The 126,772-nt window shown below is 39.5% G+C and overlaps 2 protein-coding genes and 3 pseudogenes across 5 annotated transcripts; 1 reads left to right on the top strand and 4 right to left on the bottom strand.

The window, feature by feature from the left end:
• Positions 1–147: 147 nt before the first annotated feature.
• On the bottom strand, positions 148–720 carry LOC119544984 (annotated as a pseudogene).
• Positions 721–5,962: 5,242 nt separating this feature from the next.
• On the bottom strand, positions 5,963–51,147 carry CASP10 (caspase 10). Its single transcript, XM_037849974.1, has 11 exons — positions 50,975–51,147; positions 49,263–49,616; positions 48,002–48,095; positions 29,248–29,383; positions 24,816–24,907; positions 20,456–20,492; positions 19,056–19,115; positions 18,570–18,661; positions 17,322–17,430; positions 16,342–16,849; positions 5,963–9,438 (listed from the first exon to the last, which is right to left on the bottom strand). Exons 2-11 carry the CDS (start codon positions 49,607–49,609, stop codon positions 9,303–9,305), a joined length of 1,611 nt encoding a protein of 536 aa, XP_037705902.1. The 5' UTR covers positions 49,610–49,616; positions 50,975–51,147; the 3' UTR covers positions 5,963–9,302.
• Positions 10,979–12,039, bottom strand: LOC119544479 (annotated as a pseudogene).
• Positions 41,348–41,996, top strand: LOC119544504 (annotated as a pseudogene).
• A 13,741-nt stretch (positions 51,148–64,888) lies between the features above and the next one.
• CFLAR (CASP8 and FADD like apoptosis regulator) lies at positions 64,889–107,652 on the bottom strand. Of its 4 annotated transcripts, none has more exons than XM_037848927.1 (10): positions 107,557–107,652; positions 90,661–91,072; positions 88,229–88,334; positions 86,568–86,703; positions 85,772–85,857; positions 83,192–83,249; positions 81,390–81,439; positions 79,954–80,035; positions 69,554–70,064; positions 64,889–68,281 (listed from the first exon to the last, which is right to left on the bottom strand). In XM_037848927.1, exons 2-10 carry the CDS (start codon positions 91,020–91,022, stop codon positions 68,143–68,145), a joined length of 1,530 nt encoding a protein of 509 aa, XP_037704855.1. In that variant the 5' UTR covers positions 91,023–91,072; positions 107,557–107,652; the 3' UTR covers positions 64,889–68,142. The 4 variants fall into 4 exon arrangements, with proteins under 4 accessions (XP_037704855.1, XP_037704856.1, XP_037704857.1 ...); XM_037848928.1 differs by lacking the exon at positions 107,557–107,652 and adding an exon at positions 105,472–105,607; XM_037848929.1 differs by lacking the exon at positions 107,557–107,652 and adding an exon at positions 96,360–97,499.
• Between the last annotated feature and the right edge of the window lie 19,120 nt (positions 107,653–126,772).

Below are 126,772 nucleotides of genomic sequence, written 5' to 3'. Positions count from 1 at the left end.
CACACCATAAAATTTTGCATGCCTTCTACAGATGTAGGAATTTTATTAATTTATATCATTCTGCAAATATATATATATATATATGGTTTAATCACATTCTATAGGTTGGATTTGGGGGGTGTTTTTAAAGTGTTGAGAGTTTAGCATTTATTTTTGTAATCCAACAACTTTATCCAAAAATGCAGAAAATTTTTCTGGCTGGCCAGGAGGAAAACTTTTCCGGGTTGGTAAATCCATTGACTCTAACAGCCCAGGAAGTGCGCAGCAGGTGCAACAGAAAAGATGTCCCTCTTTGTGTAACTGCTTTGCCAATTCCAGCTGATGATTGTTCATCAACTTTTCATTTATAACCATGACAAGTGGCTTTCCTTTTTACAGAATCTCCAAACAACTTCCTGCACCTGCCTGACTAACAAGATCTGCTTTCTGAAGATCTTCTTTCAACGAATTCTTGTACCTGTAAACATCCAGAGTTTATAAATGATTCAGTACTGAATGGTTCAGGAACAACCGTTCCTCTACCAATTTGTAGGATAAATCGGTAGTGACCAAGGCTGTTGATGACTTGGAGACTATCGCATGCCAACACACACGTAATGAGGTCGTCAAAGCTGGCAGTCCCCACAGTAAAAAACAGGCACTTCATCGTGAGGGGTCTACAAGTCCGAGTAGCAAGGGTGAGATCTCTCCTCTGCTTCTGAAAGATATTTTCTCTAAGTATAGAATTCTAGGTTGATTTTTCTTTCAGTATTTTAGAGATGTTGCTCCACCCTCTTCTTGCTTACACTGTATCCTTGAGAAATCTGCTATTGTCCTTATCTTTGTTCCTCTATACTTAACCTGTCTTCTTACTCTTGTTTCTTTTGAGATTTTTCCCTTTATCACTGAGTTTGAGAAACTTGATTATGATGTGCTCTAGGGTCATTTACTTCATTTATTTGCTTGGAGTTTGTTGAGCTTCTCTGATGTCTAGTGTCTTGAAAATCAGTTTAATATATTTATCTATCTTTTGGTTGTTTCATGTGAAATGAATAATTCATTGCCTGTTACTCCATCATGGCCAGAAGCAGAAGTCTCAGCAAACTGATGAACAAACAAGCTGGCCGGGAAGAAAAAGGGTAAGTGGCACCAGAAAGCTCAAATGAGTCCCTCCTGTCCATCCACACTGTACATCACTGTATATGGTGATGTAAGGAAAGAAAGTCTGGAGATAGAGAAAAATATTTAAAGCTAATCTTCAGTCCACAGTTGGGATTTTTATCTTCACTCTTATCTGGAGGATAAGGGTCGGCTCATTCTCTTCCCACTTTGCTTTATAAAATTACAAACGTTCCTTTCCTCCTCCAGCCGCGGCCTGTCCAGCCTGCGCTACCGGCCGTGTCCTCCCCAATCCAAGCCGCGTCCAGACCTGAGTCAATCCACGGCCAGGGTCCGCCCCCACGTCCGGGTCACGTTCAGCCAGTGCCCCAAGGCCGGGCGGGACTCGAGCCCAGGGACTCGAGATTGTCGCTCGAGCTAGGTGAGTTGGGGGGCGCGAGAAGCTAGGTGAGTGGGGGGCGCGGGGTGGCGACTTGCATTTGGAGCGACCGCTGCGATCCCGAGGTCCGACTTCGCGCCGAGCGTGGCGCGGAGCGTAGGGTGAGGTCTGTGTGGTGTGTTTTTAACAGTATTAAACTGTATCATACTGTATATATTCTCCTTTTATTTGCTCAACACTGCATTTCTGGACTTCATCACGTTGATACACGTATTTGACAGAATCATATGAAATTGCCATTCTTTGTTTTTGACCTAGAAGAATTTCTAATCTAGAAGAATGTCAGTTTCACATGTTTCAACTTAATAGCTCTAGCTCATTTTGTTTTACTGCTTGGTAGTATGACTACGCCACAATTTATGTAACCTATTGTCTGCGATTGAGATTGTTTAGGGCGTTTCTGTCCCGTCTCCCCACCCCCCACCCCCCATAAACAATGCTGCCCTGAAAATTCTCCTGCATGTCTCCTGGTGCATGTGCAAGAGTTTTTCTTGGGGTGTATATCTAGAAGTGGAATTGGTGTGCACATCGTCAGCGTCCACAGGCATTGCCAAATTGTTCTCTAAGCTGGTTATGTCAATTTATGTTTCTCCAAGCAGTGGAATGAAGTTCCCTTTGCTCCATATCCTCACTTGGACTTGTATTGACAGATTTTTAGTTGTTAGCAATATGATGGGTGTAAAATGATAACTCATTGTGGTTTTATTTTGCAATTCCCCTATTACTAAGGAGATTATCTTTTCAGATGTTTATTGCTCATTTGTATTTCTTTTTCTATTAAGTACTCATTCATATTTTTTGCCCATCTAATTGGATTGTTTAATTTTTCACGGATTTGTAGACATTCTTTATATATTCTGGATACACATCCTTTTTCACTTATATGTGTAGCAGATACCATTTCCTAGTTTGTGGCTCATCCTTCAGTTTTTAATGCTGCTTTTTGATGTTTTAAAATAATCAAAGGTAAAAATAAATAAATAAATAATCAACAGTATCAATCCTTTCCTTGATTGCCTGTGCCTTTTTAAAGTATGTGTTCCCTATATAAAGATCATAAAGATTTTCTCCTATATTTTCTTTCGAAATAATTGAAGTTCCACTAGTCTCCTTTTTCACAGTTTGGTCTTTGAAATATCTGGAATTGACTTTTCACTGTGGTGTGAGATAATGATCCAATTATATTTCAGTTTCTGTTTTCTATATATGTATTTTTAATTTGAAAGATCTTATTTTATTAAAATTCATATGAAAGCATGAGGAAGAGTGTTTCTGCTTTGAGAAATTCTCAAGTGACAGATCCATAGTTGAATATTAAAGGAAAGGTGAAGCTTTTCAGGAAATACTTTAACCTTTTACATTGAGATCATGGAGAATTCTTCCACAAAATCACAAAATCCTGGGCTTAAAATAGACTGGCCTGACTCACTGTGGCCTTTTTCATGTTCTTCTGCACACTTTAGGGCTTCTGGTAATCTGGAAGGAGTTGTGGGTGGGAAAAGGAGGTGGGCTAAGGACCGGGGCAGGCCAAGGCATGGGGCAGGCACTCCCCACACCGCCAGTTTCTGGCACAGAACGCTGATCTTGTGGGAAGGGACATCCTTATATACACATATCTGGAAAACCATATATATGTGCTTGTAGACTCAAACCTTGAATACTTAAGCACTGTGGTGTGCCCTCTATGTGCCAGGCTGTTCGTTCCAGGCACGGGGGATACAGCTGTGAACAAGAGAGACAAACTCCCCACCTCCTGGGGACTGCATAGTGAGGATGAAAGATGATAAACAAATAAGCAAATAAATGTAAAATATGTCGGAAGTGATAAATGCTAGAAAATAAAAGCAGAGTAAAAAGACAATGTGCTGTTTTTGAAGGGTGGTGACATGATCAGAAACATGAATTAAGTAAGGAAGTTATCTATGTAAAAGTAAACATCAAGTGCAAATACAGGGAGATGGACTTAGACACGGCATGTTCAAAAAGAGAAAGCTGGAGCCCTGTGGATAAGAGGGAGGGAGGAAGAAACGATGTTGGAGAGGCAGCTAGCAGCCAGATGCTATTGGACCCTGAAGGTATTTTAGACTTTAAGGACTTTAGATTTTACTCTGTTTGATCGAAATTCCTTGGAAGATTGAAAGAATAATAACAACATAACCTGATTTACACTTTAGACTGATGCTTCTGTCTGCCACTTGAAGAACAGAATTCTGTGGTGAGTTAGCCAGAATGGAAGTAGAGGACAGTAGACGGGTATTGTAGAATCCAAGCAAGAGATGATAATGGCATATAGTGACTTGGACTAAGGTGGTCCCCACTTCACTTAGACCTGGGCAAGTGGGCCCCTGCCCTGCGTCCTGCATGTGGGAGGCCTTGTTCTGCTCCTTCTCCAGCCACGTCTCTTCCTACGAGGTCAGAAGTCCACAAGGCCGAGGTGACATGACAATTCAGAGTCCACACTCCTCCCCAATGCCCAGAACTTCAAACTCCCTGCCCAAACTGTCCAAACCAAACTCCCAGGGCCTGCTCAGGCATCTCCTCTGAGTCTGTCCTCCTGAGGGGGGAGCATGCCATGGGGGCCCACACCTCTCTGACCAAAGGCAGCTGCTGGTGGGGCTGAGGGGTGGGTGGGAGGAGCTCTGACAAGCCGACTGCAGTAAATGCTGGAGGCAGGCAAGAGGGAAGTCGCCTGTGGGCCAGGGGCACGCACTCTCCACATTATCCAACAGTCGGTTGGCTAATTTATATTTATCTATAAGGTATGCAGGCCTCCAGTTTTACTCTGCCCCAGGTCCTGCAAATGTTGGCACCAAGCTTGAGGATGAGCAGCAAGGGGGAAGACAGTGTGACGTGCGGTCAAGAGGGATGGAGCAGACACTGCCAGTGCCCCACACAGACGTCTGCAGGTCCATTTTTAACCGCCCCCTCTCCCAGCTTGTGTGCTTTTGCCTGATTGCCCTCAGACCACGGGAAGTCACTGGAAGTTGAAGTGCCCTCGCCTGGGCCAGCCCATAGCCAAGGACAGAGGAATGAGGGGCCCAGAAAGCACAGTTCCCTTGCCTCCAGTTGGGGCTAACTCGGAGGCGTGAGTTCAGAGCTCTCCCCTGGGCTAGGCTGAGAACAGGGGTGGACCTTTACCTCACCTGGCTTCTCCCCTTCCCTGTCATGTTTCCCCACTCCCTGCAGGCTTCTTCTGAGAGCAATTTGTGAGGAACCACTCACACAAAAATCCTCGTCTTGGGGTCTGCTTCTGGGCACCTGACAGAGGTGGGGGTTTGGTGCTTTCTGTTTTGCTTTGCGAAAAGAGATTCTGCAGCATGTTTTGTCTGCCAAGGGAATGAGCTGGTAGAGGAGAAAGGAGGGGGCAGTCGTGCACAGGAGGCCGCTTTGGCCTTAGCAAGCAGCACAGACAGCTGACCCATTGCTGACAGGAGAGAAAACCGCCAAGAAGGGTCAAGATGCAGGGGGAGTCAGTCGACTTGGTGGTGGAAGGAGGACATCTTTTCTGATTTCTTTCCTTTTCTTAGTGAAATGAGTGAGGTCATCAAGTAAAAGTGAGGAGTGGAGGGTGACAGAGGTCTGAAAAGACAAGAGAAGGTGTAAAATAGTCTGAGAGAGCTGGGGGGTGACATAGAAAGGGGAATTTCACAGGATTGCTGGGAACCACCGAAAGCCTGCTTGAGGCTCGTGGTCATCAGTTTTAAATGAGACCAGAATATAGCGTTGCTTGTTTTCACACCAGTTACATCCAGGAATCCCAGTACAAACTTGGAGTAAGTGGAGATACGAGATTAACCCGAGTTTGGATTCTGCCACATGAGTAAGGAGAGGTGAGGATGTTGAGAAAGGGTGTGAGCGAGTGAGTTTAATGATGACACATGGACTCTAAGCTGGGTAAGGAGGGAGGGAGGACATGGGGGTGTTAATAGTGTGAAGATGGCAGGTAGGGTGGTGATGCTGAAGACTGCTGGAGTGAGGGTCCTGGAAGAAGTGAGATGGAATGAGGTGGTTGTCAGAGAGGGGCGTGCTTGAAGTTGAGACTTGGGTGGAAGTACAGATGTTGGTAAGGACAGAGTTTATTACGGGTACATGATTGGGGTGGTAGGGCATAGAGGATAATATCATTCATGGGTACGGAATTTCTGTTTGGAGGATGGAAAGATTTGGTATTGGATGATATGATGGTAGCACAACATTGTAAACTGTAAACATTGAACTGTGAATTTGAAAGAAGTTAAAATGGGAAATGTGTTGTATGTATGTCACAAACAAAATTAAAATATACATAAATAAATAAATGGGGGTGGGGAGAGCAAGGGAAAATGTGAAGTGAAATAATGGGAAAATATATACCAAAATGAATTCATTCCTCTTTGTGTGTTCTTTTATTTTCCAAATATTCCATGAAGCACATATATAACTGTGTAATCAGAAAAACAGTTTATTAAACAAAATCAAGGATATTTACTCAAAGGTAAAAGAAAAAAAAACTCCTTTTAATGGTGGTCAATTCTTATGTACAAGTACCCAGGCCACAAAACTCACAAAGTTATTCCCACTCTAGAATTGTACCAGTATTTCCCAAGCATCTTACAGAATCATTTAAGATGAGACCAAATGAGAGATGAGTTTCACAGTGTATGTGCTGTTTCAATAAAGAAGCTGTTTTTAAAATATTTACCTATATTCATTGCATTTGCATGAAGAAACCTTGGGGTTATGTATGGAATAGCAGGACTAGGGGCACTGGGCATATGGTGGACAGAGATGGGGACAAGGATTTTCTTGCAAACCTATTCATATAGTTTTTATCTTTGAACAATATGGAGATGTTACCTACTCAAAATTAAATTTAAAAAGTAAAAATTAAAACAATTTTAAAAACTTTTTAGTAAACCCTCTTTTAAAAATGAAAATTTACACATCAGTTATTTTAGGAAATGGCTGCTTGCATTGCCAAATGAGTCTTTAAATAGGGAATTGTCCTGATTTTTAAATTTTTTAAAGGGTTCCATTTTCAGAAATTTAGATCCTGTTCAAAGCCAAGAATGTATCAGTGCATTCTCACACATTCTCAAGAGCAAATACAGACTTCCAACAAAACCCAGACTGTATCAGAAAAAAAGTTAAATAACCTGTCACAAATAATAGACAGCTCACCAAAGGATGCTTACACTTGTTTAGTATGGCTCCAGAGTTTAGAATGAGACAATGATTCTAAGCAGGTTCTAAGAAGGCAGCTTTTAAGTCCAATAGCAAAAAGAACAATTAAAGCTGTCCAAAAACGAAACAGTGGCTGACAGGCACAGGCTTGCAAATCAGGAGATGCAGGCTCCTGCACTAATGCTGTGAGATTTTGGCCAGTAGCTTAACGCTCCGAAGACTGGACCACGGGATCAGCAGGGTCTTTCCAAGCTCCCATATCTATGACTCCACCTGTGGTTGTGAGTTTCTTCCACTAGAAGAGTTAAGAAGAGGTGAGGGGTGGTGGAGTAGGAGTCTGTCCTGGGGTGAGAGGATGGACTGGAGAAGATTTCAAATAGATTAATCACTCATACCTGGCAATAAATCTGAGGCCTTCTAGCCATGGACCCCCAACCATGCAACAACAAAAAATTTAATGCAAAGTTCATTACTTTCTGTAGGCAACAAGATGTGGGTGCTGGCATTGTGTGGCAGTGCTCAAATACGAAGCGGTTATCCAGGAAAGCCAGGATGCACTTATATCAACTTTTCAAGATTATCACCAAAAACGGATTACAACATTCAGAAAATAAGGTGGAGAATTCATAGGCCCTGAGACTAAATGCACACACACATCTTAGGGTCCATGAATTCCAGATGAAAATGGCTTAGCTAGATCACTCAGAAAGTATTTCACCTGGAAGATTTTGTGATTCATGCCTGGTACAGTTATATATAAAATGAGGTAAACCTCTAATTTGCCTCGGTGGAGACTGCATCATTGAAAAAGGGCTGCTAATCAATAGCATTCACCCTTGTTAAACCACTGAGTGCCTGTTCTGATTGGTCAGTACCCACAGTGCACCAGCAGCTTATGTGTTTCACATCCCCTGAGCACCATCAGAATCTAATATATTGCTAAGGTTACACCCGTGATATCAAACCTGCCCACCACTATTCTGGGTCCCTGAAGTGGGGGCCAGTAGGGTGCTATGGTGACTAATATCTCTAATAATAAACACCAGTAGTATCAATATTAAATAACTGCAACATTTATGTAATATTTTATCAAGTGTCTTCATGTCTATCATTTTATTTGGCAATAGCCTAAGTTTTGTAAAAAAAAAAAAAAAAAAAACTACAGCAATTTTTAGGTTCAGCAAAACTAGGCAAAACATAAAGGAAACTCACTCAATCTGCCCAATTCCTTTAGAAATGTCTCAGCCGTCAATGGCTGCAGCTTCTAGAAACACAATAGTGCACTGCCAAATAACTGTGACCAAACCACTTTCTGTTCCTGGGCTCTGACTTCATAGACACACACACAAATACATAAATACGGACAAGTATACTGTTTTACACAGTCTGGCAGGGTGCACTCTGTCAAGTGTGCACACACCCTGTTGAGGAGAAACGAGTCAAGGATGCCTGAATGCCCCGTGCCCGTGTACACCTATGACTCACATGTGTCCAGTGACCTTTGCTTGCTGAGTCTCCTGAAAAGAAAGTTCACAGTAAGTTTCCTGATTCTAGAATTTAACCTCACACAAGCAGTAAGTTCCAGCAAAACAGAAATATGAAATAGACCACAGGTTCACAACTTTTATATCCAGCCCCAAATGTTTCTGATGAAGGGTATCTTCATCAATAGTGTTTTGCCCTCCTGGATTCAGAGCTAAGTGCGGGCCTCCTTGCTGCTGGAGACATTCTAAACCGGTGAGGAAAGAACTAGCTCTTCACCCAGAGGGGTCACTAAGTATTGCTTGTGCCAATTTGCTGCTGATTAAGTCAGCTGGAATTAGGTACAAAGGAAATCAGACCCTGACATTTCCAGTTAAGTTATAACAGAAGACTCTACCACCTAAATGCCTTCTCTGCACTTCAGGACACACATAAACGCATTCTTCTTAATCCTCTCAACAGATAATACTTTCTCTCAAATAAGGCTCAAAAAGCCAGGGTTGATTTAGTTAGTGTCTCGGGGCAAGGGATTCACAGGACAAAATAGAAACTGCCTCCAGAGCTTTTGCTCTTTCCTTTGCAGCACTCCATCCTTCACTGACCGAGAAAAGTTGTTAAACATATTGCTCATAGCAAATTCATAGTAAATGAATTTGACTTTCCCGTAAATAATTATAAAGTCAGGCACCACTGAGAGTTACTGTTCTTCATTCCCTGACATTTTTCATGAGCCCCTGCATATGCAAGGGAATATTTATAATGTCCAACTATGTCCCATGACATTCCAGTTCACTTAGGTAGAAAATAAATCCTGTAAACAATGAATGGCTGGTGGACCAAAATGCAAGCCACTTCACAACTAAAGCCAAGGCTACAACCCAAGTCTTCAATAATGGAAATTTTCTAACATTTAGAGTTTTCAAAACAAAACAAACCCAGAATTGGCTGTGCCAGAAAATGGGGTATTTCCTATTACTAGAATTTCCTATTACTAGAGACCAGCTCAGCATCTGTCACTGATTCCTACACTGGTTGGGAGTTAGAGGAGATGATCAAAATGACTGAAGAGTCTGTGACTCTAAGAGTCTTTGAAAACTCTCTACTATAAGGAACATGCTTCCTATGGAACAGGAAATACTAGTTTTTTCCGTAGTGTGAAAGCAGGCTGAGGCATCTGTTTCTTTCTTCCATGTTTGTCCGCGTGTCGGCTCACATCATTGTTGACAGCGGTGAGGATGGATAAGATGTCTTCCTGTCTGCAGACAGAGAAGAAAGAATATTTTCAATCAGGAGGCAGAAACTATATACCAAGGTCTTAGAAAGTTAACTCTGTAATAGATAGCTCCTTGCTATTCTTTCTTTTTAAGTGAAGAACAGAGTGATTTATTAAGGCAAAATTTTCATTCTCTGGCACTATTGTGGATTGAATTGTTTTAGAATTTGGAATTAATCCAATCAAGGTAAGAGAGAAGATTAGATTTAGCTGAGGATTCTTTCAGGCTCATACAGTTTTTATCACCATCTACCTAATAAACAGAATTGACCTAATAGACAACTGAAAGACTAGATCTCTTGAAGTGCAAGGGCTAAAACAACTTACTGTGGTTACTTAATTTAAAAAGCAAACATATTGAATTGTAAGACTAGGGTCATGCCAGTTTAAAAACAGGCCAAGTACTGACACTGCATTCACCTCATGCTAGCATTGTTCATTTAAAACACTGAATATTAAAATATGTGGGTTCTATATCTAACCTACAGAAAGCCCACCATGAATCAAAGTTCTGTGTATCAAATATCCACCTCATGTGTACTATGAAAGTTTTATTTATGCTCCATTATTCAATCAAAAGTAATGTAAATAGTCAAATTACAATAAGCTAATGATCTGCATCTTTTCATATGGTTGAATATCAATGTATAAATAGGAAATAAATGGCAAGCCTTTCTACCTATATCAGAAAAGAAAATAGAGTGTCTTTCCAGATGTGCATACTCTCTACTAGAGGAAAAGGTATGCAAGCTTTAAAGTTTCACAATCAGTTGTCAGAAAAACAGCAGTTATTCCTGCAGTATCTTGTTAGTATCTGACTCATTATTTTTAGACTACATGATATAGTAGACATTTTAAAACCACCTGTCAGCTATTTTATGGTAGCTAAATACTTATAAAAATATGTAATTATTTTGAGATGATTCCAACATTAGCCCTAGAATCATTATCAGAAAGAATAGCAATGTGATGTAGAAGAACAGCTAATCAACATGACTAAAAATAAGCTCACTTTTAAAAAACAACCTGGTCATCTGGAAAAATCATGGATACAGTTGGGGCACATTCCCACATGGGACACTGATCTGGCCACGGCACACAATATCTAAGCAGGAACATTCAGATCAGGGTGACATTAAACCACCTCTGAGGAGCAGCTTATAAATTTCCAGACCGATCTTCCAGACTTAGGCAGCATAACTGGTCCAATTAATTCTTCCCAAAGCAGTCTCATATTATCCTACCCACATCAACCCAAAGTTTGAAGTTAACTCAAAAACCAAAAAAGCATACTGGAGCAAGAGTGCACAAATGCGTAAACTCTAGCACATTATTTTTGCTGTATTGAGTGTGAAGATGAGCGGGTCCTACCCACAACAGTATTGTTACAGGAGGCAGGGTAGGAATAATGGTAAATTAGAAAATAGACTATGAATTGCACAGTTAATAGAAAAGTAGAAACATGTCTCCAGATCTATATTAAGCCCATATCTAGATGAGTCTTTTACTGAAATTCTGTGGCACAGCTGTGTATCAGACTTACTGGCATGGGTGCAGCTCACTTCCTGCTTGTTGAAGGGTGAATATGCTACACAGAGTTACAATGGTTTCAACTGAGTGGTAAAATTCACAGAAGTTCCAGGGCATTCATGTCAGGATCATTCCTTTTGCAAAGTTTGATGCAGATGAAGATAAAGTGTTTTCTTGTTCAGTAATGGCAATGTCTTTCTTTTAAAGTCAGCTAAAAGAACAATAGTATAGTTCTACAACTGGTTCAGGTTTAATTTCATCCATCTCCATGAAAGAAAAACACTTGGTGCTGGTAAAATCTTTTCTTAGGCTTGTAGTGTTTGAATTCAAAGAAGATAGCTGCAGCTTTGGTTAATTTTTCCCAGCATGCTTCTGGAGCTCAATGTCCACATTAAAATGAACATATGTACCTTCTTTTCTTGAAGCCATGGGAGTATCTTGCACAGGAGTTAAAGCTTATGCCATTCAGATCCTTTACACTACCTGTAATGTAGGGATCAATGCACTGCCCTGCATCTTTCAGACCGATCTTCTCAATCCTGATAGTGAGTAATGTCATTCCTGGTTCCAAGGGCAACCTTGGGAATAAGGTACCAGGAACTCTAGTGGGAAAGCAATCAGGAGACCCAGCTGCCTAACCACCCTCCTCTTCATCTTCTTCAAATTCCAAATTCTCTTCTTCATCAGGTGCTAAAATTCTTCTTAATGGGACAGGCTGAACATCACATGGGAATTCTTTATTATATGTAAGAATATTCTTTAAGATTGGTTCTAGCTTCTTCAAATCCTCCAGTTAAAAATCGTCTCGGGACTGTGTAGACTATAAAGCTGCACTTCATAATACCAAGCATGTTGCAATTTTGCCTATTGTTTTCTTTTGTTCTTCTGTGAATTCAGAATTATTATGTTGAGCTTGGGCCTCTTTTTATAGATGTCTTGCTAATACCTGATACTCATCTATCTTTTCCACCAGCTGGCCCCAAGGGTTGAAGTTGGTGCCTTTCCTAAAACTGGCACCCCAGCGCTGCAGCAGACTCCTGGTCACTTCTGACATGGCCAGTCCCCACCGTGTCCCCTCCCACCCCTATCCCAGGAAGGCCAGGCTCTAGGGCGCCATCCTCCCCAGGCCTGACCCCAACATTAACAGGGCCAGGAGGATCTGCTACGGTCACCACCGCCACCCACCAAGGAGCCACCCAAGCCCATTTTCCTCCTTCCTATTCTCACATGCCAAAATTCTAACTGGAATCTTGCTAAATAAAAAGAAACACTTCTTTTGAACTTAAAAGAGAAAGGATAAGTTATAAAAAATATTTCAGTGCTACACACAGTGACTAAAGACATTATAATAATCACATCTTGCATTATAAGGTACTTGGTCCACAAAGGGTTTGGCATATAATTGTTTTTCCATTTCTTCTTTCATGCCAATAGATAGATGATAATAAATAGTTTTGAGGATTGAACCATATCCACCACAAAAGGCATGTTCAGGTCCCAACTGCTGGTCCTGTGGGTGTGAACCCATTTGTAAATAGGAACTTGGAAGATGTTATTAAGGCGTGCCCAAACTGCATGAGGGTGGGCCTTCACCCGATACGGCTGAAGTTGTGATATGCAAAGGCAATGGACATGGACAGAGAAGCCACGGGAGCAGCCAGAAGCTGGCAGTCAACGGAACCCAAAAGAGAAAGGAGGAGCTACCGCCATGTGTACTGCCCTGTGACGGAAAAGCCGAAGGCTCCCAAAGATTGCTGTCCAGCCAGAAGATACTGACCCTGGGAGGAAGAAAGCCTTCTAGCTTCTGAGACTCTGAGCCAATAAATTCCTGTTGGTAAGTCAAACCATTGTGTGGTATTTGTTTTAGCAGCTGAGAAATTAAAACAGATAGATGACTAAAGAGAGAAAGAAAGAACATACTATTCATAATGCCCACCTACTCTTGGTGTTGGGAGGGGAACAAGATTAACATGACACAATTCCTGAACTTGAACACTTAGAATGCAGACATGAAACATTTAACAAGGATGGCATATGCACAGTATCATAATACAAGGCAGAATGTGATCAACAACATATGAAAGGTAGATCAAAGTTCCATTGTAAGTTCAGAGAAGAAAAAGAGAACGTCTGGCTGCGAGGAGAGAGGCTCCATAGAGGGATGGCATGTGAGCCCGGGCTTACAGGATGTGTAGCATTGACCAGAATGTAAATGGTTGCTGAGCAGAACTCAAGTTTGAATCGTGGCTCCCTTGCTTGCACATTGTGTGGTCTTGGTCAGGTTACTTATTTCTGTATGCCTCAGTTTTCTTAGCCCTAAAATGGGGGTCATAAGAGTCCCCATTTCAGGAATTGTAAGAATCAAATGCAGTAATGCATGTAAAGCACTTAGAACACTGGCTTCCATATATCATCGACTGTCCTTTTCAGTGGTAGTCTTTTTGCTACTATCCTCCTCCAGTATACTATCCTTCCTCACTATTATTTTTAAGGTGGGGGATGTAGGACCTGCCTGGTTCACAGTCCCCACATCCCTCTTCACACTAGCTATTTTCTCTGTCCCCAAATCTTCCTGTGGCTGACTCTTTCTCATCATTCAGTCTATGCCATTAACCTGTTTTGTTTTGTACATAGCAGGTATCACCACTTGAAGTTGGCTTATTAATTTAGATATTCACCTACCTACATGTTCACTATTTGTCTTCCCCGCACTGGACTGTGAGGGATCTTGTCTCTCTTGTTCACAACTTGACCACCAGCCCCTAGGTTGGTGCCTGTACCAGTTTGCATGTATTGTGTCCCCCAGAAAAAGCCATGTTCTTTGATGCAGTCATGTGGGGGCAGATGTATTAGTGTTGATTAAGTTAGAACATTTGGATTGGGTTATTTCCATGAAGATGCACCCCACCCACCTGCAGGTGATAACTCTGATTGGATAATTTCCATGGAGGTGCGGCCCCACCCATTTAGCATGGGCCTTGATTAGTTCACTGGAGCTCTATAAAAGCTCAGACAGAAGGCACTAGCTTGCTACAGCCAAGAGGGACAATTTGAAGAACACACATTGCTGAGAGAGAGTCTGCAGCTTACAGAGACATTTTGGAGATGGCCTTTGAAAGCAGACTTTTGCTCTGGAGAAGGTAAGATAGGATAAACGCCCCAAGAGCAACTGAGAGTGATATTTTTTGAGGAACTGCAGCCTAGAGAGGAACGTCCTGGGAGAAAGCCATTTTGAAACCAGAACTCTGGAGCACACACCACCCACATGCCTTCCCAGCTAACACAGGTTTTCTGGACACCATTGGCCATCCTCCAGTGAAGGTGCCCGATTGTTGATGACTTACCTTGGCCGTAAGACTGTAACTTTGTAACCAAATAAACCCCCTTTTATAAAAGCCAATCCATTTCTGGTGTTTTGCATTCTGGCAGCATTAGCAAACTAGAACAGTGCTCCATGTACAGCAGGCACACAGTAGGCCATCAATAAACATTGCCTTGTTCCTGAAGCCATGGGCATTGGTCATTGGTGACTATGGTAGGGAAAGGTAGAGAGGGTGGTAAAGAAGAGGGAAAAGCAAAGTTGACTCAAGGCTTCAATCCCTGAATTCCCGGAAGAGCACTGTGGCTACTCTTGGAAATGGACAGTTCAGGAGTAGGAGCTCCTGTGGGGACTGGAAAGATGAATTCAGGGCTGGTCATGTGTTGAGTGTGAGGTCCAAGGGCAACACAGTGGCGGGATGTCTGGCAGGCAGTGAGAAATGTGTAGGGTCAACTTAAGAATAAGGTTGATTCAGTCAGCCATTCATCTGTCCAACAAATAGTTATCGAACTCAACAGTATGTCAGTCACTGCATCTGAAGATACAAAGTCAAATGAAACAGCATCTCTGCTCTCCAGGAACTCAGAGATGAGTAGACCAGAGATGGCAATTTGGGAGACATTTTCATGGAGGTACCAGTGGCTGTCAGGTGGAGCTGAAGTTGCCAAGACAGGTGTTCCGGTTTGCTAAAGCTGCCATTATGCAAAATACCAGAAAAGGATTGCCTTTTATAAACGGGATTTATTAGGTTACAAATTTATAGTCCTAAGGCCATAGAAGTGGTCAAACTAAGGCATCAACAAGAGGATACCTTCACTGAAGAATGGCAGATGGCATCCGGAACACCTCTGTCATCTAGGAAGGCATGTGGCTGGCATCTGCTGGTCCTTTGCGTCCAGTTCTGGTTTCAAAATGGCTTTCTCCAAAATGTCTCTGGGCTTCTGTCTCTCTTAGCTTCTCTCAGCTCTCAATCATCTTTGCTTGTTCTCCCAGGGCGTTTAAGTGTCTGGGGGGTCCTCTCTTAGCTTCTCCAGGGCAAACTCTGGGCTTCATCTCTTAGCTTAGCAGCTCCAGAAGTCCTTCTGTCTGAATCTCCAAGCATATCCAAGCATCTGGGTCTGTGTCGGCTATTAGCTTCTCTCCAAAACGTTTCTTACAGCTTCTCTGAGCTTCTCCTCTCCGCAAGCATTCTTAAAGTACTCCAGAAAACTAATCACTGGATGGGTGGGGTCACACCTCCATGGAAATGATCTAATCAAAAGTCTCCCCTAGAGTTGGGTGGGTCACATCTCCATGGAAACAACCTAATCAAACACCCCATCCTAATCAGAAGATTAATAAGTCTGCCCCCATAAGATTGCATTAAAGAGCATGGCTTTTTGGAGAACGTAATAGATTCAAACTGGCACAAGGGGTTGTAGAAAGAGAGCAGGAAAAAGGGTCCAGGGCAGAACCTTGGTGAAGGTCCATTTCCAGGGAGCTGGGTGAGGAGCATGTGGCAGGAACATAAAGGAAGTTGCCAGATCAGTGGCAAGAAAACAAGGATAATTTAATGTCAGAGAATCCAAAGGTAGGATATAGAAGGCACTCAGTAAATATGAGCGACTGACGAATGAATGAATGAAGGGCTGACTAAAAGGCCTCTGTTCCTTTGTTCACGCTGCTCCCTCTGCCCACCATGTCCTTCACCCTGCTTCCTTGCCTAACTTCTCTCTGTCATCTGTAGCCTCCCTGATCCTCCAAGTCTGGGTGATGTACTCATCCTATATGTTCCCTGAACACTCTATGCTTTACAATGCATATGTACCATCGGGGGTTGCCCTTCCCCATCTACTTGTTTGTCTGCCCCTCTAGATTGTGAATAACTTGAGAGTAGGGATTGTGTCTTTTTTCTCTCTATCTTTCTCTTTTTGCCAGATACATAATTGCCAGGTATGTGTTCAATACAAGTCGGATGGATGGATGGATGGATGGATGGATGGATGGATGAATGGATGGGTGGACAGGTAGGTGTATGCAACAACTCAGGACTCTCACCTTGGGACCAAGTCCTTCAGATGATTACACAAAGATTGAATATACCAACTGCCTTTCTCCACATGCCGAAAGGACACGTAGCCAGGGACAGTGGCCAGGCCAAGCAAGAAATCTGCCTCGATGGGAATGCTGTTCTGAAGGCTCTCCTCCCCGATGGGAGGGGATGTATATTCAGGATTCAGAGCATCTGCTTCAATGGATACTGAAGGTTGTGTGTGTTCCCCTTGGCAGGCTTGGATGAAAAAGAGTTTGGGTTTGTGTGCCAAACCAGGGCACTGCTGGGCTGTGAAGTGAGACATGATTGTCCGAATGGGAATGAGGACCTCATCTGAGGAGTAGACACCTCCAAATTCCCCATGGGTCAGGACACAGAACACAAAGCAGTCCCCATCAGTGTGGCCTGGATGACTCTTATACTCCTCTAAAACCTCCTCAAGGTGTACTTTAGTGACGTCGTGGTACATCCGCACTGTGAACCCAAGCCACTGAAACACAGACCACAGGTGCTCTGTAAAAAGGGAGAGAATGGGGAAAGTGAAACAAAGAAAAATGCACAGCACATATTCTGAACTTTGAATATTTATGACTTTCATAATAACAATAACATTTTACAGTTAATGTGGCTTCTTACAGCACCCACAATGCTGTCTCATCATCTTGAGTCTTAAAGTATCAATCCTGTGAGGCAGGATTCTATTTCACAGGTGAGGTATCTGAGGCCCAGGGACTGTCCCATGGCCACAAACACAGTTAGTGGTGGAGCCAGAGCTCCCACCTGCCCCCAAACCAGAGTCATAAATGGTCAGGGACTCTTGTCATTCTGTAGAAGATTGGTGACACCCAGGGATATACAAGTGGCTCAGAAACATTTAGGATATCAGCTTTATATTTAAATAGAAGATATTACAAAAAGAACATATGAAAATAAAAAATGATCCTAAGATCCCCAACTTGCCTTTGATTATTTCAGACTTCCTTACCAGCATCTTTATGGGTTCCCTTTCTATCTGCCCGTGAGATAAAGTGTTGGTTGTTGACAATGACACAGTAACCTCTGTGTTTACGATCCATCCTGTACACAGCTGCCTCCTTTGAAAGAAGATAGAACCAATCATTAAGGAATCCTCACTTTAGGGGTCAAGTGTTTCTAGGTCCAATTTGAGTTACAGCAGCGTGTATACATCTCTTAATGCCAGTTTTTTAAACTGTTTTTACACTATAGTCTAAACCCCTTGGATCACTCCAACTTGTATTGAGCACATACCTGACGTGCCACATTATTTCTAAAATCACATATAGAATGACTAGTGATTTTGACCAGGCATACCCTCAATTTTACTGCCGAACTGTAATCCAAATATAATTTCAAAGATTCTTTTTAAGTCCTAAAGCCCAGGACAAGGGGTGAACCTCATTTACACTAAAGATCAGCCACTTTCTTTTAGGCCAGGTGAGCTCCTCTCAGGCATCTGAGCCCCTCCCATTTGAAAATCAGTTCCACCTCCAGGACCCAAGACAGAGTGTTCTCAAGATCCTGGTGCTGGTCTAGAATTAATTGATTAATTCCAAGGTGGACTGCCAAGTCCCAATTAAAATTCAGGCTTCACCTGGTTTGACTGGAGAATTTCAATTATTGCGGTCAAAAAACAGAATGTGTACTTTAAAGTTGACAAACCCAGGGTTTATGCAAAAGCATCTACTGTATTGAATTTGGCAGAATAGAGAAATCATAGGTAAGGATTTAATGAGACAACAAAATTATCAATTGGTAATTTTTTTTTCCTGGTGGTAGGATCCTGGAGTAATCTGATTCCTCTGAAAACAGACATTTCTTTTGTAACATTATTTCTGAATGTAAAAATAATATGATCATGGTAGGAATTTTTAATGGCTATTGTAAACAGCATGCGATCACAAATTAGCTGAGTTGGCTTCAGAAGAGTCTCTACGTGGCTAAAATGATCACCTGAAAACATGGTACACGTTTGATACAACCAAAGAAGAAGGGGCTTCAGTCAAAAAAGAAACTTCCTCTCTGCCGGAAATAGCCCAAAGGTTGTGTGTTATTGAAACAGCCACAGTGTCACTTCCAAGGCCAAAAGTCAGCACACTGATGGTTACAGAAAAAGACAGGAAGGACAATGATAATCACAGGGAGAGGAAGCACCAGGTCAGAAACAAACAGCCCCAAGCTCTCCAAGTCGTTGAGGGCTGGGCCCTCTTCAAACCTTTTTGATGATCTGGGAATTTGTAATGTTGACAGATGCTCCCAACATCTCCACGGAGACAGGGGTTAGTGCACAGTTTGTTGGTCCGTCACCTAGAAAGACAGGCGCTCAGACTCTTCAAATATCTTTTTCCAAACACTATAATTTCCTTTCTTATGGATTTCTGATATAGCATCTGACTCTGGAGAATTTTTTTTCTCCCTTAAGGCATTCCTGAGACCTAAATTCAGCCACCACACCTTTCCTGATAGGAGTGGCTGATGTCCTCTGTTACTTTTAACATATCAGGGTTGGAGTCAAGGCCCTTGACAGAGGGTGGGATGGAGAGTTAGGAGCATATAAGTCAGCTCCGGCTTTCCTGGGCCGAAGTAGCCTTTATCTGTCACTGGACATTTAGGGGCTGGGCAGACCCCAAGAAAAGTCAAGTGGACAGGGGAAAAATAAGGTCAAAATCAACCCAAGGCACTGGGATTAGCTTAGCCTTACCTTTAGCATTGCATGAGGTTTGCACTGATTCAAAGTGTTCCAGCAAACTCCCTGGTTCCTCTGGAGAAGAAGTTATCATAGAGAAGAAGTCATATGGGTTAGTTGTCACATGACAGTAACAGAAAAAAGTAACATGAAACCAATTTCTTCTTCCACTTTTGGAAGTTTTTAGTAGAATCCAGCAAGCTCTGCCCTCATCTCTGTGGCTTGAGTTAGTAATTAAGTAGGAGTAAGGGTCCCTCTTCAGTGCTCAGTCCAGGCAAAGCAAGTCCAGTCTTCCTGCAGTGGTTCTACAGGTCAGAGAACACACCAAAAGCAACCCACGCTGAAGTTGCATTGAGCACCTGTAAACAGCTGTGCATCTTGGGAAGAAGGTATTGCTCCAGGAAAAGCCATGTCTAAACCTTGGAACTACAGAATTGTAAAGCTGGAAGAAACTCCTTTACTATTCAGGGAATGGAGCCATGGCCCAACCTCATAAGTGGTACAGTCAGGACTTCAGAGTCAGACGGCTGGATTCAAATCTCAGCTCCACTCCTTTCTAGGGTCTTGACCTTCAGCCAAGTCTGAACTCCTGGGTCTTGACTTCCTCATCATTAAATGGGAATAAGAATATTGCTTATTTCCAGAGGTTAGGGCATTAAATGAGATAAACCCTAGACAGCTCTTAGAACAGTGCCTGGCACATGACAAGTGCTCAATAAATGGTCACTTTCTGCAAAATCCTCATAATCATATCATGCCCACCTCCAGGTTAGGCATAAAATAGAGATTCCTAGGAAAGTGGTGAGTCTTGGACTCTGAAGCTTAAAATTCCAGAAAAAAATTAAAAAGACATGGGCTTTCATAAACTTTACACCTCAGAGAGAGTCTATGCCAAATACTTGTTTGTTCAGAAGCAATTTAGGCCAATGGCATATTCTGGGATTCAGGGCACTAACCATACCATTGCCAAGTCCCTCCCTCTTCCTTCTCTCCCCCTGAAAACTGCAAGCAGCTCCTAGATCTACAACACTCTATAGAGGACGTCTCCTGGGACTGTACTTTGTGCTCTGTTACTGCTGGCCGGGAGGGTTCAGCCCTGCCCGGGGCTCCTTCCCTGCCCGCAGAGGGTGATCTCATCCTGCAGAGTGTAGGGAGAGCTGTTGCCAGCATTTAACAGATGCTGCTATTCCAGGTTTTCCCAGTAGAAATCACTCATCCCTCTCCAGCCCCCCCCCACAGAAAAGCCTGGAATAATCCATACATTCAGGAGCTTGCCCTGAATTGGGATAAGAAATGAATTCTCCACTAATTTGTAAGCCTTCTCCCAAGTCACCCCACATTGATTGGTACATATCAAATATATCTATTCCTGCCATACTGATCTAAGTTGAAAAAAGTGAATTCGAGATACCTACCATTACTCCTCACATGCTCATTTTTCCAGGGCTCCTTCTGTTGAGGAAACAGGAAATGCATGTTGGGCATTCACAACGTTAGGATGAAGGAGAAAATCTAGAGTTGACACAGAGAAAGATGGATACCCAAGCCCCAGTCACAGAAAAGGTCATTGGGAGGAACGGGAAGGGAATGAACTCCCTCCTTCCAGAGAGGAGGGTCCACAAAGACACCCTGGCTAACATACAAAGTGACATGTGCCCGAGGGCATTTATTCATTGCAGCATTTGGAATAACTAGAGACTGGAAATAACCCCAATGTCTTCCAATAGGGAGTGACCAACAAAACTATGGCACATCCACACAGTGGACTAGGATGCAGAGGTATTGTTAAATGCAAGAAGCAAAGTAAAGAATAGTGTTTTAGTATGCTACCTCTTTTATAACAAACGGGAGATAGATCCTCATCTTTTCTGCATTCTCCCCATCTCTCTCTACCCCCCTGCCTTAGCCGTTAGCTGGCTACACAAAAAACCCAGAGAGGATATGGCCAAGGCATTCTGGAGAGGGGCTGACCCTGCCACTGGCTGTGAGATGGGCAGCACCACTAGCCCACGTGAGGTGCCCACCAGGTCACCTCTAAGCACTAGGGGCACTTCTCGGCTGGAGCCCACCAGGAGAGGGAAGCCAGGACAAAGCCTCCTTGCCTTCACTCCCAGGGCTGCACAACACTGGAATTTCCTGGACAAGGGAACAAATGCAAAGGAAATAGAGTTTCGCTTTCCGAAAGACTTCCTGCCTTTCTTTTCAAAAACCAAGTTTCCTTTCCTTCAGAATCCTAGAATCTTCAGCAATATCCAAGGGTCAGGCAAGGCTGCTTTCTGGTTTTGTCAGTTTAGTCTGGAAAGCAGTTGAGCTAATCCTCTGGGATTAGGGCATCACCGAGGCCAGAGTGGGCTCTGTCCAGCATCTCTGGGCCCTGAGTTTCCTTGATTAATATCCTCCCTTGGGCTAATGAAATCATTAGGAACAAAAACTAAGCTTTAGGGTCTGTCTGCCTCTCTTTCCTTGAGAGTGTTGCATCCTCTGTTGACCCCTTCAAGTTTTTGTGTCAGAGAGGAATGAATGACCCACAACCTGGCCACACTCAGTTTTCTTTAGACTGTTTTCAACAGGGGTCCAGTGAGGCCTTAAAAAAATACCAAGCTGCTGTTATGTCTCCCTGATAGATTCACCCCCATTTCACGGTCAATGCTAGATTCTCTGTGATGGAAATGTACATTAAATCAAGCAACAAAAAATTAAACAAGCAACAAGGATTAAGCACCTGGGGGAGCCTATGGGTGGAGGACTTCCAGATCTTTCCCAATGTTAGAGTGCCCTATGCCAACACTGAGAGCTCTGGGAGACTCCCTTGGGAATGTCAGAAGTCAGGTGATGGCATGCAGGAATGTCTCTCTCTAAGAAAACCCTATGCCATACCCCAAACATTGATTTGCTTTTAAAACAGATTAGGGGGAGTTGCTTGAACATTTCTCCTCATTAAATCCAGTTATTGGTAGTGTTCTTTTAAATAAGGAAAAACACTCAAGTGTCTATGAAACATAAAAAGATTTACCAGTATTTACTTTTTCCATCTCTTCATGGAGAGGGGCAGGATTGCCCTAAATAACCTTCTGAACCTGAGAGTCTATGAGAACATATGTAATGTTAGGTTCCCCCACCACTCTTGGCACTTCCAGCACCTCCTCAGTATCCTCCATCTTCATCTGGCCATGCCCAGGATCCTCCAACTTCAGCAGAACAGCAGCACTACGAAGACCAAGGCTGAGCACACCCCCTAGACACCCCTGAATTTCTAAGAGGCACAGAGCAAAGTATCATGTGTGTATTTGTGTATCTGTGTTCTACATGCCTGTCTGTATCTGAGCACAAAAGTATTTGATAAAAGTGTGAGGACTCCCTTTATCCAGTGTATGGACAGATGAGTAGAAAAATGGGGACAAAAATTAAATGAAAAATAGAGTGGGATGGGGGAATGGAATGCTTGAGGTGTTCCTTTTTACTTTTATTTTTATTCTTATTTTTATTATTTTTGGGGTAAGGAAAATGTTCAAAAATTGATTGTAGTGATGAATGCACAACTATATGATGGTACTGCGAACAATTGATTGTACAGTGTGGATGATTGTATGGTATGTGAATATAGCTCAATAAAACTGAATTTTAAAAAAAGATTTTAAAAAACTGTAAGGGACAGTGTGACTGTGTGATTGCGAAAACCTGGTGGCTCACACTCCCTTTATCCAATGTATGGAATGATGAGTAGAAAAATGGGTACAAAAACTAAATGAAAAATAGAGTGGTTTGGGGGAATGGAATGCTTGAGGTGTTCCTTTTTACTTTTATTTTTATTCTTATTTTTATTATTTTTGGAGCAATGAAAATGTTTAGAAATTGATTGTGGTAATGAATGCACAACGACATGATGGTACTATGAACAACTGATTGTACACTGTGGATGATTGTATGGTATGTGAATATATCTCAATAAAACTGAATTTTTTTTTTAAATGGCAAGGGAATTAATTTTAGTGGGCAATTTAACTTAGAATCAGGGAATCCTGGAATATCAATGCTGGGAGACCACATTCTTTAAAAAAGAAAAATTTCTGTGGGGATAAATGAGGGTTTTTGCTTCCAGTGGGATGCTGAGTGCTGGCTTATAACTATGGAAAGAATACTGGAGCTGGAAAATCATTACTTTGCAGCCAGCATAGTGAAGATTGGATCACACAAGAATCACCAACAGATGCTAATTTAGGGGGAAATTTTGATAAGGAGTGGGATATTTGCATGGTCTTAAAATGTCTCCCCAGGACTTGCTTATTAGTTGCAAGGAAAAAATTGGTGACTCTATAAAAAGTTACTATATAGTGAAGAAATTAGACAACATCTTGATCAAATAATCAAAATTAGTGTCACCAGTGAGGGGGCGGGTGGACATCAGGAGCCTCCAAATGGGATGCCCTGAGAAAGCTATGCATCACTTATGCAATATTCTGGCCAGAATGTATAACTTGAATCTAATCAAGAGGAAACATCACACACATACCCAAAATGATGAAAATTCTATTTTTTTATATAAAAGTTGAGGGGTGACTATAATATTCTAAAGTGTCAATGCCATAAAAGATGAAGAAAAGTTGTGGAAATGTTCAAGATGAAAGGAGACTTCCTAGATTGAATCTCATACTGAAGGAAAAAAATTATCTTTTAAAATTTAGATGTATAATTGGTATAGAGTTTCTGTTTGGAGTGATGGAAAAGTTTTGGTAAACGATGGTAGTGGTGGCACAACATTATGAATATAATTAACACCAATGAATTGTATGATTCAACGTGGATAAAATGGGAAATTTGAGGCTGTATACATGTTACAGAATAAAATTTAAAAAAAAATAGAGCTTTACAACACAGAGAGTGAACCCTAATGTAAATTATGGACCATAGTTAATAGTAAAATTATAATAATATTGTTTCATCAATTTTAACAAAGGTATCACACTAATGCAAAATGTTAATAATAGGGAAAAATGTGGGGGGGTACATAATATGGGAAGTCTATACTATCTGCATGATTTTTTGTAAATCTACAACTGCTCTAATAAAAAAATTAAATGTAAAAATATGAATCATGATAGTTAAGAAACCATGAACGAACTTTTTTAAAGAAAAAAATATAAAGCTTTCAAGGCCAAACTGACATCATTGATGCTGATAGAGGTTGGCAAAGGAGAACAGCCCAAGACCGCTGGGAAGAAACATAAAATCCCAGGGAATGAGCCATGTGTCTCCCAAGGACCACGATCACATTGCAAGGGACAGACTGCACGTTCTCCTGGTGTCCCCTCCTCTACTACCCTTCCTTGGCAGGGCACTATGGGGAACCAAGCTCCCGCCGTCTGGAGCAGACCAGCTTTGTAATATGCATGACCCAGGGAAAGAAGAAAATGTGGGGTCCCTTGTTAATACATTCTTCATATTTTCAAAACGGTGAGAGGAGAGCATTAAAGGAAGCATGGGGCTCTGAGTGACTCACCAGGTTGTACGCCAACCTAATGACAGCCCACGGATGAGAGCAGAGCCATGTCAAAGCAGCCTAGTGATGTACCAGAGTCAGCTCAAACTGGCTAGTGAGAGCCACCTGTTAAAATTTTCAGGAATTTTGCAATCTAGTTGATATCATGTTGGTAGTTTGAAATAGGCCATGATAGGATTTATACCATGGAAGTCAGCAAATGCTACAAATCAGGGCTTTTTTTCCTTCCTTTCTTTCTGTGGGTGAGGAGGGTGTAGAGCTGGTTGTTAACCATTTACCAGCAAGCCATTGAACTGGGAAACTAGTTCTTCCTCTTCTTGAGGCGATGACTTGGTTTCTTGGTCTATAGGCGGTATCACTACCTGGGAGGCTGGAAATAAAGTTATAGATATGAAAACAGCAATCACCTTCCAATTCATAATTCAAGATAACCAGTCATCAAAAGAAATTAGTTTAAAGGGGCCTATAGATTTATAATAGCATTTGCTTATGGAGGCCAACATATATACCCAGGAAAAATGGATTTTTAAATTATTTTTATTACTATATTTTTATTCTTTGTATTCTGATATTTTATTTCTTATTTTTTGTTCTCGTTCTTTTTATATTTGTATTTTATTAGTCCCTTAAAATTACTATTTACTTTATTAAATATTATGTACTTACTATATGTTTCAGAACATATGGTGCTTAATGTGCCTGATATTGCCAAGCAGAAATTTCAAAAGCCTCAAGAAATAAAATCAAAACTCAGATTCTAATTGCAAAAAAGGAAGGAGGGACCTCTTAGGTTTTAATGTATTGGAATAGCTAGAAGTAAATACCTGAAACTACCAAACTCTACCCCAGCAGTCTGGATTCCTGAAGACAATTATATAATAATGTAGATTACAAGGGGTGACAGTGTGATTGTGAAGACCTTGTGGATCACACCCCCTTTATCTAGTGTATGGATGAGTAGAAAAATGGGGATAAAAACTAAAGGACAAATGGGATGGGATGGGGGATGATTTGGGTGTTCTTTTTTCACTTTTATTTTTTATTCTCGTTCTGGTTCTTTCTGATGTAAGGAAAATGTTCAGAGATAGATTGTGGTGATGAACACATAACTATGTTATCATACTGTGGACAGTGGATTGTATACCATGGATGATTGTATGGTGTGTGAATGTATTTCAATAAAACTGAATTTAATAAAAAAAAAAAAAAAGGAAGGAGGGAAGGAAGAGAAAAGAAAGGGAGAGGGAAAGAGAAAGGGAAAGGAAAAGGAAAGAAAGTAGAAAAGAAAGAAAAGGAGAAGTCATTCAAAAGTGGTGATTAAATATACTATGTTACAAATCCATAAAGTGGATTTCTATGGAACCATTAAAAAGAATTGACTATATCTGTGTTACATACATGGAAAATGTCAGATATATTAGGTTGGAACAAAATTTAGAGAATATGATTAGTGCTATCTTAGTTAAAGAAAATATATATCCATATACACATAATTGTCTCAATATAGAAGAAAATCTATGAGAATATACTCCAAACAGTAGTTATCTCCAGGGAATGGACTGGCAATGGGAAAGAAGAGAGAAATTTTTACCTTTTACACTCTGTATTGTTTTCCTTATTTGAATTTTTATTATAATCATCATACATTATTCTGAGTAATAAATTTAAATAAAATTTTTATTTAAAATATTAAACACCAAGACTCAAGAAAACTCAGAAAATTAGCTAGGTTGCCCTTATAGAAAGCTAATATCCTAATCAGATACAGTGTACTTGGACTTTGAATGATGCTAACTTGCAGAAGAGCCTAAAATCTTCATACCTACTGTCTTTTCAGTCTTTTATCCTAAAAGGTGGAATAGGCCCCCTTAGGACTGTAGGAAGTCAATATTAACATATTAATAATAATTGACACCCAACAAGAGATCGCACAGCAAATACATTGTACAAATGAGAAATCAAAATTAGAACTCTTCTTCTGATATAAAGCTCAGTCCTCAAGACTCACTGAGGCAAATGTAAACATTCACTATACAGAAACTAGGATGCCTTCTCCAGAGTTGAAATATCCAAAATAATATGCCCACCTGCCCTACATTTATTTCGTGCTGGATACCACATTACGGGAAACTACAGTGTGATCAGGAAAACAAAACAGCCCAGCGTTTAGAGTTCAAGTGAGGATTCCAAATAATCTTTCGACATCCACTTCCTGCTTTTTATTTCTCACTTGATAATTTGATGGTAAGAAGAAATGTTTCTATTCTTCACAACTTCTACATAAATTTATTCATTGCTTTAGTTATTGTTTGAGATTTTGTTAATTAACAACAGTGTATTTTCTTCCTCAACTTGTTTCATGATAATTGAATTCTTAGACAGACATTTCCTTTAGACTAGTTTTGTTTTTAACCAAAGAAATTTGCACACTAGATTGATTCACTAAACTTATTCATAAGTTGTGGGTTTTTTTTTTTACTGTTAGGATGTATCAGATATTTCCCTGTTATGTAGAAAATGGTGATGAACATTGTTGGTCTTGAATGTTTGGGAATGCTGTAATTATTTCTTTATGGCAAAGTCCTCAATGTGGACATACTGTGCCATGGAGAAATGCATCTTAAAGGCTTTTGCTGGGTGTTGCCAAATTGCCCCCAGAAAAGCCATCTCCATGTTCTTCTATGGTTTCTCGTACTGGAGCATTGGGTCTGTAACCTAGGTGTTACCGGTGCACAATGGTTTTAAGAATAAGCCTGGCTGAGCCCTCGATCTTAGGGCTTGCCCTTATGAAGCTTGTTACTGAGAAAGAGAAGCTAAGCCTACTTATAATTGTGCCTAAGAGTCTCCCAGCCTCTTTGTTGCTCAGATGTGCCTCCCCCCACCCCAAGCCACTCAGCAGGTAAACACACTGCCTTACCCCTTACTTGGGACAAGACTCCCAGGAGTGTAAATCTCCCTGGCAACGTGGGACATGACTCCCGAGGATGAGCCTGGACCCGGCATCATGGGACTGAGAAAATCTTCTCAACCAAAAGGGGGAAGAGAAATGAAACAAAATAAAGTTTCAGTGGCTGAGAAACTTCAAATGGAGTCAAGAGGTCACTCTGGAGGGCATTCTTATGCGCTATATAGGTATCCCTTTTTAGTCTTTAGTGTATTCGGATAGCTAGAAGGAAATACCTGAAACTGTCGAACTGCAACCCAGTAATCTTGATTCTTGAAGACAATTGTATAACTATGTAGTTTACATGGTGTGACTTTGTGATTGTGAAAACCTTGTGGCTCATACTCTCTTTATCCAATGTATGGACAGGAGAGTAGAAAAATGAGGACAAAAATTAAATGAAAAATAGGGTGGGATGGGGGGATGGAATGCTTGAGGTGTTCTTTTATACTTTTATTTTTATTCTTATTTTTATCTTTTTTTGGAGCATGAAAATGTTTAGAAATTGATTGTGGGGATGAATGCAAACTATATGATGGCACTGTGAACAATTGATTGTACACTGTGGATGCCTATATGGTATGTGAATATATCTTGATAAAATTGAATTTAAAAAAAGAAGTAATGGTTGCTTGTACTAAAGGGAATTAAGTAAGTGCAGATCCTTGATTCAGGAAATGTACATGGAAGTATTATGTGTTTACAGAGCATGATGTATACAACCTATTCTCAAATGTTTATAAAACAGATAGATAAATGATGAGAGAGAAAGAGAACAATATGGCAAATGTGGCAAAATGCTAAAAGTTGGTGAATCTGAGTACCTGGGTGGGAGGATGTTAGAATAGAGTCTATTATTTTTACAACTGTTTGAAATTATTTCAAAAGAAAAAGTTAAAAAAGAAAGAGCAAAAAGAATAAGCCTGGGTCAGTCCTGTGAAGCAACCAGTGCATTTGAGAGCAAAGCTATTTTTGCTTTTTTTAACAGTTGAAGAAATGGACTCCAAAAACCACAAATATTTAGCATCTTGTCACATGGTGAGGCAGCAAAGTTTGATTCTGCCCTGTATTACCACCTCTATATAGTACCACAGCGACAGAACCTTTACAAGACAGACTGAAAAAAATACAAGAAAATAAAGTTCTCTGATAGGAATTTCTGAGGCTACAAAGATTCTCCTGACTTTCCTCTCAGACAAACTGATTCATAAGAGCAACATATATTGAATGCTTACTCTGTGCCAAACATGCATGTTACAGGAATTATCTCATTCAATCCTCATGAAACCCCATGAGGGAAGTACTCTTGTTATCCCCACTTTACAGATTGGGGAAGTGAGACAGAAAGGTGAAGGAAAGGACAACTGCAATATCAGTATATGGATTCCTGGCAATTTGATTCCAGAAACTGCACTCTTCACCTCTATGCTATTCAGTCTCCTTTTTAATGTTATTTCATTCAAACCAATTTCATAACCTCTCACTCCCTTATAAAAATCAGAAGACATTTTTCTAAAACTATTTTCTCCCTCTAGAATATAAGCTCCAGGACTACGGCTTTGCTCTGTACCCTGCTGGATCCCCAATTCCTAAAACAGTGCCTGGTACAAAGTAAGCATCCAATAAATATATGATGAATGAACAAGTAGGGAGATATCTGGATTTTCCAAAAGAATATTATTAGAGTGATGAGTAAATGTCAAACATGATCAATTGGTTTAAGAATCCACATGTCTGGTGCAAGCAAGTAAGCATATGCTACTTACTTTTCTCCGTTTTATATTTCTTTATCTTTGTCATAAGGATAGGTACAACAGTTTTGCAGAGATCCTCCAACATGGTCAGCTTGTCCTCACATATTAGATCTTGTTTCTCCAGATATGCCAGGAAACTTAGAGAGGTCTGCAAGAGAATCAATGAAATTGCATATACTTGCCTACTGAATATTCATTTGAATCTATTAATTATTACCTGTGTAGCCACTATGTGCCAGGTTTTGTGTTGATGAATAAGGTTTAGTGTCTGCCCTCAAGGAGTTCAATGGGGCAGAGAAAGAGATATTGCTACATATATATATACACACACACACATATATATATGTATATGTAGAAATATATATATAGTATATAGATATATATACAATCTATATGCCAAATATATAGCAGTCACTATACACCAGGCACAGTACTTTCTGTATATTAGCCTTAAAACAACTGTATAAGGTAGATACTATTATAACCCCTATTTTAGAAATGACATAACTGAGGCACAGAGAGGTTAAATAATTTGCCGAAGATCACAAAGCCAATTAAGTAGCAGAGTCAGTATTTGAACCCAAGCAGTCTGATGGCAAAGTCTATCTTATTATCTGTTGGGTGATGCTTGTTCTAACTCATAGTTGTAAGTAATGTAATAGATTAAGGCACCAGCAAAACAGGGGCATCAGAAACATGAGGGCAAAATGTTTTGAAGGAATTTTATATTTGGTATTTTAAAAGAAGAAAACATCTGTGAAGTTCTCCTTGGGGGAAAAATACAAGTTAGTATTATTTTAATATTGAATTATACTTGGGTTGGGCATCATAAATTTTTTCAGTAATTAGAACTTTTCAATATATTAATCTGGCTCTGAAAAAAATACACAAGGGACTTGGAGGATCCAAGATGGCGGATTAGGAGAGACAGAGCAAAATTCTCCTCTGTGAAAAACACTAGATAAAAGACAGAAAGTGCTCCGGAATAGTGGTTCCAGGGCTCCGCTGGCTGGGCAAGAACTTCTAAATCCATAGTGACTGTGCGCTTGGGGAAACTGAGGGACTGTGTTCAGAATCCTGTGAGTGTTTGATCCGGAGGCCGCTGGGGTAAATGGCAGCTGGAGCCATGCCATGGTGGGGAGAAACTGAGAGACAGTGGTTGGAGGAGGATTAGTGTAAAACCCAGAAAAGGGAGGGAGGTGGGGCAAGATGGCAGCATAGAGAGGTGTGGAATTTAGTTAGTCCTCTAGAGCAACTAGTAAATAGCCAGGAACAACTAGTAAATAGTCTAGAACAACTGCTGGGGGAAAACTGTGACTATCCACACATCATATACCAGCCTGGAATGGGTGGAATGACTGAGATCACAGCACAAAAGCTGTAAATAAAAACTGCAGAACTGCACTGGGAGCCCCCCCCACCCCCCCGACCATGGCAGGCTGAGCTATAAAACTCGGCTGTAAGAGAAAGAAGCAGTCCCTACCAGGAGCAAATGGATATAGCTCAACCTAGCTCCAACTGGGGTCTTAATTAACAAATGTGGACTGCTAAATACAAAGCACAAACACAGACAAATAACTAACAAGCAGCAAAGTACCCTGAGGTTGCTGCCAGCAGAGAGGAGGTGGAGCTGATGGGGAAAAAAAAGTACAGAGGCTTTTGGAGATGGCTGAGCTTAGAACACTGGAACTAACTCTGGCTGTCAGGTGAAACTGGGGGACCAGGAACTGGTTCTGAATAGGGGCTTTCTTTCCCTTTTTTTTTCTCTCTCAATCAGAGTGGCTCAGTGGAGAAAGCCTCAGGCATTTTCAATTCTCAGCAAGCTGACCCAGGCAGGGGTGGAGTTAACAGAGTCAGAGAGACAAAAGAGTAATTGAAGTGCAGAAGATAACTCCCTAGGGGGTGTATCTTGCCTAAAAGGAGGGAGGTGGGGCCAACCTCAAGTACCTGCCCTCCCTTCAGAACTCAGACCCCAGGGCCTGGGGGAAAACAATCAAACAAGAAACAACTTAAGCTGAGAATTAAAGGGACCACACCTCTTTACCCCAGTGGGGAGTGAAAGACTGATAGGTGTCACCTGCTGGGAAGGTTAGGAAAAGCATAGCAGCTAGAGGCCTCACAGGAAAGTCTGTCAATCTTCTAAGACACATCCTCAGGGAAACCTGATGCTGAATATAGCCCCTTCCTGAGACCTGAGCCTGGTCTGGTCTGGGAAAATCTGATTGAGATAATCAAGGAAATCAGATGCCTAGACAACAGGATGCCTCAAATCACACTAGGAAAAATGAATATATGGCCCAGTCAAAGGAACACACTTACACTTCAACTGAGATACAGGAATTGAAACAACTAATAATCCATTCAATGAGTTTAGAGAAGATATAGTGAAAGTGGTGAAGGTTATAAAGAGAACACTGAACGAACATAAGGAGGAACTCAAGAGTTTGAAAAAACAACTGGCAGAACCTACGGAAATGAAAGTCACAGCGCAACAGATGAAAAACACAATGGAGACATACAATAGCAGATCTCAAGAGGCAGAAGAAAACATTCAGGAACTGGAGAACAAGACACCTGAAGTCCTACACACAAAAGAACAGATAGGGAAAAGAATGGAAAAACATGAGCAACATCTCAATGAATTGAAAGACAACATGAAGCACATGAATGTACATGTCATGGGTGTCCCAGAAGGAGAAGAGAAAGGGAAAAGACCAGAAGCAATAATGGAGGAAATAATCAATGAAAATTTCCCATCTCTTATGAAAGACATAAAATTACAGATCCAAGAAGGACAGCACACCCCAAACAGAATAGATCTGTATAGGCCTATGCCAAGACACTTAATAATCAGATTATCAAACGTCAAAGACAAGGAGAGAATCCTGAGAGCAGCAAGAGAAAAGCAATCCATCACATGCAAAGGAAGCTTGATAAGACTATTTGTGGATTTCTCAGCAGAAACCATGGAGGCAAGAAGGAAGTGGTGTGATATATTTAAGATATGGAAAGAGAAAAACCACCAACCAAGAATCCTATATCTGGCAAAAGTGTCCTTCAAATATGAGGGAGAGTTTAAAATATTCTCTGACAAATAGACAATGACAGAGTTTGTGAACAAGATGCCTGCTCTACAGGAAATACTAAAGGGAGCACTACAGACAGATAGGAAAAGACAGGAGTGAGAGGTTTGGAGCACAATTTTGGGTGATGGTAGCACAATAATGTAAGTACAGTGAACAAAGATGACTGTGAGTATGGTTGAAAGAGGAAGGTTAGGAGCATGTGGGACACCAGAAAAAAAGAGGAGCAATAAAGACTGGGACTGTATAACTTAATGAAACTTAGAGTGGTCAATGATTGTGATAAAATACACAAATATGTTTTTACATGAGGGAGAACATATCAATGTCAGCCTTGCAAGTTGGGTGATATTAGAGGAAAAAAAATCAATGCAAACTAGAATTGGGTGATATTGGAGGAAAAAATACGATCAATGCAAACTAGAAACTACAGTTAACAGAAAAATTGTATTATGCTTCTGTTAATGTAACAAAGGCAACATACCAAAGCTAAATGCCTATAAGAGTAGGATATAACAGAGGGGTGTGGGATTCTTGGCATTGGTGATGTTGTCTAACTCTTTTATTTAACTTTATTTTAATTTTATCTTTTATCTTTTTGTTGCTTTTTAGCTTTCATTTTTTTCTTTCTTTTTCTTTTTCATTTGTCTCCCTCCTTTTCTGACTCCTCCTCTTTCTTTGTGGAAGAAATGGAAATGTCCTTATATAGATGGTGGTGGTGGTGAATGCATAACTATGTGATTATACAGGGAACCATCGATTGTTTATCTAGGATGGAATGTATGGTGCTTAAACAAAACCATCTTTAAAAAAAACAAAATGGTTTGATGGTGAACCCTGAGGACATTGTGTTGAGTGAAATGGTCAGACACAAAAGGACAAATATTGTATGATCTCACTGATAAGAACTAATTATAATATATAAACTCATAGATATGAAACATAGGTTACCAGGATATAGAACGAGGCTAAAGAATGAGGAGTGTTACTTATTATGAGCAGAATGTTCAACTAGGTTGAGTTTAAGTGTTTGGAAATGGACAGAGGTGACGGTAGCACATTCTTGTGAGAATAACCAACAGTGCTGAGTGGTGTGTGAATGTAGTGGAAAGGGGGAGTTTAGAGTCATGTATGTCACCAGAAGGAAAGTTGGAGATTAAAACATGGGAATGTATAACAGTGAATCTTGTGGTGGACAATGTCCATGTTTAAATGTACAAGTATTAGAAATTTCTTTCATGAGCTAGAACAAATATATGACACTATAACTAGAAGTTAATAATAGAAGGATATATAAGGAAAAAATGTACCTATTGCAAACCATGTACTACAGTTAGTAATATCTTAACATTCTTTCATCAACAGTAACAAATGTACTGTACCAAAACTATAAGTCAATAATGGAGGGGAGGGATTAGGGGTATGGGAAGATTTGAGTTTTCTTTTTAATTTTTATTTCTTTTCTGGAGTAATGAACATGTTCTAAAATTGAAAAAAATTGTGGTGATGGATGCACAACTATATGATGGTACCATGAACAAGTGATTGCACACTTTGGATTTTTTTATGGTATGTGAATAATCTCAATAAAATTGAATTAAAAATAAACCCAGAAAATGGTTGGGGAGCCGGCAGTTAGAGCCACAGTCAAGCACAGTGGGGAGTGCCTTCCATACCCTGGGCACCCACCTCAGTATCTGGCATGGGGTGATAGCCCTTCACACACCCAAAGCTAACAACCTGTGAGCCAGGAATGGGCTGCTGCAGCAGGCAGAGGATCATGGAAGTGGGTAGTTTCCATGCCCCATACAGCCATCTTTGCAGTGGGCCTGGAGATACCCCTTCACAGTGCCATGGCCGAGAGCTTCCTTAGGGATTCCGTGGACCTGTGATGGCACACACTTTCCTCCACAGAAGCCCACAGAATGCACAGCCTAGAGGCAGGGTGCCTCATGGAAATACCATGACCCCTACACCAATCCCAGGGACTTGTGGGACCATGGCAGAGAGGGACTGTAGAGAATCTGAGCTGAAGGGTTAGATGTGTGCTGCAACCCCAGGGCATTCCAGGCTGCAGCCCCACGAACGGCTGACAGTACTGGGTCTTAAAGCCATCTTCCCTGCCAAACTGCACAGGGCACGCCCCCTATGCACAGAGCTGGCAGTCCTCACTGCACCTGGAAAATAGGTGCACTGATTGGCCCTCCACAAGACTTGGACCCCCACTCACTGCATAGACGTGGTTGGGGACAACAGGCTTGAGGGTAAGAGGTGGCTCAGGAGTGCCATCTGCTGGTAGGTCAGGGAAAGTGCACTCCACCAAGCTGTAGCTCTGTAAAATTATAGATAATTGTTTAAATAAGCCTTTATATCCTAAAAGAACCCTATCAAGATAAGCAAATGCCAAGAGGCCAAAAACAACAGAAAATTTTAAAGCATATGAAGAAACCAGAAGATATAGATAACCCAAACATCCAAATTAAAAAAACAGAGGAGGCAGAGAACTTGGAGCGATTAACCAAAGAAGTAATCACAAACACATGTCTCAGGATATAAAGGACATCAAGAAGACCCTAGAAGAGCATAAAGAAGAATTTGCGAGAGTAAATTAAAAAATAAGAGGCTCTTGTGGAAATAAAAGAAACTGTTGATCAAATTAAAAAGATTCTGGAAACACATAGCAGCAGATTAGATGAAGTAGAGTAATGAATAAGTGAACTTCAAGAAAGTGTTTTGGAGAGTGAAAGTACAAAAGAATGAATGGAGAAAAAAATAAAAAAAAATTGAAATGGATCTCAGGGGTGTGATGGACAACATGAAGCACACAAATACAAGAATCATAGGTATTCCAGAAGGGGAAGAGAAGGGTAAAGGTCTAGGAAGAATATTCAAAGACGTTGGGGAAAACTTCCCAACCCTTCTAAACAACATAAATACACAAATCATAGATGTCCAACGAACTCCAAAAAGAATAAATCCAAATAAACCCACTCTGAGACATATTCTGGTCAGATTGTCAAATGCTGAAGAGAAGGAGCAAGTTCTGAAAGCAACAAAAGAGAGAAGCGATTCACCACATACAAGGGAAACAACATAAGACTAAGTAGTGACTACTCAGAGGCCACCATGGAGGTGAGAAGGCAGTGGTATGACATTTAAAATTCCTAAAGAGAAAAACTGCCAACCCAGAATTCTTTATCCAGCAAAGCTCTCCCTCACATTTTAGGGAGAGCTTAAAATCTTCACAGACAAACAAATGCTGAGAGTATTTGTTAACAAGAGACCTGCCCTAAAAGGAATACTAAAGAGAGCCCTACTGGCAGAGAAAAAAAGAAAGGAGATAGAGGTTTGGAGAAGGGCACAGAACTAAAGAGTTTTAGTAAAGGTATGTTAAAGGAAATAAAGACAGAGAGGGAAAAATATATCTGACAAATAAAAACCAAAGGATATGATGGCTGATTCAAGAACTCTCTTCACAGTAATAACATTGAATGTGAATGGATTAAACTCCACAATTAAAAGATATAGATTGGCAGAATGGATTAAAAAAAATATGAACCATCAATATGTTGCTTACATGAGACCATCTTTGACCCAGACACACAAAGAAAATGAAAAGTGAAAGGATGGAAAAAATATTCCATGCAAGGTTCAGCCAAAAGGATGCAGGAGTAGCAATATTAATCATAGATAAAATAGACTTTAAATGCAAGGATGTCATAAGAGACAAAGAAGGTAACTATATACTAATAAAAGGGAAAATTCAACAAGAAGAAATAACAATCACAAATGTCTATGCACCCAATCAATGTGCCCCAAAGTATATGAGACAAACTTTTACAAAACTGAAGGAAGCAATAGATGTTTCCACAGTAATTGTGGGAGACTTCAATACATCACTTTCTCCTACAGATAGATCAACCAGACAGAGGACCAATGAGGAAACTGAAAACTACACAATGTGATAAATGAATTCAACTTAACAGACATGTATAGAGCATTACATCCCAAATCGCCCAGATACACATTCTTCTCTAGGGCTCACAGAAATTTCTCCAGAATAGACTATATGCTGGGCAATAAAACAAGCCTCAATAAGCTTAAAAAGATTGAAATTACTCAAAGCACATTCTCTGAGCACAATGGAATACAACTAGAAGTCAATAACCATCAAAGATTTAGAACATTCACAAATATCTGGAGGTTAAACAACACACTCCTAAACAATCAGTGGGTTAAAGAAGAAATAGCAAGAGAAATTGCTGAATATCTAGAGACAGATGAAAATGAGGGCACAACATATCAAAACTTATGGGATGCAGCAAAGGTGGTATTGAGGGAGAAATTTGTAGCTCTATATGCATACATTAAAAAAGAAGAAGGAGCTAAAATCAAAGAACTAATGGAACAACTGAAGAAGATAAGACAATGAACAGGAAACTAACCCTAAACCAAGTAGAAGAAAGGAAATAACAAGGATTAAAGCAGAAATAAATGGCATAGAAAACAAAAAAATAATAGAATAAATAAAACCAAAAGTTGGTTCTTTGAGAAGATCAACAAGATTGACAAGCCCCTAGCTAGACTGACAAAATCAAAAAGAGAGGAAGACCTAAATAAACGAAATAATGAATGAGAGAGGGGACATTACTACAGATTCCAAAGAAATTTTAAAAATTATAAGAGGATACTATGAACAACTGTATGCTAACAAACAAGATAATGTAGAGGGAATGGACAATTTCCTGGAAGCACATGAACAACCTAGACTGACCAGAGAAGAAAGAGAAGACCTCAACCAACCAATCACAAGCAAAGAGATCCAATCAGTTATCAAAAAACTTCCCACAAATAAATGCCCAGATGGCTTCACAGTGGAATTCTGCCAAACTTTCCAAAAAGAACTGACACCAATCTTACTTAAACTCTTTCAAAAAATTGAAGAAAATGGAACAGTGCCTAACTCATTTTATGAAGCTAACATCACTCTAACACCAAAACCAGGTAAAGATGATACAAGAAAGGGAAACTACAGGCCAATCTCCCTAATGAATATAGATGCAAAAATCCTCAACAAAATACTTGCAAATCGAATTCAAAGACACATTTAAAAAATCATATACCATGACCAAGTGGGGTTCATTCCAGGCATGCAAGGATGGTTCAACATAAGAAAATCAATCAGTGTAATACAATATATTAAAAAATCAAAAGAGAAAAATCAAATGATCATCTCAAAAGATGCTGAAACAGCATTCGACAAAATCCAGCATCCTTTTTTTGATAAAAACTCTTCAAAAGGTAGGAATTGAAGGAAACTTCCTCAACATGATAAGGGGCATATATGAAAAACCCGCAGCCAGCATAGTACTCAATGGTGAGAGACTGAAAGCCTTTCCTCTAAGATCAGGAATGAGACAAGGATGCCCGCTGTCACCACTGTTATTCACCATTGTGCTAGAAGGACTAGCCAGAGCAATCCGGCAAGACAAAGTAAATAAAAGGCATCCAGATTGGAAAGGAAGAAGTAAAACTGTCATTATTTGCAGATGATATGATCTTATATCTGGAAAACCCTGAGAAATTGATGACACCACTACTTGAGCTAATAAGCAAATTTAGCAAAGTAGCAGGATACAAGATTAATGCACATAAGTCAGTAATGTTCCTGTACATCAGAAGTGACTTAACTGTAGAGACACTCAAGAAAAAGATTCCATTCTCAACAGCAAATAAAAAAATCTAGTATCTAGGAATAAATTTAACCAAGGATGTAAAAGACCTATCCATAGAAAACTACATAACTTTACTAAAAAAAAATAGAAGGGGACCTAAAAAGATGGAAAAATATTCCATGTTCATGGATAGGAAGGCTAAATGTCATTGAGATGTCAATTCAACCCAAACTCATCTATCGAGTCAATGCAATTCCAATCAAAATTCCAACAACCTACTTTGCAGACTTGTAAAATCTAGTTATCAAATTTATTTGGAAGGGAAAGATGCCTCAAATTGCTAAAAATATTCTAAAAAAGAGAAATGAAGTGGGAGGACTTACACTTCCTGACTTTGAAGCTTATTATAAAGCCAAAACCGCATGGTACTGGCACAAAGACAGACATATTGATCAATGGAATCGAACTGAGAGTTCAGAAATAGACCCCTGGATATACAGTTGTGAAACATATGACAACATGGATGAACCTTGGAGACATAATGCTGAGTGAAATAAGCCAAGCACAAAAAGAGAGATATTGTATGTTACGACTAATGTGGACTCTGTGAAAAATGTAAAATAAATGTTTTATATTGTTGAATGTAGGAGACCTAGTGATAGACAGCCAATAGTGAAAAGGGAGCGATAATCTAATAATAAGTTATGGAGAGTAATCTTAATGTTCTGGGAATGAGAATGCCCTGGAACAAATATGGTTTGTTAATTTTGGGGGGGTATGGTAGGTACATGTTGGAAGCAATGTAGTTATTTTAGGTTATTTGTTTTCTTATTCCTTTGTTTTGGTTTTGTTTGAAATTTTTTTTTATTGTTTTTTAATTTCTTGATAAATAAAGTTTAAAAAAAAAGGAAAGAAAACATAAAGACTAAAATGTAATGTGGTATCCTGGATGGGATAAAATAAAAAAGGATATTAGGTAAAAATTAAGGAAATATGAAAAAGTATAGACTTCAATTAATAATATATCAATTTTGGTTGATTAATTATGACAAGTGCCCTGTACCAATGTAAAATCTTAATAGGGGAAACTGGGTATGGGGTATATGGGAACACTCTGTACTACCTTCACAACTTTTCTATAAATCTAAGTCTATCCTGAAATAAAGTTTTAAAGTAAAAAGAAAAAAATTAAAAATTAAAAAAAATTAAAAAAAGAAAAGAAAAACGAAATGGGAGGACTTACACTTCCTGACTTTGAAGCTTACTATAAAGCCACAGTAGTCAAAACAGAATGGTATTGGCACAAAGATAGACATATTGATTAATGGAATCAAATTGAGAATTCGGAAATAGACTTCAAGATCTACAGTCGACTGATCTTTGATAAGACCCCCAAAACCACTGAACTGGGACATAACATCCCTTCAACAAATGGGGCTAGGAGAACTGGATATCCATATCCAAAAGAATGAAAGAGGACCCCTACCTCACACCCTACACAAAAATGAAATCAAAGTGGATCAAAGACCTCAATGTAAGACAATACCATAAAACTCCTAGAAGATAATGTAGGGAAAAATCTTCAAAACCTTGTATTAGAAGGTCACTTCTCAGACCTTACACCCAAAATACAAGCAATGAAAGAAAAAATAAATGGGAACTCCTCAGAATTAAAAGCTTCTGTACCTCAAAGGAAAAAAAGGTGAAGAGGCAGCCAACTCAATGGGAAAAAAATATTTGGAAACCATGTATCTGATAAAGGACTGATATCTTGCATATATAAAGAAATCCTACAACTCAAAAGACAATAGTACAAACAGTCCAATTATAAAATGGGCAAAAGATATGAAAAGACATTTCTCTGAAGAGGAAATACAAATGGCTAAAAAACACATGAAAAAATGTTTATCTTCACTAGCTATTAGGGAGATGCAAATTAAGACCACAGTGAGATATAATCTCACATCAATTAGAATAACGGCCATTAAACAAACAGGAAACGACAAATACTGGAGAGGATGTGGAGAAATTGGAACTCATTCATTGTTGATGGGACTGTATAATGGTACAGCCACTCTGGAAGACAGTCTGGTGGTTCCTTAGAAAACTAGATATAGAGTTACCCTTTGATCCAGCAATATCACTTCTTGGTATATACCCGGAAGATCTGAAAGCAGTGACATGAACAGATATTTGCACACCAATGTTCATAGCGGCATTATTCACAATTGCCAAGAGATGGAAACAATCCAAATGTCCTTCAAAGATGAGTGGATAAACAAAATGTGGTATATACACACAATGGAATACCATGCAGCAGTAAGAAGGAACGAGGTCGTGAAACATATGACAACTATAGAAATCTTACTATGTGCCAGTCACTTTTCCAAGTATTCTACCTGCCTTAACTGGTTAAATCTTCACTACAACCCTTTGTGGTAGGTACCATTATTATTCCCTTTTCATAAATGGGGAAACAGAGGCTCAGAATTTAGTAACTTGCCTAAAGACAACTTGCTCAAGAGGTTGGCTCCAGAGCCTTTGCCCTTAACCATTAGGCAACCCTGTCATTCAAGGGGGGAGGAAGTAGGACCTGATTTGATAGGAGGTGAAATCAATTGGGCTTCCTTAAAGAACTGGATACAGGGGTGATGGAGGAACAGTTTCTGGCTTGAGCAACTGGTGAATGGTGACGAATTTAATGAAATGGGAAAATCTTCTTGCCTACAAATTTTGTTCAACAATTGCACAAGGACAATTTTACAAGTGATCCCCAAACTGGGAAATCAGTTCCCCTCCTGAAAAGCACTAATTCTTTGGTTGAGTCCTCTTGGATTCCCTATGCCTCAAAAGTGCATGCAGGATTGACCCAGGGCCCAAAAAATCAACAGATAAACTCACACCCTTGGTCAGATACCTCGACATATTGAAAGGATTAGATGCCACATTCACAAAGCACTTTGTGTTTTCAAAGTAGAGATTCTCCTAAAAGAGAGAAAATCTGGAACATAGATTCAACACTTGCTTGGAATTACATGCTAGTGAGCATTTTAGAATGGAAACCTGTGGCTTCTCATACCTTGTTCCCACGGTGGGGGCAGGGGTAGGGTGTTACCATTCTGTTGCTGAAGTGGAATGGTTCAGGCACGTAAGAGAGCAATTGGAAACTTGATCTCTATTTGGAATCTGTATTAGATTCACACAAATGTGGTAAGCAAATTAGAAGCTGCTGGAACTTGAAACCTCAAAGACTTTCTTTTTCTCTCATTCTTTATTCGTGCATTCATCCATCCCTTCATTCATTCATTTAATAGAGAATGCATACCTATGATGCAAAGTCCAAAAGGCACAAAAATGTATAAAATTGAAAGTAAGAGGTCCAGCTGGCTCGCTCTGGTCTGGGGCCGTCCCCGCCCCTGTCCCCAACGGGAGGTGTCCGAATCGCTGCACGGCGACCCTCCGCACCCCTGGGAGCCCGGTGTTGCGTGGGAGAGGTGGGGAGCACGCAGCCTGCAGACCATCTTCTGCAGCTTACGCGCGGCCTCAGCGACCGCCACGTCCCGCTCGCAGCAGCCCTGGGGACTGGGGGCGGACGCCTCGCAGACACTGCGCACAAGCCCAGCTCTGCAATCCGTGCGGAAATTCACAAACATGAATGGGTAACAACAGAAAATGGTACTGGAACAGTCGGAATCAGCAATTTTGCACAGGAAGCTTTGAGAGATGTCGTTTACTGTAGTCTTTTTGAGGTTGGGACAAAATTGAACAAGCAAGAGGAGTTTGGTGCTTTGGAAAGTCTGAAAGCTGCTAGTGAACTTTATTCTCCTCTATCAAGAGAACTAACAGAAATTAATGAAGCACCTGCAGAAATACCAGAACTTGTCAACAAATCTTGTTATGAAGACGGCTGGCTGATCAAGATGACACCGAGAATTCTTCAGAACTTGATGAACTAATGAGTGAAGAAGCACATGAGAAATACATAAAATCTGTTGAAGAGTGATACCCTAAATAAACACCTAAATAAACTAGTCTGAAACAACTTAATCCAGAAATATTTTAAAATACTGGTGGACAGAAATTTATAATAGCAACTTTTAGCAATACCAATAGTAAAAGAGTAACTACTCCTTCCAACTATGCTATTGAAAGAAAATACTAGTTAACTTTCTAATGCTAGCAGATAAACACAATTTGCATCTTTTTCACGTCATCCAGTGATTTTGACTAGGATCTGGTTATTAGGTTCAGAATTCATGAAATTATCTGAGGTAAAAAATACTTGTAAAAATTACATAATTCACGGGTAAGATTGTTATTTTAAGCCTCACAAAATATTGTAACTTGCTTACAACAATCCCTGGATTTGGGTCAAAAAACTTAATGCTATTTTCATTGGAAATCACTAGGAGTGGAGATAAGTTTTTGTTAGTTATACAGTGTCAGGTGAGGAACAGTACTAACTTAATTTTACAGTATACCAAATTGTTGATGCTATTTTCATACAATGAAGCAACAGCCTTGCAGCAAAGAAACCCTTTAATAATACAACATTCAACTTCATCCTTAAAAAAAAAAAGTAAGTCTCCCTTTCATCTCTGTCTCCCAGCCATTCAATTCCCCTCCCTGGAAGGCACTACTGTTATCAAGGTCTTGGTATCCTTCCAGAAATAGTCTCTACCTATATAATTGTGTGTGTGTGTGTGTGTGTGTGTTTTCAAATAGGCACCCAAAATGTCAACAACCAAGGGAAAGACCAGAGTTATAAAGGCTTAACTAATTTCTGTCCCCATCTGATCACAAGAGAGAGTGTAAGTTTCCATGAAATTCCAGGGCAGACCATATCAAAATGGCCAAGAAGTGTGTGTGTCCCCACCTGCAGCTCCAGCACACCAATGGCTTGGTCAGGGAATAAAATAGGAGAGAAGTGGGAGTGAAGGAAGATTCATCCAGAGGTGATCAGCCGGACAAAGGATCAGAGGGTATCCCCAGTGCAGATGTGCAAATGAGCTCTTTACAAACCTCAAAACAGAAACTCCTGTCTTGACAGCATCCAATCAGGAGGAAAAAGGGGCTAAGACATGATTCTGGAAGTAATGATGGCACATCATTATGCTTTGTAAAAATTGTATTAGATGTTTAGTAATTGAGACCTTCCATAGACACACACACACGTAAACACACACATGCACCTGCACAAACAATTTAAATGGAGCCTGTATCTTATACTAGTTTCAGAACACTGCCTTGGCAAACATTAGTAGAAAGTGTCTGAAAGTTGTTTTGTTTTGCTGCTTTGTAAAAAGCTAGTGGATGTGGGTGTGATTTCCTTTTCACCCAAAGTTCTAAGTTTGATTACTAAGCTAAGAACAGATTTCCTGACAGTTGTTTGAGTCTCTCACAATGTATGAAGGCAGCTATACCTGCTATAAATTTGTCTAAGGGGAAGCCCAGAGCCCCCACAAATATCATATTTGTTCCCTGAGAGAAACCATGTGAATTTAGAACCCTTCCTTTTTAGCTAAAGGGAGTTCAAGCCCTCCACCAGTTGCTGGAAAATAATTTATTTCTGTGATTAAATCTTTTGCAATTGTAGTTGAAGATAATGCAGCCTCATTAAGCCCTCCCTGGAAATCCATCTGGGTTGCTTAGAGGTAATACTTGACACAATTCAGAAGACCAGCCTGATGGCAAAGTCCAGTAGAAATCCACCCGGATTATCTGAGGTATATAACTCAGCTACAGTTCTGACATGATGAATTGGATCTTTTGGAATAAAGCTGAAATCATTTGAAATCCAAGAAGGAAGTGCAGTTTTCCTGAATTCAACTGGGTAATACCGTAGTTCAGTGCCATAGCCAAACACAGAGGCTTCTCCTTTTACTGTTATATTGAGTGAGAAACTTATTTGGATACTTGAGAGTGTGGCCTTTGGTCATTTAAAAACTAATGTAGCAGGGAGAGAAATGTTTGGAATGCTCCGGATCATAAAAATGTTTCTGTAGCCACAGATGCCTTCATGTAGAGGCCTGGGACTGTGTGGAAGTAAAAGAGGAAGAAACACATTCCCCAGCTTTTCTTATCAGAAATATCAGAAATATCAGAAAACCACTGTCTGATATTGAGCATATCAGGGATCCCTTAAACAAAGGCCCTCCCCCTCACCCCACACCCTGCCTTACCTGAGAGTAAGGACTTCTGTCCATGACATGGGAGGAGTGTAACAATAAAAAGTAGTCTGATTTTATTTATAAACCCAGAGACTGGAAAGTTTATGAGAGAATGGCCCAGCTTGTGAGAAAATGTTATCAGAATCACCTAGAGAACTTTGCAAACTGCAGGAATATCCTCTAATGTTGAGAAATCCTGCCTTTAAGGTAAAATGCTGTCACTTTAGCAGGTATTCGCTTTTCACGAATGCAAACATGAGCACTAAATTTCATAGCAGGAAACAGAATATCCTTAGTATGCTTTTTTACAAAGTTATCTGAAAGAAAACTCCCTACCTTTTTAATTCTCCAAGAACTTTTACACACTTAGGCTTCAGCATGAGAAATGCTTACCTCAAAGAAGACAGGAGAAACTGAGGGAGGGGTGAGAGAGGGGTGTTTCTGGGTCCAATCTCCCTTATAAAACTTGCACCAGGGACACAGCTGCCTGGAAGACATCTCAGGCCAGTACGAAGGGGGCTTCCAAGGACAGAGGGCAGAAGGAGTTACCCTAAGTGACCTGGAAGTGAGGAATCCAGAGTGTGAGTGCAAATCACACCCAAAAGAGTCCCCACGGTCAAACCAGAGGAACCAATCTGGTACTGAGTATTTTATGTATATCTCGATACTTGTAGAACTAGGGCCAAATGAGAATTAAAAGAGAGAAGGTACAGTATATAATGATTATATGCTCTGAAATGTAGATATAGTTCAATCCTAAAAACAAATGGGGAAAGGACTGGATACAGCATATGCAAAATACTTTTCAACTCTTTTGAAAAATGATATTGGTGGTAGTAGTATTAATATTGATAGTCTGAGACTCTTGTAAATATAATATGAAATAAAACAAATATTTATGTAATATTCCAATTCTAAGACATGAGAACTAGGATTCTTAGGATGGAAAAAAAAGAAGATACAGATATAATATAGGAGGGGTTAGGTAAAAACCTAGTAGACTTGAATTTGAATTGAAAATAAAAGTATGAACTCATGAGATATTTTAAATTAAAGCAAAAGTAATAGATATACACATTTGCTAGCTCTATCCTTTGAAGAAAAACTTAGATACAATCATTAACCCAGAAGCAATGAGCATCCCCAGCTCCTGGTTTGTGGTCTTGAAACGAGCTTTTTTAAGAAACCAGGCTTTCTGGAGAAGTAATGGATTTCAGGAAGTGGATACAAAAGATGAAAGATGAACTTGGAGTATCTTGTCATTCCAGATAGCAATGAAATCATCCAAGATTACTAGGGGAATGTACAATGACTCAAGAATCAACTTGGAGAGTCTCTCACTGGGCAAAAATGGGGCTATTTGAACTTCAGTAAGGATAATTGTAATGGATTGAAATCCATCAACTATATTTAAATCCATGAGTTGAAATTTATAGATTTTTAAAATCCATGGGTAACTTTGGAAAATGACAGAAAACCAATTATCTTGAAAACTGGGTAAATAAAAGATTCAACAATTGTATATACAAACTGTATCACTGCATAACCAAATAGTAGATGAGGGGAAACAAAATGATAGAATTTTAATATCCCCATTTTGCAACCTCCAAAGAATCAATATATGGAACTGCTGAACATCAACAGTTGCTAATATCAAAAAAGAGAAAACCAGGCATCGTGTACCTCCTGATGAAAAAGCACAAGACCAAATATAGTCTTGCCAGAAAGGAACTAGCCTGAGTCTGATGCAACTTCTGGATCCAGCTGCTAGTTTACAAGAAATTCAGAGGACAGAGCAACATGCTGATCTGCACCACGAGTGTACAATCAGCAAAGTCCAGAATGTGGGAAACTCTATGAGTCAACTACTCTGGGGTTCTTCAACAAACAAATTTTAAATAAAAGAGATTTGGGGGAAGAAAGGTTTAGCCTGTAGATTAAAAGAGACTGGACAGTAAAAATTTGGCCAGACTAACTTAAGGTCTAGGGATGCAGAATTAAGTGACAAAACCATAAAGAATCAACATAAGAATGTGATTACTATAAATATCAGGACAGGGATTACTTCTAGGGAGCAGGATGGGGTTGTGATCAGGAAGGGGGAAATGAAGGAATTTCTGGAGTGACTGGCAAAATTCAGTTTCTTATATGTTTGTGTAATTTCCTGTACCTGTGTGAAGTTTTATTAACAATATTTCAACTATAAAAAAACAAAAGCAGGAGGGCATCAGAATCCCAGGGGCATCTAAGGAAGAATATTAGAAGATTCTGACAAGGGGCAACTAGGAAAACATTATAAGTTTATCTTTGTACATCCCCATTGTCATGGTTTAGCTCATCCTGCTAATCCCCCTACTTATTAATTGTAAATCAATAAACAGAAAGGGTTCAGGCAGTTATTCTCAGAAAGGAAGCAAAGGGGGAAGACTGCATCATCCCATTCATTCATGCTTTCATTCAGATTGAGAGTTATTTTATGACAGATTCTGCAAGATTCTGGCACTATAATGATGAGTAAGACTTAGTCCCCACACCCAAAGACCTCACAGCCAATCTTGGGAAGAAAGGAACCCCAAGAGGTGTAGAAGGGGTGATGGCTTGGACACAAAAGGCTGAATTCCCTAAGGGCTCTGAAAAGGGCAAAAAGTGACTCACAGTTTGTAGCCAGAAATAGAGAATTAGTCTGCTTAGGTCTACAGACCTGACACCAGGAAACTTGCATACCAATTACTAACATAGTCCTCATTTAACTGACTGCATGTAAAACAGTTTCCCACTATTTGGTAGTTCAAAACAAAAGGTATTTGTCAATAATATCAGTTGATTTTGAGGAATGTGATATGGGAGAACTACACAAATAGGTTCAAGAATGTTGATGATGTTCTCATCGGTAATTGAATGGCAGGTTCATGACTGTTCACTTTTCTACTGTATTTCATAACCTCCATACATGTTACATGTATTTTTTGTGTGTTATTAAATATTACGCAATAAAATCTAATAAAATAGCAATTAAATATCAATTAAAATAATATTATAGGGTAAAATTTAAAAATCACCCCTTCCCAAATTAACTAACTTATCTGTCGCAAGTATCATTAGAGTCAAAAGAAAAAAATACAGTTTTGAGGCCTGGAAGAGAGACATGCAGCTACTTTCCTGCCCTTCCATGTAACCAATATAGCAATAATATTAGCAGATAGCAATTTTATTAATATTAAAAACATTACTGTTAATTCAAAACACTTGTACATCTCTTTACAAAGCATATTCTCAAACATTTGTCTCATTTGATTTTCACAAAACCCTGCACTGTAAAGTCCCCTGAAAAAGTCACCACAGTCTCCCTCAGAAACCTCATCTAATGTCGACATGAACAAGTAATCCCCACCCCGCCGTTGTTTACCACCTCATTTCCTAGTGCCTGGCACATTTCTATATCCTAAAACCAAGGGATCCCAAGAGTAATTAGCATTTAATGCAGGGTGCTGTGAGCCAAATATACACCCTGTGCTCACGCTTTATGCACGTTAGTTCCCCTACCCCTCCCAGCAGTCTGAGGAAGAAGTAATATGATTGTCCACTATTGAACATATGAGAAAATGGAGACTCAGAAAGGTTCAATCACTTGCCCTGCTCGAGTGGTCAGCAACAGAGCCAAGTCTAGAAACCGGACTCACCTGACACCAAAGCCACGGTTCCTAATCCCACTATATGACGCTGCTCCCCCAAAAAGTAAACCGTCCAGAAAACCGCTCCCTGCATCGTCCCAATCACCAACTAAGGGCCCCAATCGAGGCAGCACTCATGTCATTCCCATTCTATCTGTCCTACTCACCATCTCGGTTTTTGGAAGCACGTCCCGCTGAAGAAAGATCATGCGCTTTAAGTGTTCTGAGTCGATGCCTTCTGACAGTTCGTAGAGCAGGTTTCTAAGATGTAATCCAAAATGAAAAATAAAACCCCACACTTGCAGAGGACATCCCAGTAAGCCAAATGCTTTGACAAACATTCGCTTTCATTTGAATGATCACGACCCTGTGAGTAGACAATTATTACCCCATTTACAACTCGAAAACTAAAACATTGAGTTTCTAAGAGAATTGCTTAAATTAAGATAACAGAGTAAGCAATAGAGGCAGGCCTTCTGAGTCCAAGTCTGGTGCTGTTTTCCATCACACAGGGAAGGCGTAAAATACAATTCAACATATCCTCTCTTTACCTGGCTCTATTCTAAAAACGCAGGCTTTTTTATAGACCTTCAACAGAGAAGACCTGATGCCAACCAATATACACTCTGCCACGAAAAAGAAAGGAAACCACTCAAGCCTCTGGAGATTCATATTATTGATGCATTAGTCAACGTCACACATGAAATTAAACTTCACGATCAACAACTAGAAAACTGAATATTTCATTCACGCGTAATACCCCTGCAAACCAGAGACTGTCCCTCAGATGTTTAACCAGTGGAGAGGATATATTGATTTCTGAACTTTTTACTCCCTTCACTGACCCAAAAGTAGCCCTGGTTCTGATGCAGGAGCTACATCAGACAACAATTTAAAACAGTGTTGTCTAAGGTCTGACCCATGATGCCTGGATTTTGCCTCTCTGGGTTCCTTCCACCCAAAAATCATTCGCATGAACAATTTCCCTCCACCCCAGAGCATAGCTCCTTTTTTGCTTATTTGGCTCGAGGGATGCATTACTATATTCTCAAGATCCCAGGTTGTAGGTAGGAGCCCCAGTGAACACAGGAGGAAGAACTTAGAGTGCAGAGGGGGCAAACAGGAGAAGCAGCAGGCTCAGCTCCACGGAGGTGGGCTCCACCCGACGGTGAGAAGCACAAAGAGAAGCCACCTCCAGGCCCAGAACAGGTTTTGAAGCTTTGCTCTCCTCCCAACCTTTCGTCTTACAAGCACCTGAAGCTAAGAAACCTCCTGGTTTAGAATCACTGTGTCATCCAAGGAACTAGATAAAAATATCTAAATCCCAACTGCCTTTCAAAGCCCAATGGCTTGAATGAACACCAGCTGTTTTCAGGATAAAGTAGGTGAGAAGGAAGTAGGTGAGAAGGAACACAGACCTCTCCTCACCTGAACAGGGAGATCCTCCTCTGAGCGGGCAGCAAACGCTGCATTTGCTCCTTGGTGTACCCGAGATGCTTCAGCAGCGATTTCTGCTTGCTGATGTAGAGAAGCTCGGCCAGCAGGAAAGGATCTTCCTCGGTCAGCTGCTCCTCTGTCAGGAGCTGATCAAAAATCTCCCAGGCTGACTGGCACTGCTCTAGCTTCTTATGGGAGAGACAGTCTCGGCAGAGAAACTTGAGGGCCTCCACATCTTGGGCCCCCAGGTTTTCATCAATAGTCAGAAGTGTCTGGCGAAACTTCATGCTACAGTTTTCCCTCAAACCATCTCCCAGACCTTGACCTTGAGATGTCATGACCAGCCTGAACGAGCACAGAGGTGGGGCAGGAAGTTAGAGAGAGGATACACAGAACCCAACTGCCCAGGCCCTCTCCCAATCCCAGCCTCCTCTGTTCTGGGCATTAGATTTTCCTAGAAGTGCTGGAAAATAAAAATTACTGCGAGACTGCTGCAAATACCAACAGCTCAGAAAACTTCACCCCAACATGAGCTTGCACGTTACTCCTTAGGAGGGGTGGAAGGAATTGTTATTGGGATTCAGTTTGTGCTGATTTCTCCCAAATCAAAATATCGTCAAGTGGGAGAAGGATCAGGAGGCCTCACCTCTCTCAGGCCAGTAGCCCGGCCGAAGCTCTTAGGCCCAAAGTTCATTCCCACCAAACAGCAGAAATAACACTTGGACTTAGGCTTTAAACTTTAGGAAAAAAAAAAAATCTGGGGGTTTATGCTTCTGAAGTGTCCACCAACCCAAGGACAAGGAGGTGACGTGGCAGAGGGTGGTGGTTGTTTCATCCTCAACCTCAGATGAAATGGAAGCCACAGCTCTAGGCCCGGAAGGAAAGGGTAGCTTTAGACGAGTCGCGCATCAGCGTAGGAAGTTACAAATTACCCAAGTCAGTATTTTCACCTGACGGGATAATAAGCTGTGGTATTCTGTACACTAGATTTCATTCTGATCAGAGGAGCAATGCATTGAAAAATTTTTTCACAATTATATTATTCTTTCTGTAAAGACTGGAGGTATATATTCACTAGGCAGGAGATGGTTATTTTTAGAAACAGGAATCTATTTTCTAAAGGAAAGAGAATATCCCCCAAAAATAATAATAGAGTGGTTATATCAAGGAAGTATAACTATAGATAATATAAATTTTTTTCTTGGCTCTTTTATGAGTTTGTCAAATTTTATGCAATGAACTTACATTACTTTTGTTAGGGGAAAAAAATGTCATTTTTCATGGGATCATTATTGAGGTCTTACCGTCTAGTAGCCCTGAGGTCCAATGATTGGCCATGGAAACACCTTCCTATTCTAACACATCCATACATTTGCCTTATACTTTCCTGAAGATTCTGATCTCTTGGCTTAATGAATCTGCTAAACTTGGTCTCCATTTGTGGATCAGCATATGCATATTCCTGCCAGTTAGAAGACATGCTGGAGACTCCCTGTTGTTTGTGGATTGCTTTTTTTTCCTTTCAACTTTCATTTTCCCTGGCACAGCAAATAAACCCAGGCAGAAATAGTGTCACTGCTGACAACAAGTTTTTATAAGTTTCTAGGACATGAAACGGGGGAAAAGGCTAGGCGTAAGACCCAGGCAGTGGAGAATTGGGATGCGGAGAAGGGGACGGGGTGATGGGGGGGGGTGTTACATACCTTCAGATCAAATTCCACTAATCCTCTGGAGATAAATGGTTCTTGGGGAAATCGCCTGAAAGCACAGTTTAAAGGAATTGAAATCTTCCGCGTGCTCCAAGTTCCAAGGAAGTTCCCATTTGCGCGGGAAGAGAACTCAAGGCTTGTTGCTGGCTGTGCAAGAGAAAACTGGATCTTCTGGTTTGAGGTTTGGGTAACTCGGTATTAATTTCCTGCTGATGTCATTATGCCTGTCTGTCTTTTCCCCTCCCCTTTCCTGAAGTTAGGATAACCCTGACAAACAGCGTCTCCTAAAGGCAAATTCACAAGTTTCTTTTCCATTGTAGAGCTCAGGATTTTCCCAGGTAAAGCCAAAGCCTCCTAGAAATGAACTCCTGGAAGTCATTAAGTCCTCCAGCCTTTCTCTCAGATCACAATCCCCTTGGAAAGTCCAAAAGGGAAGTATCAATTGTCTTAACTATCTCCTTTCCCAAACTCACTTGACCTGTAAAATAAAATAAAATCCAAAAAGCTCATGAGATAGTAGTTAGCCATCTTAATCCTTTCTCAAATAAGTCCATGTACAAATAAAAGTTTTGAAAGTCAAAAAGCTTAGGGGGCTGGACTACAAGCCCATTTGGAAGTACTTGCAGGGGAGTAAAAACTAAAACATTTATCAATTGACAATAGACAAAACTTATTAGACTTTATCAAATCTGTCTTCAGGGTGCATTCTGTTCAGCAGGAAAGAAAGATTTTGAAGAAATTATTCCTGATAATAATAATAATTATATCATATGTACCATGTACCAGGCGCTAAGTATTAACAAACATTTACTTAATCATTCTAGCAACCCTAAAGGGTATACTATTACTATGATCCCTGCTTGATGTGGAAACTAAGGCACAGAGAGGTTACATAATTTACCCAAGGTCACTCAGCTAGCTAGTGGCAGAGTCAAGATTCAAATGAGGAAGTTTGGCCTCTGAGTTCATGCTCTCACTACACTATAATTAAACCAATTCAAAATGTGCAGAGTTCTTGAAAATCTTAGAAAGATGTTTTATCTCTGAAAAAGCAAACCAAATGACACTTTGATTAACGTAAGTGCTAAAATACATTCCCATATTCTAGGCATTCTCCAGAGAACTTCATGTTTAAGAAAGACAAGCCCTAAGTTCTGGTCTTGGTCAGTTGTTCATTTATATATATTTCATTTCTTGGGCAACATCTGGGGTGGCAATTTGGTGACAGTGTCATTTCTCATCCTGTTCATAAAGTACATTGACTCAACTTTTTTCAATTATATGAAATTGTTAGCAAGTAATTCCTATGTTATTAAAGCACTGAACTGGACACAGTGAGAAAGCAAAAATGAATAAAACACAGTGCCTGCCTTCAATAACAGTTATGTCAACTACCATTTCTTGGCCTCATCTTTTCTGATTAACTCTCATAGCAACTCTGAAGATTGCCATTATTATCCACATCCTATAGATGAGAAAACTGAGGTTCAGAGAGGCAAAATATCATGCCACTATCACAAAGCTTGGAAGAGGTGAGAATTCAGAACTCAAACCCAGGGCTATTTGACTCCAAATCCCATGCTCTTGATCCCAAGGCTACTGCTGCCTATAACCCAATATGACCATAATGTAATATCTATAACTATTGGGTAGGGTATGGGGAGCCCCAAGTAGCAATGGATGAATCCAGACCAGGATGCCTGGTGAGGCTTGTTGAAGGAGGAAGTATTTGAGTTAGCCCTTGAAGGTAGAGGTAGAATAGAGAGACTGGAAGTAAAAACCTAAAACTGTGTCCTAGTATTCCTCAAACTCAAGGGAAACACTTGAGCCAAGTTATAGAGGGGAGATTGTGTGTGCATAGATATTTGTATTCAGCATTTCACACTTCCTCACATTTGGAACACAATTACAGAGGTCATGCTAATGATGAGTTGATAGCAAACAGAATAAACACTCTGAGCAGCCTCTTCCCTGATTGGTTGCTGACTCATGAGTCATGTGGGTCCATATGAAGGGCCAATCAAAACCTTCATAACCTTTTATAATGGTGGTATCTACCTCTGCCCTGGTGACAGCCTGGAAATGCCCAGCTGTTTCTTTTCAGTTCCGCCCTGCTGAGGCAGGGTGGGGGGTGGGGCTTCCCACCCCAGGGATTTGGGGGGAGTTCCCTACAGTGGCCCAAAGTTCCCTATCCTCTGTTCAAGGAGGTTTTTGGAAGAGTAAAGATATGTGAACTAAAAAATTGATGTAGTGAAGGAGTGTCAGGTATATGAGCTGAAGATCTTGGGACAATGAAACTTCCACTCCACCTCTTAATCCAGAGGTAGTGGTTCCTTTGAGTCCCTGCCGCATTCCCAATATCCAGGACTCCCCCTGCCCCCAACACACACCTTTATCCACACACTGCAGAACTTCCCCAGGATCAGTCTTATCTGGGTATATGGGAGCATGGTGAAACTAAATTCTGAAGGAGAACACTTTTTCTGGGAAGGGTCCCAGGAAGGATTTCTAGGTAGTGAACTGGTAGGGACTCCAGCTAGACAAGAAAAGTATGACCCATTTTGTGTTCACTATACTACAGACTGATCTACTTTAACATTTCTCTTTTCTGATTATAAAAGTGGGGAAAGGGGGGAGGGGAAGAACTTCCAATATTTAATGTAGAAAAATGAGAAAACAGATAAATGCACACATAGTCATCTATAATCCTATAACTCTGTTAACATTTCAGTGTATATCCTTTCACATTTCTCAGTGTATAGTATTTTCCAAAAATTGGATTTTGCTGTACAATTGGCTTTTTTCGCTTCACAACACACATATAGTTCTTCACGTCATTAAACAGTCTTTGAAAACATGATATTTAGTGGCTGGATGATATTCTCTTCCATGGATGTGCCATAATATACTTAACCAATTTCAAATTATTGGACATTTAACTAATTTGATTTTTTTGCTATTGTGAACAATGCTGCACTGGTATTTTTATAGATAAATCTTTGCATACATTTATAATTATTTCTTGAGGATGAACACAAAAGTAGAATTAGCAAGCTGATCTTTAAACTCACTCTTCCTCAGTCTGTGAGCCCCACTTTCTTATCCAAGTGGGTTTGAGGGAAGAACTAAGTCATTCAAGGATGGCAAAACCTCAAAGTTCCACAAGATGGTGGTATTTCCCAAGAGTTAAACAAATAAGCTAGGGAGCTACTTGTGTTTGTGTGTGACTGATTGACTAAAATATTTCTAATGCTGCTAAAAAAAGAAAAGAATCAAAAGATAAAAGCAGAAAGGTTCTTCATTTATAGATAAGTGTTTTTCTAAGACAAGAAAAAATAGAGAGAAAACTGCTTTAGCTTTTGATTTAACAATTTTTCAAGAAAACAACTTATCACCTAGCCACAACCATAAAAATCTACAAGGCAAGTGAGATGCCAGAAAGGGAGTTCAGTTAAGATAGCGATACTCCCCAAATCCGTCTATATATTCAGTGTGATCCCTATTAAAATCCCAGCTGCCCTTTTTGCAGAATTGACAAGCTGATCCTGCAAGTCATATGGAAATGTAAGGACACAGAATAGAATCGCCAAAAGGATCTTGAAAAGGAAAAAAGTTGGAGGACTCATTCTTCCCAATTTCAAAATTTAATACAAAGCTACAATATTCAAGACAGTGTGGTATGGGCATAAAAAATAGACAAATATATCAATGGAACAGAATTGACCCTTACATTTGTTTTTGATGAGGTTGATGAAACAATTCAATGAAGAAAGAACAGTCTTTCCAACAAATGGTGCTGGGACAACAGGAAAACCACATGCAAAAGAATGAAGGTGGACCCTTACCTCACAGCACATTTAAAAATTAATTCAGACTGGATCAAATACCTAAATGTAAGAGCTAAAACTATAAAATTCTTAGCGGTAACATAGTTACATAGATATACCTCTTCATGACCTTAGATTAGGCATTTGTTTCTCAGATACAGCACCAAAAGCACAAGCAACAAAAGAAAAAAAAAATAGATAAATAGGCCTTCATCAAAATTAAAAACTATTGTTCTCTGTATTCACTATTTGCGATAGATAGAGGAGGCCTAAGCGTACATCGACTGATTAACAGAATGGTGAACTGTGGTATATGCATACAGTGGAATACTGAGCAGCTACAAGAAGGAAGAAGGCATGCAACTAGATGAATGGATCTTCAGGACAGCATTTTGAGTGAAATAAGCCAGAAATGAAAACACAAATATTATAAGGCCTCACTAATACAGACTAACTATAATGTGCAAACTCTGAGAATTGACCCTTAGAGCACAGGTTATCAGGGGAAGGCAAATTGTAAAGGTCCATAGATTGTAAGCTCTTACAGCAGTCACATTATTTCTGAGTTGTAATGGTTATCTCTAAATTCTAAGATGCTGAGCTCTTTGCGTATAACTGGTTGGTCCCTGGAACTTTGGGTATCTGTGTGACACCTGAGACTCAAAGCTGAAGTTCAGCAGCTATAAATGTATTACCCCATATAGCAACTGTTAAAAAAGCTGAAAAAGCATTCAGAGTTCAATTAAGATATGAATGAAGAGGATCTGGTTAGGACTAGGGCAAATCAGTCTAAAGGGTAAAGGACAATACTGACAGTGTTTTAAAACTTTAACTTCTGTGTGAGACCAAACGAAGAGATGCTTATTTGGTGCAAAATTTATATTTTCTATAGCACACTAAATAATTTAACTTGCATGGTCAGTTTATTCAAACACCATAATTACATACATGGAACTTTAAATAGGGGGTGGAATCTGGTTGGTTTGTACAGATTAGTGTGAAGCCCTGATACATCCCAGAGTAATTTGGGCAGAGAATAAAAAAGTATTTGCAAAACCTCCTTGAGGGGCTGGGGGAAAATGTGGAAATATTAAACTTCCCCACCAGGGGAATTACTGATATTCTCGCAAGCATTGGCACTACCAATTTAAAAGGCCAAGTCCTCAATCTTGGGGCTTGCCCTTATGAAGCTTGTTACTGAAAAGGAGAGGCTAAGCCTACTAATAATTGTGCCAGAGTCACCCCCAGAGAACCTCTTTGTTGCTCAGATGTGCCCCCCCCCCAAGTCCACTCAGCAGTTAAACTCACTGCCCTCCCCCACTATGTGAGACATGACTCTCAGGGGTGTAAATGCCCCTGGCAACATGGGACATGACTCCCAGGGATGAGCCTGGACCCAGCATAGTGGGATTGAGAAAGTCTTCTTGACCAAAAGGGGGAAGAGAAATGAAACAAAATAAAGTTTCAGTGGCTGAGAGACTTCAAATGGAGTCAAGAGGTCATTCTGGAGGTTATTCTTATGTATTACATAGATATCCCTTCTTCAGTTTTTAGTGTAATGGAATAGCTAGAAGGAAACACACGAAACTGTCAAACTGCAACCCAGTAACCTTGATTTTTGAAGACAATTGTAGAACTATGTAGCTTACACGGTGTGACTGTGTGATTGTGAAAACCTTGTGGCTTACACTCCCTTTATCCAGTGTATGGACAGATGAGTAGAAAAACGGCAACAAAAATTAAATAAATAATAGGGCGGGATGGGGGGGATGGAATATTTTCGGTGTTCTTTTATATTTTTATTTTTATTCTTATTTTTATATATTTTTGAGCAATGAAAATGTTCAAAAATTGATTTTGGTGATGAATGCACAACTATATGATGGTACTGTGAAAAATCCATTGTACACTGTGGATGACTGTAGAGTATGTGAATGAATGAATCTCAATAAAAAAAGTGGTTGTGCTACAAAGGACACTATCAAGAAAGTAAAAAGACAACCCACAGAATGGGAGAAAATTTTACAAGTCATATATCCAATAAGTGACTATTATCCAGGATATATAAAGAACTCTCACAACTGAATAATGAAAAGACAACCCATATAAAAATGGGCAAAGGATTTGATAGACGTTTCTCCAAAGATGTACATGAAAAGATGCCCATCATTAATCAGGAGGGAAATGCAAATCAAACTACAAGATACAATTTCATACCCGCTAGTGTAGCTATAATAAAAAAGACAAAAATAACAAGTGTTGGGGAGAGCATGGGGAAATTGGACCCCTCATACACTGCTGGTAGGGAAGTAAAATGGTGCAGCTACTGTGGAAAACAGATGGGCAGTTCCTCAAACTATTAAACATAGTTACCATATGAGTAAACAATTCGACTCCTGAGTATATATTCACGAATTGAAAACATATGTTCACAGAAAAACTTGTACATGAATATTCACAGCAGCATTATTCATAATAGCCAAAAAGTGAAAATAATTCAAATGTCCACCAATTGATGACTAGATGAAACAAAACATGGTATAGCTATATAAGAGCATATTATTTGGCCATAAAAAGGAATGAAGTAAAAAAAAAAAAAAAAAAAAAAAAAAAGGAATGAAGTTCTGATACATGCCACAACATGGATGAACCTTGAAATAATTATGCCAAGTGAAAGAAGCCAGATACAAAAGGCTATATATTATATGACTCCATTTATATGAAATGTCCAAATAGGTAAAGCCGTAGAGACAGAAAGTACATCAGTGGTTGCTGTGGGCTTGGGGGAGGGAGAATAGGGAGTGACAGCTAAGGGGTGTGGAGTTGCTTCTGGGGTTGATGAAAATGTTCTGTAACATGATAGTGGTGATGGGTGAAAAACTCCGTGAATAAAGTGTATATACACTGAATTGTACAGTTTTAAAGGATAAATTTGATGGTATGTGCATTATATCTTGATTTTAAAAAAGAAAAGGAGATCTAGGATATGTCACAATCCTGTCAGAAACCACTGATCAACATATGACCTAAGTCATCGATAATAGTGTAAATTGTGTTTAGTACACTGCTTGCTAAAGTAAGATAAAAAATGAATTTATCAAAAAGGTATATGGGAACTCTGTATTTTCCACATAATTTTTCGTAAACCCATACCTTCTCTAATAATCCATTCGGGAAAGGAGACAAAAGTTCCAGTTAAGAAGGTAACTGGCTTCACAGAGAATGGAAGTAAGTAGCATTTTTTTTTATTTGAAATAAATTCAAAGTTATAGGAACAGTTGCAAAAACAATACAAACCCCAAACACAGAACTCCAGGATACCCTGACCCCCCTCCCCTGATACCCCAATCCACCAACTTTAACATGCTGTCACATTGCTATTTCTTTCCCTCCCTCCCTCCCTCCCTTCCTCTCTATCATCCATCATCTATTGCTCTGTCTTCTGAACATATAAGAGCTAGCTGCACACATCCTTGAACAAACACTATAATTCATGTATACACTTCCCATGAACAAGAACATTCTTTTATGCAATCCCATTAAGCGCAGCTAAGAAGTACAAGAGATTCAACAATGATACAAAGCTTACATACTATATTTCCTTTTCCTTATGTCTCAACTATGTCCCTTTGAGCCTCCCGTCCTCCATCCTCAGATCCCATCCAGGGTCATCCTTGGCATTCAGTTGTCATCTATTTAGACTGTCTTTTTTTATTTTTTATTTTTTTTCAATTGTGGAAACATATATGCAGCCTAAATCTTCCCATTCCACCCCCTCCCTAGCATTCCATTAGTGGGATTAATCACATTTAGAATGTTGTAATGCTCTTTCCCACCATCCATTACTAGAAATTTCCCTTCACCTCAAACAGCAACCCTACACTCATTTCTTAACACCCCACTGCCCCTTCCCCCATTTCTCTTAACCCATACTCTACTTTTCATCTCTATGGTAATATTCTCTGATAATTTCTTTGTGTTTACTGTGGGGCTTAAAATTAAACTCTTAAATCCATAACAATCTTGTTTTTCTTTGATACCACCTTCACTTCAATAGGACACATAAACTATGTTCCTATACTCCTCCATTCTCCCACCTTTATATAGTTGTCTAAAATTATGTATTTTACGTTGCGTTCAAAACCACTGATTTGTCATTAGAGTTTGTGTATTTTATATCATGTAGGAAGTAAATAGTGGAGTTACAATTCAAAAATTATTGACTTCTATTTGTATTCCATTGTGGTTGAAGAATGTGCTTTGAATATATTCAATTGTGTGTGTGTTTTTTTTTTTTTTTTTAATTTATTGAGGCTTGTTTTATGTCCCAGCTTATGATCCCTTCTGGAGAAAGATCCATGATCACTAGAGAAAAATGAGTGTCCTGGTGATTTGGGATGTAAGGTTCTATATATGTCTGTTAAAATTCTCTATATCTCTTTCTCCTTTCTTTGTTTCTCTGTCAGTAGGGCTCCCTGTAGTATCTAAAGTAGGTCAGGTCTTTTATTGGCAAAGTCTCTCAGCATTTGTTTGTCTGTGAAAAAATGTAAGCTTTCCCTCAAATTTGAAGGAGAGTTTTGCTGGATAAAGTATTCTTGGTTGGAAATTTTTCTCTCTCAGAATTTTAAATATGTCATGCCACTGCCTTCTCACCTCCATGGTGGCCAAGTAGTCACAACTTAGTCTTATGCTGTTTGTTATGAAGTAAGTAGCATTTTAACTGGCCCTTGAAGTATGATTATACCTGGACACAGGTGGGGGGATTGGAGGGTACAGGAAGATACAATGACCAGGACCAAAGACCCAATGTCAGGAGCTATGAGCTGTTCAATTTGGCTGGACCAACAGTGTGTGAAGGGAGGGCCCTAAGAAGCTGAAAATGAAGGTATAATATACTAGACATATCGAGAAACGTTTTCAGTGTTTGAGCTGCAATCTTACTGTGCGTACACTGTAGAGTCTTGAAAGTTACTAAGACAAAGCTGCATTTAAGGAACTTCTGGTTGCAGTGTATGAAATGATCATAAGGTTGAGAGCTAGGGGTAAGATCAGGGAGGAGACCATTACCATGGTTCAATGAAGAGGTAGTGAAGACAGAGGAAGTGTAATGGTGAGACGGATGGAAAAGACATTGTCGATGTCAGATGTAGAACTGACAGGATTTGGAAACTATTTGGTTGTAAAACCACAGGACAGGGTGGACCAGGGTGAAAATGATGTTCTGATGGTACCATTAACTAAATTTGGAGACACAAGCAGAACAGACTTGGAATGGAGGCTTATTTAAGCTTGGAGTATACTGATTTTGAGGTGAGAAAGGGAAAATCAGTGGAAAAGTTTACCAGGAACTGAAAGATGAGAACAGAGCTTGAAGCGGGGAGTCTGGGCTACAAATATCCATTTTGGAGTCACTGGCATAGGCGTAATAATTGAAGTCAGAAAGTTGTCAAAAGAAAAAATATAAAGAGAGAAGACAAAGGAATATCATTGGGAACATCTAAGCTTAGGTATCAGGAGAGATACCAAGAAGACTTGGCCAGAGAAGTCCTTGGACAGAATTTCTAAAGCACAAGATCCAGGAGAAACAGGGAGGGGACAATGATTTCATAGAATCCAAGGACCAATGGCTTGGTAACTAAGGTCAATTGTACCCTTGTATCTTGCAGATTTGGTAGAATGGTTAAGGTGAAATCCAGATAGCAGAGAAGTATGGAGTAAATGGGAAAGGAGGAAGTATAAAGAGTGTAGACTAGACTTATAAAAAGTTTACAAAGGACAGTGGCTTGAAGGAGAGGCATTTTATTTGTTGGGGGAGGCAGAGCTTGTTTATAGACTGAGGGAAAAACTAAAAATGCAAGAGAGTTGAAATAATGGATGGCCCAAATTTCAGGAACTTGTAGAAGAAAAAGGGGGATCAAGAGCAAGAGAGAGGTGGTAGTCTTGGAAAGGAGGAATAAGTCACTCTCTAGGACAATGGAGACAAACAGAGGAAGCTGCTTATATATTGTATTTAAAGCTTGGTTTGTCTCTTTCCATTAATTTATAAGTATATAGTGAAGTGGAGAGAAGTAAAGAGATTTTCTACTGACTTGACTTTGGGAATTAATATATGTCATTTCTAATTGCACAAAGAACCCACTGATTTTTAGTACAGATCCTTATTTTAAAATAACTTCTATGATTCATATTTAAGGGCCATCAACCAAAAAGGAAATTTAAATGGCCAGTAAACAAGAAGAGATGCCTAAAACTGCAATAATCAAGTGAATGCTAATTAAAATGTTATCTTTCTTTCACCTAACAGATTAATGAAGAATTAAAGAATGATGATAACCAGTAACAGTGTGGGAAACAAGCACTCTCCTACACTGCTGATGGGGTATAACTGGTAAAACCTATTTCAATAATAGTTTGATATATACCAGATATTTAGGATGCTTGGCCAATATTTAAACATTTAAACCTTTGACGAGGAAATTCCATTTCTAGAATTTCATTCTAAGGAAACAGTCAAGTAAGAAAAGATGTTTCTGGCAGCCTTATTTTACAGAGTGAAAAACTGTGAATGCCTGAAATTTCATATAGAAATGTCCATAGATATAGACATGACCACATGAAAAAGAGTCATTTGTGTTTAAAGTAAAGACACTGTGTTTATATTAAAGAGACTGGACTTTTTTTAAACAATAAGTAGTTTTACTTTATTTTTTAAAGTTACAAAAATATGTGCTGAAACAATTATATAGTTGAGTTTATTCAAAATACCCCACATGCCCCCAACATTGTGCACATCCTCCCAGACCAGTTTTCTACACACATACAGTTTTACTTTGATGATTCCTTAAAAAAAATTTTTTTTACTCTTATAATTAAAAAGGACAGTTTATTAAAAAGGTAATTAGTCACTAATTTGGGGAAAACATTTATATAAGTAAAAATATATATACTATGTTATTATTACAACTATGTGTTTTAAAAATAATCAAACCCTTAAAAAAAAAAAAGCAAATCTTCATATATAAAAAGCAGTAATGACACTTCGTAGAATTGTGATGATTAAATGAGTTCATGTAAGAAAAGCATTCAGTGCCTGGTTATGCATTCTGCAAGTGTTAGCTATTATCAAATGAAAAAATTCAAAATGAAATGATGCAAATTTTTACCAAATTGATCAACATTTTAAATCCTCCCTTAATTTAAGCTAAGCTGAGAAAATTTATGTTTCTTATGTGGCATTTAATGATAATGTGGCACTATCCTTGTTTAATACATAGTGTTGTGCTCACTGGTGAGAAGCTAAACTTTCTCATCTGAACTCTCCAGCGTTTTTCACTCTTTTCCAAACTGAAACAAAAGAAAAGCATCATTTCTTGTCACTGGTTGCCTAACTCATCAGAGTGAGGCAAACAATGACTCTGAAAAAGCTTACAGAGAGACTTATCATTTAGATTAGTTTCACATACTGGCACACAGAAGGCTTAATAAACATGTGTTGAATAATAAGGGGACGACAATAAATCAGTGCTTAAAAACTTTGAGGTTTGGTGGTTCCTCAAAAAGCTACACATAGAATTACCATATAACCCAGCAATTCTACTGGTATATTCACACCCCACACAAAAACATTGAAAACAGGAATTCAGACTCTTGCAAACCAATGTTCATAGCAGCATTATTACAATAGTCAAAAGGTGAAAACAGCTCAGGTGTACATTGAAAGATGAACAGATAAACAAAAATGTGGTTTATACCTAACAATGGAACATTATTCATCCATAAGAAGAAATGTCATTCTGACACATGCTACAACTTGGATGCTCAGTGAAATAAGCCAGACACAAAAGGATGAATGTTATATGATTCTACTTACGTGAAATAACTAGAATAGGCACATTTAGAGAAGGAAAGTTGATTAGAGGTTATCAGGGGCTAGGGAAGGGGGAATGGAGAGTTATTTGGTTAATGGGTACAGAATTTGTGTTTGGGATGATGAAAAAGTTTTGGGAAACAGATAGTGGTGATGGTAGCACAACACTGTGAAATGTAACTTATAGTTGGTTAAAATGACAAATTTTGTTAAATTTGCCACAATAAAATTAAAAAAAAAAAATTACAGGGATTATGGTCTACTGAGTATAGTCCTAAATTAGGCATTTAAGATCTCAAATGTTACCTTCTCTCTGAAAATAAATAAGTAAATTTTGAGTGAATTTGAAAGGCTATGGGTAACACTTGTTGGACCTATTTTCAGAAGCATTATGTATGAAGAACTTAGAAGACAGAATATAATAATAAAGCATCAAGATTGCTTTTAATAAAAAGCCTTCCTATGTTGGAAATTGCCTTTGAATAATATTATATAAGTCCAAATATTGCCTTTTTTATCTATGTAGCATAGCATACTGAGCTCTGTTTAATTAAGTGTGCAATAGAGCCAAAGTGGGGGCCCTGTAATTTTAGGGTGGCACAAGAAAGGGAAGTTTCTGGGAAGAGTGGGTTCTTAAGGCTCCCTGGCCAGAAAATCAATCATTTCATTCAATGGTCTTGATTGAGTTCTACATTTCTGTCTGTGGGGCTACCATACGCAAAGGAGGGTCCAGCATGAGAAACAAGGAATGGAGGCTTTAAAATAAGTGGTCTCTTTTGAGTCATTATCTTTAGCTGTCCTTAACACATATGCATAGTTAACATGTCCTCTTCATACTCAAAATGGTTAAATATATAAATGGTTATGTTTTCCTCCTTCAAAACCCTATTCACTGTGAACTCATGGCTGTACTCCAAAAGCTGGTCCATAATCTGAGTGATTCAGTTAGAATGACTTTTCCATGTAATCGAGTTGCATCTCTTAGGAAGATAAGGGTCCAAACTCTACTATAATGTCTTAATAAAGCATCTCCATTTCCCCAAACAAAACCACAAAAGGATAAAATAAGATAAATAAGATCACATATATTAAACGCTTCACTCTGCTAGATTTTAAATGCACACAAATTTTAAAATAATCATGAGAAAATAAAAACGATCTAGACAACTTTTTCTTTTAAAATTTTAACATGCATAAAAATTCCAAACCAAAAGTGACTTATTTTTCTCTCTCATATAGAAATCCAGAGGTAGGCAGTCCAGGGCTGGTATGGTGTCTCTGCCTCTTAACATCTTCACCCAACAAGGATCCTTCCTGCTTTCCACTCAGCCATCAGTGTGGTGTGACCCTAATCCTCACAGTTCAAGATGGCAGCTAGAGCTCCAGCCATCACATCCACATTCTGGTCAGCAGAATGAAGGAGGGGACAAAGAGAGGGGAAAGGAAAAACACAAGCTATCTTTTAAGGAAATTTCCCAGCAGCAGCCAAATGACACTTCTGCTTATGGTCTCATTGGACCTAGTCACATGGACAAGTAGTCCATATTCTGTGAGGCTATGTGCACAGTTACAAATCAGGATTTCTATTATTGGAGAAAAGGAGAATGGATATTTGGCAACAGCAAGCAGGGTCTGCCACACAGCCAACTTGGCAAATGTGCCAGTTTGAAACCATTATGGACCCCTGAAGAACCATGGTCTCTTAATCTAATCTTGTTGGGTAGAATCTCTTGGTTGAGTGTTTCCATGGAGATGTGACTCACCCAACTGTGACTAGATTATTGCCGTGGAGGTGGGTCCTACCCATTCAGGAGTATTTAAGAGAGCTCAAGAGCCGACACATGCTGACGCTTGGAGACGCAGACAGGAAGCTGTTTGGAGATGCTAAACTAAGAGATGAAGCCCAGAGTTTGCCCCAGAGAAGCTAAGAGAGGACCCCCAGCAGCTTAGAGAGCAACGCCCTGGGAGAACAAGCAAAGATGCACAGGAGCTGAGAGAGAGAAGCTAAGAGAGACAGAAGGCCAAGCAAGGATGCACAGGAGCTGAGAGAGAAAAGCTAAGAGAGACAGAAGCCCAGAGACATTTTGGAGAAAGCCATTTTGAAATGCAACCCAGGAGCAAAGGACCAGCAGACGCTGGCCACGTGCCTTTCCAGCTGACAGAGGTGTTCCAGATGACATCTGCATTCCTTCAGTGAAGGTATTCTCTTGCTGATGCCTTAGTTTGGACACTTTTATGGCCTTAGAACTTAGGTCATTTGTAACCTAATAAATCCCCTTTATAAAAGACAATCCATTTCTGGTATTTTGCATAACTGCAGCATTAGCAAACCGGAACAGCAAGGCTGACCTCAAATTCTGACCTCTTAGTGGCAGAAGCATGCTTTAGTGCAGAGACTAGTATTCCCCAATGTATATATAGATATAGATGAGAATTTAGAAAATTAAAAGAAGGAAAAATATCATCCATGCCACATTTGGGATATTTCTTTCTGTCCCTTTCTTTCTTTGTGAGGATATTTAATATAAAGTAATGTCTTAGGGGTCTTCATATATATTTTAGAACATTTTACTTATGCTAGATTGTGGGTATATGAGTATTCATTGTATTACCTAAACATCATTCTCTTTTAGTATGTCTAAAATATTTCATTTTAAAATTACACTTGGTAAAAAAGAATAAGAAAGTAATTTAGTAATAAATTGCTCATATAAAAAAGTATCAAAGAAGGAGTCAAAGCCTCCACTAAAGTGAGAAAAATAACTTACAGAATAACTTACATGAGAACTGACTAAAAGATGAAGATGTGGGCCTTCAAGGGCCATCTCCAGGATTAAGCATCACTATTACCCACTTTCTCTCCACTTCAACTAGATGTTATACTCCCAGTTTCTAATAAATGTCCTGCATTTCTTCTACCTGTTCTTTTACTTGCTTTCTTTCCTCTCGTGCAACATACTCTTTTCCATCTCATTGTGTCAAAATCTGACCAACTCTTCCAGATTTAGTTCAACCTCTCCAATGTAACCCCTCCACAGTGTGGTATAACAGCAACTTACATTTGCCTTATCACCAAAGCACGGTCATAAGGACACTCTCATTTCATCCTCAGAACAAACCTGCAAGGTAGTTAAGGGAAGGCAAGGTCTTATTTCTCCTGTTTGATCAGCCTGGAAGGCACAGGTCCTGTGGCTGTGGCTTTTAAAAGAGGGAAGGCAAAGGAAGGGAAAGATAGTAAAGGAAAGCAAAGATGCTGAGTTGCCAAGCTCTGTATTTTCACCATGCTAAGCAGATGTGATAAGGCAAGATATGTGGCCTTGCTGCCTCTCTGAGGGAAGAGGATAGGGGTTGAAAGAGTAGGACAATGACTCTCAAAAACAGCAGAGAGAGATGAATCGTATCTTCCCCGGAATACATGCTAAACATTTCCAATGTTTCCTCTAATTTGTAAAGAACACCAGATCATAAGGTTGGTTGTTAACATTCTAGCTACTTCATGGCTGTGTGTCTCAGTTTCTTCACCCAAAACATGGGTGTTCTCATTCTTTTGGCACATATTGTGGTTGACTACCCCAAAGGGGAGCTCCATTTTTCCCTTTTCCCTTGCTAAAAGAATTTCAGGTTTTGGGTACTGTATGCCTGAAGGAGCTAAACCCCTCCCCAGTTCCAGGGTATTGAATCCAGATTGATCTAAGCCAACATGGTGGTTCCGTTTCCTTTGCCGATGCTTGGTTTAAGAATGGACAAGTCATGTGACTGTAGCCAATAAGAGGTGAGAGGAGGCAGCACTTGGAGAGAAGGGCTTCTGGAGAAGTTTCTCTTTTGATCTTAAGAAGGGACACAAGGAAGAGATGTTTTCTCTTTTGTCATTTGGCTGTGATGCTTGGAACTGTGGCCATCCAGTGACCATCATGACAAATCTGAAGGTAAAGGCCAAAATGCTGAGGCTACAGAGAGGGAAGGTGGAAAATTACCAAATCCTTGATGACATCGCTGAGCCAATGAATTAACCAACCCAGCCTCTGGCCCCTACCTCCAGACTTCCTGCTCAATAAGATTAAGCAAACAAACAAAACATATTTTTATCGTGAGTTAGGTGTTCTGTCACATGCTTCTAAAAGTATCTGGCTGATACAATATGAATACACATGTAGGACAAAAAGACACACAATGAGGTGAAATCTTTAGAACTCAAGGCTTAAAATATAAGAATCTATATTATTTTATTTTTAAATATAAATATAAATGAATGCTATAACAGGAATACATAAGACCACAAAGTAATATAAATAAACACTATAATAACTCTCTTGTCAATAGTTTACAGATCTTTGATGAGTCAAAGATTCTATCCATAGCATTTTGACATGCATTACTTGTACAAGTAGTAAGGGTCCAAAATTAAGAGCAATGTGCTGTGTTTGTTAATGATAAGAATGAGAATAAATGGAAATTACTGTTTCCATGTGCATGCGACAGGGAAGGCTACCAAAGCTGCCAAGTCATTAAGATCCGTCCTGGTTTCCCTCTGTGAGTAACACGGGGTTCTGACTCATAAGGGGAGGCCAAGCACACACGTTCCTTCACAACAGTGCCCCTAAGCAATGTTAAATTAAAAGCTACCTCCAGGAATCTTGGACTCATTAAAATAACAACTACAAAATAAGCTTTAATGTAAGAATAGTTGCTTATGGTGCCTAAAAACTGTTCCTTACTCTTTTCAGCTTCTGTCGCATGATCAAGATAAAATACACACATACACATACACAGAGAAAGAGAGAGTGCCACATGACAGTTAAAACCAACTTTAAATGGCATATTAAACTACAGTCTCCTTTTAGGTCATGTCATCAAACCCAGGAAAAAAGGTGTACTTGCTTAGCTGTAAGTGTCACAAGTCCCTAGATGAATAGACAAGCAACCTCAAATCATAAGACCACCCATCCAGATCCTGTGTACAGAAAAAAAATCTGCCAGACAATAGACAAAGTTTTGGTTAACTGGTTGTTTCTGCTAGGTAAGATGATAAAGTGTTTGCTGCGTTCTGATTTCCTAGTTTTGTATTTTGATTTTACTTTTCAATAAGGAGTATGGATACCCACAGGCTAATTTAGTTTTGTGGTTACAAATACTCTACATGCTTATCCCTGCAACTCTGGTTTACTTGTTAGTTCTTTGATAGAAGGAACATAAGTATGAACTGCCCGAGATGCCCAATACTCAGCTTTTAAAGTTTCAACGTCTTTTCCCTCCCAAAGCTAGCCTGGCCACTTTTTTGGCAATATATAGGCCAAAGCCTTCGCCTCGACACCTCTACTTCAAGCAATCCAATCACACAGTCTCACAGAGGGCCCTTTCAGCATCAGGTAGGGCCTTACCTCACCCGCATCACACACACACATAGAGCCAGTTTGAAAAAGCTCCTTGTGGGGATGGAGTGCCTTTGGCTGAGAAGGGCTTTTGGTTTTTCATTTATAAGAGAGGATGAGTTTCTTTCTCAGAGTGTGCTGTAGAAAGACGAAGTACCTCTCCTTAGTCGAAACTGTGCTGTTCCAATCATACACTTTGTTGTTGAGTTCAATGTGGAGATCCAGGAGAGGCCGTTTTCTAGGAGAAATGAGAAAGGCAAAAATTAAAGCCATGAAAATATCAAAGAGAAAACAGATTGTCATAAGGGTAAAATGAGCTAACAGATGTGAAAGTGCTTTGAAACTGTTCCTTCCTAAATGCCCGATGTGTGATATGAACCTGCCCACAGCACTCCAGCCCCAAAGTCCCCTTCCCTAATAAGCAACTAGTTTCACTCTAGGAATACATCAACCTGGTGACAACCCACCCAGATTGCCTATGCAGATGCAGGATGGGTGCAAAAGGCCATAAGACACTGGCCCATGGAGTATCTACCTCAGGAGGTCAAGTTGTTCCTGCTAGAGCCCTCTCCTCCCTCCTGCTGAGCTACCACTGAGGGGACTGGGGTGTAAGGATATGACACATTCCTGGGGTCCTCAGAGCTAGAACTCAGAATGCTCTTCATAAGTGGCTCAGAAACATCATTCAAAAACATAATTGTGAGCAACCAGAAAAGGACAGTTAATCTTAAATTTGAGGTACACTATAGCTTCACTGAGCTTAAATGGAAACCAGGTTACCAATGTTGTCCTAAGAAAAGTATTCTTGCCAATAAACATTAAAGGTGCTTATATAACAGTCAGATATCATTTCTGCCCATCAAATTGTTAAAATTGGGTGGGGGGAGGGATAAGCATGCCATGCCTGTCAGTGAGCATTCTAGAAAGCAAGCACTTTCATACAAATTTGGTCTTGCTGTCCTAGAGCACAATCTGGTAAGACACATCAAAAGCTTTGAAGTGCACGCCCAAAATGAAAGCAGATTATAAAGGAATAGGTGATGATCATTCCATTTTGGCTTAAAACACATGTTTAAAAAAAAAAAAAACATGTTTATATGTGATCACATTTATATCCAAAAAAAGATGTGGAAGGCTATACAGCAAGATTTGGTTAGTAGAGGTTGTTTCTGTTTGTTATATTCTGCTTTCAGCATCTGTTTTTATGACTTTTTTCTACAAGCAGTATGTATTGCTTTTGTAATAAGAATAAAACAAGTAGAGACTTTCTTAATTTTGAAAAAAAAAAAAAAATCCAAACTACAAAACTGACTTACAAGTGACCTTCTGAAGCACAAACATTCATAAATTATGTAGGGTCTATATCATACTCCTAAGGCAACCTCAACACGGAATGAAAAATCCTTCTTCCTCCCTGAAGAGCATCAGACATGGCACAGTGGGACGTCCCATCTCGGTAGCAAGAAAATTAAGAAGTGGTCCAGGGGTCCGCCACGTCTTGGTGGCTCACCTTTCTTGCCGCAGTTTCTGGGAGAGGCACTGCAGGTACACCGATGGTGGGCTGGGGTTCTTCTCCAGCAGGGAAACGTCTGCTCTGCACAGGCTCCAGAGGAAGTCAGCTTCTCGGTGGAGCGTGCGGGGCCTGGGCTGCCTGGCCTCAGATTCCACATTGTTTGTTGCGGGCCCATCCACCTCCAGGAGGCTGCTGTCCTCCAGCTGGCTCTCTGACACCACATAGTTCTGAATGAAAAAGAGCTTTGGCTTTCCTAAGAGAGAAGGGCACGAATCTCCCATGAACATCCTCCTCACGTGATCCAAAGGGAACCCCGAGCGAGTCTGATCCACACCAAATACGCTCTGGGAGCCTCCTCGGCTCACCAAGACACACACAAAGCTGTCGTAGTCTCGGTGTTGAGGCATACGGGCAACTCGGTGGAGAATGTGCATTATTCTTTCCATTTTGAGATAGAGGAAATACTGGACTTCAAAGCCCATGGAAGTGAAGGTGTCCCGAAGAACATCTGGGAAAAAAAATATGGCAAACAACAATGGAGTCAGAAAAGCTCAAGGAGGACTGGATAGGAATCCTGGGATGGTCTAATTTCCATTATTTATATGTTTCTACTTTTGTGTAACATTTTGAGTCTCTGAAGGATCTGAAAACTGGGTAGAAGGGACGGAATCAACTTCAAGGCAGATGTGATTTTCATGGCCTGGCTCCCAGTTATGGGGTATCCTTAGCACACCACCTTCCCCACCTGATGCCACTACGGCATCTCTTCAAGAGGCATAGATGAAGCCCACTCTCTAGTCCAATCAAAGCACAGGGAGGAACAAAACCTTTTTCTCTTCAACCAAAGCAAAGTTGGGGATATTTCAAAAGGCTCATCCTTAAAATAATGGGATACACAAGTACACAGAAAAGGATACCTTTGCAGAGCACAGATCCAAACGGCTACAGAAGTACTAGGAGGCACTGCCATGAGCTCCCTCACCTCCTCCACTGTGGCCTGATTCAGAAGCCCCCAGATCCAAGCTATGACCACGTCCAGACTCCCCAGTTCCTCTCAGGACCTGCTTTCCAGTGTAACCTCTGACTGAGCGGTGTGAGCCTGTGGCTAGGATTTCCTACAGTAACCTCAGGATTCCTCCCTAGTTTCCAGGAATCCTGGATTGACCTTGCCTCTAGAAGCAGTATGAGGCAGTGGGAAGAGCAGTCAGACAAGCCTGCCTTCTAATGCTGACCTAACCACCCCTCTGGGATGCCTGACCTTGAGGAAGCGGGTCTCCCTAGCTTTAAATGGAAGGGATTATGAGACTGCCATGAGGAGTAAGTGACAAATAAAAATAAACACTCCTGGCACTCCGTAACTCCTATAGCTCCTATTCCTTTGTTTAAAATCTTTTCGTCCCTCTTACAGAAATTTCTACAGTCCTGTTCTTTGTGTGATGGATAAGATCAGTTCTGTTTGTTTGCTGGACAGAAAAACTGCTTGTCCTAATCCCAGAGACTAAACCATTCAGGACGTCACCCAAACTATCAGCCCACTTTTCTGGATTTGTTTCCATGTCTCATCACCAGGTGCCCACCTTTCTCCCCACCCTGGAATGTTGTCCCCCAGAAATCTACCACTGCATTCATCCCAACCAAACAACCTAACAGCAATTATAGCAGATATAATTTCCACTAAGGAACAAAGGGACCCCATCTCACAATTTTGGCATCACAGGAGGAGATTGAAAAGAGACAACTGAAGGTACCACATAACTGTCTACTACAAATTCTCAATTCTCTACATTAAATGGAGATAATATGGAGTACAGTCATCAATAATCAAAAGGCTCAGAGCTTCAACCAATAGTTTCAAACTTCTTACCAACTGCTAATAAACTATAAAATAAAAGTAAGAAATCTCAATTTCTCTTCTGACTTCTCACAGGAAATGGGAGAAAGATAAAATGTAGGAAAAGAAATGCAGACTTGAATGAAAAAACAGCTGGAATAATCAGCCACTAGACAGGTCAGAGTTGGCTTGAGTGCATGCTCTGAATTTCATTCATCCTGCCTCTGAGTGGTATGTACACATTCACAGAGGGGCTAGTGACACTTTTGGTCAGGAGACTGGGTGTAATTGTGGCCCCACCTCCTACTAGATGTGATGGTTTAAAACCATGTTCACAAGATAAGATATGGAGAGTAATCTTAATGATATAGGAATGCTCAGGAATGACTATGGTTTGTTAATTTTCTTGGGGTACGGTAGGAACATGTTGGAAGCAATGTAGTTATTTTAGGTTATTTGTTTTTCTTATTCCTTTGTGTTGTTTTGTTTGAATTATTTTTTTTTTAATTTTTGATAAAATATTTTTAAAATGTGTTCACAAATTCTTTGACACTCCTTTCTTCAAAAGATAAAGCCAAATTCTCCGTCTCTTGCATGTGATTCAGACATAGTAACGAGTTTCTAATGAATGGAGTGCAACAGAGTGATAGTGATGCTATCTGACTTCCAAAGCCAGAGCATGAAAAGGATACAGCTTTCACCTGGCTCCTTCTCACTCTCGAATCACCCTCCATGGGGAAGCCAGCTGCCATGTCCTGAGACTACTCAAGCAATCCTCTGGAGTAGCCTACATGAAAAAGAACTGAGGCCTCCCCATCAGCCAGCACCAACTCCCCAGCTATGTGAGTGAGCCCCGATCCCTGCCAGTCTCCAGAGGACCGCAGCTGACATCCAACCACAGCCTCATAAGAGACTCTTGGCCAGCACAGCCCAGTCAAGGCGCCACTAAATTCCAGACCCACAGAAGTTGTGAGCGATATAAATAAATTAGTATTGCTGTCTTAAGCCACTAAGATTTGGAATAATTTGTATATATCATTAGATAAATAATTTACCAGGAAAGTCCCTTGACCTCTCCCATCAGTAAAAGGGAATGTTAATAACCATTTTATAAGAATGCAGTTTGGCTACTTGCTTTTGTCCTCTGCCTGGCTCACAGTTAAAGGTGAAAAAAATAAATTATTATATCACATAATGATGAGCTTTAAAGAGGGTGCCAATCTCCTTAAAACTCTTATGATCAATTAGTATAATTATCAAAGAAATGAGGACATGATACCCAAGTTGCTGACAACCTATTTAATAACATCACAGTGTGGTAGAAAAGGACTAGCAGCAGATCCCCTAAAGATCTCCTGGGAGGGTGGAGCCATGGCCTCAGTACCCAGCGCTGGGCTCAAACTGAAACACAGGACAGTATAATGGAAGAGCCTGAAGTAGCCCTAAGTTCTATCACTACTATTTTATTCCAAACACTTCCTTTCAGGACTCCCATGTCTACAATCATGGAGTATTCTCTCCCATAGAGGGCAGCAGCAAACAAAGAAACATCAGACTCAAAGCACTTCTCTTTACTTGCTATCTCAGCTGGGCCACGTCCCTCAGAACCCTCTGTCTTTACTGATAAATATCCTCCCTTTTCAAAATCCTCAGAAGCAGACTCCCCCTTGGTTTTCCTTTCCATGCTGATAAGTGGGGGAAGGATGGGGCAAATGTTGCTGTGTGCCTTCCAGCTCTTTATCTGGATCCCTGTAGGTTCTGGCCAGAGCTGCAGCTGTTAACATGGCAAAGGGTAGGCAGTAGCATGCTGCAGGGCAAAAGCTAGACCAGTCTTGGAGTCACAAAATCTGAGTTTAGATCCTGGTTCCTCCACCTCCTGGAGAGTCCAGTCTAACTTACAGGAACAAGGGAGCGGTGTCAATGTGACTTTTAGCAAATTACAGCCTCAGTTTATTCATTTATAAAGTGGGATTAATAATAATGCCTTTATGTCTTCTTCTAAAGGTGTCAGTGAGGATCAGATGAGATTTCTGTAAGGATGCTTTGCAAACTGTAGGTATTTATTCAAATTTAAGATACAACATTTAAAGAATTTAAAGGCAGTCATTTCAAACCACAAAGCACTGAGCCTGCGATACAGTTCCCTCATGGAATCTACTTCTTAGGACTCGAGGGGGCCTCTACATCCTAAACCAAAATGGGCTCAGAGCAGATACCATGTCTCATGTATCATACGGACTGCCTTGGCCTTGCAAGGGGAAGAAAAACTTAGGCGCTGAGTTTGGAAAATAAAATTTCAACGAACTGCGGAAGTTCCACTTCTCCTTCTACCCACCTGGGAAACCCCACTGCCCACGCAGCCCTCTCTCTGTAAACATAAATTCTTTAGAAACCAACTTCCTGAAATGATGGGGGTTGTCTTCTGGTCTTACTGTTAGTACAGGGCTGCCAGTGAAGGGCCAGGGTCAGCATCAGTTAGTAAAATGTCAGGATCACATTAATATCACTTGTTTTCACCTAAAATGAGCATACAGTTATCTTCACACTTTCTATGAAAAGGGCTCCATTAAATGCATTTATAGAATAAACAAGAGAGAGGGTATGCTCAGTCTATTTACAATCCCCTTCCATAGCCCCAGTTCTAATTACCATAGAGCCCACACATGGAACACAAGTTCAGCAGGATAGAGTGGCAAGGGGAGTTCTGAGGTCAAATGTGTGTGTAAAAGCAAGGTTGACAAGGCTACACAGTTTTCTTTGTATGAGGGCTTTTCAGAGCCTTTAACAGGCCAACAGGCATGGTAAATCTCAGAGAGGGGAATACATATGCAGCATTTCTCAAATTCACTTGACCCCAAAACTCTTGTTTTGTAACATTCCGCTTACCACCTTACAGAAACCCCTTGCTGCAGAGGGGATACAGAGGAAGTATGCAGCATCATCCCTGTTCTTCAAGGAGCTTGTGATCTTACTGGGGAAATGTGCATGAAACAAGGACTGGACTGTCACAAAGTACCGTAGGATTTTAGGTAAAACAGGTCAGAGAGGGAAGATCACTATGATCTGAGGCACCTGGAGAGGGCATTGTGGAAAAGGTATAATTTGAGCTGCGGCCGGAAAAAATGGGGCAAAGAAAAAGGCTCCCCAGTGGAGAGATGATGTTGAACAAAGGCACGGATGGAAGAATGATGTGGAGCAGGGGTGGGAGTCAGCCTCGTATAACTCCAACTTTTCATTTATTCAAACAGACCAATCAAGGAGGTTTTCCTGGACAATCCACGTATAGACGAAATCATAAAGTACTTTGTTTCACTTTAGGCCTTAACTCCCTATTCCCTACCCCTATGTTTGTTTCTTTAAACATCAATTCTATCAAGTTTATTTGCAAATAAAGCATAACCTTAAGCAAATAAAATATACTCAGGAGTTGTTTGGAATTTGTTGCAACTCCATAAATTATTCTAACTTTCAGGAGAACTATAAAGAAGTTAGTATAATCAAAAATATTCTGGATAAAGACATGTTGATAAAGAATAATATGGTCAAATATGTCAAATATTTTTGGGATTAGGGCTTTTGGATGCAAACAACAGAAACCAACTGGTTCTACACTAAGCAGAAAATGAAATGACTAAATGAGTATCACTTGGCTTACAGATTTGATTGGAAATTGCCCCTACTTTTTAATTGTCTTCTTTTTAAGCACAAATACTACTAGTAATTCCTTCTGGACTTAGTTTTTATTAGAAGACATTAATATCAATAAACTTATCAAGAGAGGTTTCTGGGGTATCTTAGGCAGCCTACAATTCTTTGTTCTTCCACATATCTACAAACCCTATTCCCAATTCTGGAACACCAAAAGCTCTGAAAACCTAAGTGTTTTCCCAACTCAATTTGCGGCAAAACCTCTCCTGAATTATGAAAGGCTATTTATAGTCTTTATCCCACTTATTGTAAATATCTAATTCACTTTGCTTAGAAATATTTATTGTATGTTTATGGGGTGTTCCCATGGACCCCACTGGAGTATTCTATAAATTACAGTATATGCACAGCATCTCCTTTCTAAACTCTTAAACCTTCTTAACTCTGAAACCACTGGCTCCAAGGGCTTCCAATAAGGAATAGGAATAAAGTAACTTTATTCTTACTGATACGCTAGATTTATGCTATCTGCAAAAAAAGAGTTTGCTACATTGCACAACCTCTGGGTGACTGTTATTTAAAGGGAAATTTAATGAATGATGCATGCTTCCAACTGAATGGCTGCCTACTCTCAGAGGATAAGAATGCTCGGGAAAAAAATGCGCCACCACGGACTTCTGGGTCCTGCCTCTAACTGGATTTTTGCACCCTGGAAGCCTTCTTTAATAATAAGTGAATCCCACAAGAGGAAGGAGGGGAAGTGCTGCTTCCTTGGCAGGCAAGCAGGCAAGCAGCATGTGATTGCTGCTCCATCTGAACAAAGCCTACATCAACAATCTCAGATGCCTCTTAACCATTTGTCTTCATAGTTCATGAGCAGAGGCTACAGTGGCTGCTCCAATCCCCTTGCTGAGATTTTCCTACGTTAAATGCAGGAAAACACTACAGATTCAGGTGGCTGTGCATTCCATTAAGGGAAAAGGGGGGAAAGGAGGCCAGGTAATCAACCCCCAGGAGCACACAGGCTCAAGTCAGCACCACCCGCAAAGTGTCTTCATTATTGACCCCTGTTGCCCTGTTAAAAAAGAAAGCTTACTTATGAAAGATTTATAAAGCTAGAAAAATCCAAGTCTGAGCCTGGATAAAAAGTACAGAAAAATTTGCAAGCTTTTCAGAAACAGCAGGACAGAAAAGAGAGGGAAGAATTACTTTCTCATTTCTTACTTCAGGGGCCTAAAAAACAGCTGGAGCTCCAGGTCAAGCCCTGAAGTCCATCTGTCTATGATGAGAGACATGGATTCCTTTCAGGATCAAAAGGCCCTGGGGCTCAGTCAGGCTACAGCCAATCACCAGCAGCACCAGGCCTGACTTTGCTAGGTTACTGACAGAGATGACACAATACCAAGTTTGCTGGTTTGGATATATTATGCCCCCCAAAACGCCATGTTCTTTGATGCACTCTTGTGGAGGCAGATGTATTAGTGTTGATTAGGTTGGAAGCTACTGATTGTGAGTGTTTCCGTGGAGATGAGACTCAATCAACTGTGGGCAAGACCTTTGATTGGATAATTTCCATGGAGGTATTACCCCACCCATTCAGGGTGGGTCTGAATTAAATCAGTGGAGCCATATAAAAAGCTCACAAACAGAAGGACCTCAGAGCAGCTGAGGTGTAATTTACAGAATATTCCAGTGGAGTCCAGGGGAACACTTAGTTGGAGAACAACTAAGAGTGACATTTTGGAGCAGCTGCAGCTGAGAAACACATTTTGAAGACGGCCATTAGAAGCGACACTGACATTTTGGAGAGTGCCATTTTGAAACACAACCTGGGAGCAAGCAGATGCCAGCCACGTGCCTTCCCAGCTAAAAGAGGTTTTCGGATACCATCGGCTATCCTTCAGTGAAGGTATCCTATTGTTGATGCCTTACCTTGGACACTTAATGGCCTTAAGACTGTAATTTTGTAACCAAATAAACCCCCTTTATAAAAACCAATCCATTTCTGGTATTTTGCATAATGGCAGCATTAGCAAACTACAACACCAAGGATTTAGTTTTTAATTCCACCAAACTGAGATAATTAGCCTCAAATCCCTAAGCATCTATGTCTGCACCAAGACGACGTTACTGACCTCCATTAAACATTCTTCTCAAGAACCAACCACTGAAAAATAACTTTCTCTCTGTTCAGAACAGAGCTCTGAGACCAGACTCTAGGGCATCACCTCCATCTTTTCTTCTCCACATAGGGCCAAGCAGGGTACTTTGCACATGGCAGGCACTTAATAAACTTTCATTGGATAAAGGAGGAAGAAAACCTTAAATGTTTGGGGGACTTGCATATTCTTTTGATAAAATCTGATTTTTTGAAGACAGAGGGAGAAGATAGGTATAAGAGAGTCTGCTAAATACTATAGATAAAAGGAATGGTTTTAGAGACACAGTGGCATTAGGAGAGTTTGTTCTTTGATTCAGTCATCCAACATATATTTATTGAGCTCCTATGTGCCAGGAACTGTTCGAGATACTGGAGATGCATAGTTAAAGAGATTGGCAAGCTCCCCGGCCTCCCAGATATTACATTGTAGCTAGGTAGTTAAGAGCTTAGGCTTTGGAGTCAAGCTTTCAAATCCAGCTCTAACAGTTACTAGAGAATTTAGGAGGTAGTTTATTGAGCTCAGCTTCCTTAACTTGAAGATAAGGAGAAGAGAATCCATCTAAAGCACTTAGCAAAGTACCTGGCATGTAGTTGGTTTCTAATAAATGTTACTCTTTCATCACTACCACCCCCAAGTTAGTCTTCTCATATTATTCTGCTAATTTGTTTCTGTGGCCTTATTTCAGTTGGCAATTATTTTATTTGTTTGCTTGTTTATTCTCTGACTCCTACACTCCTCCCAAATGTTCAACATTAACCAGATAAAGTTATCTAGGCAAGAGACAGAGGCATCCCAGATGATTACTCTAGATGAAGCCCCCAAATGGTAATGACATGGAAATGAAGAGTGCTGCACCCAAATAAACTCACTACCCTCCCTCCTATGTGGGGCATGACTCCCAGGGGTGTAAGTCTCCCTGGCTATGAGGGACAGGACTCCCAAGGATGAGCCTGGCCCTGGCATTGTGGGATTGAGAATGCTATTTTGACCAAAAGGGGGAAAAGAAATGAAACAAAATAAAGCTTCAGTGGCTAAGAGATCTCAAATAGAGTTGAGAGGTCAATCTGGAGGTTACTGTTACACATTATATAGATATTGCTTTTTAGTTTCTAGTGTATTAGAAGAGCTAGAAGGAAATACCTGAATTTGTTAACAGTAATCCAGAAGACTTGATTCTTGATGCCAGCTGTGTAATTATATATAGCTTTTACTGTGTGACCGTGTGATAGTGAAAACCTGGTGACCGGTACTCCCTTTAACCAGTGTGTAGGCAGATGAGTAATAAAATAATGACAAAAATATATAAATAATAAAGGGGGATACAGGGTATGGGATGGTTTGGTGTTTTTTATTTAGCCACAAAGAACTTAATTTATCAATTCATAACAGGCCATTGTTTTATCTTTACGATTCTCTTAAAACAAAAGATATATACCCAGTACTATGTCCAACTGGGAACTTTTCTGCTGATGAATGAAGCAGAACTGATTACAATAGAAAGTACAGGTCAATTACACAACCTCATTTAAAACAACAAGAGAAAATATTTTCTCATCCTCATATGGTTACTAATGGCTAAAAAAGGAAAGGACACTTTCTATAGCTGAGGAGACAGATGTCTCACATCTAACCAAAAATAGGACATGAGAAAAAGGGATCACATCTGAAATCCTGGGAAATTCAGCCTAATATTTGCTAATTTGATCATCTCTTAGGCACTCTTCCCATAAAACTCTCCATGGTAACATTTTAAATGGCCCTAAAAGATAGTTCTGACTCATTCTTGGAGAATGTTAAGAAGCTGGAAAACTGAAAATATAACAATCAATCCTCTCAAAGAAGAGATAAATTATTAAACATAATGTCATCCCATTTATCTAGACTCTTCTCACTCCCTTTTGATGAATCACCAATGGTGATTCAGTTTGAGTCAGACATCCATCAGCAGTTAAGCAAGAGAATCAATTCAGAACACCAAACAATGGTTACAGCCAAGAGGGTAGAAACAGACTCAGGCCAACAGCCAAAGTAAAAGATTGCAGAACTAAGTGACATGTTTCTCAGACAAGATCCAAAGCTGCCTAAGTGAACACACAATTATCAAAGATATAATGCTCTCCAGGAAAGCTTTCATAGGCTATATGGGTGAAATAATGGGGCACCTGATAATATTTGGAGTCAGAAAGCCCTCCATTACAAATCTCCCTCTCCCAAACTCAGGAATACTCCTTGCTGAAGCATCCAGGATGGAAAGGCAAGACTAGAATTCACCAACTTTCACAAATTATACCTGTCTGGCAGAGACCATACCATGTGTCCACCAAACCCCACTTCACTCTCCTCCTGACACACAGCTAGACTAATTTCTTAGCCTCCCCTGCAGTTAGGGCCATGCAACTGAATTCTGACCAATAGAATGTGGGTAGAAATGAGACAAATCACTTTCAGCCCTGGTCCCTAAATCTCTTGTGAGATCCCCCTTCCCTCATCTATCAGCCATATACAGAGGATCCTGCCCAAGACTCCAAAGCCTCAGAAGATGAGGGTGCCACTGAATGACATCATGGAACAAAGCTCTTCCCACCCAATCCTCAACAGACTATGACATGAGTGAGAAATAACCTCCATTGTGTTAAACCACAAAATTTTGTAGTGGTTCATTACAGCAGCTAGCATTGATCATTCTGATTAGTACAGCTTGCCTGTGCTATGAACTCGCTGTGGGACATCAGTTAATCTGCAGCAGCCACACCTACCTGTGTCATTGCCAATGCAATCGATTATCAGGCAGATGCCTAGGGGCTTGCTCTGCATCCTGTATCTTTCTTCAGGTATGTGCTAGAAAGGGAAACAGGGATCATTAAAGGCTCTGGAAACTGTTCTGTTCCCATAAGGATCCACTCCTATAACAACTCTTCTTTTGTGTATCCTTAAGCATCCCGCTGGCTGGATGTGTAAGTCAATCAATAAACACCCAGTCACTCAAGAAACACAGCCTAAAGTCCCATTTCCCATTAATATTACACTTTTCCTCTATTAGGGTAGAATGCTTAAGATAAATAAGCTGTTTCTATTTTTAGTTAATTGTATTGAAAATTGCAGTCTCTTTCCACATCTTAAGCTTTAAAGAATGAAGAGAATTTGAAACAGAAAGAAAGATGGGTCATATGTTCCTACAGTAACCTGACCTCAAAGTTATGCAAGTGCTATCTTTCCATAAAAATAGGCCTTCTATAGCCTCTTCTTATAGAGAAGTATCAGTCTAAAAAAAAAAGCCTGAACAATCAAGGTTTAGTGTCACTACCTACTTATATGTCCATCAACCTATACAAGAAAGGAGAAAGAAAGTGCCTCTTTGGCATTTCCTTGTACTCCAAAGTTCACTTGTGCAATCCACTTCAACATGTTTCTCTTTGCTACATCCAAGGTTTCTCTGTAAAAGAGTTTTCAGGAGAAAGCACTCTCAGCATCTGTGCTGGTTTGGATCTATCACCAGCAGTGATTCAGTTTGAGGCAGACATCAAAAAAAGCCATGTTCTTGTAATCCAATCTTGTGGGGGCAGACATTGTGCATGGGACCTTTCTATTAGATTCTTTCCATGGAGATGTGACCCCACCCATTCAAGGTAGGTCTTCATTAGTTTTCTGGGGCCCTGTATGAGAGGATAAAAGGCAGAGACATTTTGAAGAGAGTTCAGAGCTGACGCAGACCCAGATGTTTGGAGAGGCAGATAGAAAGGCATTTGGAGATGCTAAGCAAAGATATAAAGCCCAAAGTTTGCCCTGGAGAAGCCAAATGAGAACCCACAGATACTTAAGAAGAAAGTTATCGGAATCAGAAGCTGAAAACAATGCAACCCGGGAGCGAAGGACAAGCAGACGCCACCCATGTGCCTTCCCAGCTGACAGAGGTGTTCCAGCCACCATCAGCCTTTTCCTCAGAGGAGGTATCTACCTCTTGCTTTGGACATTTTCATGGCCTTAGAACTGTGCTTTTGTGAACTAACAAACCTCCAATGTAAAAGCCAATCCGTTTCTGGTGTTTTGCAATCTGGCTGCTTTAACAAACTGCAACAGCATCCTATTGTTGTAACAAAAAATTCTTAATGGACAGATATTTTTAAAGAAGTCAGTGTTCTCAGCAGAGACTATGTGTACAAAACAATACCATATCAGATCAGTTATTCCATACCTGAGGCAAAAATGTTCCTGATTCCTGAATGGATGTCTTCATTGGTTTTCCTGGGGAATGAGAGATTAATCATTACAAAGCTTTAGGAAAATGAAACCCAAGCACATACTGGCTGAATTTCTTTATAAAACAAACTGTTCTCTTCCCCTATTTTCTTCAACTGTCTCTTCTTTTTCCAGCTATATTCAGCTCCAAAGTTCCAACCTCACACTGAAGACTGATAAGAAAACATGCACAAGTCCCCATGCTAAACAGGGATTAGGTAGAAAAACTGATTAAACATCAAGTAAAAGAAGGCTCTTCCTTGCCCTTCTCCAGGATGACTGCCAAGTGACTGGTGAGTTTTTAACCTGATAGGGAGAATCTTAATAACCTCCCACCCAACAATATCAATTGCTATAATAGATGTGCTGAAACTGTACAACACTAAAGGGAATAGCCTTAGAGATTGCATAGAAGGGAGAGTTTATGTGCATCTGCTATTTATAGAACAGGTGACCATGCTTTTTTAGTCCAGTGATAGTGGGAGATAAAAAAAAAAACTGCAATGGTGAGACGGGACAGGGAGTCTGACAAATGCAGATGAGACTAAAGAAATATCACTTGGCATTTTTATGACTTTATTAGCCCAGAGAGGTGGAGAAACCACCAGTCTGAAGTCATAAAGAGATGGCTCAAACCCTAGCAACATCACTGATGAGTTCTGTGATTATGAGTCTCAGTTTTTTCAACTCTTAGATAAATACAATAATACCTGAGAAATAACATCTAAAGGCTGGCAAAGAAAATGCCACTATTAGTAAGTTTTGGGAGAAATGAGCACTTTCAAATGCTAATGCCATATAACTTAAAAAAACATTCTTTTTAGGGGGCAGTTGGCAATACTGTTTGAGCCAACATTCTGCTTCACAAGTTTACCCTAAGGAGCAAGTGTACAAAAATGTATGTCAAGAATGTTTACTGAATATACAATGGCCCACACTAGAAAGAACCTAACAGTCCATCAACATGAAACTGGTTAAATAATTACATACAATGGGATACTATGCAATATTAAAAAGGATAAGGGAGATCTTTATATATTTGATACGAAAATATATGCAGGATATATTAGGTGAAAAAATTGATTATCAAATAATATGTATATCGATCCCATGTACTTAAAATTATATATTTGTTCACATATACATACAATTGAAGAACAATTTATCTGCACTGCAGCATAAGAATGAGTCCTAGCTCTTGCTCCAAAGATAAGCAAAAGAAATAGGCTTTTAAAAGTTGTTATGGGATCGAGTACTAATGTTTTAAGAGAGAAGAGAGAGATTGCTGGTGTGGGTTGAAATGGCTAGTTTTCATTGTATTTTTTCTTTTTTTTTTCCTCAGGGGAGGGGGGAATATTGGTGTCACATGTAAAGGATTCAGATTCATTGAATGGGCTGTAAAACAAGATCCTATTAACTGTTCTCTCATTCCTGCTACTAGATATTGGTGAATATTTACCTGTTCATAGATTCCTTTCAGGTATAAATGTCATACCCCTTTTAAAAATAAAACCAAGATAAGAAAAAATAAAGCCAAGATAATGAAGCCAATTAAGTGATATTTAAAATTAAATCAGCTAATTCAATAAATAACTAGAAATGCCAATGAACACATTTTAAGAGTTGAACTGCTTTTTATTTTAAGAGCTTAATTAGAAAACAGAGATAAAGGAAATGGCCAACTCTAAAACTATAGCATTTTGTACTTCAATTATCAAGCACTTATAAAGGATGAGTTTAAAGAAAAGTTGGTCTTACTTTGAATGCCAAGCTGTTCCGCAACCAATCTTTGTTCTTTACTTCTCCCATTCTGGAGCTTCAAATATAAAAAACAAGGTCACACTCTTCGGCTATTTTTTTCAGAGGCACATTATATTACACCTCTTTAAATATCTCAATAAGATTCTTGCCCAGGAAAAAATAAAAATATCACATTCACAGTTAAATTTTCTGAAGAAGAATAGCCAGAGCCATTAACTCCATAAATCCCAGATTAAATAGCCAAGAACAAGGCAACTCTTCTTTAAAAAGTGAAAATACAATGAAAATGTAATTATACTAGACCAGCATATTAGAATGTTTGAAAACAGCTCAATAAAATCAGATGTTATAGTATAGTATAGTTGCTATAATAGTTCCAGCTTAGAACAAAACGTCACGGAACATGAGATTGACATTCAACTTGATTCTTTAATACAGAGGTTCATAAAGGATAGACTATGATTAAGAGCAGGAGTTCAAGGCCAGCCAAACCTGGCTATGAATCCTGATTCTGCACTTACCAGCTTTATAACCTGGAACAAGTTATTTAACTTCTCTATGTCTATTTCTTCATCTGTAAAATGAAGATAATACTAGTCCCTACCTTACATATTTATTATGGAGATTAAATGCACATAAAGCAGAGTGCCTGGTACACAGAAAGTGCTCAATAAAATGTCCAGATACTTTTTTCTATAATTGCCTAACTAACTAAGCATACATAAGCCATGTGTGGGCTTGATTCTTGATAATCAGCTACCACTTCTGAGGACTAGAATGAGGGTATCAGAGAATGAAAGAAAGAAACAGACCCTTTCACTTCTCAGATGACAGGTCCTGTGTAAGGTACACGTACCACATACCGCCAACCATATGATAAGCTCAGCTTTCAAATGTCTGTTCTCCTCTGAAGCTATCCTAGCCAAGAGACAGAAGTACACTATTTGTAAAGTTGGGTCTGTATCTAAGTTTGTGTGTCTCAATTAGAGAAAAACATGTAAGTTGCTTTTATCACTAACAAGTGACTGATCATACTAGGAAAATCATATAGATGTGCATATTAGACAGAATGCATATGGATGTGCATTCACTTTTACATACAATTAAAGAGAAGCAACATCAAATCAAAGCCACATTTTAAAAGCATTATATTGCAGAATTATGCAACGTTTTTATTTTACAATACGTTTTGTCTCCTAGAGATTCAGAAGGAAAAACAAAGCACATATGATTCTTAAAAATAAATGAAAAATTTTTCTAAGCAATGGCATGACTAGTGCATAGTATATTGAATACATCATGGATTATTGGAGAGAGCACAGACTAGGCCCAGTTCTGCCATTAATTTGAGGTGGAAAATCACTTAACATTCTATAGGCCTAACTTTCCCTATTTGTTAAATGAGCAGTTGGACAATATATTCCCTAATACCCATTTTAGATCTGGAATTCTATGGCTCAGTGCTATCTCCCATGGTTCATATTCTCCATGAAACTCTTAACATTATAGGGGTAGTTAATGTTTTTATCACATACTGTTATGAAAGCATTTATAATTTAAGCATGAAATTGTTCTCTAATCTAATTCCTCACTACAAATTCCACATATCTTTATATGGAGACAAGAATAAGATTACACCAAGATTTAATTGCTCAAGATAAAAGGTTAACCAAAGAATAATTCTGATGATACCTTGTACTATCTACTACTAACATAGCAACCATAAGTGGTGACTATAGGATATTCATGTTCACAAACCAAAAAGAAATCTTTCGTTTCATCACTCAATAACAAAAAGGTTTTGCTGAAATCACTGACATAACAAAAAATTGGAAACAATCTAAATGCACATTGATAAGCAAAGGATTAAACACATTGGTATACATCTAGAAAATAGAACCACATACAATCATTAAAAATGATAAAATAGAGGAAGTTCCACATGAACTATATGGAACAATTTCAAAGAAGACCAGGACAATGGGCGTATACTATGCCACCATTTGTACAGAAGAAAAAAGCAAAAATGAATATTATACGTGCATAGACTATTTCTGGAAGGCTACAGAAAAAACTGATTAAAAATAGCTGCCTCTGAGGAAAGGAATGGGAGGTCAGTATTATAGAGGTAGGAAGAAAATAATACTTTAAACCTCTTTTAGTACATTTTGAAATATTGTCCATGGGCATAGCCTACCTACTTTTATTTTTAGAGTTAAAGTTTCAAAGGAACAAAGGACAATGGAAAAAATGTGCTATGATTTATATAGACACACACGCAAACACACATAGAAAAGAGACTAGAAAGAAATAACCAAAATATTAACAATGGTTGTCTTTAAATAGCGGGTTTATGGGTGATTTATTTTCTTCCTTTTATATTTCTCTGTTTTCCAAACTATCTCAATGAACATGTATTAGCTTTGCAATCATAAGAAGCCATACATATTTTTAAAAAAACAAATGCACAGTTCAATGACACTTTTTTCCAGGTATTAAATTAAGTACATGCTGTGAGAACATATATATTTTTATTAAAGCTCTGAACCTGTTTCATGCTGTTTGCTTCAGACTTACCCCTAAGTTATATGATGGATCCTTGAGACTCAGGTTTGGGAGAGTTGCCTGGAGAGCATTTACATAATTTGTTCCCACTCCCTGAGCTGGAAGCAGAAGAGAGATACAGAATTAAGATTTATAAATTATTATCAAATCAATCTTCAACAATTGCTCGGTCCACGGTTACTCACTTTCTAAAACAATCATACTGAAAAGAAACCACCTTTTAAGACACCCTACACATTCCAGCCACCCTACTGAATTCAAAATGTCAGAGCAGATAACTCTTCCACCAGTCATCACTGAGAATGGACTAAGGATGCAACTTCTCTTCTTGTTCTCTATCAGTCATTTAGGAGTATGTCAGAGGCAGCTCTGTAGACCCGCTGGGTCTCAGGCATGCCCTTTAGGCTGTGCCCCTATGACAGCAGTGAGCTGCTAATAGCACAACTGAGGCTAAAATACAACGGGAGGGGGGTGGCAAGAAGGAGGAAGGCCACGGTGAACCTGGTCTCGCCAGCCTGTGCAGGAAGTGGGGTTGCAGACTCTTCCTTGAAGGCTAGGAGTGTTAAGAATCGCTTGGGGGCATTTTGTCGAAGGCCCAGGCTCTGTGGTCATGGATCTGGGGCTATGGAGCCAACAGATCTGGAATATAAAGAATATGAAGGGATATGCTGTCTAGCGGCCAGTTTGTGTGGGTTGCGGACATCTAGGTTATGTTCTACCTACCAACCCAACAAGTCAATCTTTACCAAGTACCTACTATGCACCAGGCACTTTCTTTAGACCAGTGAGAGGCCAAAATTCTTCTTACCAGACTGCTTGTATTTCTGGATTTTTGTCTTCAGGTCTATTCTGTGGATGTTTTTTAGGCATTTCTCTAATAAATCCAATTGATCTGGAGCAACCAGATTTAATTTCTCCAAATCAACCACAAGTTCCAGGAAACTCTAAAGAGAACCACCAAAAAGAAATGAATGTTAGTAGATCTGACTATAAAGAACCAAATGCAAACCTTGGGCCATGTGATTTATAACGGCAAGAAAACGTAACAAAACAAGCCCCTCCGGTGACCTTCAGTGGCTCTAAACAAGATGTCTCAGTTCTATAGTCTACCCAAAGCCATGAGCAAACTACCCTTTCGGATTTTATTTAGAAAAGAGGTGGTGCTAAGTCTTCTGGTGGCCAACCTGAATCCAGGCTGGAGACAGATACATGGGCCATTCTCTTCTGAGTTCATTCTCTTCTAAAAGGCTAGGCTGGTGTTCTACTGAAAGTCTTTAAGAACTTCCCTGAAAAAGGGAGACAGAAGGTACCTGGAGAAGAGGTTTTATGAGAAAAATCCCAATAATATAGTTTTTAAGTTCCTAAAATATTTTGATGATTACTGGACATTCTCACTCATTCTGACTCGGGATTATGGAGGGGCAAGACTGCAACGAGTTTAGGGTATTTTGCTAGTCATTTAGCCTCAACCACAGGGATTGTGAAAAGACTGTATTTCAGAAATAAGCATTGCTTTTAGTTTTACTTCCCTTCTGTTTGACACTTGGTCACTGAAATGCTGTCTTTATTTTTTAAAGTAATAATTATAATTAAATATATATAAATGACTGGGAGAGAAGTTGATCAAGGGACACCCAAAAAGGAGTTCTACTTTGCAATTTCCTTCTCAAATTGCATTTGACAGTGAAGGTGAAAAGTCACCCTATTTTCCCAGATTGCAAAAATGAAACTGCAATCGTTAAGGAACATGAGGAAATTCTTCATCAATGACTTCCTAGAGTCGGACTAACCACTTTAACAACCCACTGTCATAGCAGAGACCCAAGCTTTTCCTGGCCTGTCCTTACAAGGCAGCATTATGGAGGGCCAAATGGCAATATAAGATTCTGAGTTTCACTCCTACCTAGTTTCCAACCCCAAGTCACTACTTTTGCTATTCCCCAGGTACACCACATGGGCCTTCCCCCATCCCAGCCTCCAGATGTAACCTGACGACTCCACATTGACCTTGGATTAACTGAGGAGAAACAGATGGCAGTAGGGACAGCAAGATGATGGTGTACTAGCACCACCCACTATTTCTACTCAGCATGAACAGATGGGACTTCCTAACCCTCCCATATGATCTGTCAAACCAGGGAGAGAAAATGATGTATAAGCCAGGCCTATGAATTTTATAGAAATAAGGACAAAATCCAAGGATATAAGAAATAACCAAGACTACACTAGAAGATGTTATTACCCTTTTCCCTCTCAATTGATAAACCAATGCTCTTCTCATCAGTGTGATGAAACACCTCTACTCTTCTCATATCCCACCGTCACCCCCAGCCTGAGGCTCCCTGCTCAGGAGTCTGCCTCTCACTAACACAGCAGCAGACTGCCTGCCTCCCTCTCTTCACCCTGTAAGGAGCAGCCCCAACTTCAGACATGCTCTTAGGGACCCAAACCAAGCAAAAGAGAAGTTACCTTATTCTTGGCTGTCCTCCCTCGGCCTGTGTAATCCCTCATGAGAAAAATTAATGAGGATATGTCAGATTTATCCAGATCCTCACCAATCTCTGTCATCAGCACCCTGTAAACCAGACAAAGATGTTTCTTTAGCAAATTCAGATAGCTGTCTTAGTGAGAGTACCATGTGTCCATGTCTCCCACTACCAATAATTGGTTAAAAGACTGGTCCTTTTCCCCATGTGAATATACCCCCACCCTCATAAAACAAAAAACCTCAACTGCTCCAGAAAAAGACCTGAAGGGGACTCAAAAAGGAAATTCATCCTTTCTCCTATTTTCAGTAGGAGATGGTATCTCTTTGACTATTCCCTCCCTTTCCAACTAACAGCTCTGAAAGTGACTCAGAGAAGAAAAAGTTCCCTAAAGAATCCCCTAGCAACCCCAGAAGTTACTGTGAAATGAGCTGAGAACCTACATGACTAACATGGAAGACAGAAATAGAATTTAAAATGACTTTGTCTTCTTTAACAGTCCATTAACTTAAAAGAGAAGGTATGATATTAACAAGGAATATACTCAACATCTGGCTAACTCCAGATTAATCCCATAGCCTGGAAGGCTCCAACCAAGAAACTCAGCCGTGTCAGTCCATGGTACTGTTGTTCTCTAAGGCAGAGCTTGTCTCAAGCTTGACTGTGCATACAAATTGCTTAGGCATCTTGTTAAAATGCAGATTCTGATTTGGTAGGTCTGGGATGGGTCTGACAGTGTGCATTTCCCTAACAAGCAAGCTCCCAGGTGATACTGACACTACTGATCCAGGGATAATACTTTGAGATTCTAAAGCAAAGAAACACACCTGGGAAATCCTGGCTCACTCCTAAATTCAAACGGTAAAAGGCATCTGGACAGTGGGGATTCTGACGGCAGATATCTTTGTCTAAAGAGCTCTTCCTGACTCACTCATCTCTGCTCCAGTTGGTGATACCATATCACATTTTACTGGGGCTCCCAGGACATCTTGTGGTTACCAATATCACCATTACATCATCACCACTGCTTTGAAGAACATCTCCCCAATTAGAATGAGGTTCTTGAGGGTGGGAGATTCTTCAATCATTTTGTTCTAGAGCTTACCAAAACACCTGCCACATGTTAACCCACAATAAAGTCCACTAAACAGATGAACAAATGAATCTCCCACTCCCCTTCCACTGCCGGGCCTCTCTGCCCAAATGACCTGAGGAACTATCTCCACTCACTACAATAAGGAAACAGAGTGCCCTAACTTATTTACTGAACCCAGTAAGCACTCCTAAAGCTGTTTTTAAAAAGTTCACTAGCATTATATGATGGGTGGATGGGTGGGAGATGATCAAGAATAACAACAAAAATACAGTGATAACAAGCCCTAGCATTTATAGTGTGCTTCACAGTTTTAAAAAATCCTTCACACACTAAATTATCACAACTGATCCTCCCAACAACCTTATGAAGTCAGGTCTTCTTATTCTCAGCTTAACAGGTAGATAAAAAACTAAGGCCCAACCAATCTAAATGACACGGCCTATAAACGGTAGGTCTGAGGCTTGAAACAGGCCTTCAGAACTCAAGTCCAATATGCCTTCCAAAACCCACACTGCTCTCTTTAGTATAGTTCTTGATAAACATACATCATCTCCAAATATATATTATTGATAACAACTAAAGGCTGGTGGTCTTGAGAAAAAGGAAACACCAATTTAAGTTTACAGATTCTCTTCCTTTCCTGAGAAACACAGCCTTTCCAATGGCTTTTATGCTCCCTTTGAGCCCCAAACAACAGAATTCCAACAAGCAGCAGCAGCAACACAAAGGCTGTCTGAACTAAAGGGGACTCTAGTGGCTGTGCCCTCTTTGAAATGAAGGGGGTCGGAGGCAGTTACTTTAGAGCCTCAGAGGGCAGGGAATTCACAGGAAGGAAGCCCACCCCACTAATTTCCTCAGCAGGGGAAGAACTGACAGGGTTTCAGGAAGGATCATGGAGTTCTACAAAAGTTCAGAAGATTAATGTCAGAGTTGTTATTTCCTTTCTCAGCATATCGGAAATTGCCAGATTCTGACATCATCGAAAACAAGCTAGCAAACACCACCGCGTATCTCACGCTGTAGGAGGACAGCAAGAATTACTAGCTCTTAGTTATTCTCTCTCTCTTCATTTCTTATCTTTCTGTCCCTCAGGCACACAGATGATCTATTCCTTCCACTTCATTATGATTCTCGACACGATTCCCTTAAGCAATCACATTCTAAGAATTCAAAGCGTTTGAAGAAATGAAGTGACAGCATATGAAGTTGGAAATTAATAGGACTGCTTTCCTTGCTGTCTGCATTTCTACCATTCAGCAGAGTTTGAACTACCTCACTCCCTCCTACCGGTCGAGCTCCGGGAAGAGCTGATGAGTTACCTGTAGTCCGAAACAAGGTGAGGGTGCTTGAGCAGGTGGGCCTCCACTGCCACTTTGTCCATCCTCAAGAGCCGCTTGAGCAAATCAAACCGCCTCACTCTGTAGAGCAGTTCAGCCAAGCCCAGGGCAGACAGCTTGCCTCTCTCACTTAAAATATCCAGAAGGTCCCTGACATTTGGTGAAGTCACGTCTGCAACGACATCCCGGCATAAAAAGAGAAGCATCTCCTTCTCGTCTTCATCAAGTGCCTCTTCAACCTGATGGATGACCACAGCGGGCAGCTCGTGCAGGGTCATTCCAAGGAGCTGCAGGAATAAAGCTCTAGTCCATTTAACAGAAAGCCGTAAGGCTGGTGACTTCATTGCTGATGGCTTTCTTCATTTCTTTCACAATCCTTTCCAATGGAGTAGTTCTGTGGTTAAAAAGGAATTTTTAAAAATCTTTTATCAAGGTGATTTAAGCCTAAAATTCAAAATATGGGCTCTTCCTTTCTTGCTTGTCTTCTTACCTAGTAGATTACATCCATACTGTTAAGTCTACAGAAAGACGTCCTCAAGTATACAAAGTGACTAATCCAAAAACCAAGACAGAGAATAAATCGTCTCTATAGGAAATGAAACCAGAGACAAAAACTAATCTCCAAAAAATCCCATGTGCTTTATCATAATTTATGAAAATGAAAAACATGGTAAGGGGAAAATCACAAGTAGGAACGTAATGAGTAAGTTGCAAATGAATGACCTCAGTAGAGGAAGAAGAAAAAGTCCAACGAGTAAGCAGCTGACTGGACTAGAGAAACTGGCATCACAGGGGTTAACGCAAACTTGCAGCAATCCTACCCAGGTGGGCTGGAACAAATATAGGTGTTGGCAGAAGGGACCCTCTTTGTAGAAGTGTCCCCCCCCCACCCCTTTTTTCCAGTTGCACTCTTACTTTAAACCCCTCATTAATAAGCATCAGCAGACACCTCTGCTGTCTTCCTCCCAAAAGTCCCAGGCCTTTTTCACAGCTGCATCATTAATTCTCTTAGGAACTGCCACTATAGCTGAACAAATCTTGTCGAGTATCGATTATCTCTTCAGCCCCTGAGCTTCCTGGAAATGCCGGAGGCCTCTAACTCTCAAGACACTGCCACACAGCAGGAACTGCCACCTGCGTTCTTGACGGTACCAGTGGAAGGCAGGCAGGCTGTGGAACAGATCTGAGGGAGGATCTAGCTCTTGGGATCTGGGTGGGAAGGGTTGGGGATGTGTGCCATAGGTCTATGTATTCTTAACTTCTTCCATGGGAACTCAACACGTTTTCTTTCAAAATTTAAGCTGCAAATGGTGGTCACTGTCTACTCTTAGGTGTCATAAGGTTAAAGTTAAATATTCTCTTAAGTTCTCAGTGACTACTTTGTTCCTGTGAAATGTTTCAAGTTCTAAACCTATTCAAGAAAGACAACCCATCTGTAAGTTTCCAACTGTTGCCACAAATTTGTTTATAAGTATATTTATATATTTATCTAGCTGCATTTAGTGAAAGGAGCACTGTATCTATTTTTACTTATTTTATACAATTTTAGTCCACAAAAGATTTGAGGCATCTTATAATAAAAATACGTTTATATGAGAACAAAGGAAAATAAATTAGGTTAGAAAGTCAAAATGGGGAAGAGGGATAGAGAATACAAAGCTTAAACAAACTTTAGTAGGCTGTGATTTGTCTCTGAGCTTCCTGGCAGCCAAAGCAAAATGGGACAAATGGGAGGTTAAATAGTTCTTGCTGTCAAAGAACGGATTCTTAGAGGAAGCACAGTTTTCTTGGAGCTCCAGAGTTCTCCATCTCTGAAAATATTAATGAGTGCTTTGGTGTCTGAAAGTAAAAGTTACATTTATTTTCAAATAGATCATTCATTCAAAACTTTCACACTGGCCTTCCCACAACTGGTCTAAATGGGTGATTGTTCAATGACTCTAGAAAAATTGATAGTTTTTTTTTTTCATCTGAAAGCTAAATACTAATTTTTCCTGTTCAGGAAAGCCTAAATCTATATTCCGCTTACACAATACGCTAGCAGTACTTTAATTTAATTACTACCAGTTTCCATGGAAAGGAAGTCAGGTTCTTTTTCTTTTCACTAAAACTCAAAATTTTGCTTGTAGTTATTTAAATTAACCTATAAAATATTTATATACACTAAAAAGAATAAAATAAAGGTGTAATAAATAAGAAATGAGATATTATTCAAATCCACTGGATATATTTGAAAAAGAACCAAACAGAATCATGAGAAAAATGTTTAATTCCTTATTTTGAAAAACTGTAATCTGACTATTGTAACTCAAGATTATCAATGACACAGTGACACCATCAAGAGTTAATAAAATTAGATAATCATTTTAAAAAACATTATCTGCTCAGTTCATCCCTCCAACCTTTATATCCAAGACTGCTTTCTGCCAGTCACGCACACTCAGCAAAAACATGGCATGCTGTCTTCCTTCTGTGCTAATGGGAACATAATTTGGCAGCAAAATCTAAATTACTCAGTGGTAGCATCTGGCACATTCAGAGAAAACATTAAAAGGAAAATGACAGATCCCCAAGGCTCAATCAGGCCAACCAGATACAGCAAAATATATGTATGTTGGGGTGGTCTTGGGGGCAGTTAACTGTGGCTAGAGGTGATGGGCACCTGAGGAAAGGAAGTGTGGAAGGGAGAGGTAGATTTAGAGTCCAAATAATCAATACATTGTTGACTAAAGGAACCCAAGCCAAGAAATTACCCTAAAAATTACTGAAGGACTAAGGTCTCCAGAGACAAACTCGAAACCACCCTGTAAGGCCACGTTCACTAATCAGGGTACATGAGACATCCAGGGAATAACTTCTGAAGATGAGCTCAGGCTTAAAAATTACTATGCTCAAAAATAAAAATCACCATGACAGGAGAAACAACAAATGGAACTCACATCCCAGGAACCTACATTTGGAAGAGTTTAAAATAAGTATCTTAAAATGATCAAGGAGAGAAGGTAAATTACTGCAATATGATAAGTTAGCTCAGTGATTCTCAACCAGGGTGATTCTGTCCCTTGGGGACATTTGACAATATCTGGAGATATTTTTGATTTCCCAACTGGGGGATGCTACTGTTATCTAATGGGTAGAGGCCAATGATGTTGCTAAACATCACACAATGCACAGGAGAGCCCCCAACAACAAAGTACTATCCAGTACAAAATGTCAAAAACTCTGGCTACAATACAGTTTCAGTTTATAACTAAAACATAAACATTTGTTCAAATACACAGCTGGGCATATAAGAGAGAAAGAAAAATTGTCAGTGGGCAAAATAATAAAGTGCTAAAAACCAGAGTGCACAGTATTAATTTTTTAAAAAGATTTACCATATATAATAGCATCAAACAGATAACATGTAGGCATGATTCTAACAAAAGATATGTAAGACCTCAATGGAAAAAAACTACAAAATATTATTGAAAAGACATTAACAAAGACCTGAATAAATGGAGAGCTATACTCTGCTCATGAATAGGGAGACTCATATAATAAAGATGTGAGTTCTCAAAAATACTGATCTATGGATTAAAAGCAAGGGACTTATCTTTCCAGATAGCAATTTATAAAGAGTTAGATAGTAATACAAGAGAGAGACAAGTAGACCAATGGAACTGAATAGAGTAAAAAACACCCCATGTACATAAAATTTTGATTTATGTCAGAGCTTATATTGCATATCAGTGGCAACAGGGTGGACTTTTCAATAAATTATATAGAGGCAATCAGATATAAAGTAAAATTGGAACCTTCTCTCACACTACACACAAAGATCAAATCCAAGTGCATTAAAAACCTAAATGTGAAAGGCAAATGTCCAAACTAAAGGTCCATCTGAAGAAGCTAGAAAAGGACAGTCTAATAAACCCCAAGAGAGCAGAAGGAAGGAAATAAGACTAAAAATTAATGGAAAGAAAAAGAAGATAGATAAAAGACAGAAAAACAAAAGTTGGTTCTTTGAAAAGATGAATTAGACAAATTTCTGGCAAGATTGATTAAGGAAAAAATAACAGAAGGCAAAAGTAAACAAAGTAAGACTGAACAGGGGTATGGCTATAGATACACAGAGATTTAGAAAAGAATACTATAAAAACATTTTATGACAATAAATTTGAAAACAGACAAAATGGACAACTTTCTTTAAAAATATATTTTACTTAAGACTGAAAGAAATAGAAAATTTGAATAAATCCATAACAATTAAAAGAAAAGGAATCAATAGTAACAAATCTATAAATTAAAAAAAAAAAACAGACCCAGACTATTTAATAAGCAAAATATATAAAAACATTCAAGAAACAAAATACAGAACACCCTTTCGAATATTTTATGAGGCCACTGTAACCCTGATTTCAAAGCCAGACAAAGACAGTCCAAGAAAGAAAAGCTATAGGTTATCCTCACCTAGAAGTACAGACAAAAAAAATAAATAAAATATTAGCAAACGGGATACTGGATGTCAACACATTAACATATTAATAGAGACAAATCATATGATCATCTCAATAGAAAAAAAAACTTGATAAAATCCAAAAACTTAACAAACTAGGAATAGAAACGATATTTCTTAACCTGACAGAGGACATCTACCAAAAACCCACAGCAAATACTGGACTTAATGGTGACATGTTAGAAACATTCCCTTAAAAAACCAGGCTCTAGACAAGGATGTGTATGATCATCCCTTCTATTCAAGTTTACTGGAGCCAGTACTGTAAAGCAGAAAAAGAAATAAAAAGCATTAGCATTGGAACCAAAGAAATATCTATTGTTATTCATAGTTCATCAGGTTTTCTATATAGGAAACCAAGCATGTCTACAGACAAAATGCTAGAATGAATAATGTGTTATATTCACTTATTGAAATACTATGCAGCCCTAAAAATGAATGAACTAGAACTACATATATCAACATCAATGACTCTCACAAGCAATGTTGAAGAAAAACTCAATTTGCTGAAGTATACATACTGTATGATTAATACATTAAAATTTTAAGTATTAAATATTGTCTAGAGATATTTATACACACACACATGGATACAGTGAAAATATAAAAACATGCATGGTAATAATAAATACTGACTATGGGAAAGTGGTTTCCACTGCAGGGAGAAAGAAATGTGACTAGTTAAGAACAAAGGGGGCACATGGCTGAATTTATAGCATTTTACTTTATAAACTGGGTGACTGGTGTAGATATATTATCACAAATATTCTCCAGACCACATTCTTTGACCACAGTTCAGTAAAATTTTAAAATAATAATAAGGCACAAACAAACACTATACATTTAGAAACTGAAAAATTAGTTTGTCTCTTCCTCATTCATCTTATATCAGTTAACAAGTATTGTATAAAAGAAATTCAGGTGCAAAGAAAACCAGAACATGCTGTACAGAAACTCTCTCATAGCATTTTAAATGCTTTTAGAGCTTCCTTTGTGTATATGTAGACACACCTCACAACAAGAAAGCCTAAAGACATCTCACATTTTATTTAATGTGGTTCAGAAGATGGACCCAAGTGTGTGGGGGGGAAAAACCAGTTCTCTAGAGTTCTGTAAATGGATACCTACCCACCAATTACCAGCCCCAACCAGCCGGAACTGCCTGGCTCAGTGCTCCACTCACCTTAGTTCTTCACTTCACTCAGCTGAGAGACAAAGGAGCTATGCAAACCCAATTCTTTTTCTTCCCAGATTTCAAATACCAGGCCTACATTTTACCCCACTGTTTTAAGCCATGAACTTCCCTAGCCAGACTAAACTGGCATCTATGTCTTCTCCAAAACTTCCACTTCGATCTTCCAAAGTGCTTCATGAGCACATCCAATTTTTTTTTCATGTCCAAATTTAATGACTATATTTCCCCTCCTTTTTCCATACACACACAAAATCTCCACATCTGTACATACCGACCCTGACCTTCACAACAAAAGCAGCCAAAAGCTGTCTCATTTCTCTGGTGGAAGTCAAGGGACAGTTGATACAATTACTTAAAATACCAAACAAAGCTTATATGAGTCACCAGGGATGATTTTCACAACATTGGCTAACAGAAGGGGAGTCAGTCAGGTTCTGAAAACAGAAACCACTCCAGGTATTTTCACTAGAAATATATTTAGGACAGGTGCTTACAAAATTGCTGGAAGGGCTGGAGAAAGCGTTCCAGGCTGGGTTTCTAGCAAAGATTACCGGGGCTCCCAGAATGACTGCCTCTGTCAGAGAAGTGGAGAATCAGGAGGCTGCCAGTGGCAGGAGTATAGAAGTGACTCAGAGTTCAGAAAGCAGCTGGTGCCCGGATGCCACAATGCTGCTGCCCCCCCACCCCCGCTACCAGCAGAGAAACTAAGGAAAGCAGCAATTTTGTTTGCAAATCATGCCCAAATGCACCTAACTGGCAGAACTTCGCTCACATCCTAGCTACAAAGGAGTATGGGAATGCAGTTTGCAGTTTTCTAGCATCTAAACCGAGGTCCACCAACTGACCCAGGCCGCTGCCAAAGGAAGCAAAGGAAGCACCACATGAAGGCATTTATTTCTTCTTTGTGGTTAAATCCTCTGCAGGGACCCCAGTGCTGATTCACAGTAAGTACTCAATTAGCATTTGCTGAACGAGTGGATGAACAAATGAACACCAGTTAATGGCTGCACTTCCTTTTCTCCTCAGACCCGACCTGGAGTTGGGCATTGCCACAAGCCTTCTTGTCCAGAAACTTCAATTCCCTCACCCTTTTGCCTCCTGACCACCAGTTCTGTAACACCTCATGTGACCAGCCCGTCCCTGGTTGGTCCGGGCTTTTCTAGGTTTTAGCACTGAGAAACCCCTCAGTCCCAGGCAAATAAGAAGGGCTAGTCATGCCACGCTCTCCTTGGGTGGTGAGCCTCCTCCACTCATACACCTAGAGTAGCAAGTGGTGCTGAACGGAAGGGCGACAGATCACACAAGCAGACTGACACCATCACATCTGTGCACCACATCCTTACAGTTTCCAGCATCAGCTGGGCCCCTACTGCTGCTCAGCACTTCCTTTCGAAGTCCCCTGGTCAGATCCTTGTGCACGCACCTCAGTGACAGCGCCAACCTTCACTGCTTTCTTCCAACCTAACACTACCCACCTATCCCATTTCTCATTGGATGACCTCGCCAACTATCAGGAGTGAGCTCCTGAAACTTTCTACTTTCCCATTTAGAAATTCACAGGACTGCACTGGTCCACACCTCCTGTCCCTCCGTTTGACCAGGGACAACTGCTCATCTTGTACCCTCGTGTCTCCACTGAGCCCCTCTTCTACTCTTCCATCAACCTTCTCTACCTCCAGGGACTCCTCCCCTCAGCTTGTACACATGCTCACATCTTTTTCATCTAAAAAATAAATAAAAAGCTCCTAATTCTGAGGTTCCCTAGACCCACCATCCATTCACTTTATTTCCTTTCTTATGATGCTGAGACTTCGTGAAGGAAGTCTGTATTCCATGCTTCGATTTCTTCAGTTAGCTCCTCAACATGCCTCCATCCGGATCCACCCTCCCCCACCCCACCCCACTACCGCCACCTCCTTTGCATGCGGAGCCACACTGGAACCTGAGGCAAAAGGGAAAATCAGTAATACCAATCCTGTCTTGATTTAATATTTTGGTATTTTGTTCATCAAAGGTTTTTTGCATTAATGTTGATTTTTTAAAATATTGCATTAAAATATTATTTGATTACTGAGTTTTTTGGCACCCCATCAAATATTTTGTCTGAGGTAAGGTCTCACTTGCCTCATCTTAGTCCCAGCTCTGTTAACACTGCTCTTACTGAGGCCCCGGTGATCTCCTAGTTGCCACATCCAAGGGCACTGGGAAGTCCTCTTTCACCTGACCTTTCCACCCCATCAGACACTGCTAATTAATCACTCTGTAAAATTCTCCTCTTCCTTGGGTGACCTCACACAGCTGTATCCTACCCAATTCTCTCCAACATTCTCTCCTTCCTCAGCATCCACTTTCTGCACCTTCCCCATAAATGCTGGTGTCCCCCAGCATCCATCTCTCACCCAGAATCCCACCCTGGTCTGGCCTTCCTCCTCCCCCTAGCTCTAGGCTCAACCCCAGCTCCAAATCTATCTCCTATCAGAAATCAGAATGACCTTTCTGAAGTTCATGCTTGAACCAATTTACTTTCCTAATTCAAACCTTTCAATGATTTCTATCTCCCATTGCAGTTCCATTTTCCTCTGTATTCAAGGTCCCTCGTGGTCCATGACCTATCCTCAATTCTCATTAATAGACACCCTGCACATTCAGCTTCAATCAAACCTCAAAAAAGAGTTCTTTCCTGTGCCTCAGTGCCTTCGCCTGGAATACCCACTTCCTCTTTAGCAAAACCCTTCTCAGCTTTCAGAGCTCCACTGAAGCATCTCCAATTGTAAAACACCTTCCTGAGAAGAGTCCACACAGACTTGGTAACTCCTTTGTACCACCACCTCACACTATGTACACACCTCCTATTAAAGCACTTTGCACATCTCCCTGGCACCCAGCATTAGCCCCAATAGGTGACAGTAAAATGGGTTTAACTTCAGTCAGGTTTCTCATAGAATTAACTTTACCACCAAGCCACCTGATATCCAAGACACGAAACTTTCCCTGTTACCAGTAACATGAAAGAAAGCATGACTGCTTCCCACCATATCTTAACCTTGAATTGTCTGCTACCCAAGAACATACTTAATATTTTACTCTTTGTACTGTTTCTCTACGTGAAGCAACATCATGTCATAGCATTAATGCAGTCATGTTTACCAAGTCACAGTGAGAAAGCAAATGAAGATTCTGAGCAACCCCACAAAACTGGGCAGCAATGGAGGGAAGCCTATTGTGCCATCTGCAGAAAGCCAGCATGCAAAGCCAGAACTTTCAGGTGTCTGGGAAACCCCAGTGACACAAGAACATGAAGTCCTTGAGACAGTCATCTCAAAGTTTCTAGAAGGAATCTAAAAGTTTCTAAAAGGAGAAGGGGTTATATGATCCTGGGCAAAATATGTTGCCATCTCACAGGAATCCTATGCATTCATCCTGACATAACAGACCCATCTTCCTCACCTCCTCGTTTCATGTATAGAATCTGTGGATATTGGCTGTGTATAAAACACTTCAAACAGCTAATACAATGAACCCGTCTTTCCTTCTCCATCTGTAGGCATTTTAAACCTAAGATAGTACATTAAATGCCATTAAGATAGTATGTTAAATGCCATTTTTGCACCCCCAAATATATTTAAAATGAGGTTGTGTAACAATAAATCACCATGTAGTTCCTGCTTTCTGGAACGTGATAGGATTTTTGGAATCCTCAAACATAATTTAGAAGACCATACATGAGGCTGAAGCATAAACACATTCTAATTCAGAATTTACTGGCCATTATTATGTATCAGTGACTAAGAATAAGCATTTAAAAATGATTTGGCATCTCAGGCAATGCATTTTAATCATAGCAAATTGCTCAAAAATAATAGAGGATCCCAATTATAAGCTGACATAAAATAAGATGTACTTTACACTATATGATGATATTGTGAACAACTGATTGTACACTTTGGATGATTGTATGGTATGTGAATGTATCTCAATAAAATTACATTAAAAAGTATAAGATGTACTTTATAAAGTTCTTTGATGAGATTCAGCCCCATGGCTCTCAGGAAAGCCCCACAACTTCCAATATAATAACTCCACTAACCTCCCTGGTTCATTAAAAAAAAAAAAAAAAACAGGCTGCAGAAAATAAGAGAATGAAAGAACCATAGAATAAAAAAGGTTCTAGATCTAAAGGAGATCTTGAGTCATCTAATTAGATTCAGAAACATGAGCAGAATGACCAGAGGCAATAAAGCTAAATCCATTTGATGTGGCGACCTATTCCATCTTAACCAGGCTTAAATTTTTCCAGGAGCCATCTTCTCATATATAGCCTAATGACCTAAGAGTACCATCCCACTTCTGCCCAACACAATCTAAACACAAGTAAGTATTTCAATGTTACCCGAACAGTATTTTTCTGTCCCAAGCCCTTTGCTCAAGCATTTGCCTCCACCTGGAAACCTCCCCCTCTCCTCTCAGTCTCTACCTGTTGAAATTCTCTTCTTTCAAGGCATCTCTTCCATAAGCTTGTCTTGATCCCTACAAGCAGGTCATCTCATCCTGCTTTATAGCACTGTCTTTACCTCTCTCCTGGCATTTATCTTATTCTGTCATAAAGGGCGGTTCACCAGGTACCTGTCATGTGTGGTAAGCTTGAAGACAGAAAGGCTGTTACTCTTCTTCATTAGGCTGGTCTGACCTGCCAAATTCAGTCCTCTCAGGCCTTGAACAGGCAGGACTGCACATGTGAAATGCCCATGTCATCCTTTCATAACTTGCAGACAGTGAAGCAAGACGGAGCTAGTAGTGTGGTAATATAGCATACCTGGAAGCTGGTTGTTAGATCCAAGAGTCAGAGCTTGTGAAAGGAAGCCCTTATAACTACATGAGATGATTATACTGTTGTTTTGGGGTGATTTATGGAATTTTAAGAGGCTGATTAAGGCCCCATGGAGGGGTGATGAATGTACCACTATGTAATGGTACTGTAAACAATCAAAAGTACGATTTGTTTTGTATGACTGCGTGGTATGTGAATATATCTCAATAAAATGAAGATTTAAAAAAAAAAAAAAAAAAAGCCATAGGACAATGTGAAACATTTGCTGCATTCATCAATTTATTATCAGGCTTTGATTTCGTTGGTAGACAAAAACAGCAACAGCAATTTCAAATCTTAATGCTTCAGTAAAGCTTGCATTCAGAAACCAGACGTAATTCCAAGTAGTGCAAAGGAGGATTGTGACATAGCCTCAGTTTTTTTAAGGTATCTAAACCATCTGATGTCATCTTTAGAGGATATGGATGTATACCCTCATGCAACAGCAGTCAGAAAGATAAGCAGTCCTTTCCACAAGGTTTTGATTAAAGGAATAAAAGTCACCTCAAGAAGACGATTGTATAGCAACGTAGCTTACAAGGGGTGACAGTGTGATTGTGAAAGCCTTGTGGATCGCACTCTCTTCATCCAGTTATGGACCGATGAGTAGAAAAATGGGAACAAAAATTAAATGAAAAATAGGGTGGGCGGGGGAGATGATTTGGGTTTTCTTTTTTACTTTTATTTTTTATACTTATTTTAATTCTTTTTGGTATAAGGAAAGTGTTCAAAAAATAGATTGGGGTGGTGAATGCACAAGTATATGATGGTACTGTGAACAGTTGATTGTACACCAAAGATGATTGTGTGGTATGTGACTATATCTCAATAAAACTGCATTAAAAAAAAAAAAAAAGTCATCTCAAGAAATAACACTATTTGTCCAGGAGTATAGCTTAATATCAGTTAGGCCACACTAAAATAAAATATTTAGCAGACTGCCTCTAAAGCTCATCTAGAAAAGATTTAAAAGCTCAACCCAGCAGGTACATTTCCTCAGTTTTTATAATGGATTCTCCAGTAACTGTAGGGCAAAGGTTGGCCCTTCAGAAGATGGCCCTGTTCAAAATCAGAAGTTGTATGTAATACTGGGAGTATATTCAGTATTAAGAGCATACAGGTGGAGTATACAGCTCTTAAAATGTTTTTATATAGCATTCTTATTTCAAATTATAAAAAAGCACTGCCTGCTTACTATAGAAGATGCAGAAAAGGAAAAAAAGTAAAGGAGAAAATAAAAATTACATTTGCTTCAGCACCATCATCATCCATCATCATCTTTGGCACCTGTTTACTTTTTCCGCAGCTTCTGATATCCTACCTGGTATATCCTCCCAGGTTCCTTGACATTATTCCTGGTGACCACTCAGGTTAGAGGGGCAGATGTATTCCATGTTTAGGCTGAATAATGTTTTGAGAAAGGCTAAGCAGATAGCAACTGATTTACATTCTCTGGGGTATAGCTTAGAGCTCTGGGGTACAATATATCCCTGTGCCACCACAACATTTTACTGATAGCTCGACTGTGACACTTAGAGCACAGCCTTGTAAGTGGCTGCCAGATTAAAATAACGCAGCTCTGGGTTAGAATAGAACCCAAGTCATGTATCAGAATCAAACTCTGGGAACTCAATAGCACAGCATGGCCAAGTTTTTGAGCATACCTATTGTTGCGGCCCTATCTTTCCCAACTAGACCCAGAACCCTTGACAGCAGAGGTAGATTTTCTATGTGGCCCCATTCCCTAGTACTAGCGGGTGCTCAGTAAATGCTGAATGAGTAAATGAATGAATGATTTCAATTACATTGAAAAAAGTTCTGGTGATTGTTGCAGGGTTTTGGTTCACTTGCACCTCCCCTTCAGAATAAGGATCACTGTCTTTAAAAACTATTTGAAAACTTCAAGTGCAAAAAAAAAAAGAAAAGAAAAGAAAAGATATATAAGCCAAAGGGAAGACCAAAAGGAGGTTCAAGAAAAAGACTCAATAATTTCACAAGTGGATAAGAAAGTCTTTGGTTCCCATTTGTAAAATCAGATGATAGAAGAAAGCCATCAGCTTGGAAAAGATTCTATACCTTGGAGCTAGTTGCTACAAGAGGATTTTTTATTTGCTTTGGAAAACTGAGGTATATAGATACAGATATAAATATAATAGGTATAAAGATATAGGTATAATAGGTAAATATGTAAGAAAATATATATAGTTATAAAGATATAAATGAAGATGGATTTGTTTCTCCAATTGAAGAGGTCACTACAAAACATACAAACCATCTTGAATATGCAGATAAATATGATACCAAATTGAGGGAGCTTTGTTCTTTCATGATAAGCTCTTTCATAGTAAGTACTGAATTACCAAAGATGATGTGGGAGCCCTGGGTCCCCAAGTGTCTTAAAGACTGCACAGTTTGCTTGACCTAGGACAGTTAAGGTTTGACCTATTCTTGTAATATCAGGTGCTAAATGTAATCTATACCCGAAACTACCTCCTCCCTGAGACTCCCTGAGATGCTGTTACCTACAAGATCATCTATAATCCTCCCCTCCTCCTTGTTGATTACAATCAATCCTTCCCTACGTTGCACAACCCTGCTCCCTGCCTCATGCAGCTTATTCAGCCCCCCAAAGTGCGGACTATTTCCACGTTGTGCTCTGAACATGCTGTGATTCAGAGCAGATCCTGAATCCATTCAGGGAAGCTCTTGATTTCAGGGCAATGTGATTCGACTTCCCCACCCTGTAGGTAAGCCCTATAATAAAAGCTCAAGTCTCAGAAGGTCTCTGGTGCTTTCTTTAGTCCTTCGGCTACAAAAGTCCTCTTGGGCCATGACAGATGACAAACAAATAACTAGAATATCAAAGAAGCTGTTAGTCTGTTTTGGCCAAAAACTTAAATGGCCAAATAAAGACAAAGTGACTAAAAGTGGAAAAGGAAGAAATTTTATCTGGAAAGAAAATATTCAAGACGATATATATGTCATATAGACACACACACATGTACATATATACTCATATATGCATGGTTATCAAAGAAAAAATTCTTTCTCTAAATCCTTAACTGTAAAGGGAAGGAAAAAAAATAAACTCAGGATATCTGAACAATCAGGGGAATTAAATGTAAATTGAGAATATGTACATTCTCAACAACAAAATGGTCATTAGAAAAATAAATCTTTCATTAGAACACTGACAGCACAGGGAATTGAGTTACATATGGGAAAAACAGATATTAATAGGAAAAAACACCAATTCTGAAATACAGTTTGGAGAAACAGCATCATACAAAATAGGAAAAATCAAATAATAATATATGCATATATTTTAAACACTGTATTTGAGTGCACAAATGTCTGCAAAAGACATTAAATCGCAACCTATAGCTATCTCTAGGGAATGGACTCCTGGAAGCTTTCACTATTTAGTTTGCACGTAATCTAACCCAGATAATTATAATACAGCTTGACTGAAAAAAACAAACTTTTTGAAGAAAAAATACTACAAAACAGAGTGCTAAGTGGAATCCTGTGTTAAGTGTAAAGAGACACTGAGTCTGGGGTGCCCACAGGAGTGGGTTGTGAAGTCTTTTAAAGGAGGTGACAGAAGTTGAATTTAAAGAGGAAATAGGGCATATTACAGTAATAGTCTTACTCATCTCACTGATCTCTAAGTAAAGCAAAACTGCAAGTGAGCACACCTGCCATCTATGACCTGTCATTCTTCCCTACACATACCCACATGCCTTCCTCCCATGCCAGGCTTACGCAGACCCTTGCCTGTGAGGGTACATTTACTATGTCTCCTCCAACCAAACTGAACCAAGTTCAGATCCATCTTTATGTCCCCAGCACCCAGAACTCTGCCAGGCCCAAGAGCTCAATAAATGTGTGTAGGATTACACTGCATTAAAGGCAGGGAAGCATTCAAGTCCATCAACACGAGTTTAATTAGCCCTTGAGACTCGACAAGGAAGAAATAACCAGACTTCAAGGGCGAGCCGGTCTCCAAATGGAGTCCATTCCTGGGATTTAAAAGGATGACACAGCTGGAGACTCAAGAGTCCTGGGCCAGTCCCCAGAAGGCTCAAAGGCGGACAGAAGGGCTGAAAGCGGAAGACTCGATCCTTTTTCTGCGTGGGATTGATACAGCTCCCCCGGGAGCTCAGGGGGAGAGGTCCGCAGAGGGACCGGAGTCGAGAAAGAAGGGAGAGCAGAGTTCTCGGATCTACTCACGCCGGGGCAGCTACCGGCTCTTCCCACTGGATCTCCGCCCAGAAAGGGATCCACCTCGCCGGACGACTTTGAAGAACTGCTGCTCCGGAATGTGGCACGCCCTCGATGGGACGAGGAACGAGGAACCGGAGGAAAGCGTCCCAAGCGTTGCACGGGTGACAGCCGGGCGGGCGTCCCGGACCTCCGCCTGGTGAACCCACCACGCGGCGGGCCAGGTGACGTCATGACGCGAAACACTGAATCGGGGAGTTCCCTGACCCTGCAATTTAGAAACTCCCACAAGGCACACGCAGTATTTCTGTCGTAAAACTCCCATTGTGCTGGGAAAAGCGCCCACGCGGGGCTGCGGAAAGTTACAAGCTGGCCGCGTTCCGCCAACGCTGCGTGGGCGCTGCTCAGGAGCCTCACCACCCCCAGGGGGCGGAGGAGGGGCCCAGTGTCGCCCAGGGGACCAAAACTTGCTTCTGACTCACTCAAAAAAACTGCCCGCGAACCCCCATCGCGGAAGTCTCCCGGAGGCAAAGGGACCTCCGGACCCTGCGGACCTGATGGTGGAGTGACCTCCGAGAAGAGTTTAAAGATATAACACAGTGTTAAAGGAATTGCGAATGTCAGTTACAAATAGAAATGTAAAGCATAACGTCGCTAGAAAAAGCCATTTTAATCAGGACACCCAACCCAGAAGCTAGAAGTAAAGTAAAATTTAAAGAAGTTAAATTTGATGACATAAAAAAAGGAAGTTTTCTGTATGAGAACACATTCCAAGATTCTCCTCGGTTGTTTGGTGGTTGTGATTGTTGTTTTGTTTTGTTTCGTTTTGTTTTAATTTAGTAGTTGAGCCAAGTTTTTTACTTTCTCCGGATGAAAGATTATTTAGAGGAACCACCAGAGGGAAAAATACCAAAAATTCAATTCCTCTTCCTCTGAAATCTCTTATCTGGTGTGCTCGAGCCCAGTCTTATGTCTAGATTCTCCCGGTTTGTCGATACCCAAAATTCTTAAAATTTACTCTACTACTGGTGGCAAGCAGGAACCACCCCTCTTTGCATAAAAAAAAATTTTTAATGTCAGCTAAAGTATTTGAGAAGCCTTAAACGTTCTTAAACTACTTCCTGCTTCTTTGAACAGCCAACTTACTCAGAATTTCAACGACCTTTGTTCCACAGCAGTCCACTGTTAATATTTAAAAGAACATGCCCTTCTGAGCAAATCCGGTCAGTTCAAGCGAGAACCTCTTGAAATCTATTTACATTTCCCGGTCCCCTTGCGGGGGTGGAAGATGGCAGAGAGGGGAGTTTATTTTAGGGCTTTAAAAAATCTTGTCAGTCAAGCACTCCCAACTTTCCCAAGGCAAGCTTTCCTTGCAATTTGCCAAAATAGGCATTTAATTGCGAAACTGCTTTGAGAAGATAACAACCCTGACCTACTTCACCAGGTTTTTACAAAAAAGAAAAAATCTCCTGCAAGACCGGATGCTCCTGCTGGGTAAAGACGAGAGCGCACGTACAACTGCATAAAAAGCTCTTGTTTTCATCAACTTTACGAAAGAAAAACCGCCAAATCTTGTCAACAGTTCACCCCAGAAATTCAACAACTCTCAATTTGCGTAACGCTGGGGACCAGCGAAGGTCTCCGGCCTGTTGGCCGCCTCCGGGCTTCAGGGGGTGGCCAGTGTTAGCCAAGTGTTACTTCCTGGCTGGTCTGGTCGGTCCGGTCTGTCGCGAGGCACCGAGCACGACTAGGATATTGGCAGGGTTGGGGAAGGGAGAGGTCAAAGAGTGCGCGCGGTGCGGGGGCGTCTCGCCTTGCCGGTGGGGGAAACGGGGAACCGGGGGAGGGGCTGAGTCATCTATCCAGAAGGCCCACCCCTGCTCTGGCCCGGGCTGCCCACCCCGTCCCGGAGCTAATGCTGGGATGACCAGGTCGGGGACAAGTGGCAAGGGGTAGAAGCCGGATGCGCAGAGCCCGCTGCGACGCTGAGAAGGGAACCCTGCGCGGGGTCTCGGGGCCTGGGGAGGGTGGGTCGCTGACAGTGCCACGCCACCCTGCGGGAGGGAGTAGCGGGGTCCAGCAAGGGGCACATACCGTCTTGCGCACAGCCATGGCTCTCCTTCCAAACTGACCTGCCAGGAGTCACTCCCCAGGACGCCCAAAGCGAAAGCAAGATGGAGGCAAAGAAACCGAAAGCTTGAAAGCAGACGTGGGTGATTACTGAGCTTCCCTGTCCACACCCCTTCCAGTTGCCTCCAAGACTTGCCTGGCTTGCCCTGGACTTCTCTCAGCTTGCACCCTAAAAAAGTTTAAGGGCCTAAATTTGTGCAGAAAAAGCGTTTGACAAAATCTGACATCTTTCCATGATAAACACTCAGAAAACTAGGAACAGAAAGGAAGTTTTTCAAATGACAAAGGGCATTTATGAGAAAACAGTGGTGAAAACCTGAGTTTGCCCTTTAAGATCAGTTATCAGTTATTCGACATTGTACTAGAAGCTCTAACCAGAGCAATCAGGTAAAAAAAAAAAAAAAGGAACCAAATTGTAAGGGAGTAAGTAAAATTATTCCTATTCCCAAGATGACATGATCCTGTGTATAGAAAAATCCCAAAGAGTCCACAAGAAAGCTATAGAACTTATAAATGAATTCAGCAAAGTTGCAGCATACAAGATAAACATACACAAACCACTGGTGTTTTTATACAATTAAAAAAAAAAAAATCAGGAAAGGAAATTATGGGGAAAAATTCCATTTACAATAGTTTCTAAAAGAATAACATACCCAGGAATACATTTAACCAAGGAGGTGAAAGTCTTGCATAATGAAAACTAAAAAACACTTCTAAACAAAATTAAAGACCTAAATATATGAAAAAAGACTTGCTATGTTCATGGATTGGAAGACTTATTATTAAAATGTCAATACTACTAAAGCAATCTACAAATTCAATACAATCTCTATCAAAATTTCAGCAGCCTTTTTTTGCAGAAATGTAAAAGCCTATCATCAAATTCATTTGGAACTGCAAAGCGTTCCAAATAGCCTAAACAGTCTTGAAAAAGAAGAATAAAGTTGAAGGACTTACACTTCCTGATATCAAAACTCACTACAAAGCTGAGTAATTAAAACAGTGTGGTACTAGCTAAGGATAGACACATAAACCAAAAAATAAACCCTTATATCTATGGCCAATTGATTTTTCATAAAGGTACCAAGACCATTCAATAGGAAAAAGAATAGTGTCTTCAAGAAATTGTGCTGGGACAATTGGAAATTCACATGCAAAGAATTAATTTGCATGCCTACCTCTTACCATATACAAATTTTAATTCAAAATGAATCAATGACCTAAATATAAAAAAAAAAACCTATAAAACTCTTACAAGAAAACGTGAGGAGATATCTTCAGGACCTTGTGTAGGGCAATGGATTCTTAGATTTTACACCAAATGCATGACCAACAGAATTAAAAATAGATGAATTGGACTTCATCAAACTTAAAAACTATTGCGCACCAAAGAATATTGTAAGTGAAAAGACAATCTACAGGAGGAAATATTGAAAACCATATATCTGATAAGAGTTTAATATCCAGAATACATGAAGAGCTCCTATAACTCAATAGCAGAAAGACAAACAACCAATTTAAAAATGGGCAAAGGATTTGAATAAACAGTTCTCCAAAGAAGATATGCAAATGGCCAATAAACATATGAAAAGATACTCAGCATCACTAGCCACTAGGAAAAGTCCAAGTCAAAACTGCAATAAGATAATACCTTATACCCACTAGGTTGACTATTATTAAAAAGAAACAAAAAAAGAAAAAAGAAAATACTAAGTGTAGATGAGGATGTGGAGAAATAGGAACCCTCATACATTGTTGGTGGGAAGATAAAATGGTGCAGCTGCTGTGGAAAATAGTTTGCCAATTCCTCAGAAAGTTAAACACAGAACTACCATATGACCTAGCAATTCCACTTCTAGATATCTATTAAAAAGAAATGAAAGCAGGGACTCAAACAGATATTTGCATGCCAATGTTCATAGCAGCATTACACATAATACCCAGAAGCTGGAAGCAACCCATGCCCATTAACAGATGAATGGATAAACACATGTATCCATATAATGGAATATTATTCAACCTTAGAAAAAAATGAACTGCTAATGAACTGCTGCAATATGCATGAACCTTGAAAACATTGTGTTGAGTGAAATAAGCCAGACACAAAAGACAAATATTGTATGATCTCACTTATATGAAATATTTAGAATAAGCAAATCCATGCAGACAGAAAACAGAATATTGGTTAGCAGGGATGGAGAAAAGGGGAAACTGGGGAGTTACTGCTTAATTGCTATGAATTTTTGTTTGGAAACAGATAATTGTGAAAGTTATACAACATTGTCAAAGTACTTAATGTCACAGAATTGTTCCTTTAAAAAGTTAAAATTATTTTTATATATATTTTACCACAATAAAAAAGTTAAAAATCAAAAACAAAAACTTTAAGATTTGGCATGCACTGTGTTTTAGTTGAAATACTCTCCTGTGAGCCATACCGATATTTCCTTTTGATAGCTCCTGAGAATAGATATTCTGTAAACCCAGAATGGTTGCTTAGTTTAAGGTGTTTTGTTGTTGATTACTGATGTATGGAAAGGATAATAATAATAGTAAAAACAAAAGAGCTTTCTATGTTTTAATATTCCTAATGTCATGGCCCAAGAGGGCTTTTGTAGCCAAAGGACTAAAGAAAACACCAGACACATTCTGAGACATGAGCTTTTATTTTGGGGGCTTACCTACAGGGTGGAAAGTCAGTCACATTGCCCTGAATTCAGCAGTTTCTTCAGGAGCTGCTCTGAATGGCTGCGGGTTCTGAGCTCAAGGTGAAGATACTCCACACTTTTGGGGGCTGAATAAGCTGGTTATAAGAGCTCCACTTTCCAATGGGTATGAGAGCATAAGGCAGGGTGTGGGGTGGGGGTGGGGAGGAGCTTTCCAATGTAGGGAGGGATTGATTGTAATCAACAGGGGAGGAGGGGGGGATTATAGATTATTTTGTAGATAACAGCATCTCAGGGAATTTTAGGGAGGAGGTAGTTACAGATTACATTTAACACTGGAGGCCTGATTTTACAAGGAGAATAGGTCAAACAGTAACTGTCCTAGGTCAAGCAAACTGCTGTGTGCAGCCTTCAAGGCACTTGGGGAAGGCCCTGGGCCTGAGGTTCCCACATCTAATAACTACTTTCTTGTGATTTTGAAATTTTTCTTAACTTTTCTTGAAATCATTTTAAACTTACAGAAGAGTTGCAAACAAAACCATTTAAAACCTCTGGAAATAGTCCTAAGAGCAAACAGCAAATGAAGAAACATCTAATTGTAACCAAAAAAGTAAGAATTAAATGATTATGATTACTGAATCATTAAATAGATGTTTTTCTTTCTATATTGTAAAATAGACAGAAGTTAGTCTATTATTGAATTACTGAAACTCAACTAGTCTTACCCTTATTTATACTTACATTGTAATGGTCATTCTAACCTGGTCTCAGCCTTGTTTATAATTACAATTTTAATGGTCATTCTAGCCTAGTCTCAACCCTGTTTGTACTGATATTGTAATGGTAACAACTCCATCTCCCCTTTCTTGAATCCATAAAAACCCTGAACTACTCCTTAGACTCCTAGAGGCCAGGTTTGGGGGCTGATAGGCCATCTGATCTTCTATTTCATGCATAGCATTAAACTCTTTCTTTGAAATTTCGGTGTCATGGATTTGCTGTTCTGCTCATTGGGCAGAGAACCTACCACCTTTGTTTGTTATCATACTCAAGAAAATCTATGAAAGTCACTACTAAATGTGAGAGTCTGTTGCATTTGAGCCAAAACCAATCCCTTCCATCCCCATTCAGCTTACTGAACAGAGACTCCCAATTCCACACTGCTGCAGCCAAGAACACAAGGTTCCCTCCCCACCCCCCAGCTCCCAATCAAGAGCTTTCTTCCTGGGAGTAGCAGAATATCAGCATTTCTCATCCTGCCCCAACTACTTGTTGCAATTGAGAAGTGGGAACTCCCTTCTTCCACTCAGCCCCACTCACTGAACAGAGGCTCTATCTTGTGCCCAGTTCACTGAGAATATGGACCTTGATCAGCTGTCTCCCTGTTCATGAGGCAGTGGTTCCATGCCAGGAGAGGCAAGCAAAGAGAACCTTAAGCTACTGCTCCTGAACTCCCTCGACTGAGTGCTCTGCTTCTAGAGCAGGGGTGTCACTAAGAGAGGTTTAATATTTTCCCATCCCAGTTCCAGAGCCCTGAATCAGATGTTGTGCCTGGAGGAGAAGCAGGTCAGAAGACAGATAACTCTTAATCACCTCCCAAAGGAACTGACTTCATTTGCAACAGAGACTGGAGAAGTTCAAGTCTGAGGGCACTCTCATGGAGTGCAACCCATGGAGGTTGCAGCAAAAGGCAACTAGAAGTAGATTCAAGATATCTGCTAAACTGTAAGTCTGCTTATTTGCAGGAAAGAACCAGGAATAAGTCAACTGGGAGGAAACCTCCTGGGGTCTTAACAAATATCGAACACTGACTTCAAAAACTGTTCCTTCAGAAATAACTGAAATGTTATTACTGTAACCCATAATATTCGTTGAAATTTGCTCTGTAATGACTTGTTAAATTGTACTTTGAAAGTTATCACTTTTCCGTATATATGTTATATTTCACAATAAGGAAATAATTGAAATTCTGGAACTGTAACCCATAACATTCTTTGAAATTTGCTCTAAAATGACTTGTTAAATCATACTTTGAAAGTTACCAAGTTATCACTTGTTCTAGTTTGCTAATGCTGCCAGAATGTAAAACACCAGAAATGGATTGGCTTTTATAAAGGGGGTTTATTTGGTTACAAAGTTATAGTCTTAAGGCCATAAAGTGTCCATCAACAAAGGGTACCTTCACTGGGGAATGGCCAATGGTGTCCAGAAAACCTCTGTTAGCTGGGAAGGCACCTGGTTGGCATCTGCTCCAAAGTTCTGGTTTCAAAATGGCTTTTTTCCCATGACGTTCCTCTCTAGGCTGCAGTTCCTCAAAACTGTCACTCTTAGTTGCTCTTAGGATATTTGTCCTCTCTTAGCTTCTCCAGAGAAGAGTCTGCTTTCAACGGCTGTCTTCAAACTGCCTCTCATCTTCAGCTACTCTCTCAGCTTCTGTGCATTCCTCAAAGTGTCCCTCTTGGCTGTAGCAAGCTCGCTTCTTCTGTCTGAGCTTATATAGTGCTCCAGTAATTTAATTCAGACCCACCCTGAATGGGCGGGGCAACACCTCTATGGAAATTATCCAACCAAATGTCTTGTCCACAGTTGATTGAATCACATCTCCATGGAAACACCCAAAGGATTCCAAAATCTAATCAATACTAATATGTCTGCCCACACAAGACTGAGTCAAAGATAATGGCATTTTGGGGGACATAATACAACAAACTGGCACATCACTTTTCTGTATATATATTATATTTCACAATAAAAATGTAAAAAAAAAAAGATAAATGGTAAACAACAACAACAACAAAAACTGTTCCTTCAAAGTTGCCAGAATTTGAGTGGATTAATTACAGAGCAATTTATGCCCCAGGGCCTTGTTAAAAACAATAGAGCAATCAGCTGGCAATTAGTAAAGCATAATTGCTGAGTGATGAGGATAAGAGAAGATGGGAGTCATAACAGTCATTCCAAGATGTATTGGGGAGCAACATCAGAGGCTTAATATTGGTGGTTGGGGGGGGAAGGCATGGGGGGCAGGGTGAGGGAGGAGCAGATAATAGACTTCACTAAAATAATCCAGCATGTCACTAAACAAATGAATAACAACAAGGAACCCTGAACTGTGGGACACTAGTACCCAGAATTGCTAAAGTATATTATCCAAACTGTCCAGTTTCCAACAACAACAACAAAAACATGAGGCATGCCAAAAATCAGGAAAGTATGAGCCATAACTGGGGAAAAAAGCAGGCAACAGAAACTGTCTATGAGAGCCACCAGATGTTGGATTTGTCAGAAAAATACTCTTATTAGGAGCCATTATAAATGTGTTCAGAGTGTAACCAGATTTCTGCTGGCACCAGAGCCAAGCTCTGCTCCAGACCCAGGGTCTGGCCAGGGAAAAGAATTCAAGGATGAGAAAGGCCAGTAGAAGCAAGTAGTGACATTTATTGAAAGGATAGTACACACTAGAGAAATTAGCACTGGCTTGCTAGAAAGAGAGATGTAAACTTAATGGTGGGGGTTTAATTTGTTTTGTAGGAAGGTCTTTGCTGGCAGTAGTAACCTTTGAACACCAGGTGTTCACATAATTTGCATTGTTTCTGGAGGAGATAACCTTCAATGTTCATAGCTCTTTTCATATGTACCAAGAGTTCCTTCTGAGCTCTCAGTTTCACAAGTTTTATGGTTTTGGGGCTTTAGGGGAAATTTTTGCTCTAGGGAGTAATAGCTGTGTATTAACTCTGTCAGAGCTAGGCAGGGACCACAGCTTAAATGTCCTATTCTATCCTGCCTGAAGAGAACAAAAGGAAACCATGATAAAAGAAGTAAAGTGAGGTAATGTTGCATCAAGAGGAGAAAATCAATAAGGAGATAGAAATTATGAAAAGAACCAAATGGAAATTCTGGAGTTGAAAAATACCATAACTGAAATGAAAAACTCACTAGAGGAGCTCAACAGTAGATTTGAACTGGCAGAAGAAAGAGTAAGTGAACTTGAAGATAAATCAGAGTATGCAAACCAAATGCCAGAGAGGAAAACAAGAATAAAGAAAAATGAAAAGAACCTCAGAGATATGTGGGACAACATTAAACATACCAACATATGTGTAATGGGAGTATCAGAAGGAGAGGAGAGAAAGTCAGAGAAAAATATTTGAAGAAATAATAACTGAAAACATCCCAAATTTATTGAAAAACAATAAACTGCATATCCAGGAAGGTCAATAAACTCCAAATAGGATAATCACAAAGAGGTCCACAAATAGACAGATCATAGTAAAAATGCTGAAAGTCAAAGACAGGAGAAAATCTTGAAAGCAGCAAGAGAAAAAGGACTTCTTTGTTACCAGGGACAGCAATAGAATAATAACTGCCTTCTCAGTAGGAAAAATAGAGATAAGGAGGCACTGGGATAATATATTGAAAGTGCTCAAAGTAAAAAAGATAACAACTATTAACCAAGAATCCTATATCTAGCAAAGCTATCTGTCAAAAAAGATGATGAATAAAAGACTTTCCCAGATAAATGAAAACTGAAGGAATTTGTTGTTAATAGATTCATCTTACAAAAAATACTAAGGAAGTTCTTCAGGCTGAAAGCAAGTGAACCAAGATGTTCATTTGAATCCATGCAAAAAGAGAACAAAAAACAAAAACAAAACAAAAATGACAGTGAAAGTAATTATGTAATGATAAAACACAGTAGAAATGTATATATTTTTCTCCTTTCTTCACTGATTTAAAAAGCAATTGTATAAGACATAAGGTATTGTTGAGCCTATAAAATATAGACAGGTAGTATTTGTGTAAGGCAACAACAGCACTGTTAGGTTTTTCGATCAGAAGAGAAGAGACAAAAACTGGATCAAAAGGAGCTTTAATGTCTGGCTGTGCACAGGGGAGCTGAAACCTAATATGTCAACAGCCCCGAGCCAAGGGAACAGTAGGACTTACAAAGGATGGTTGGCAGGAAATTCTTTGTCCAGGACGGGGTAGGCTGGCAGTTCCTCAGTGGCTACTTTGGGGAAGGGAGGTGGCTGGCAAGTTTCGACTGGCTGGTTTGAGAGCGGGAGCTTGGGGAGCAGGAAAGTTTAAAATTTTGAGCCTTATCACAACCTTCAGGATTCCTAAGGGCAGGGGAGGGGTGGTGGTGGTGGCTCTATCGCAAACTTGCAGAATTCCTAAGGGTGGGGTTGGGGTGAGGGCCCAGGGCCTAAACCTAACAAGCACAAAGTTGGTACATGGAGAAAAGTTGTATTGGGCTAAGGAAATGACTACAAATGGTAATAAGTAATAATTATAACAATGTGTATTGTTTTTGGATTTGTAACATTAAGAGACGGAATACATTTAACAGTAATATCACAAAAGGAGGGGAAACGGAATAGAGCTATATATGTGAGAATGTTTCTGTATATCACTGGAATTAGCTAGTATGAATCTGAAGCTGATTCTCATAAGCTGTATATGGTAAACCCTACAGTAACCACCAAAACAAACAAACAAACAAAATATATAAAAATAATGTTGAGTGAAATCAGTCAGATACAAAAAGGAGAGATGTTATATGATACCACTAATGTGAACTCTGTAAAAAACATAAACCAAGTGTCTTATATTGTAGAACTAGAGACAGACAGTACCTAGTGAAGGGGGAATGATAATCTCACAAGAACAGATAAGATATTGAGGGTATTGGGAAAGCCATGTGGATCACACTCCCCTTTGTCCAGTGTATGGATGGATGAGTACAAAAATGGGGGGGGGAGCACCCAGTGTTCTTTTTTACTTTAATTGTTCTTTTTCACTTTAATTTTATTCTTATTACTTTTGTGTATGTGGTTATGAAAATGTTCAAAAATTTAATTTTGGTGATGGACACACAACTATATAATGGTACTGTGAACTATTGATTGTATGCTTTGTATGACTGCATGGTATGTGAATATATCTCAATAAAATTGAATTATTAAAAAAGAGATATTGAGGGTAATCTTAATGACATGGGAATGCTCAGGAATAACTATGGTTCAAATTTCTTGGGGTATGGTAGGACCATATTGGAAGCAAGGCAGTTATTTTAGGATATTTGTTTTTCTTATTCCTTTGTTTTGTTTGAAATGTTTTTTTTTAATTTTTTGATAAAGTTAAAAAATATATATATAATGAAAAAATCATTAAATAAATTAAAATGTAGCATTCAAAAATATTCACTTAATGCAAAATAAAGCAGTGAAGGAAGAATAGAGAAAAAAAGACACAGACCTATAGAAAACAAAATGTAAAAGGCAAATAAATGCAATTTTATCAATGATATTAAATGTGAATGAATTAAACAATCCAATAAAAAAGCAGAGATTGTCAGACTGGATAAAAAAAAACATGATCCAATGATATGTATCTAAAGAAGACACACATGAGATTTAAAGATACAAATTAAATGAAAATAAAAGGATAAAAGATATATCATACAAAAAGTACCTATAAGAAAGCTGAAGTGACTGTAGTGATAGCAAACAAAATAGACTTCAAAATAAATAATGTTACTAGAGATAAAAAGGGGCATTTTATAATGAAAAAAAGGTCAATCCATCAGGAACATATAATTGTGATAAACAGATATCTGTGTAATAGAGCACTAAAATACATGAAGCAAAACTGACAGAAATGGAGGGAGAAATGGGCAATTCAACAATGATAGTTGGATTCTTCACTACCCCTCTTTCAATAACAGATAGAAAAACTACACAAACTATCAACAGGGATATAAAAGACCTGAATAACACTATAAATCAACTAGACCTAACAGACATCTATAAAATGCTCCACCCAACAGCAACTGAATTTACATTTTTTCCAAGAGCACATGGAACATTCTCCAGTATATGTCGGAAATAAAGCGGTACCTGTAAGGGAATAAACGCTCTCTCGGTTCTGGAGGAGAAAAGAATTTATTTACGATCTTGCAAGATGGGGCGTCCAGCCAAACACGCGGAAGGCTGGCGCCCCAGAGGAAGAGAATGGCGATGTTTAAATCTCCTACTCCTAATTCGCAAGTCCCTCCCCTGTTTCCCCATTGACTGGGTACTACAGAGGTTACAGCCTATCCGAGAACACTAACTAATTCATCTTTTGAGATTTTAATTTGTACAGCCAATCCCAGAGAGCCAACTAGCTCATTATTGAGATTTTGAACTGATCAGCCTATCCCCCCCAAATTTTTATTTTTTTTTTTTTTGCTGTGAGTTCCCGCTTCTGATACTACCTCATATCTCTTTACGTCAGGCAGATTCTCTCTTCTCTTTGTCTGGGGCTTGTTTAAACTGGTTTTGCCTCCATTTCCCTTATTCCATGCTGTCTCTATGTGAAAACGAAACTTATTCCTTTCTTACAGTATATAACATGCTTGGCCATAAAATAAACCTCAATAAATTTAAAATGATGGAAATAATATAAAGTATATTTTCTGACCACATAGAATTAAATTAGAAGTCAGGTGCAGAAAAAATTTGGGAGACTCAAAAATATGTGGAAATTAAAAAACACACTCCTAAATAACCAATACGTTAAGGAAGAAATCAAAAGGAAAATAAGAAAATACTTAAGATGATTGAAAATAAAGAGAAAAAATATCTAAACTTATGAGATGCAGTTAAAATGTGCTCAAAGGGAAATTTATAACTATAAATGCCTATATTAAGAAAGAAGAAAGAGCTGAAATCAATAATCTAGTTTCCCCTTAAGACACTGGAAAAAGAGGAGTAAACAAAAGTGGAAGGGAGTGTAACTGAGAATTTAGGATTTAAGGATTGATTATGATTACTGAATCATATGATATTCCTTTTTATTTATAGTATATTAGAGTAGACAGAGGGGAATACCTGAAACCTGAGCTGTAATTCAGCTGCCTTGATCTCTGATAATGATGGTATAGCCTTTATCTTGTGCCCTTGTGATTATAAAAACCTTGTGACTAGCCTTCACTTGTACCCATTTATACAGTTTTTTTACTTTAACATCTTATGATCACCGATGACAGCCCCTAATGTTTATTAATGAAGGGTCTTGGGTCAGCCCATAATGAACCCACCCCAAGTCCAAAGTTATCTTGATAACCAAAGTTGGACCTAACCAAATTGGGCCCACCTGACATGCGCAATAGCTTAGACTTTAAGCTACAAGTCACCTATAGTTCATTATAATACTCAAAGTCATGCCCAGCATCATATTAAGGCCGCCGTTTTCTTACATACATTTTATGACTAAGCATGTAATCAATCTGCTCATGCTCAATAATTAGATCACCTCTAATTACATAATCTGAGGCCATTGTACTCATTATCTGTGCCGGTTTGAGTGTATTGTGTCCCCCAAATGCCATTATCTTTGTGGTCTTGTGTGGGGCAGAAGTTTTGGTGTTGGTTAGATTTGCTTGGAGTGTGCCCCACCCAGCTGTGGGAAATAATTTTGATGAGATGTTCCCATGGAGGCTTGGCCCCACCCATTCGGGGTGGGCCTTGATCGGTGGAGCTATATAAATGAGCTGACTCAAAGAGGAAAGAGAGTGCAGCTGGGAGTGATGTTTTGAAGAGAAGCAAGCTTGCTAGAGAGGAACGTCCTGGGAGAAAGCCGTTTTGAGGCCGGAGCTTTGGAGCAGATGCCAGCTGCCTTCATAGCTAACAGAGGTTTTCCGGAGGCCATTGGCCATCCTCCGGTGAGGGTACACGATTGCTGATGTGTTGCCTTGGACGCTTTGTGGCCTTAAGACTGTAACTGTGTAGTGAAATAAACCCCCGTTTTATAAAAGCCAATCCATCTCTGGTGTTTTGCATTCTGCAGCATTAGCAAACTAGAACATTATCCTATAACCTGCCCATCTTTTGATGCTATAAAACTATCAGAATTACTGCAGCTTGGGGAGACAGATTTTGGACCAATAGGCCATCTGTTCTCCTGCTTCGTGCCTAGCAATAAACTCTTTCTCTCTTCAAAACCCTGGTGTCTCAGGAATTGTCATTTGAGCACATCAGACAAAAGAATCCACCACCTTGGTCCAGTAACAGGAGGAAATAATAAAGATTAGAATGGAAATTAATGAAATAGAAAATTACAAAACACTAGAGTCAATGAAACCAAAATCAGGTTCATTGAAAAGATCAACAAAATTGACAAAACTTTAGCCTGATTGAAATAAAAAGAGAGAAGACTCAAATCACTAGAATCAGAAATGAAAGAAGTTACTACCAACCTTACAGAAATGAAAAGCTTTATAAGACATTACTACAAACAATTGTATGTCAATTAAATAGAACAATTAAATAGATAACTTTGATGAAATGGACAAATTCCTAGAAAGACACAAACAACCATAGCTGACTGAAAAAGTAACAGACAATCAAATAGACCTATAGCACATGAAAAGTAATCTGCAAACTTCCACAAAGAAAAGCGCAGGCGAAAATGACTTCACTGCTGAATTCTATGAAATATTTAAAGAAAAATTTATAGCAATTCTTCACAAAACTTTCAAAAAAAAAGAAGAGGACAGAACACATTCTAACTCATTTGATGAGGTTAGTACTATGCTGATAACACAACCAGACAAAGACATCACAGGAAAAGAAAACTACAGACCAATACATTTTATGAATATGGATGCAAAATTCCTCAACAGATGTTCAGCCACATATAAAAAGGATTATACATCAATTTCAAACCAAGTGAAATTTATTCTAAAAACTGCAAGGTTGATTTCAAATGATTAAACATAGAGTCGCTATATGACCAAATAATGCCACTCCTAGGTATATACCGAAGAGAAATGAAAACGTACATCCACTCAAAAACTTGTACATAAATGTTTATAGCAGTATTTTTCATAATGGCCAACTGGTGGGAACAACCCAAATATCCGTCAACAGACATTTGGAAAAACAAAATGTGTTATATCCGTACAATGTAATATTATTTAGCCATATAAAAACAAGGTTCTGATACAAGCTGCAATATAGATGAACTTGGAAAACATTGTGTAAATTAAAATAGGCCAGTCAGAAAAGACCACATTTTATATTATTCCATTCATAAGAAATGTCCAGAATAGGGAACCTACAGAGACAGAAAGTAGATTAGTTGTGGCTTAGAGATTGGGGGATGGTGTGGTGATGGAGGGTGATGGGGGGGGGGGTGATAGCTAAAGCATATGGGTTTCTTTTGGAGGCGATGAAAATTTTCTAAAATTGACTATAGTGATGGTTGCACATAGCTTTGATGTACCAAGAACCATTGAATTGTACATTTTAAATGGGCCATTGTATGGCATGTAAATTATATCACAATAAAGCTTTTAAAAGAAAAGAATAACACAAAGAACTTCCGTATGCTTTTCACTCACATTCACTAATTGTTGACATCTTTCCACATTTGCTTTATCCCTCAAACATCATGCCCTTTACTCCAAAACACTTTCACATGTATTTCCTAAGAACAAGAGCATTCTCTTACATAACCATAGTACAATGATTGAAATGGGGGAAACTTGACATTAATATAATACTATTGTCAAATATACAGTCTGTATTCAAATTTCATCAATTGTCTCAGTAGCTTTTATTGCAATTTCCCCCTGATTTAGGATGCACTACAGGATCACAGGTTGCATTTACTTGTCTCTTCAGTCTCCTTTAATCTGGAACAGTTTTTCAGTCTGTCCTTGCCTTTCATGACATTGACTTTGAAGAGCACAGGCCTGTTGTTTTGTAGCATGTCCTTCATTTTGGATATTCATGTGAAATTTAATGAGAAGGATTGGTTGTGTGGATTGGCAGAGAGGAAAAGGAAATGGAATATTGTGGTGAGTTTTGGCTTGACAGGTGAGGTCCTGTGTCTTTTTACTCCTGTTTCTCCAGCACCTAGCAGTACCTGGTACACAATTAGTACTCAATAAGTGGTTGACAAACAAATGCTTGGTACTGTGTGAAAGGCCAAGAACATCTCTCCCAGCATCTGTCTTTGAAAGCTTTTTATAGAAGAGGGTTTGATGAACTTTAGCTTTAATTCCAAACTTGGATAATTTTCCCTAATATTTGTAATTGGTAATAGTAATAGTTAATTGAGCTCTTAATTGTGACAGGCACTTTTCTACATATTGTGGATGCAGCAGTAAACAAAGCAGAAAACCCCCTGTCTTTTGGAGCTCAGATTTTAGTAGACAGGGAGGGAAAAAATAGTCAATAAACAAATAAAATATTAATACTAAGTACAAATACACATGTTTCTCATTGTATGGAGAAAATAAAAAAGGAAGGGGAAATAGAGATTTTTGAGGAGTTGCTATTTTAAATATTGATGTCAGGAAAGGTGGTGTTTTTTGAGTAAAGATCTGAAAGAAATAAGGGAACTATCCAGGTATAATATGAGGGTAGAGATCTTTGCAGAAGAAATAGCATGTGCAAAGGTCATAAGATAGAGGCTTTGCCTTCAGGTTGGAAAAAGGTAGGAGGTTACATAGCTGAATATGTATAAAGGAAGTAGAATATAAGTATATATAAAGGACGAAGAATAAAGGAAGGGGAGAGTAGTAGATGAGCTCAGAGAAACAGTAGGTGGCCGTATTATGTAGTATAAGTAAGGCTCATTGAAAGGACTTCTGCTTTTGCTCTGATTTGGAAAACTATTAAAAGATTTTGAGGCTTTTTAAAGTCTTCCCTCTGGCTTCTGGGCTGAGCAAAGACTACAACAGAATAAGATTAGAACCAAGGAAACCATTTGCAGGCTATTGTGATAATTTAGGCTAGAGAAGATGGTGTCTGAGACAATGCTGGAATAGTACAGATGGTGGGAAGTGGTCAGATTCTGGGTTTCTTTTGAAGGTAGGGCTTACAGTATTTGCCAATACGTTGCATGGGGGGTATGAGAGAAAAAGAGGAGGCAAGAATGACTCCATGGTTTTTGCCCTGAGCAACTTAGAAGGATTGAATTGTTACGTGCAGAGATGGAGAAGATTATGGTTGGGGCAGAGGTGCAGGATGGAGGTAGGGTAAGCGTCTGCTATGTCCTTACAATAGAATACTATGCAGAATTTTAAAAATTGAAGTGACCTTAAATGTACTAAATTAGTCAGCTTTCCAAGGAAAAAGAACACAAACAAGATCCTGAACAGAATGTCAAATATACTACTATGTGTGGATAGGAAAAAAAGAAGAGAAAAAAATTACATATAGATGTTTATAAATGCATACACGTTTAAAAGTATTACCATAGCCCACTGTAGGCAATACATATTTTATCTTAACTCAGTACATATGTACATATGTATAACCGGAAACAAACGTCTCACAAAATAATATTACTTTTAGTACATGAGATGCAATCTGGTATTTTCAGTCTGACTTTATTTCTTTCACTTTTTTTTTAACGCTGATCATGATCTACTAACAGAGATGGCCTGCTGTTTGAAAATCACTGGCTAGATTATCTCTGAAAGAATACACAAGAAATTGGAAACTGTGGATATCTAAGGAAGAGTGAGAGTGGCTGAGGGGATAAGAGGGAGAGAGACTCCTCACTGTATACCCCTTGAACCTGTTGAATTTTGCCACATGTGCATTTTTTACCTGCCTTGCACAATCCATTTCGACCCTCCTTAGGTGTCCTCTCAACTGGCACCTTTCCTTAACTCTATCAAACCCTACATTTCTCTTCAGGCTGGTTAAATCTTTTCAATGCTGTAGTGGACTTTTGTTTGCCTTCCAGCAACTATTGCCTCTTCTGAAAATAACACTTGGTTTTCCTTGGGGAATCATCCCTTCCCTACTCTCTGTTCTTGAGCTTTGGTTGGAGCTGACTTCACCACCAGCTTCAAGAGTGGGCATATTTACATGGGTCTTTTTCTAGGCTCTTAATTCTGTTCCATTGGTCTAATTGCTTATCTTTGCATTAGTGCCACACTGACTTCATTCCTGTAGCTTTATAATAGCTCTTGATGTCTAGTAGAATAAGTTTCTGTTCCTTGACCTACTCCAAAATCATTTTGGCCATTCTTTGCCCTTTGCTCTTTATTTTACAATCAATTTGTAAAGTCCCATAGAAATAGCTGTTAGGATTTTAATAGGAATTGCATTGAATGTATGATAAATTTGGGAAAAATTACATTTTATATTCTTGAGCTTTCCTATCCATAAGCATAGCATATCTCCCCTTTCAGTTGGTTCTTCTTTTTAACAACTCAGAAATGTATTATAATATTCTCTTTAAAGTTATTACACATATTTTTTAAATGTTATTCCTAGGAACATTGTGTTCTCTTATTGCTATGGTAAATGATATATTCTTAAAATTATATTTAACAACTAGTTATTTTGGTGATTAGTAGTGCTTTTGATTTTTGTGTGTTGATTTTATCTAGTTGAACTCTCTTAATAATTTCAGTAATTTGTCTGTAGATTCTCCTGGATTTCTGTACTGATAGGCTCATGGTTTGCAAATGAAGACAGTTTTGTTTTGTTCTCCAACCCTTATCTCCCCCATTTTTTTTCTTCTTTTCGTGTGCTAGCTGGGACATCTAATACAATATTAAATCAAAGTGGTGATAGCAGGCATCCTTCTTTTGGTTCTAATCTTAAAAGAAATACTTTTGGCAATACACCCTTGTGTGATAGATTCCTTTTATTGCTTTAGATTAAGGAAGTTCCCTTCAACTACTAGCTTGCCACAAGGTTGCTTTTTGAATTTTTTTTAAATTTCAAAACAAAAACTTGCAGTAAAGTAGGAAGTACAATACACAGACCTTTTTTTATCCTGAACATTTGAGAGTAAGTTGACAACCTGATGCCCTTTCATCTCTATATTCCTTAGTGTTTCCTATAAACAAGGGTATTCTTCTACAAAAGCACAATACAACCATTAAAATCAGTAAATTAACATTAATACATTTATTACTCTTTAATCTTCTAACCCCATTCACCAATTGCCCCCATAATGTCTCACATAACAAAAGGATGCAACTCAGAATCATGCATTTCATTTGGGTATCATGTCTCTTTTGTGCCTTTGGTTCTAGATCAGTTTCTCAGTCTTTCTTGAGGATTTTATGTCCTTGAAACTTTTGAAGACTACAGACCAGTGATTTCATAGAATACTCCTCAGTTTAGTTTTGTCTGATGCTTCCTTGTGATTAGATTTAGGTTTCACATCTTTACCAGAAATAACACAGCGACAATTTTCTGTTCCTCTCATTGAATTCTACCAGATGTCACATTACTGATGATGTTCACTTTGATCATTTTATTATGGTAATGTCTGTTAGGTTACTTTTTTTCCCTTTGTAATTATTAGGTATTTTGTGGATAGGTCCTTGAAAATTACATAAATGTTCTTTTCTTCACCAAACTTTTAATTCATTCATTCACTTGTTTATATTAGTATAAAGTCATGATTTCCTATTTTGTTCAACGGGTTAAAATCTGTGCCTATCAATATTTATTTTGACACTCAGTTTGTCCCAGATTTGGTCAGTAAAAGCCCTTCAAGTTGGCTTCTGTATATTTGGGCATGTCCTTCTGGTTCTTTGAACACTTGCTTGCTTTCTGGCACAACAAAATGTTCCAGGTACACCTTGTGCTTTCCTTGCCTCAGCACTGGAATCAGCCATTTTTTTTAAGTCATCTTTTAGTTGAGCATTTAGTATTTAGAATCTTAAGACCTGGGTGCTGGGATATGCTCATTGTGATTGGGTGGTAACTGCTCCAAATTCCTCTCAATAACAGAGCTATAGAATATATAAGTATGTATACACACACATTTACATGTATGTTTATTTCTATTTATGTTTGTATTTCTGGAAATCCATAGGTCAGCACCAACAATTGCTATTCCAATCTAAAACCACAGGTTTATTCTGGTTTTCTCCCTTATCATATTTGTAACTCCCTTTTCCAACAGTGAGATATCTACTTATTTGAATAATCACCATATATGTAACCAGTCTCCCAATGTCATTCCTGCACTCTCCCTTCGTGGACCTCTCTCTCAACCTGCTTGGGCTCTGATACCCCACATCAGACAGTTGACCATATCTATAGCTGATTACAACTACAATCAACAAAGGAGATTGCCTTCAGCAATGAGAAAAGTCTCATCCAATCAGTTGAATGCCCTAAAGAGAGAACTGATGTTTTCAACAGTAAGAAAGACTATCTAACCCTATTTCAGTCAGCCAGATTCTCCTGGGGAATTTATCGAAAGCTTCACTGGAGTTCCCAACTTGTGGCCTGCCCTGTGGAATTCAGACTTGCGAATCTCCACGATTATATGAGCCAATTCCTATAACAAATCTCTTAATATTTACATACATATACATACAGATATACATAATTCTGTCAGTTCTGTTTCTTTCTGGAGAACCCTCACTAATACAGATTTTGGTTCTGAAAGTGGTTCTTAAGAAACAGAGTTTTAAGGATGAAAATTCTGAGTTGGTTCTGGGGTTTTTGAATTGGTTCTCCAGTCTGATTAGATTAGAAGCCACTAATGACTCCATTTCCGATGATCAGGACAGCACTGGTAGTCCATGGTGTGAACTGGCAATACAGATATGCAAAATATCACCACTGGATCCAGTTACTCGAATGCTTATAATAGGCAAAGTTCTGGGTGACAGAGTATTGGATACCTTAACAGAGTTTTCTGTAGTTAAAAAGTATGACGATGTTGAATGGATGTTCCTAAATACATTGAATACAGTTGTTAAAGAAAGGGATGAACTTGAGGCTTCAAATTCCCAGCTCAAGCACTGCATGAAGGGCATGAAATTTTCTATGTGTGCCCTGAAATAAACTCTTATTTCTTGTATCTGTAGAATTGAGATTTCTGAAAACCAGACCCGAGTCTCATTGTATGAGTGGCTGAATTACAGTGTAAATTGAATTCCAAACCTTACAGGGCATCAGTTCTTAAAGAGAGGACATTGATTGGGAAGGAATGGGATCCTAAAAATTGGAATGGGGACATACAGGCTGATAATGATGATGGTGGGGACATTGAAATCCTAGATTCTGCTGAGTCTTCTTTGCCAGATAAACCTGTAATGGTCTGCCCTGAAGAATCAGCCCTCCTGCCTACATATGAAGAGATTAACCCTACTGTGCCTGATAAACCTGTAAGTGCCTATCCCAAGGAAACAGCCCCCATACCTCTGTCTGAAGATTTTAACCCTGTTTCATTAGGTGAAACTGTAATGGAATTCCCTGAGGTAATTGACTTGCGAGATACTACTAATTCCTGTCATGGTCCACCCCTACTACCCCTCTTTTCTTCCAGATCTACAACTAGACTGAAGTCCGTCTCAACAGGCCTTGAGAGGTGAGGTACAAAGTATGACCCATGAGAAGGTGCACTACATTAAAGAACTGCATGACTTTCCCAATTGATATAGACACAAATCAGAGGAATGGGTGTGAGAATGGATATTAAGGGTAGATTTTAAGGATGTTAAGTGGAAGGAACATAAAGTTGGATCAGGC

This window comes from Choloepus didactylus, chromosome 9 (genome assembly GCF_015220235.1).
Source record: "Choloepus didactylus isolate mChoDid1 chromosome 9, mChoDid1.pri, whole genome shotgun sequence".
NCBI lineage: Eukaryota > Metazoa > Chordata > Mammalia > Pilosa > Megalonychidae > Choloepus > Choloepus didactylus.
The sequence above is the reverse complement of the archived record's forward strand: the minus strand, read 5'-3'. Positions and strand labels throughout refer to the sequence as shown.

Coding starts and splice junctions, on each gene's coding strand:
- CASP10 (XM_037849974.1), bottom strand. CDS start 49,609: ATGACATCTCAAGGTCAAGGTCTGGGAGATGGTTTGAGGGAAAACTGT. Junction 18,662..19,055: donor AACCTCATGCAATGCTAAAG/GTAAGGCTAAGC, acceptor CTGTCTTTCTAG/GTGACGGACCAACAAACTGT. Junction 16,850..17,321: donor GGGAACCCATAAAGATGCTG/GTAAGGAAGTCT, acceptor CCCTTTTTACAG/AGCACCTGTGGTCTGTGTTT.
- CFLAR (XM_037848927.1), bottom strand. CDS start 91,022: ATGAAGTCACCAGCCTTACGGCTTTCTGTTAAATGGACTAGAGCTTTA. Junction 85,858..86,567: donor CCAGAAATACAAGCAGTCTG/GTAAGAAGAATT, acceptor TTCTGCTTCCAG/CTCAGGGAGTGGGAACAAAT. Junction 83,250..85,771: donor ATCCATCATATAACTTAGGG/GTAAGTCTGAAG, acceptor TTATATTTGAAG/CTCCAGAATGGGAGAAGTAA.